Here is a 123,107-nt window from a genome sequence, read left to right on the forward strand (position 1 = left end):
CTGTTGGCCAATCCAGTGGTTTTGTGTCAGTCAGTGCTCTGGGTTACATCAGAGCTGACCAGTCCTTAACGAGGACCAGAAAGTGTTTCAAATGGGGCGGCTGGGCCTCTGATTCTAAGAAACCATCTTGAGAGGGCTGGCATGAGAACCCTGGGGTGCAGTGGGGCGCAGCAGGCTTTGTTTGAATCCCAAAGGCCCACATCACATGGACGGGACTGACCGGCTCCTGCATGGCATTCTCCTCTTCAGGTTGAAGGCTGGGGCTCTGATCTTCCCGTTTAACGTTCTCTGTGGGAGATGCTCACTGAGTCTCCGCTTGATCAGGTATGGCTTCATGAGAGGGATGGACTTCAGGTGAGGTTTTAGGGCAAGTGCAGATGCAACTTCCACATACTCCATGCTCGAGAGCAAAGGTGCCTGAACACGTACTAATGAATACACTCAAAGTTACTCATGCTAGACAAACATTTTGGCTCTTGCTAAATGACACAGTAGTTCTGGCCAACCATGATGAAATTTGAGTGACTTACTAGAACTGCCAGATTGGCCACTTTTAATTGGCCATTTTTCACCATTTAAACACAGCCCAGGTCTAGCTGAATGGCAAATGCAGTGAGTCACCTAATCCCAGTCTGTGTGATGGAAAGTGGATGTCAGCCCATGGAGACGGTACCTCAGTTTTCTGCTTATGAGGTCGACTGAGCCCAATCTACAGGGCAAGAGCAAGTCGTTCCCACCCCTGCTGCTTCAGAGAAGAGTGCCCCACAAAGCTTCCCTCTGCTTAGCGGAGAGGAGTCAGGAGGGTCCATCACTCCTTGGTGTCTTGTCCTGTTGTGGATACCTCTTCCCTGCAGGAAACGTCCTGCCTCAAAAGGGTGACACTTCTGTTCAGTACCAAGTGTCACTGACTCCAGGGTGCAATTGCAGGGTGGGGAATCGGAAGCTGCACCCCCCCAAAATGGAACAGCCCAATGGGTTCACCTTGCCCACTGCCAAATTACCAAGACAGGGTAATTGCAGTAGAGAAAGAGTAATTTACGCAGAGCTGGTGTGCGGAAGACTGGAGTTTTATTACTCAAATCAGTCTCCCTGAAAACTTGAGGATCAGAGTTTTTAAGGATAATTTGGTGAGTAGAGGCTCGGGAAGTGGGGAGTGTTGATTGGTCGGGTTGGAGATGGAATCAGAGGGGGTTGAAGTGGGTTTTTCTTGCTGTCTTCTGTTCCTGGGTGGGATCGCAGAACTGGTTGAGCCAAATACCAGTCTGGGCGGTGTCAGCTGGTACATCAGAATGCAGGGTCTGCAATATCTCAAGCACTGATCCTAGGTTTTACAACAGTGATGTTATTCCCAGGAGCAACGTGGAGAGGTTTAGAATCTTGCAGCCTCCAGCTGCATGACTCCTAAATCATAATTCTAATCTTGTGGCTAATTTGTTAGTCCCCAGGCAGGAAGGGGGTTTGTTTTGGGAAAGGACTGTTATCATCTCTGTTTCAAAGCTAAACCATAAACTAAGTTCCTCCCAGAGTTAGTCTGGCCTACGGCCAGGAATGAACAAGGACAGCTTGGAGGTTAGAAGCAAGATGGAGTCAGTTAGGTCAAATCTCTTTCACTGTAATAATTGTCTCGGTTATAATCTTTGCAAAAGTGGTTTTAAAAATATTACTCCTAGACCCCAAATGTCTGAAGAATTGGCCTTAGCACGTTACTGTATTATCAATATTTTGCCAGTCAGCAGGCAACAAAAAGGAGAGAAGTCTGGATTGTCCATCTTGGGTGGTGTTAGTGTTGGTGTTGGTAGTGATGGTGGTGTTAGTGTTGGTGTTGGTAGGAGTGATTGTTACAGTGGTGTTGATGTTGAGGGTGTCAGCGTTGGTGGGATGGTGGCGATCAGGGTGGCAGTGATAGGGGTGGCAACAGTGGTGGTTAGGGGTGATGGTGGTAATCATGGTGACTATGTATGGTATTGGTGGTGGTAGTAAAGGTGATGCTGGAGGTCGTGGTGGTGGTATTGATATTGGCAGTGTTAGTTGTGGTTATTGTGGTGCTGCTGAAGGTGGTGACAGAGATGGTGATAGTGATAGTGGTGATGGTGATTGTGATGTTGATGGTATTGGCATTGGCAGTATTGCTGATGGTGATGCTGGTGGTGATGATGGTAGAGATGATGGTGATTTGGAGGATGGTGGATGTGTTGATGAAGGTGGTGTGATTGTTGTAGTGGTGGTACTGATATTGATATTGTGTTGGTGGTGGTGGTATTGATATTGACAGTAATCCTGATGGTGGTACTGATGGTGATGGGAAAGGTGGTGGTGATTTTGACAGTGGAGGTGTTGTTGAGGAAAGTGGTGATTGATATGGTGATGGTAGTGGTTACTGTGGTGGTGCTGGAGCGCGGTTGTAGAGATGATGTTAAAGGTGGTGAAGCTGGTGGTGACAGAGATGGTCATGGTGGTAGTGGTGGAGCTGGTGGTGATGGAAGTGGTCGTGGTGGTTGATATGGTTTGGATCTGTGTCCCCAACCAAATCTTATGTGGAATTGAAATCCCCAGTGTTGGAGGTGGGGCCTGGTGGGAGGTAACTGAATCATGGGGGCAGATTTCCCCCTTTGGTGCTGTTCTCATGATAGAGTTCTCATGAGATCTGGTTGTTTAAAAGTGTGTAGCACCTCCTGCTTCTCTCTCTCTTCCTCCTGCTCTGGCCATGTAAGATGTGCCTGCTTCCCCTTCACCTTCCACCATAATTGTAAATTTCCTGAGGCCTCTCTAGCCATGTTTCCTGTACAGCCTACAGAACCATCAGCCAATTAAACCTCTTTTCTTTATAAATTACTCAGTCTCAGGGGTTTATGGCAGTGCAAGAATGGACTAATACAGTGGTGGTGGTGAAGGTGGAAGTGGAGGTATTGGTGGTGAAGCTAGTGGTGGTAGAGATGGTGATAGTGGTACTCATGGTGGTGGAGGTGGAGCTGATGATGATGGAGGTGGAGGTGTTAGTGGTGTTGACGCTGGTGGTGGTAGAGGTGGTTGTGGTGGTGGAGGTGTTAGTGGTGGTAAAGCTGGTGGTGGTGGAGGTGGTTATGGTGGTGGTGGGGGTGTTAGTGGTGATGAAGCTGGTGGTGGTGGTGGAGGTGGAGCTGTTAGTGATGGTAAAGCTGGTGGTGGTGGAGGTGGTAGTAGAGGTGGTGATGGTGGTTATGGTGATAGTGGTGAAGTTGTAACAGAGGTGGAGCTGGTAGTGATGGAAGTGTCAGTGGTGGTGATGCTTCTGTCTGCACACCCCCTTTCCCATTTAGGGCAAACAGCACTTCCATTTTTATCTGTGGGACTTCTGCCCATGAACCCTTGTCCCTCAGGACAGGCCACCGGGTAAAGGCTCATGGCATATGCAGGCCAGCAAATGCTCTCTCCCTAGGATGTGAGTCATGCATGGAGTGACACAGGAGGAGATGACCAGAGCTGCCTCAGGCCTGCAGCAGCACCCGGGCCTACCTGTATTAGTTCATTCTCACACTGCTATAAAGAAATACCTGAGACTGGGTAATTTATAAAGAAAAGAGGTTTAATTGACCAGCAGTTCCTCAGGCTATACAGGAAGCAAGGTGGCCTCTGCTTCTGGGGAGGCCTCGGGAAACTTATAATCATGGCGGGAGATGAAGGGGGAGCAGGCACATCTTACATGGCTGGAGCAGGAGGAAAAGAGAGACAGGGGAGGTGCCACACACTTTAAAACAACCAGATCTCACAAGAACTCACTGCCACCAAGACCACACCAAGGAGGATGGTGTTAAACCATGATAAACCACCCCCACGATCCAGTCACTTCCCACCAGGTCCCACCTCCAACAGTGGGGATTGTAATTCAACATGAGATTTGGGCGGGGACACAGATCCAAACCGCCTCACTGCCAATGAGTGCCGAGGCCTGGGTCCCATGCTCAGGTCTGCATCTGCATCTTTTCCTGACTCTGGGGGCTCCCTACCTTCCAGTAAAGTCTTTTGTGGGCCCAGTTGCCAGACCTTTTCAGTCACCTGCACTAACAGACTTGGTGACCTATGTAAGTCGGCAGGCCTCAGTCTTACTGTTATTAATAAACAGTCCAGCCATTGGTCATAAGAAAAATATCTAACTCCATAAAGCACTGACTAGGTGCCGGTGATTATGACAATAGTTAGGTGCCATTCTCATTCGCATTCCACACATGAGGAGACCAAGGCTGAGAAGATCTAAATCATCTTCCCAAGACCCCCACAGCCAGTAAGTGCTGGGTTCAGGGTTCAAATCCACTCGGTCTCACTCCAGAGTTCAGGGTCTCATTCTTGCCATCCCAATTCACCGAATTCTCCATTTGTGGATTCTATTAGCCTGAAGCCAGCACTTCTGAGGCCTCCTAACCCTAGCTGGGAGGGCAGCCAGCCCACTCAGCAGGGAGGTGACTGGCTATTATTCAGGGTGTGGGTGCAGACGTGTCTGGCATCCGAGGCATTTTGTTGCTTCTCTTACTGAGGCAGAAGGAGGGAGAAGCAACATGTGATAATCTCACCTCACCAGCATTGCAACTTAGCAAAAGTCATATTCTCCCGGCACACTGGTTAATGAATCTGCTGGAAGACATCTTATTCTATGGGACTTTCTCAGAATGTTCTAGATGGTACTCACAGGTCTCCTGGCAAAGCAACAGAAAAACCAAGCCAGAGTCTTGGGAGCTGCCCCCACTCCTGGCCATTCACACCAACATCTGTGCCTCCCCAGGGGGCTGGCCACTGCCCAGTTCACTCCATGCCTCCTATACCCACAAGCCACTAAGCCTGAGGAGGAGAATGTCCGGCCTGCCTGGAAGCAGACTCTTCCCCAGACCCGGGGCAAACACCGTGGAGCTTCCCGTCAGCTCTCCAGCCAGCTCTGCTCTCAGCGGGTTGGAGGCAACAACCTGTGGCCAGAACATGGCCTGATGTGCCAGCCTCCCGAGTAGCTGGGACTACAGGCATGTGCCACCACACCCAGCTAATTTTTGTATTTTTTTGTAGAGATGGGGTTTCACCATGTTGCCCAGGCTGGTAACTTCTGAGCTCTAGCAATCTGCCCATCTTGGCCTCCCAAAGTGCTGGGATTATAGGCATGTGCCACCGCACCGGCCTATTATTTATATTCGATATAGCATTTAACAGAAATTTGTTATGTGGTAATTTTTCACCTTTTGCTAAGTTGAAATGTTTTATTTCATTTTTTTGAGATGGAGTCTTGCTCTGTCACCCAGGCTGGAGTGCAGTGGCACAATCTCGGCTTACTGCAAGCTCTGCCTCCTGGGTTCACGCCATTCTCCTGCCTCAGTCTCCCCAGTAGCTGGGACTGTCCTGCTAATTTTTTTGTATTTTTAGTAGAGACGGGGTTTCACCATGTTAGCCAGGATGGTCTCTATATCCTGACCTCGTGATCCGCCCGCCTCGGCCTCCCAAAGTGCTAGGATTACAGGCATGAGCTACCGCGCCCGGCCAAAATGTTTTATTTTTAAAAACAATCTGTTAGAGACACAAACTAAGGTATTTGTGGGTCAAATTAGATAAAGTCTGGGATTTGCTATAAAATATTCTAGCAATAAAAAAAACAAAAGGTGAAGATCAATGAGACTGGTTGTACTATTTTCTCTAATTTTAAAAATATATTTAAAAATAAGCCAGGCATGGTGGCTCACGCTTGTAATCTCAGCACTTTGGGAGGCTGAGGTGGGTGGACCGTGTGAGTCCACGAGTTTGAACCAGCCTGGGCAACATGGCAAAACCCTGACCAAAAAATACAAAAATTAGCCGGGTGTGGTGACACGCACCTATAGTCCCAGCCACCTGAGAAGCTAAGGCAGAAGGATCACTTGAGTCCAGGAAGCCGAGGCTGCAGTGGGCTGAGATCATGCCACTGCACTGTATGACACAGCAAGACCCTGTCTCAAAAAAAATTAATTTTTCTGGATACAAGATCAACATAAAAAGATTTTTAACTTTTCTAGGCTGGGCGCAGTGGCTCATGCCTGTAATCCTAGCACTTTGGGAGACCAAGGTGGGAGGATCACTTGAGCCCAGGAGTTCAACACTAGCCTGGGCAACATGATGAAAACCCATCTCTATAAGAAGTACAGGCCAGGTGCGGTGGTTCACGCCTGTAATCCCAACACTTTGGGAGGCTGAGGAGGGTGGATTACATAAGGTCAGGAGTTCAAGACCAGCCTGACCAATATGGTGAAACCCCTGTCTCTACTAAAAAAAAAAATACAAAAATTAGCCAGGCATGGAGGTGTGCGCCTGCAGTCCCAGCTACTTGGGAGGCTGAGACAGGAGAATCACTTGAACCCGTGAGACAGAGGTTGCAGTGAGCCATCACGCCACTGCACTCCAGCCTGGGGTGACAGAGCGAGACTTCGTCTCAAAAAAGTATAAAAATTAGGCCGGGCTGGCTCAATGGCTTACACCTGTAATCCTAGCACTTTGGGAGGCTGAGGCAGGTGGATCACCTGAGGTCAGGAGTTTGAGACCAGCCTGACCAACCTGGTGAAACCCCGTTTCTACAAAAAATACAAAAATTAGCCAGGTGTGGTGGCACATACCTGTAATCTCAGCTACCCAGGAGGCTGAGGCAGGAGAATCGCTGGAATCCAGGAGGCGGGGCTGCAGTGAGCTGAGATCACGCCATTGCCCTCCAGTCTCAGCGACAGCGACTCTGTCTCAAAAAAAAAAAAAAAAGCACAAAAATTAGTTGGGCATGGTGGCGCAAGCCTGTATTCCCAACTACCTGGGAGGCTGAAGCAAGGGGATCGCTTGAGCCAGGGAGGTCGAGGCTGCAGTGAGCTGTGATCACACCATTGCACTCTAGCCTGGGCAACAGAGTGAGGCCCTTTAAAAAAAAAAAAAATTAACTTTTCTATTCCCTAGCAATAACTGATTAGATAACACAAGAGTTTAAAAAAATTCCATTAACAATGGAAAAAAAAATTGATTGTGACATGCTTAGTAATAAACATTATAAAGAATACGAAGACATTTATGAGAAAAAAATAAAACTTCCATGAAGCACATCTTTTTTTTTTTTTTTTTTTTTTTCTGAGAAGGAGTCTCACTCTGTCGCCCAGGCTGCAGTGCAGTGGCGTGATCTTGGCTCACTGCAAGCTCCACCTCCTGGGTTCACGCCATTCTCCTGCCTCAGCCTCCCAAGTAGCTGGGACTACAGGCGCCCACCACCATGCCCGGCTAATTTTTTGTATTTTTAGTAGAGACGGGGTTTCACCGTGTTAGCCAGGATGGTCTCGATCTCCTGACCTCGTGATCCGCCCGCCTCGGCCTCCCAAAGTGCTGGGATTACAGGTGTGAGCCACTGCGCCTGGCTGAAGCACATCTTTTTTAAAAAACTAATTAAAGAGATGCCATGCTCATGGCTGGGAAGTTAATGTAAAAACCATCCTCCTCTCCCTCATCAGTTATAAATTTAATGTAATCTCAATCAAAATTGCATGGGATTTTCTAGAACTTGGTAAACTAAAATTCATATGGGGGAGAAGGCAATCATCCTACAAGTTTTAAAAGCTTACAAGGTATTTAAAGATCACTCTAAGACTCAGGAGAAGATGAAATATCCAGGGAGGGAAGTCAATGTTGGGGCCACTTTTGTCCAAGGTGGTGCTTCCTGGCCTCGACGGTGACCCCGAGAGACTGCGTATGGGGAACGAAGGAGTTGGAGTGTACAGCTCTCGCAGGCAGGGGTGGAACAGTCCCTGTAAAGCTGCCCCATGTGAACTTCAGCCTGGCTTCAAGCCATCCCAATGCTCCTAGAACCCCAAACCCTGAAATTACACTCAGGCGATTGCAACATTAAAACATGTTTATCTTCTTTAGACAAATACTCTAAACTGAGATTCTTCAGTTAATAGGTATGAACATTTTTATGACAACGGATATGTATCAATACGTATTTCAGTGTCATGATGTACTAATGTAAACCAGTTTAATGCTGCCCCAAAACAATGTATACCAATTACACCATCATTTTCCAGAAGTGGGGATTATACTTTTAAAAAACTGCTTTAGTAATTGAAGATAGTAACTGCAGCCTCAGACTCCTGGGCTCAAGAGATCCTTCTGCCCCTGCCCCCCAAGTAGCTGGGACTACAGATGCACACCATGCCTGGGACAGGTGCACACCATGCCTGGGACAGGTGCACACCATGCCTGGCTTCTCATTTCTGTGCTAATTACATTTGTCAGTTGGCCTGTGAGTGTCCTGACAGTACTGGCTCCAGCAGCAGCTTCTGCTCCTAGCTTCTCAGGTAAGTTCTGATTCTCTGCATTCACCTGTCTCTCCAGTTTTCAGGATAGCAGTTTGCCCCATGACCTCATTTCTCTGATGGATCTGAGAAGAGTTGTTGATTTTCCATTTGCTGAGCTTTTTTCTTGTTGTGGGGACAGCAGTGATAACTGCCAAGCTCTTTACCTGTCAAATCATTATCTTTTGATATTTGAATGGTTTTAGTTTTACACGTAGATTTGTATTCCATCTGGAATATTTCTTTTATGCATTATATAAGGTAGAGAACTAACTTTTCTTAGTGAAAATCTGTCATTTCCCCATTTATTTGGGATGACTCTTCATTATACACAAATGTCCCACGTGAGTGTGTGTGCTCTGTGCTTCTCGTTCTCTTCCGTTGGCCTATTTGCCTATTCCTAACCACTTCCATATTGTAGCTTTTTAATACACCCTTCAATACTGGGTTGCGCAAACCCCCTCTGATTCTTCCCGGCGAGTCTCTCGTGTTGCCTCTCCTCTGTATTTGAGCACATTCCCTCCCTCCTGTCAGATGTTAATTACTTGTGTTCTTTTTCTTTTCTCTGCCAGACTTTCTAGAAGTTTTCTAGTTGTTTTACTCATTTATTTTATCATATCTTTGGGAGTTTCTTAAATTCATAAATGTATCCTCACATATTTACTCATTTGTTCCCTTTTTAGTTTTCTATTTCTTGCTTCTTGAATTAAATGCTCAATTCTTCTTTATTATACAAATAATACTACTGCATTCCCATTTGGAAAATGTTCAGTCTGTACAGAAACACACAGAGAAAAATGTGAGAGTTCCTTTACTTGCACCCCCACTTCCCAGTCCTCTCCCAGAAGTAAGAAGCATCAGCAGTTTCACCGAAACACGTTACTTATGCTCAAATGTCATTTTTAAAATAAATGGCATCATACTCTTTGTACTGTTTTGACTTGCTTTTTTAAAAATTTTACTTTGCATATGACTTAGAGATATTTTTGTATCGGTATAGATATGTTTGCCTCATTTCAGGTAAAGGTTACATAATATTCCCTAGTATAGACAGGCTGTGTTTAAATTATGTACTCCATTATTGAAGGATATTTAGCTAGCTTTCCAACAGAAACTCTTCAGATACCTGAAAAACAGTATCTACAAGAAACAACCTTAGCCAGCATGCGGACACATGGACACTTCAGTTGCTAAAACACCGGAGTGCTTCCTGATCCATCGGTAGGTAGCAGGCCCCCAATATTCATATTTGACGACAATATGGTTCTCAACTTGGTACACACATCCCGTAAAAGTTCAAATACAAAACACACATGCGAAAAGTGGTGGCTTTTGTGCACCCCAGGAATTACTAATGAAAATGCAGTATGAACAACCACAAAGTGAGAATCGGAGCTGATATCTCTACCCCACCCCTCTGTGCAGGCACTGTTCTGAAAGGTTTACTCAGGCATTAATTCACTTACTATTTGCAGCAACCCAAGGAGGATGTTCCATTATTATCTCCCACTTCACAAACCGGCCCACAGCCACATTTCTACTGAGTGGGAGAGCCAGCACCGTGGCCCAGATAGCCCAGTTCCTGCAGATCTGTGTTCTGCATTGAAAACCTCATGTTTATAGCAGCTACCGTATTCTGAGACATGTTCCTAATGGCAAATGTGTAAGACGGAGGAAATCACATTCACTTAAGGGCATTATTTACTGGTGTTTGACTAACCTCTCCCAAATCCACCCTTGGGTGACACCCACAAAGCCCTAGGCCAGGAGTCTGCCAGGACTCAGGGGCAGGTCTCTCTTAGCCCACGAGGTCTGGGCCTCGCTGGGATGGCAGTGGGAAAGCTGGCGTTCAGGGTAATGTGTCATGGGCACCCAGAAGACGCTCCCGCTATAAAACTTTGGGAAATAAAGCAGTGAGGAGATAGCCGTCCCCAGCAGGTACCCCAGTGCTCACTCCCCATGGGCAGCAGGTGCTGCGAACACTGAAGAAACGGTGCCTGCTTCAACAAGGACAGAAAGACCCCAGAGCGCAGAGACCAGGCATCACTACTAACCACTGAAGCAATGAGGGCACTGCCAGCTGACAACCAAGAGGACCTACGGGAGTCTCCAGTGGTTACTCACCAGCCCCAGGGCCGAGGACCTAAACAGCCAGGCAGTCTACCACATTCTTACCTGGTCAATATAACTAGAGCAACTCCAGGCCTAGCAAGTGAGGTCTCACTTAGGCCTAACAATGAAGTTACAGCTTCTCACCCATTTCCTAAGGAATCACCCAACACACAGAGCCTGGGGCTTCAGGAAGGATACAGATCATTTCACCAGCACGCGCTCTTTTAACTCCCTTCCCTTTCCCAAAGGGTCTGTGGCCGTCTGCCAGAGAGCCTGGGCCTGGGAAGGCTGGCGTGAAGGGTGTCAGGGAATCTAGGACAATGACCAGACTAATTGTAGCCCCTGCAAGCCAGCACACTGCAATGTCCTCCAGTCACAGTGGGCCTCCAAGCCTATGCCACATTATTTCTCAGGCACCCAGGTGTGTCTTTGGAATATTAACCCTCAATACTGTGCAGAACTACCTCTCAGTTCCCCAATAGGAAGAACACCCATTCAGGCATGAAGAGCAAAGTGAAGTCTTAGAGCTCTCCCTCCTTACTTAAATATTAAATCAAAAGCAAGACCATGGATAAGCAATCTGTGGTGTATTTAAAAAATGGAATATTGCTCTATAATGAAAAGAAATGAATTACTAATGCATGCAACAAATGAGTGAATCTTAACAGCAGTGTGCTGGGTGAGGGAAGCAGACACGGGGGTGCCTACTGTGCGCTTCCCTCACGAAGCCCGAGAACAGACAGAGCCACCTCATGGCGGCAGAAACCTGAATACTGTGCCTCGCGTGGGAAAGGGCAAGCGGGTGCTTCCTGGCGTGGCAGAAACGTTCCCCAGCTTGACTGGAGCACAGGTCATATGGTTGAATACATTGTTCAAACTCATCAAACTGTGCTTAATATCAGTGTATTCTGTAGTGCAAATTTCTATTCAAATGACGTCAATTTTTCTGGTATTTCAGAAATTTGCACACCACAGTGACTGAACACTGCCAGTGGGGATTCCTGTCACTGGCCTGGCCCCAGTGTATCTTCAAGAATGACTCGTCTGGCACCGTGGGAGCAGGTGGTGGATACGGGGGCCACTGTTCCTCCAGTCTGGGATTCTTACCGGTCAAATTAACACAGTACAGTCCCTGGTATGAGGCTTGTACCTAAGAATCTAACAAATTGTTTTTTCTATCCCAATTAAGAGAAAGCACTAGAAACTACTCACTTTCTCAGCAGAGTCATGGTGCCGACTGCAGCTTTGTCTCAGGCTATGACACTCTGGCTTACTGTCAGGACTCAAACCAAACAGGACGCCTGGTCAGGCTGCCCTCTCCTCATCTTCCTCTCTCAGCATCGAAATTGCAGCGCACCTCTCCCACCCTCAGGGGCCCACTGCCCAATGACACCTGCCCAGCCTCCTCCTGGTGGCTGAGGGGCACCACCTCAGCACCCGCCTCAGCACCCCCAGGTCTGCCCCTCTTTGGGCAGGTCTCTGCCTCCTCCTCTGCCCCACACCCACCTGCTCTGTCCCCGCCCCACCCCAGTTCCCGCGTGGCGGATGCTGTCCTGCAGCTCAGAGCCCAGCTCACCCTGAAAATCTCCAAGGCCCGGCCAGGGGTCTGGCCCAGGCTTGCAGCCCACCCGGAGGAGCCCAGGGGACCTCTCGCCTCTGCCTGAGCCATGCAGTCTTCATCGTCCGTGGGTGAAGAGCTCAGCCTGGCCAGAGCCTGGAACTCTCTTCCCCTGGCCAGCCCCTCGTCCTTCAGCAGAAGGAAAACACTTTTTCACACGAGCCCTCCTTATCTACCAGCCTGGGCTGCACCCGCAAAGGATCTGTGTTCCGGGTTCCAGTGTGTGGCGGCATGTGGTGGTGTGTGGCGGTGTGTGGTGGTGTGTGGCAGCATGTGGTGGTGTGTGGTGGCGTGTGGTGATGTGTGGTGGCATGTGATGGTGTGTGGTGGCATGTGATGGTGTGTGGTGGTGTGTGGTGGCGTGTGGTGATGTGTGGCAGCATGTCACAGTGCTCCAAGCTGTGAGTCGGGCGCCTTCCCTGGTGCTGCTCTCTCAGAAAGCTCTTCCTGCATTTCCTGCAGTCCAGGAAGTTCTCATCGGGACTGGCAGGGAGTTTGGAATTTGAGTTTTTAAAAATCAGTTACTGGCCGGGCGCGGTGACTCACACCTGTAATCCCAGCACTTTGGGAGGCCGAGGCGGGCGGATCACGAGGTCAGGAGATTGAGACCATCCTGGATAACACAGTGAAACCCCGTCTCTACTAAAAATACAAAAAATTAGCCGGGCGAGGTGGCGGGTGCCTGTAGTCCCAGCTACTCGGGAGGCTGAGGCAGGAGAATGGCGTGAACCCCGGGGGGCGAAGCCTGCAGTGAGCCGAGATCGCGCCACTGCACTCCAGCCTGGGCGACGGCAAGACTCTGTCTCAAAAAAAAAAAAAAAAAAAAAAAAAAAAAAAAAAAAAAAAAAAAAAAAAAAAATCAGTTACCAACATATAAAATTCAGAGGATTTCAAACAAAACTTAAGGCTTCTGTCTTCTCTTGCAACATAAGCCCATCATCTGGAGCCCATACTGTCTGCCCCTCAGAGGGCAGGGGACCCCCACTCACCCTACCTGGCCAGCTGTACCCCAAGTACCAGCTGGGACCCAGGCTCCTCGTAGTGCAGAAATAATGGGGAGCTGATTAAACCGTTCAGCAGAAGCTCCAGTCACTCAGTGTTTTCTCAGAATCACTGCACTTGTAAAAGGAGACCTAGGAGAGACAGCCATGCTTAGATTGGAGCAATACGTTGCTAACAAAGAATTTCAGGCATTGGCAAGAGAGCAACTGGGGGACAGGGAGTCTTTCTGAGCCTTTGAAAGTGCTGCCTCCTCCTCCTTTAAGGCCAGAATGTGCTGTAAACCCAGGTAATTAGTGAGGCAACATTGCATAGCGCTCTCTCCGGCCTGAAGCCTCCTAGCACTCTGAACCTTTTCCTGGCTGGAGCTTCCACAGACACAGAATAAAGGCCATCACTGTGTTGCCATCCTCCACCCATGACGTTTGTGCAGACATCTCGACGATCCCAGGAGGTGCCTGTTAATGGCCTCTGCAGCCTGAAAACACAAGGCTTCCTCGAGGCTTTCCTTTCTGCTAAGCAGAAAGTATCACATTTAATTTTAAAATCATGATTTTCAAAACAATGACCTTCCTCCAAAGACAGGAACCACACACCTGGCTGGTTTGGGCCAGGCAGCGGCTCTGAGCTCAGCCAAGTGGCCCGTGGGCCAGCACTGACTTTGTGGACTGTTGTGGGATCCTGCTGGTGAGAAAGGTGCTGAGCACATAAGTGCCATGGACGGGCTTCTCATTAGTCCTGAGCAGTGAACGCAAGCCAGCCCCAGGCAGTGAGACCAAAGACTCTGTCTCTGCTGCAGGACATCCCTTTTGTGAGGCAGGGCTGGCCTCAGAAGCAGCATTGTGTAGTCAGAGGCTTCTTCTCTCCTATGAACCCCCCTGAAGAGCCCCCCTTGGGCTCACAGGCCCCAGGTGGGTTGGCATCCATGAAGTTCTGAGAGTCAGCAATCAAGGTTCTGGTCCACAGAGCAGGTCAGGAAGGTAAGGTGATGGAGAATGGAGCAGGAAAGGGGAGAGGCAGCAGAGACATAGAGGGAGACTGACTGAGGACACGTGGGCCCAAGACACCCAGTGCTGGCTTCCCACTCAGATGCCAGGTGGGAGGAAAGTGGACCAGGCCAGCCCGCTAGCACCAGTGGCCTCCAGCTCCACCCGGAGATGAACGCCAAGCTGAAGTACTGCTGATCAGCCCAGGCCGGTGGGAGGAAAGTACCAGTGGCTTTGTCCCTCCTAGATGGTGTGGAGGCATGAGATGCACAGCCTTGATGCACCTGCCCCAGACGTTCAAAACTTTCAGCAAACCTCCCACTGCTCACGGGGAAAGTGCTGGCTTGCAGAGTTGTAGGATCTTCCAGATGCCGACCCTCACCCTCCACCCTTCCACCCGCAGATGAGTTCCTGGGATGGGAAGAATCACCCATGGTCTTCCAAAAGTGGTTCACGGACCCCTGGGGGTCTCCACAACGCCTTCAGGGGTTCCCAAAGTGGAAACTGCCTTCACAATTATTGTAATGCATTGTCTGCTCTTTACTGGGTTGCATTTGTGGCAATGGAGGGACCCAGCAGGAGCCTGAGTGGGAGCTGGGAGCAACAGCAACTGCACCTACAGGCATCCTGTTCCCCATGGCCCTTGCCACAGAAAACACAAGGTCAGTTTGGCTTAAGCATATCTTTGATGAGGAAATAAAATTATCAACTTATTAAAGCTTGACCCTGAGTGCATGTCTTTTTGGTTATCCAGGAAGGACGTATGAAATTCCTCTGCTGTAACTGAAGGAAGAAACTTGTCCCAAGGAGAAGATTCCTACCATAATCTGGATGATCTGCGTTGTGGCTGAAACTGCCACTTTTCATGGGCTGCCATGTTCCCTGCAAGGGTGCTGGAAGGTGATCTGCAGCTATTCATAGGTGGCATTTGGTGCTTAAAAAAAATCAGGTCTGGGCACAGTGGCTCATGCCTGTAATCCCACTACTTTGGGAAGCCAAAGTGGGCAGATCGCTTGAGCCCAGGAGTTCAAGACTAGCCTGGGCAACATGGCAAAAACCCATCTCTACAAAAAATACAAACATTAGCCAGGTGTGGTGGCACATGCCTGTAGTCCCAGCTACTCTGGAGGTTGAGGCGGGAGGATCGCTTGAGCCCAGGAGGTCCAGGCTGCAGTAAGCAGCCGTGATCACACCACTGCACTCCAGCCTGTGCGACACAGCAAGACTCTGTCTCAAAACAAACAAACAAAAAACAAGTCCTTCAGTTCAAGAACAAGTGACAGTATCTGTTGCTAATGATAACACTGAGCTTTCCAGCAAAAATTGGAATTTTGAAAAACATGGATTGATGATGTGAGCTTGACAGATTTCCAAAACTTAAAGACTTTTCTGAGATCAGTGGTGATATTAACAAATGTAATTTTAAAAAATTTTATAACAAAATGTGTCAACATTTGGAAGAGCTGCATAACTCAGGCAACCAATACTTCCCCAATGAACAGTTACAGCACCACGAACAGTAAAATATCTATTCGAAGTGCAGGTCCACCAACAGATCTTAGGGGCACAGACGGTGACAATTTTATTGATGGTTTCACATTCCACACTGAACTAACTTTAAGGAATCCCCAATGCCAACACATAATGTAGCATCAAAGAAGAATATCCACAATTATCTAAAAGGCTAATAAATACTTCTGCATTCTCCAAATATACATCTGTGTGAGGCGGGATTTTCTTCATAAACTTCAATCAAAACAATAAATCACAATAGAGTGAATGTAGAAACAGATGTGAGAATTAAGCTGAAATTTGAAAATATGTAAGACAATACCACCCTGCTCACCAGCCACTTTTGTTTGGGAAGGTACAGTTTTGAAAAATAACACATATTCACAAAGAATGTTAGCAAGGACTGGGCACGGTGGCTCACACCTATAGTTCCGGATACTCAGGAGGGTGAGGAACCAGGCACTCCAGGCTAAGCCACACAACAAGACCCTGTCCATAAACAAAAAATAATATTAGCAGGTAACAGATTTATTGTTTTTTAATGTTTTTAATTTCCCAGCTTTAATTTCTAATACATTAAATATTGACTGATGCAAACCACAGAAACAAACTCTTTGGGGTTTTCAATGCTTCTAGACTACACAGGGGTGTGCAATGGTTACTTTTTTGTGAATATGACTGGTCCACAGGGTACCCAGATCAAACATGATTCTGGGAGTGTTTGTGACAGGCATGTGTCTGAGCATGGGGAAACGTCTCTGAGAGGCATGTGTCTGAGAGTGGGGAGTGCGTGTGTGTGGGGGGGTGTCTGTGAGGGGCAGTGTGTGAGGAGGGAGTTTGAGGAGAGAATTTGTGTGAAGGAGGAGTGTGTGTGAGGAAGTGTGTGGGGGGGAGTGTTTCTGAGGAGGGAGTGTGGGGGAGAATGTGTATTAGGAGGAAGTGTATGAGGGGGGAGTGTATGTGAGGGGTGAGTGTTTGTGAGGAGGACTGTGTGTGAGTGGGAGTTTGTATGAGGGGGGAGTGTGTATGAGGGGGAGTGTGTGTGAGGGGGAGTGTGTAAAGGGGGGAGTGTGTATGAGGGGGAGTGTGTGTGAGGGAGGAGTGTGTATAAGGGGGGAGTGTGTATGAGGGGGGTGTGTGTGAGTGGGAGCGTGTATGGGGGCGTGAGGGGGAGTGCGTGTGAGGGGGAGTGCTGTGAGGAGTGTTTGTGAGGGGGAGTGTGAGGCGGAGTGTGAGGAGGGAGTGTGGGTGAGGGGAGTGGTGTGAGGGGAGTGCTGTGAGGGGGAGTGCTGTGAGGAGTGTTTGTGAGGGGGAGTGTGAGGCGGAGTGTGAGGAGGGAGTGTGGGTGAGGGGGAGTGTGACGGGGAGTGTGTGAGGAGGGAGTGTTTGTGAGGGGGAGTGTGTGTGAGGCAGAGTGTGAGGAGGTAGTATGAGGGGGAGTGTGTGTGAGGAGGGAGTGTGGTGGGGAATGTGTGAGGGGAGACTGTCAGTGAGTGGGGAGTGTGTGAGGGTAATGTGTGACGGGAGAGTGTCTGTGAGGGGACAATGCGTGTGAAGGGGGAGTGTTTTTAGTGGGGAGTGTGTTTTAGGGGCAAGTGTCAGCGAGTGGTTTGTGTCTTTGAGGTAATTTCCGTAAGGGATCAGCATTTGAACTGAGAGACTCAGAATAGCAGATGCCCTGCCCAATATTTGTGCCTCTCATCCAATCCTTGAAGGCCTGAATAGAAAAAAAGGCAGCAGAAGGTTCAATTCTACCTCTCTGCCTGACTGCTGACCTGGGACATCTGTCGGCTTCTGCTATTGGTTGCCTCTGGTTGCAAGCCTTCAGGCTCAGAGTAAAATCTACACCAGCAACTTTCCCTGGGTCTGTAATTTGTAGAAAGAAGACCATGGGATTCAGCCTTCATAACTGCAGGGACTAGCTCCTCTTTTTGTTTTGTTTTATTTTGTTTTGTTTTGTTTAAGACGGATTTTCACTCTTGTTCCCCAAGCTGGAGTGCAGTGGTGCAACTCGGCTCACCGCAACCTCCGCCTCTTGAATTCAAGCAATTCTCCTGCCTCAGTCTCCAGAGTAGCTGGGATTACAGGCGCGCACCACCACGCCTGACTAATTTTTTTTGTATTTTTTAGTAGAGACGGGGTTTCACCATGTTGGCCAGGCTGGTTTCGAACTCCTGACCTCAGGTGATCCATCAGCCTCGGCCTCCCAAAGTGCTGGGATTACAGGCGTGAGCCACCACACCCAGCCCAGTTCATTTTACACACACACACACACAGACCCACACACACAGACACACAATCTTCCCTTCTGGTTTCTCTGCAGAACCCTAATACAGGTCACACATACACACACACACACACACACACACACACACACACACACACACACACACACACACACTCTTCCCACTGGTTTCTCTGCAGAACCCTAATACAGGGTATGAGACCAAAACTTTTGGGAATCACTGCTTCATGAATACTGAATTCTGATTTTTCTTAGATTCATACCGTTTCAATCTATTCCCTTTACAGAATAAGAAACTCACCCACAGAGCAGTTAGGAAGCATGCCCAGCATTAGCCTGACAGCTGTAACAGCTTTGCTGAGACCCACAGATGAACACGTGCATGGACAAATATGTCCCCTGTTTCCACTGAGATACTTCCAACAGCTGGTTTGCAGAAAGATTGGGGTGGGGTGGGAAAAGTAATCTTATTCCAGGGCCTGGAAGGCAGGAGCAAAAGTTGAGTTGCTGTTTTCCCTCCCATGCACCAACGATAAATTTGTTAACACTATAGCTCAATAGGATATCAGTGCTCTTCAGCCTCAAGTTGAGGAAACAGAAAGGCTGGGTTATGGCCTTAGGGAGCTACATTGAGATTTTTCACTTTCCTTATTCAATAGGAAGCAACCCTCTGCACCAACTTGGACATCCTTGCTGACTTCATCACATGAAAACACAGCGCTTCACCAGCAGTAATTTAAGGCAGATCCAAGGAGGCTTTTAATAAGTTAAAGGCCTCCTGACATGCAAGAGGCCGTTAAATGTAAGTCAGAGGTACCTCTTTTCTCTTTCTATAAAAATGTGTACTAAAAAATGTGTATAAAAAATATTTCCAGGGAAAACCAATTCCAATTCTATCCAAAAAAGTTATTTTACTCACAGCTTCTTTGCATGGCCCTGGTAAGGGACCTGGTTGTGAGAATGCAGCATTGCTGCCACGACTCAGCCCTTTCCCAGGATGCACCTGCTGACGCTCACCACAGACACTGTTTCCTCCCAAACGTGATGACAGTGGCTGCCCCCTAAGCATCTGCATCGCTGTCTTCAAGACTTTGGAGTTCTCAAAGGTACTGGTGGGAGGAGGGGTATACCAGCCACTTCCATATTCAGCTTCCAAAAGCTAGAGATGTCAATTAAATAAGAACCCCACACGTGTTGACAAGGTTCTGTCGAGGATCCCAGGCTTTCTGTCATAGTAGGCCAATCTCATTTCAAAAGCGGCAGCAAAACCACACCTATTCCTAACAACAGCGGAGCACAGAACTGAATTAAGGATGCTGATTATCAGCTAAAAGGTTCCGAGAGAAAGACTGAACCTGGGGCTTTCCTGACAACCCACTCATTTACTAAGCATCTTCTACAGCATACATGGACATAAGCCCCTTAAAATCAGAGCACGTGAGAATACTTTTCGTTTGGAAATAAATCCCATGATACACCAGTATAGAGTACATTGATTATACTTAAACACTTTAAGCTTCATCATCATGTGGGACACTATGGAATTAGCTAAATCCATTCTTGAAGGTTAGTTTCCCTATGGAAAAATGGTCTCTTCAGGGAAAAAAACTTGGGCAGACTATATTACTGAGATGTTACTGAATCAAAAAAAGTGAAGGGTACATGTGACGATATCAGATAAGGTAGCATAAAAATATCACTGTGCCATGTTACATAATCTGGAAAGGATATACACACATAAGATCAATGAGGCTAAGTTAAAATATTGCCGTTATGATTAAGGTAACTTATCTCTACAAAACACACATCTCAAATAGGAAAATAAAGAAAAATGGATATAGCGAGATTTTATAACTTCTTCATGCTACATTTCTGACTCAAAGAAAGGGCAACGCTGCAGTGACTCCCACAGGATGAGGCTCACCTGGGATGTGACAACACACTGGGCTGTAGGGGCCTGCATGGGAGGCTACTGCCTGGAAAAGTCCCGGGCAACACGAAGTTGATGTCGCCCAGCACAAAAAACACCCTGAAGCACCCCCAAAATGTACTCATCCCAGTCCCAAGTAGAAGAATCCACACAAACCAGGAACTTTGCTCATGCTGAAGCCACGTGCTCTGGAATTGATTTGTGTTGATTGCCACAATTGATTCAAGTGAAATTGATTCGCAACTTGAAGCAGAGGAAAAAACTAAAAGCAGTGCCCCTTTCAAAAAGCAGTGCCCACCACAACTGTCACTCCAAGTTCTGAAGTGTGCAGTGGAGGACCTGGAAGTGGGTTTTCTCCCCCTGAATCATGAAAATAGCTGACGTTTGTGGTGGCTTTCAGCACAGAAGTTCCTTTTGGATTCTTATTAAAGATGGGTAGATCGAACATAAGCATTTACCTCTGCTACCCGCAAAACCCAGTAAGACACAAAATGCCTTTTTAAAAAGGCATAGACCTGGAAGAACAAAGTGGGACAACAGATACTAGTACCCATATTATAAAAGGGGAAATCAGAAAGAGCAGTCTCTGTCTCTGCATACTCAAGGAAAGCCAAACCCTGAGCTGGGGGAGCAATCCCACAAGGAAAAACACATCCACTGTCCCCAGGCCCAGGGACAGAAGTGGGTAGCACCAGCTAGGCTGAGAATGGTGGTAAATAAGGGAAAATCACTGAGTCTGTTCAAAAAGCAGTTTGACTCATTCATCATGAAATGCAAATTAAAACTACACTGAGATACCATTTCTCAACTATCAGATTGGCAAAAATCCAAAATCTCAATGACATACTCTGTTGGCCAAGCTGAGGGAAACAGGGTTCTCATGCATGGCTGATGAGAGGCAAAATGGTGCAACCTCTAGAGACAGGAACTAGGCAGTTAGGCAAAAAATCACAAATCCACTCCCTTTCCTCTAGCAATCTCCTTCATGACTATCCCAATTATATACCAGTGAAGGCCTGAGAAGAAATACACACGAGGCTGTTCATTGTGGTACTATGGCAAAAGCAAAAGTGAAAACATCCAAAGTCTCCACAAGGCACTGGTTAGATAAATTGCTTCATGCACATAAGGGAGCACCAGGCTGCTGTGAAAAAAATGAGAGCTCCATGTTATATTACAGGTTGAAGAAGTTTCCAGAATATATTAAGCTAAAAACTAAAAAAAAAAAGGTAAAATAAAATGTATCTGCTATGTTTCCATTTGTCTAAGAAAGGACGTTAGTATAACAGGCCTCACTCTGTCACCCAGGCTGGAGTACAGTGGCACCATCATGGCTCACTGCAGCCTCGACCTCCCGGGATCAACTGATCCTCCCACCTCAGCCTCCGAAGTAGCTGCAATTATAGGTGCGTGCCACCACACCTGGCTAATTTTTGCACTTTTGTATTTTTTTTGTAGAGATGGGTTTTGCCATGCTGCCCAGGCTGGTTTTGAACTCCTGGCTTCAGCGATCCACTCGCCTTGGTCTCCCAAATTGCAGGATTACAGCTGTGAGCCACTGTGACTGGCTGGAGTACAGTGACACAATCTCAGCTCACTGCAACCTCCGCCTCCCAGGTTCTAAGTGATTTTCCTGCCTCAGCCTCCAGCGTAGCTGGGATTACAGGCATGTACCACCACGCCTGGCTAATTCTGTATTTTTAGTAGAGATGGGGTTTCACCATGTTGGCCAGGCTGGTCTCGAATCCTGACCTCAGGTGATCTGCACGCCTCGGCTTCCCATAGTGCTAGGATTACAGGCATGAGCCACCACGCCTGGCCGGCCTGCTTATTTTTTAATAGAAGAATAAACCATACATTTTTAAAAAACATTACCTATTTTGGAAATTCAGAAATATGTATTATTTGAATATACCTTTTTGAAAACTTGATGTTTGGTACCATATAAATATAAAAATATAGACAGATTTTAAAAACAATGCCTACAAATTGGTGGTAAAACTAAACAAATATATCTGATTATGTATCCAGCTGGGGGCAGAACAGTCATACAGAAGAGCTGTGTTTGTGTTCCCTAAGGGGATATACCCCTCAGGTCAAAAGAACTGCAAGAAAATCTTAAACTGTTTCAAGAATCACATTGATGGTGGCAGTGTTTGCAATGTTACTCTTAGACTACAGGGAGTGTATTGCTGAACTGAATGAGTAATCACATTGCTGTCACTGAGAACTCAGACTTTTGGCTCAGTTAAAAGGATATAAACAGCTAAGACCAATAAGGTTAAGTTAAAATTCTCAAGTCCTAAATTTGAACTGGAATGATCAGTATGAACTCACATGTTTATCCTAAAAAATTTCATATAACTATATTATCATAAAAATAATTCATGCATACAATTATACGTATAATTTTATATATGTACACTTTTTAAATGTATACTTATATAATCTTCTAGCCCTGATTACTGAAAAACACTAGAAGCAATGGTCAATGACCAACCCGTTGGCAATAACACTCCTAGAGGCCAGACCATGGTCTCCAACTGCCATTTTCCACTCAAACCATAAGTCCTCGGAGAAACAGTTGATTCTAGGTCTAGTGCACGAAATGTGCAAGAGCAGCCTGGGACTACTCAACACACCAGGAAGCAGGGAGGCTCCCAAAAACTGCTTGGGTCACATTATGAGGACTACAGGCCAAACTGAATGAGCTCTCACTGGCCAGAAAATATGGGCTCCAATAAGGACAATAACTATGATGGACTGAAACTCATCAAAGGACACTAATTTTAACAATTCTCATTCGTAGCTTTTTGAAGATGCTTACTATTTTTGAATACTGGTAAATAATTCCCCTCCTTTCCTATACAATCTATACAAGGGAGCAATCAAACCAAATATTCCAGCTGATAAAAAAGAAATATAATTCTCAGAGTATGACTTTTTGCAAACTTTTATGAATTAATAGATCTAGGTAATTATCATCAATAGCTAGTAACATCACAAAAAGAGAGGCTATTGTGCGGTAGGTACATCCTAAGGGAGGAGCCAATATTCCCTATGAGGAACCCTGTCAAACAAAAACAAACCTGAATTTAATCAAATTGAGAACTGCAAACTATGATAAAGATTTAACGACAACTCTCAGGAAAAACAGAGACAGAGTAACGTGTTAAATGATGGTGCAAGGATGCAATCAGCATCTCTGCAAGCCCACAGGACAAACACAAGTGTACAAAACAAGTACCAGCAGTATTTTAAAACGACGGAGTAGAATCCACAAGAAACATAAGACACTTAGTATATAAACTTTATCTGGATCTCATTCAAGCTGGCAAACTGTAAGAACAGGTATCTATTGAAGAATTTGAGATATGGGATGATCTTACACAATTTTTATCATAATTGCCTATTAACATAGTTAACATCTTATTGACATAACTGTTTTTAGATGTAATAACGGTACTGTGGCTGTGTTTTTATTTGATATCTGAGACTTGCTTCAAAATCAGCCAAGGGGTGGGCAGTGGATGAGGGTACAAATAAATCTGTCATGCAGCTGATAAATGTTCCACCGTAATAAAATTAAGAGAAAGTAAAGATGTAAACAGAGCCTCAGATCCCCATGCCCTCTCTGGTAGGCAACTAGAGATTTATTTTCCAGGGCATATGAGATAGAGGCTCTCTGAACTGAGGGTGCAGCACCATACTGAAAACAGGGTGTTAGTAAACACTGACACTGTTGAATAAGAAGAGTCCGTACCTCCTTCCCCTCACTCTGCACCCCAGAATAATGGCTGCTAGGCCTACACTTCACCAGGCAGGAGATTGGAACAAAAACCATCTGGCCAGCCCAAGAGAAAAGACTTAAAACTACCAACATGAAGAGTTTTCTGATTCAAAGATCTAACCAGGCTACCCTATTTTGACCATATAGTTGACATGGTCAAGAGTTTCATTCTGTTTTTTAGTGCCCTGATCTTAAAAATGAGCAAAGATGACCAGATATTTAAGGAACGCCTCTAATATGAAACAGAGAGATCAGATAATACAAGCCGGGAAAAGAGAACATGGAAGCAACGAGACTACAACAGAAGTTCCAGATGGAGAGAAAAAACAGAAAGCAAGACGGTGGTAAGGAAATCAGAGAAGTAATTTAAAAAAATTTCCTAGAATGCAAAGATGTAACAAAGGGCACTGAGTAACCTGCACAATGTTGAAAAACAGAATCACGTCAGGGTACATCCCAGGGAAATTCAGATCAGTGGGTACAAGAAAAAGATTCTAAAAGTTTCAGATAAAGAGGTGGGGAAAAGACTAAGGATCAAAATGGCATTAAACTTCTCAGCTGTTGAAAGATAAAAGATAATAAAACAATGCCATCATAAGTTAAGAGGAAAAATTATTTCCAACCTAGAATTCTATACCAAGCTAAACTAGCAAGCAAGTATAATAATAGCATATTTTTTATATTAAAGATTTCCCAAAAATAACTTTCCATACAACCCATTTCTCAGAAAGCAACTGGACCATGTGCACCACCAAAACAAGGGATTAAACCAAGAAGGAAAAAGAGATGCATCCAAGAAAGATAAACTAAGAGAAAAGCAACTTCCACTTCTCTTCAGGATGGAGTAACAAGGATTGCATTTAACTTCCCACTGTAACCAACTACAAAAATGGACAAAACAAGGCCAGGCACAGTGGCTCATGCCTGTAATCCCAGCACTTTGGGAGGCCAAGGTGGGCGGATCACGAGGTCAGGAGTTTGAGACCAGCCTGGCCAAGAGACCAGCCTGGCCAATATGGTGAAACCCTGTCTCTACTAAAAATACAAAAATTAGACGGGTGTGGTGGCGGGTGCAGCTGGGGCAGGAGAATTGCTTGAACCCGGGAGGTGGAGGTGGCAGTGAGATGAGATCATACCATTGCCCTCCAGCCTGGGCAACAGAGCAAGACTCCAACTCAAAAGAAAAGAAAAAAGAAAAATGGACAAAACAATTAAATAGCTGCTTTCAGACACCGGGTGCAAGCATGCAGGATTGTGAGCCCTGTGGTCACCCTGGCTTTCAACCAGAGGCATTTCTGGGCCATGAACACAGCGAGAGGGACCACAGACAAAGCCTGGAGGTCTCATTAACTTGAGGAGATGGCGACCCAGGTTTGTGGGATGCGGAGGCGGCTGGAGCTGCAGAGGAGAAAGCTGGGAAGAAAATGGGCTGAGGAATCTGAAAAGGGTAAGAGGCCATTCTTATGTAAAAGCTAGATTTTAGAAAAACAAAACAAAACTATCAGGAAGTTGTAAGACAAACAGTTCTGAGAACTCACAGAAATATGCAGTGGTTCACGCCTGTAATCCCAGAACTTTGGGAGGCCAAGGCGGGTGGATCACCTGAGGTCAGCAGTTCAAGACCAGCCTGGCCAACATGGTGAAACCCCGTCTCTACTAAAAATACAAAAAAATTAGCAGAACGTAGTGGCACATGCCTGTAATCTCAGCTACTCGGGAGGCTGAGGCAGGAAAATTGCTTGAACCCAGGGCGTGGGGGTGGCGGTGTGCCGAGATCGCACCACTGCACTCCAGCCTGGGTGACAGAGCGAGACTCCATCTCAAAAAATAAAAATAAAGAATTCACAGAAATGTGAGAGACTCTAATCAGCCAGAGTAATGTCCTTAGTCATTCCCCAGGTCATTCAGCCAAGATCGTAGAGGTGTCTCACCTCAGTAGGAGAGCTGAACTTCTGGCAGAATAACGGCTGCTCTAGCCCTGACGGTTATGTTTAAAAACAGGCCTCAATACCACTTCACAAACATTGGGATGACTGTTATCAAAAACATAAAACAAAATCCCCAAAATAACAAGTGTTAGCAAGAATATGGAGAAATTTAAACCCTTGTGCACTGCTAGTGGGAATGTAAAATGGTACAGCCACTGTGGAAAAGAGTATGGCAGATCCTCGAAAAATTAAAAATAGAACTACCATATGATCCAGTAATTCCACCTCTGGGTACATACCCCCCAAAATTTAAAGCACACCTCACAGAGACATCTCTCCACCCATGTTCACTGCAACATTATTCACAATAGCCAGGGGGTGGAAACAAATCAAGTGTCCATGGATGGGTGACTGGATTAACAAAATGTGGACTAGCCATACAATGAAATATTATTCAGTCCTAAAAAGGAAATGCTGACACATGCTACAACAGATGAACCTTGAGTATATTACACTGAGTGAAATAAGCCAGCCACAAAAGAACTAATATTTTATGATTCCCCTTATATGAGGTGCCTGGGGTAGTCAAATTCATGAAGACAGAAAGTAGAACGGTAGCTGCCAGGGGCTAGGGGAGGGAGGATGGGAGCTAGTGTTTAGGGCTACAGAGTTTCCATTTCAGAAGACGAAAAAGTTCTAGAGATGGATGGTGTAATGGTGGTATGATAATGTGAATGTACTCAATGCCACTGAGCTGAAAGTGTAAAATAGTAAATTGTTATATATATTCTACCACATTTTAAAAATAAATACTTTTTATTAATATGAAAAAACGGTCTCAAATGAACCAAATTGATTCATATGTAACTACCTGCCAAAACAAAGCCCATAGCTATTCAACAATGTAACATTCATAATGTTCTAATAAAAAATTACTAGAATTATCTACTTTCAAGATTTTTCCTCTTCACATCATGGTGAAGTAGCAAGGGACTGAATTTACCCTCCAGCATGACCAAACAATAAACCACACAAATGTGAAATGAGTTTTCTGACACTGGATAACAGGCAGCAGGACTCAGGTTCCTGAGGGGACGAAACAAACGAGGTAGGTCCTACGATCGCATCAGGTACTCTCTGGAAGCAGTTTCTAGGCAGGGAGGAGACACACAGGGTCTGGTGGCCTCATTGTGTTCAGAAGAGAGACAGAATGGAGTTTGGGAAGGTCAAGAGAGCTAAAATCTACAGGGTAGGATACCCAAGAAAGGGAACTAAGAAGAGAACCATTTAAAGATCTGCAGAGGGGTTCACTTGAGTCTTTGGCTGAGTTCTGAACTATGCAAACAGGAGAGAAACAACTAGACCAGGGAAAGAATCACCAGGCTGGTGTAGACAGAATAGTTCTGGAGACCATACAGGGGTAAGAACAGTTTACATACCCACTAGCAAGAATAGAAGGACCTTGCAATGTATGGGAGAGTTGGCCAGTCTTTAGTACCCAGAGGGTATTCCTTTAGTACCCAGAGGGTATTGCTTTAGTAGTAGGAATAAGCTAGTCTTAGAGTAAAGGTTGCTCTATACCGACACTAACAAAGCTTAAAAGTAATCCTCAGAAGGATCCAACTGATTCCAGGTAACTTAACCATATGCCAGAACAAACTCTAACACTGTTTAAAGGTATACAACAAAAGCCAGCAAACAATGATATAAAATTTATGATGTCCATCAACTATTCAAAAATCTATTCAAAAATGTCTAGTAATTCAAAAATTACTAGAAACACAAAACAATAATAACAACAAAAAAGTAACCAATAGCTAGGAGAAACCAGAAAAGATATAGACCAGAAATGACTGAATGAACAGACAAGGACATTAAAACAGCTATTATAAATAGGTAACATATAGTTTAAAAAGGTAGAGAAAAAAATGAACTTAATGAGGAGCTATTAACATGACTCAAAAGTAGCTTCTGGAAATGAAAAATACACAAAGAGGAAAAAACTGGGAAGAAATAAAAAGAGCATGAAGAAGCCACAGAAAATACCAAGCAGGATAACGCACATGTAATTGGAGCTAGGAAAGGGGAAGGTTGTTGAAGAAATAATGGCTGAAGATTTTTCTTTTTTTTTGGCCAGAGTCAACTTTTATTGAGCAACTCCTATATTCCAGAACCAAAAACATGTTTGTTCCTTACAAAATTCTCAAAGCCACCCTTTAAGGTAAGTAATAGTATGTTCTACTTAACAGATGAGAAAACTAAGAATCAGACTGATAGAACTTCCTCAACATTATAGGCAGAAACATAATTATATTGACTGCCAATTTTAAGAAAACATCTATTTGTCACATTGGTGTCATCACTAAACTCTTTGCTTTTACAGTTTTCTTAAAATCATGTGAATATAAACAGTATTTTTATTTACATTACCATCACTTCTCTTTCCTAAGAGAAATTATTTGTCTAAGATTATGAGCACTTATGTATAATTTCTTGCTTATAAATTTTAATAAAATATACATAAGTGGGAATGTACAGTAGTAAGTATTACTCTATTATTCTGGAATTTAACAATGAATAAGCACATATTTTAAAGGCCACACCTACTAAGAAACAGATACAAACTGTGATTTCTAAAATATATTTTAAATTAACCTCATTAAAATTTTTGGTTTATAAATATAACTGTATAAATACAGAACGTTTAGCTTAGATGACTATGTATTTGATGGTTAGCCACATATAAGTTACCGAAATACATATTCTTTCAAGTTTGAAGTACCTCTCCTAAGAACTGGGCTAATGGGGTGGTTCCTTAGTTTAGTTCAACTGGAATAAAATTATAAAAGTTCTATCTTGGCCAGGCGCGGTGGCTCACGCCTGTAATCCCGGCACTTTGGAAGGCCGAGGCAGGTGGATCACCTGGGGTCAGGAGTTTGAGACCAGCCTGGCCAACATGGTGAAACCCCGTTTCTACTGAAAATACAAAAATAAGCTGGATGTGATGGTGTGCGCCTGTAATCCCCGCTACTCGGGAGGCTGAGGCAGGAGAATCACTTGAACCTGGGAGGCAGAGGCTGCAGTGAGCCGAGATCAGGCCACTGCACTCCAGCCTGGGTTACAGAGCCAGACTCCATCTCAAAAAAAAAAAAAACACAAAAAACAAAAAAACAAAGGTTTATCTTCCTTTCTGTTACAGATAATATAACTGTAATATGTAACTACAGCCAAAAGGTCAAACACCACAGAATTCAATAAATATTGAAAATAATACATAGTTAATATCATCAAATTCTGGCCAACTTCTAGTATTAAGTATATATTATCTTACAGAAAATGTGTTCTAATAGAAATATCTTAATAAAAAGGGAAGGAACTATAAAGAAGCAGACAATTAGAAATCTAGTAAGTGCTTATTTTACAAATTAGGGACTGAGGCACAATCATAAGTAACTTGCCCAAGTCATATGCCAGCGGTAGAACCAGGACTGATTCCTGAACCTGACTTCTAGTCTGTGCTCTTTGAACACTTCTTTGTTTTCTCATGTTATAACTGAATCCTTTTATGTGCTAAATTTTAATTTGGAAAATTATCAAGTAATAAAACTGCTTTTCTCTCCAGCCCAACACTCTGGTCTTTCTTAAATGAGCATTACGAGAATAGGATACAGTTCATAGCTTCACAACACTCTCATAGGTTCATTAAGATGAGAACTTTAGAAGGGAAAAAGTTCACTTTACACGTAGTTTGGTTTGGCTGGAAAAAGCTTATTTAACAGCCATAGTTTTAAAACCTAGTTATTCTATATCATAGTGACTTCATATGTTGTAAAACGGTTTTCTATAATCTTGACATTTTCTTCAGATAGCCAGTTGTCCTTCTTTAGCTGCCTTATAAGAGCTTCCAAAGACTTCAATCTACCTAGTTTGTTGCTCTTTTAACTCTAGAAGAGTTATCTTTGAATGTAGCTTAGAGACTTTCTGCCAAAGATGTTCCCTATTTATATCTTGTCTGCAGTAAGAATGTTCAATTTGTAAAACTTCTGTCCCATAGTCTACATCCTTCTACAAGGAGTCTTCGATGCCTATGTCTTCCATTTCCGTGGTTTCTTTCTGTGCAGATAGAGAAGAATTAACTGAAGGTTTAGAATTTTCGGCAGGTACAAAAATGGCAATAACAGATTCTTTGTGTTTAATTCAACTGTTTGATTAATTGTGCTGAATAAGAATGGATTTTCCTGTGCTGACTTTATTTCCATGGAATTACTTGTAAAGTTTGGATTAGCAAGATGACTAGAAGTTACTTCAAGAACTTCTTGGGTTTCCAAAGATTGATGAATACTTTCTGAATTTGAAGTTGTCAAAGTAATAGTTGTAGAATTTAGATTCTCAAAACGTGTGAAAACCATCTATACCTGTATCTTGGTTAACTGATGTTTCCAAGGTAGATTCTGGTTTCCCAGTATGTTGTTTAACTAGATTAAGAGTTAACATGTAATTTTGTATACTTCCTGTTTTAGGAGCTGGTGGCTTAACCAAAGAAGATGAATGAAGTAAGTAATTCTGGATGTTGAGGGGGCACATTTGTGTTAACTATATTTTTCTTTGTCTCATTTAATACAACTGATTCTTCTGACTTGGCCTTTGGGCATACTTCTTTCTCATCTTCCAAGTTTTTCTTCTGGGATTTTTTTTTAGAAGGGTCTTTTCTCTGATTGTCTTCAGGCAAAGAAAATATTGTTGGAACTGCAGTTTGTTTTAAATATCGAATACCCCATCTGATGTCAAGAGAGTCAGGAGTAAAATGGTCACTACATAGAAACTGGTATTTACTGGGAACCCGTGAATCTTGCTTCATATTCTTTAACCACTTCTCCAGTCTTTCTTTGTCATGAAGAGGAAATGGATAAAAACTCAGCTTCCGGTCTTTATTGTTTCGTCCCCGGCGGTTCTTACAACAAATCGCTGTGCAATAGTGGGGCATCACTCGGGTGAGGCCCCGGGAGACCAGGGCCGGCGAGGGGTGCAGGGCGGCCCTCCTCACTGAGGCTGCGCCACAGGTCCAGAAGATTTTTCAAATTTAATAACTAAAACCCAACACATTCAAGAATTCTAATAAAACCTAAGCTGAAGAAACATGGGGAGAACCACACCCAAATACATCATAATCAAATTGCTAAAAACCAGTGATAGGCCAAGTGTGTTAGCTCACACCTATAATCCCAGCACTTTGGGAGACCGAGGCAGGTGGATCATTTGAGGTCAGGAGTTCAAGACCAGCCTGGATAACATGGTGAAACCCCGTCTCTACTAAAAATACAAAAATTAGCTGGGCTTGGTGGTGCATGCCTGTAATCCCAGCTACTTAGGAGGATGAGGCAGGAGAATTGCTTGAACCCAGGAGGCAGAGGTTGCAGTGAGCCAAGATCACGCCACTGCACTCCAGCCTGGGATGACAGAGCAAAACTCTGTCACAAAACAAAACAAAACAAACAAACAAAAAAGTGATAAAGAGATCATGAAGGCAGACAGAGACACGAAGGTGGGACTGGCAGTAGGATGCTCATCAGTAACCAAACAAGCCACAGTAAAACATGCTTAAACTCTTGGGAGAAAAATATCAACCCAGGATTCTCTTTCTAGCAAAAATACCCCAGAAACCAACCTAGGCAAGATGGCAAACCCGTCTTTTTTTTTTTTTTGAGCCAAAGTTTCGCTCTTGTCACTCAGGCTGGAGCGCAATGGAGCGATCTTGGCTCACTGCAACCTCCGCCTCCTGGGTTCAAGCGATTCTCCTGCCTCAGCCTCCCGACTAGCTGGGATTACAGGCGCCCGCCACCATGCCTGGCTAATTTTTGTATTTTAGTAAAGACGAGGTTTCACCATGTTGACCAGGCTGGTCTTGAATTCCTGAACTCAGGTAATCCACCTGCCTCGGCCTCCCAAAGTGCTGGGATTACAGGCGTGAACCACCACGCCCAGCCCAAATCCCTGTCTTTACAAAAAAAAAAAAAAAAAAGCCAGATGTGGTGGTACATGCCAGTACCTCCAGCTGCTTGGGAGGCTGAGGCAGGAGGACTACTTGAGCCCAGGAGGTCAAGGCTGCAGTGAGCCATGATTGCGCCTGGGTGACAGAGCAAGACACTGTCTCTAAAAAAATTTTTTAAACCTTCAAAAATGAAGGCAAAATACTCTTCCAGATAATCAAAAGCCAAGAAAACTCATAACTAGCAGATATATGCTAAAGAGATATTAAAGAAAGCTCTTTAGAAGAAAGAAAATGATACCATATGGAAATCTGAAACTGCACAAAGGAAAGAACATTGCCAGAAATAGTGAATATGTGGATAAACTTAAAAGACAATTTTCTCTCATGTTTAAATCTTTTAAAAAGTTAATTAACAGTTTAAAACAAAAACAATGACAATGAATTTTGGGAATAACATATGTAGAAGTAAAATGTATGACAATGATAGCACAGTGAACAGAAGGTGGAGGTAAGCTGCTAAGTTTGTGTGCAACTCATGAAGGGATACAATATTTTTTGAAGGTAGATGCGTTAGTTAATAGATGCAGGCCAGGCGCGGCGGCTCATGCCTGTAATCCCAGCACCTTGGGAGGCCGAGGCAGGCGGATCATGAGGTCAGGAGTTCAAGACCAGCCTGGCCAAAACAGTGAAACCCCATCTCTACTAAAAATACAAAAAAATTGGCTGCACATGGTGGCAGGCACCTGTAATCCCAGCTACTCGAGAGGTTGAGGCAGGAGAATCGCTTGAACCCAGAAGGCGGAGGTTGCAGTGAGCCAAGATCACCCACTGCACTCTAGCCCAGACAACAGTGTGAGACTCCATCTCAAAAAAAAAAAAAAGCATAAAAAGGATTTGACAAAATTTTAACACCTACTCATGGAAAAAAAAATTCTCAGAAAACTAGGAATAGAAAGGCACTTCCTCATCCTGATAAAATGCATCTATAAACAACCTACAGTTTATTGAGCTGTGGAAGACTGAATGCTGTGCTGTGGAGACCAGAACAAGGCAAGAGTGCCTGCTCACACCACTTCCAGGCTACATTTTACTAGAGGTTCTCACCGCCACAAAAAGGAAAAGCAATAAAAGCATCCAGACTGGAAAGGAAGACGTAAATGGCATTTATTTTTAGATAACCTGATCATCTGAGTAGAAAATATGACAGTCTATAAATAAACTACCACAAGTCATCAACGAGCTTAGAAAAGTAGAATACAAAGTCAACATACAAAAACAAACTGCCTTCCTCTATTCCATATAAACAATTAGAAGTTGAAAATTTAAAAATACTACCATTTAAAACAGCTCCATAAAACACAAAATACATAGGGATAAATTTAATAAAACATATGGAAGACCTATATCATGAAAATGACAAAATATTGGGAGAAATTGAATGTCTGAAAAACTAGACCATGGTCATGGATCAGACAACTCAACACTGTTGAGTATCAATTCTCCCTCTGCCCAAGCAGCTTCGCAGCCTAGCCTCAAACCGTGTTTCAAACTGTTTTTTCTTTTCCTTTTTCTCTTCCCCTTCCCAGTCTCAAGATACAACTTTGAGACAAACTGCATACGTGTTACCTTTCATCTTGAAATACAGCCTTGGAACGTGCTGTGAACCTCCACTCTCTTCCATTTTTGTTTTTTGAAACAGTTTTGCTCTGTCGCCCAGGCTGGAGTACAATGGTGCAATCTCCGCTCACTGCAACCACCGCCCCCTGGGTTCCAGCTGCCTCAGACTCCCAAGTAGCTGGGATTACAGGCGTGCGCCACCACGCCTGGCTAATTCTTTGTATTTTTAGTAGAGATGGGGTTTCACCATGTTGGCCAGGCTGGTCTGGAACTCCTGACCTCAGGCAATCCACCCACCTCAGCCTCCCAAAGTGCTGGGATTACAGTCGTGAGCCACCAAACCCGGGCCCTCCACTCTCCTTCTTTTCCCACTGTATGCTCCCATGCTTTATGCACATTTATTTACCCAGATACTAGTTAAGCACACACCATGCTCTCTTATCTGGCCATTTATTTGCTTAGCAGCTTCAGGGGTCGGGTCCTAAAAGGGACTAGGCCACTCCGGAATTCTCTTTCCAACAAAAGATTACTTGAAGGCCGGAACCCTCTCCTGGCTGAAGAGAGACTACAAGATTGACTGTGATTAATTTATAACCTGGTAGGATGCACAATGGTGCCGGCCCCTTCACCAAATGGGACAATAATTCAAGAAGGGCCACTGAAGCAAGTCACGCCGCCTGGCACCTCTTAGCCCCCCTTGCCTCTTCTGCATTCCAAACCCTTTCTGTAAAACCCTGCATTCCCTCCACAAACTGAAGAGTGGAACTGCTCTTCCCCTTGCCTGCACGAATAATAAAGGAATATCACTCTTTCTCATCACAACTTACTATTTTGCCTTCTTTCCATAAATGGCCGGACTCTTTTTGTGAATTAATCCCCAGCTTGATCTGTAAATTTAGTGTAATCACAATCAGAATTGTACTGCATGTTTTCTTCTGTAGAAATTGACAAATTGATTCTACAATGTATATGAAAAGGCAAAGGAGCTAGAAAAGCCAAAACCACATCAAAAAACAGAGAGCCAATTGGGGACTTGCAATTCACAATTTTAAGACACAGGTACAGCTCAAATAAAAAGGACCCTGGGAACTGGCGTAAGGATGGCCGTAGCTCAGAGCACAGAACAGACTCCAGGAAGAGCCCACATATGTATAGCCAACTGCATCTTGACAAAGATGCAAGGTGATTTCATGGAGAAAGAAAGGGTGCAGGAACAACTGGATAATCATATGGGGAAAAACCAAAAACAACAAACTGAACTTGGACTCCACATCCAAGATTAACTTAAAATGGATAACACACCTAATCATAACAGCTAAAACATAAACTTACACAGCAGAGCTTCTCAACATCGCACCATTGACCACTGGGCTGGAATGACTCTTTGTTGCAAGGGCTGTCCTGTGCCTCCTACCTGAGGCGTTTTGTGGCAACCCAGCCCACCAAGACACCTGTGCCACTGACGGAAAGGGGGGCAAACTCATGCCCAGCTGAGCCCTGCTGGTCTAGATGAAGGGCAGGTCCACAGATGTATCATGGAGTTCCTTGATAAAAATATTACCTTCTAATGGTGTAGGGACTACTAGACATCCATATGGCATAAAGAAATAAATAAATCCTTACCTCATACCATACATAAACATTAATTCAAAATGGATCACAGACCTAAACACAAGAGCAGAGCTTTTAGGTTTCAATAAGGAGATAATAAAAGCAGCCAGAGACACCAATGTAGAAATAACAGTAAGATTCTCATCAGTTAACTATGCAAGCCAAAATAAAACATGTTATTTCATACAGGACACAAATAAACATGGTTTTTTACATGTCTTTTTATATAGAACACAAAAAGCGCAAACTACAAGAGTATAACTGATAAACAGGACTTCTTCAAAATTAAAATTTCCTATTTGAAAGACACCATTTTAAAAAATTAAAATAGGGCCAGGTGCAATGGCTCACACCTGTAATCCCAGCACAGAGGTCAGGAGTTTGAGACTAGCCTGGCCAACATGGTGAAACCCCATCTCCACTAAAAATACACACCAAAAAAATTAGCCAGGCATGGTGACACGCACCTGTAATCCCAGCTATTCGGGAGGCTGAGACAGGAGAATTGCGTGAACCCAGGAGGCAGAGGTTGCAGTGAGCCAAGATCGCGCCATTGCACTCCAGCCTGGGTGACAGAGCGAGATTTGGTCTCAAAAATAAAATATAAAATAAAATAAAATAAAAATAGGAACAACGTACTGTAATACCTAACCCTAATAAAAGACTTGTATCGAGAACATCTGAAGAAGGCTTAAAATGCAACAAGACAAACAACGCAATAATACAACAAAAACAGATGAGAGACTTGAGCTGGTATTTCACCAACACAGATACATAAGTGAAGTGTGCAGCCATCAGTCCTCAGGCAATGCAAATTAAAGACACCATGAGTTAACACTACACAGCCAACAGAATGAAGATAAAAACACTGAAAATAACCATTGTAAGAGAGGATGTGGAGGAACTGATAGGAATATAAAATGTTACAACAACTATGGAAAATAATTTGTGAGATTTGTTAAAAAGTTAAATGTAGACTTAACATATTAACCAGAACTTCCACTCCAAGAAACTGACCCAGTGAAACAAGCCCACACAGACTTGTATACATGAAGGTTCCTAGCAACTTTATCTGCAATAGCCAAACGACCATCAATAAACAGCCAAAGGGGAATCAATAGGTGAATGGGCAAATAGCCAAAGAAACATCAACAGGTGAATGGATAAACAGCCAAATGACCCTCAATAGGTGAATGGCTAAGCCACCAAAGTGTGGATGAATCTCAAGGCTGTGACAGTGTGGGGCCGGGTCCCAGCAGCCGCTGTAACAAACTTCACATGTTTCTGATGCATATTAAAGCCTGAAAACCACTGATCTAGACAATCAGAATAATTTAAATTACAATTATTGCTGTCTTTGGCCACCCAACATCTATTTATTTTTTTGTTCTGGGATCTCTCCCCTTGAGTCTTGGTGAGTGGTGAAGAATGTCTCCTGCTGCAGGGAATATTTAAATGTTTAAAGTGGTGAGTATTTTTGCCTTCCTGGCCATGCGGCCAGGATTCTGCCAGTCTTTGGCTGAGGAGTGAGTGCCACAGCAGGGGTGGGGCAGCTCCCAACCTCTCGCTACCCCTCTAGCTGGGTGCAGAAGTGACACTGGTGTTGGAACATTGCAGGTGAATTCTGGGAGCAGAAGTGCTAATTAAAATGTCAAGTGCCTGGTGGCAATCACAGGGATTCATCCTCAGACTAGCTGTGAGTTATGGCTTTCAACTATCAAGACTGAGTTCTCCAAAGACACTGGGGGCTTAAACAATGTAGGCTCGGGAATGTAGCTCAAAACTGTAGATCCTCACAGTCCAACATGGCAGTGAGAGCTCCATCCATCACAACCCCATTCCAGGCAGAATGTAAGAAAGGCAAAGATACACAGATAACTTTTAAGGTGCCCATGACAACTTCACTGTTATCTTACTGGAAGCACCTGGACACATGCCCACATGTAGGTGCAGGCAATGCTGGTGAATGTGATCTTTATTCAGGAGGGGCATGTACCCAGAAACAAAATCAGAGATAGTATTTCTGGGGAAAAAGAGGAGAAAGAATAACAGGGGAGAGATCAGCAATCTCTCCCTCACATACTCAATCGCCAGTGTTAGATTTGCACAAACCCTTCCAAATAAATGACTCTATCTGATAGAACTGTATTTCCGTTATCAATGTCACTCACTAATTCAGAATATGGTTTAGTCAGCCAAGATGTCTAGAAAGTCATATTTTCAAAATTATCTGAATTAAGCTGTAATATTATTCCACTCCCCACCTTCCATTTCTCAGATCCCTTGGCAAAATCTTACCCTGAATGCTCATAACTACAGTAAGTAGTCCACTTCTTGTACCCTCTTAGAGAAATACAGGCACAGAAACACTGGCATTTCTTTACTTTTTTGCTCAGGGGCTGAGGACAGAATAAGCACGAAATTTAAGCTGCACTAATTTCCAACCATGAGGTGGTCCACGAGGGCCCACAGGATCAACCGTGACACAGATTCTTTGACTAAGAGTGCCAGGAGCATGGGGCCATGAAACAACTGGCATCCACCAGGTAGGCGAGAGGTCAGGGTGGCTTAGGAGGCTGTCAGCACCACTGCTACCAGAACAGCTCTCAGAAAGAAAAGACCAGAGTAACAGTGGTTTGCCTTTAGGCTGAGCTACTTGGTGTCTGTGCTGCTCACATTCACAGCCACAGGACCCATCCCAATACCCATAGAGGCAACATGAAGGTTGGACCCGGAGACTGCTGTGGGCCCTGCCCTGGGCTCTCCACTCAGGGAGTATCACAGCACCTCACTCCTGGCCATAAAGGTGGATTTTAATACTTTCTCCTTTTTTTTTTGAGACGGAGTCTTGCTCTGTCGCCCAGGCTGGGGTGCAGTGACGTGATGTCAGCTCACTGCAACCTCTGCTTCCTGAGTAGCTGGGATTACAGGCATTCACCACCACACCCAGCTAATTTTGTATTTTTAGTAGAGACGGGGTTTCACCATGTTGTCTAGGCTGGTCTTGAACTCCTGACCTCACGTGATCTGCCTGCCTCAGCCTCCCAAAGTGCTGGGATTACAGGCGTGTGCCACTGCGCCCGGCCCCTAATATTTTCAAATAAACAAATGGATGTTGTCATTGCTTTATTACTCATAGTTTCCAAGCAATATTACATATATAAAAGTCATTTTAAAAACAACCAGGTTTGCTAGAAAAGTGTTTTTTCTTGGAATCATGGATTTCTACACCATTCATACCTGGAGTCCTTCATATTAAATATATTATTTACGCAGGCACTAGGCAAAATTGAAGAAGTTTTGAGTTATCTACTCCATAACCCCCACCTTCCCACACTCCCACAAAAAAACCCCACCCTCTCCCTATTATATGGGTTATTAACATTAAAAACAATAGGAAAATACACAGGCATTTCATTTTGAATCCCTTTTCCCTATTTTTACATGTCTGGAGATGTTGGCTTGGTTATGAATTCAGAAGTTCTCCCAGAGTTCTTGATGATGATTCATAGAGAAATCTGAAACACAAATAAAGAAATATTTAGCTACAGAAAAAAGTGACCAAATTATCCAAATGTACATTTTCAAAAATATAATCTAAAAATGGTTTGCAACCGTGCATTTAAAAACAAAGTTGAAATAATCTATAGATGTTTCATTAATTGTTTCTCTTATGTAAAATGGAGTCAGAATCCCCACAGGAGTCAGGACACACGGCACTGGACCGCAGGCTTGGGTTGACGGTGGACACCAAGCACTGCCAGGCAATGAAACGTGCTCACTGGGCAGTGTGCTATGCTGGTGAGCGAATAGGACGTGTGCTCTTCCTTTCCAGCACCCACAGTTCTGAGCCTATTTCTCTATTACACAAGAAAACAAGATAAATAAAAACTATGTGACCTACCAAGACACTCTACTACCATGACATTTACCTACTACCTCTAATAACCTGAGGCCTTTAGAAAAACCTCACCTTCCCACTCCCCTGCCCTGCATCCCTGTCCCTCAAGGCGAGACTCCTCCTCCTCACGTCCTCCCCAGCCCCACCTAGGCCGCGGCTTTGGCTGAGATCACTGAGTACTTTCCTTGCCAGACGTTGTCCTCACTTCCCTGGCAGTGTGCCGATTTTAAGAATCATTATTAGACAGGTAGCATATCACCGTTCCTTTAAATACACATATTTACAAAGTGCATGGCTCACCATGACTTCCCTTTTTTACTGTCCCACAACTCCCACGTGGTTCCAATGCACGCTTGTTTGACTGCAGTGCACTCCAAAGTAGTCTCCTCAGAGACGCAATACAGAAAAGCTCATCTCTGAATTCCTCCTGGACGTGAATATCTACCTTTCACTCCAAATGAATCTCAGCGAGATTTAAAACTCTTACAATCCTATTGTCTTCCTGTGTTCAGCACTGCAAGTGAGACTCATGTCTACCTGGTCTCCACCTTTGGAGACAGACTGCTGTCTACCACAGCCCCTGTAATGTCAACGCCAGTCACAGGCGTTATTTTACATTTTCCAGTAATCACATTGAAAGAGATCAGAGTACAATGGATCAAGACCTTGTTTCTTTTTATTTTTTTAAGCAAAATTCATCTTAATATATTTCATTTAACCCAATATATCCAAAATGCTTCCACTTGTAATCAATATAAAATTATTTATGACATAGTTCACATTCTCTTTTCCATACTGTCTTCAAAACCTGCATGCACTTTATATGAGGGCCACACTCAGCTTAGACTCACCAGGTTTCACTGTATTGGCCTGCATGAATCTAGAAAAATTTTAAGATTTTCTCTTTTTTCCTGGAATTTAGGAATTTTATCCATAATTATTTAGCCATGATTTTTTTTTCCATCAATCCAGAATTTAGTGAAAGAAAAAAGGGAATCTGCATGTATTTCTTTAGCTCTGGGGAATTTCATCCTATCGTTGTTGAATCACTGCTTCTCCTTGATATTAGGTCTCTCGGGCCTTTTCCCCCAAGTCTATCCCCATCCTCATGACCTCTCCTCATGAGTATTTATGTTCTATGTCCTGAGACATCTCTCCAAATTGACCTTTCTGGAATTTGACTATCAACAGGGACCATCTCTGCAGTGTGTCTGTGACACGTTAGCTCTAGACTGTCCTTTTGGGGTTACAGTTGACTCTTCCTCAAAGACTCTTATTACTCACCCACCACTATCACCCTGGAAACGCCTGGGCCACCCTCTGTGTGGTTATTTCTGCCTGTGATGAACTAGGGGTGAGGGCACCGCTATGTGGAGGCCACCATGCAGCGACACAGGAGACTCTGGGTGCCCCACAGCTCCTTCCCTCTCCCAGCCTCACTGGGACTCTACTGGACCTGCTGCCTCAGGGTCTCCTGCCCATTCCCTGAGTCACCCAAGGAGAAGAGAGTGCTCTCTGTCCACAGCCCAGGTTCCGCCCACCTGTCAGCCCAGCAACTGCTTGGCTCAGCAGCAGTGCAGCCAGAGTCAAGACAGAGGGGAACAGGGCCCAGGAAGTCATGAACCCTCCAAAATCTAAAATTATTTTTTTTTTTTGAGACAGGGTCATGCTCTGTCACCCAGGCTGAAGTGCAGCAGTGAGATCACAGCTCACTGCAGCCTTGACCTCTCGGGCTCAAGCAATCCTCCCAGCTCACCCTCCCAAGTAGCTGGGACTATGGTGCACACCACCACACCCAGCTGATTTTTTTGTATTTTTTGTAGAGATGGGGTTTTACCAAGTCTGGTCATGAACTCAGCTTAAGCAATCTGCCTGCCTCAGCCTCCCAAAGTGTTGGGATTACAGACACCATACCTGGCCTAAAATTAATTTTTAATTACTCAAAAATAATATTGTCTCCTTAAGTGAACATGAATTTAAAAATACTTTAGAGAAAAATGTTAGGTTAAAAGCACAGTTAACCCTCACTATTTGTGGGAGATGTGTTCCAGGACCCCCCCAGATACTAAAATCCACAGATGTTCAAGTCCCTGGTGTAGTGTTTGCATACAGTCTACCCACATCCTCCTGTATGCTTTAAATCATCTGTAGACTACTTACAATACCTAATACAAGGTAAATGCTATGGTAATCATTGTTATATTGTCTACATACTATATCGTCTATATTGTTATACTATACTGATAGTTGTTATACTATATACTATATTGTTTATACTATACTGTTATATTAGGGAATAATGACAAGGAAAAGTCTGTTCATATTCAGTACAGGCACAACCATCCATTTTTGTCCCAAATATTGTCAAACTGTGGTTGGTTGCATTTACGAACGTGGAACCCATGGATACGCAGGGCCAAGCGTTCTCATTCACCATGTAGTAAAGAGCTACTCACACTGACCTAAGTCTAGACTGGCAACAAGTGTGACTCTTTATCGTTCTCCTTTAGTAGATGAGCTAACTGAGGCAGAAGTGGTAAAGCAGACTGCCCATGGCCACTCAGCTGGGACCCAGGACATTTTTCTCCTGCTGCTGGAACACCACTGCAGCACTAAAAAGATACTCCACATACTTCAAATTTACTCTTTCTTCTATTACCTGAAGAAAGAACTGAATACACTATGTAAACCAGAGAAATAAGAACTACTAAAGAACAAATGAAGAAAACAAAATGAAGGAATTTTAAAGTTGGAAGGGACAGTGACAAAAAGCTTAGACAAAAAGCTCCCTGGGCCAGGGTTCTCCTGATGTGTAACAAGACACGCAGACCAGACGATGTACAAGTCCCCTCAGCACTAACATCTGTAAAATGTGTCAAACACCAGGACTCAAAACTTCGCCACCTTTCCTTCTGTCTATGTCAGGTTAGGATCACATGTTGGTGATCACAGCCACAAGAAACACAGCAGAATCAATTTTCTGAGAAAAACAATAAGATAAAAAGACAGTGTCTGTATTTATTAAAGGGTGGTTTTATATATGAATACTTTTAAATTATCCACACCAAGTTCATTGGGTATGGATGATAGAAGCATACCACTAAATAAGCTATAAAAAGCATCCAGCCTCAAATTCGTTTAAAAAAAAGACTGTTAAAATTAAAGTGGAATAAAATGAATTGATATTCATTTATCAATACCTGATAACAAAAGAGAGGCCACTTTTTCAGGGAGTACTCTTTCCCTTCAAGGTTTAATGTTGGCACCTACATTATTGTACTATTAAAGTTGCCTGCAAGTAGAGGCACAATTAATATTGGCAAGTCATTTGCTTGTAATATGATTAGTGGGGAAAATTCATGAGGTAACACAAACCTTAAGAAATATATTATTTATATTTGTAATTTATTTCAAATTACAAATTTATTACTATCTTGATACTATTTATGAAAGCAATAAATTTAACATACTTGACATTTAAATGCACCAGTGCATTGGCAAATGCATGTTGTTTCTCCTCAAAAAATGTCCAGTTTACAATATGCTATACGGGATGAGCCAATTAAAATGCAATGAGATGCCGATTTTTATTAAGCACCCAAAAGACCAGTCAACAGAATACTAGCCCTGAAAACTAGATTAGTTGTTAAGAAAACGTGCACTTTTAAATCAAGCTCCACTGCCTAAAACATTAATTGGAGCAAGGGGTTCCCAGATTCTTAAAGATGTTTACTTGCTTTAATGTCTCTAGTCCAACATTAAGTCAATAATATTTTAAAATACAGTCTTAAATCTTAATTGTTTATCTTCCATTAGATTGATTTTTCTTGTTTCATCAATTTGTCAGATTGATTTTTGCAGGCACTGGTTTCTCTACAGTTTGCTTCTTGCATATTTAATAAGAAGCCAGTATTTCACAGTCCCGACCTATTTATTTTCTAGGATGTTTCCTTCTTAAAGGGAGGAGCTCTTTTTTTCATCTGTGTATCAGCTTAGTAGAGAGGATGGCATGCAGGTGAATAATGGAGAAACAAAACGCTCCATGCCCAGTGTTCTGTTCATGTCCTTTTCCACATTGTAAGTTCTGAATTTCTCAGGTCTTTTCTTCTCTCAATGTAACTAACACAGTTCAAGTAGTTAGCCCAAAACTAAGTGTAAGTGGAAATGGAAGGCATTCCTAGTAAGAAACCAATGTTCCTCTTCCCTTTCATCTTCAGAATAGTATACACTATTCTATATCCAAATAAACCTTCCTTGGCAACATTATTTCCTTCTTTTTTTTTTTTTTTTTTTGAGATGGAGTTTCACTCTTAATGCTCAGGCTGGAGTGCAATGGCTCGATCTGGGTTCACCACAACCTCCGCCTTCCGGGTTCAAGTGATTCTGCTGCCTCAGCCTCCCAAGTAGCTGAGATTACAGGCATGTGCCACCATACCCAGCTAATTTTTATACTTTTAGTAGAGACGGGGTTTCTCCATGTTGGTCAAGCTGGTCTTGAACTCCCAACCTCAGGTGATCCGCCCGCCTCAGCCTCCCAAAGTGCTGGGATTACAGGCATAAGCCACTGCGCCCAGTCAACATTATTTCTAATAAAGAAAAATGCTTGGACTTTTGAGGTTGTTACTACATCCTGTGAAAACAATTTAACATTCTTACAGTTGGTAATTCTGGTCATCTTGTTTAATATTTGTGTCTGATGAACCACTTACATCATTGCCACTTATTTTCTGAAATGCACAAGTGCTCCTCTGTCATCCCCAAATCAGACCACTGCCCTAAAAACAAGCTCCTAAGGCCAATAGTCTATTGGGTTTCTTCTTCTTCTTCTTTTTTTTTTTTTTTTCTTGAGATGGAGCCTTGCTCTGTCGCCCAGGCTGGAATGCAGTGGTGTGTCTCGGCTCACTGCAAGCTCCGCCTCCTGGGTTCATGCCATTCTCCTGCCTCAGCCTCCCAAGTAGCTGGGACTACAGGTGCCTGCCACCACGCCCAGCTAATTTTTTATATTTTTAGTAGCGATGGGGTTTCACCATGTTAGCCAGGATGGTCTCAATCTCCTGACCTCGTGATCCACCTGCCTCGGCCTCTCAAAGTGCTGAGAGAGTTTCTTCTTAAAATGTATAGTTGCAAAGTCTAACCTGATTAAAACTAGCATAGTGGACACTCAATCATTCTTAGAATAAAGTACATAATTGAATGCATTTCATTCACTCAGTCACTAGGAGCCCAAACCCACCCACCTGCTTTAGTGCCCAGTTCAACGTCCCATCACCATGGGGTGCTGGAAGGTCACTGGGGAAGGAGGGGACTTTCTCCAGGTTTCCGTAAGGCCCACCTTTCTCCAGCAGACTCTGACAGCACAAGCAGCACACCAGACAACTACCCCCACAAGCCCCCACCCGATCCGAGCCATACACAGGAGCCTGCAGGACTCAAGAGAGCAGGCTTTCCAGCTCTGGCTCCAGCAGCTCCCCCAGCACCTTCCCTGGGATGGCTCCACATCCCCCCGGCCCACCACCCACCCAGGTGAGTGGATGTCCTCAGGTCCCACAGAAGGCCGCTAGCAATTTCTTCCATGTAGGAAGCCAGGTCTCCCTGTCGGGGTGGGGGGGCTCCTTCCTTGGCGGTGCTCACCTAGGATTGGAGGTGTTGGAGGTGTTCTCTTCATCTGCTACTCCTGTATTCTCTAGAGTTCTCTTTAACTCTCACTAGCCAATAACCCACCGTGCCAACTCCCTATAAAAATCCCTGACACTCAGCTGGGCACGGTGGCTCACCCCTGTAATCCCAGCACTTTGGGAGGCCGAGGCATGCGGATCACTTGAGGCCAGGAGTTCAAGACCAGCCTGGCCAACATGGTGAAACTCCGTCTCTACTAAAAATACAAAAATTAGCCGGGTGTGGTGGTGCATGCCTGTAATCCCAGCTACTCGGGAGGCTGATGCACAAGAATTACTTGAACCTGGGAGGCAAAGGTTGCAGTGAGCCAAGATCACACCACTGCACTACAGCCTGGATAACACAGGGAGACTGTCTCAAAAACAAACAAAAAAATCCCTGACACTGAGCTTTCCCTATCCGAATCACTGCGTGGTTTTGGTCTCCTCCTGGAACCTGACAAACACACAGAAAAACATTGTTTTTTGTTTGTTTGATTTTGAGACAAGTCTTGCTCTGTTGCCAAGACTGGAGTGCGGTGGCACAATCTCGACCCACTGCAAACTCCGCCTCAAGCAATCCTCCCACCTCAGCTGTCCATGTAGCCGGGACTATAGGCACATGCCACCACACCTGTCTAATATTTGTATTTTTTGTAGAGATGAGGTCTCACTGTGTTGCTCAAACTGGTCTTGAACCCCTGAGCTCAAGCAATCCACCCACCTTAGCCTCCCATAGTGTTGGGATTACAGACGCGAGCCACCATGCCCAGCCAACATTGTTATCTCAGTACCTGACAAAGTGGACTAAAGAGAGACCCTTTATTAAAATAAAAGGGTCAATTAAGAACATACAGCATTTCTAAACTTACATGCACCTAATAACAGGACCATAAAATATATAATGCAAAAGCAGTCCTAAATAGGATACTTGGACAAATTCACAAGCATAATGAGAAATTTAACACAAGTCTCTGTAGAATAAGTAACAAAAAATCAGTAAATACCTAGAAAATTTGAGGTAACACAATTAACGAACATGAACTGAGCAGGTGGCACTCCACCTCTCTAAAACACACACTTCTATGCACAAGCACTCACAAATGCTATGTGTGAGCCACAGAGCCAGTCTCAGACACACAATAAAAAAAGACAAAATGGTGTTAAAAAAAAGAAATGGTGTTAAAAGCCACAGCAAACATAAACATCATATCAAGTATAAAACCACACACACTTTGCTCTTCATCTGGACAATGCCCAAAATTATACTGAGGTGTTGGGGTGGGCTGATACCTTCAAACAGGGAGAGAGGGGCCATGTTCAGGAGGTGTATTCCTTGCTTTAGGTGGTGACTGAATGTTTTTTTTTTTAAGACAGGGTCTCGCTCTGTCACCCAGGCTGGAATGCAGTGACGTGATCTCGGCTCACTGCAGCCTCAACCTCCTGGGCTCAAGCGATCCTCCCACCTCAGCCTCTTGAGTAGCTGGGACCACAGGTGCGTGCCACAATGCCCAACTAATTTTTGTATTTTTTGTAGAGACAGGGTTTTGCCACATTGTCCAGGCTGGTTGCAAACTCCTAGACTCAAGCAATTCACCTGCCTTGGCCTCCCAAAGTGCTGGGATTACAGATGTAAGCCACCGCACCTGGCCTGTGACTGCATTTTATGACAATTAATTCAGTGGTACACATATTATTTACATTCTTTTCCATATGTATATCTCAATGAGTAAATTCTATTCTATTAAAATTAATAAACAAAGAAAAACCACAAGCCATTTTGTTAATAAATTTAAAAATCTAGACCAATGCAAGAAATTGTAAATTACCAAAATTTACTCAGCAGTAACAGGAAATAAGATCCAACTACTAACATAAAAGAAATAGGGAAAAGTCATCCCAGATTTCTGGGGGTATGTTGTCCCACAGCATCAGATGTAATTTAAACTGTTCCACAACACTGAAAAGGGAGAAGTTACCAACTAATGCTGAGAGCAAAACTGGCAGAGGTCCTACCGAAAAAAACAAAAACAAAACACTACAAAACAAAACAACCAACAACTATTTAATCTTATTTCAAACCTAATGCAAACATTCTCAAATAAAATATTAGCAAACAATTCAAAAATGCGGCTGTTTTGATAGAACGAACTATCCAAGAACTGTGAGACAATTGTAAAAGGTGTTAACATGTGTAATAAGAATTTCAGAAGAGAGAAAGGAACAGAAGAAATATTTCAGACAATAATAACTGAGAATTTATCCAGGAAGCTCAGAGAATACTGAATAGAATAAACGCCAAAAAAAAAGAAAGAAAAAAAGAAAACTACACCTAGGCATATCATATTCAACCTACAGAAAAATCAAACAAAGAAAAAGTATTGAAAGAAACCAGATAGGGAAAAATACACCTTATCTACTGAGGAGCAAAAAAATAATTATATCCTATTTCTCAGATACCACATGAGCCAAGAAGAGAGTATAGGGAAATGTTTAAAGTACGGAGAGTGGCCAGGCACGGGGGCTCACCGTTGTAATCCCAGCAATTTGGGAGCCTGAGGCGAGTACACCACTTGAGATCAAGAATTCGAGACCAGCCTGGGCAACATGATGAAACCCTGTCTCCACTAATACAAAAATTAGCTGGGTGTGGTGGCAACATGCCTGTAATACCAGCTACTCAGCAGGCTGAGGTACAAGAATCGTTTGAACTTAGGAGGCGGAGGTTGCAGTGAGCTGAGATCACACCACTGCGTTCCACCCTAGGCAACAGAGCAAGACTCTGTCTCAAAAAATAATAATAATAAATTAAATAAAGTACAGAGAGAAAAAAATTGATCAACCTAGAATGATACACTACATAACATTATCCCTGCAAAGAAATAAAGTAGAAGTAAAAGACTCTCTGACAAACCAAAATTAAGAGAATTTGTTGCCAGTAGACATGACTTGAAAGAAGCATTAAAAGAAGTTCTCTGGAGGGAAGGAAAAGAATATAGGTCAGAATTTGGATCAACACAAACAAAGGAGAAGCATCAAAGAAGGAGTAAGTGAAGGTAAATAAAAACTTTTATTTTTCTTATTCTTAAATGACCTAAGATGTAGTTTGTTCAAAATAATAATAGCAACAATATATTCAATTATGTATGCTTATGTCTGCTTATACCTAAGCAAAATGAATGACAGCAACGATATAAGGAAAGAGAGGCAAGGATTAGGATTATTTTGTTATTATAGGGTACTCACCCTACCTGTAAAGCGGCATAGTGTCATCTGAAAGCAAACGTGGATTAGTTATAAATGAAAACTCCAACTCTAAAGCAACCACTAAGAAAGATAAAAACAAATAAAAATTCCAACTCTAAAGCAACCACTAAGAAAGGTTAAAAAAAAAAAAGTATTAACTGATATGCTAGGAAAGAAAATGGCATCATAAAATGTTCAGTTAAAACTACAAAAGGAGTGGAAGACAGAAATAGGAACAAATAACAAGGGGAACAAATAGAAGACAATAACAAATATGGTGGATATTAATCCAACTATATAAATAATCACTTTGAATATGGTATATATGCACCAATTTTAAGACAGATTGTCAGAGAAGATCAAAAAACATGACCCATTTATATACTGTCTATTAAAAAACCACTTTAAATATAAAGACACATATAGATAAAAATTACATTAGCTGGGTCTGGTGGTGTGTGCCTGCAGTCCTAGCCAATTGGGAGACTGAGGCAGAAGGACAGATTGAGCCCAGGAGTCCAGGAGTTAGAGCTCAGCCTGGGCAACATAGCGAGTCCTCATATCTTGAAAAAAAAAAAAAAAAAAAAAAAGGAAATGAATGGAAAAAGATATACCCTGCTCATTCTAACCAAAACAAAGCAGGAGTAGTAGTATTAATTTCAGGCAGAGCAGAATTCACAGTAAGAAGAATTATCAGAGATAAAGAAGAGCATTACATAATGAAAAGATGGTAACAATCATCAATGTGTGGGCCTAACAACAGAGCATCAAACTACGTGAAGCAAAAACTGACAGAACTGCAAAAAGTAATAGATAAGTCAATTATTATAGTTGGAGACTATAACACCCTCTATCAGATCCAATAGGTAGAAAATTAGGAAGGACATAGTTCAGCCCAACAACATTGTCAATTGGATATAATGGACATCTACAGACTACTTCATCCAGCAACAGTAGAATACACATTCTCCTCATGCTCACATGGAACACTCACCAAGAGAGAACACATTCTGAGCCATAAGACACACCTCCACGAATTTAAAAGAACAGAAATAATACAATGTCTGCTCTCAGGCTACAATGGAATTAAAACAGAAATCAATAACAGAAAGCTGGAAAAATCCCCAAACACTTGGAGATTAAACAATGCAACTAAATAGGTCAAAGAGGAAATCACAAGAGAAATTTAAAAATATTTTGAACTAAATAAAAATGACAGCACAGTTTATCAAAAATTTGTGAGATGAATAAAATGAAAGCAAGAATGATGGAAAGGCCAAACATGGTGGCTCACACTGGTAATCTCAGAACTTCAAGAGGCCACAGGAGGATTGTTTGAGCCCAGGAGTTCAAGGACAGCTTGGGCAAACATAGTGAGACCCTACCTCTGCAAAAAAATTTTTCATCAGCTGTGCATGGTGACACACTTCTGTAGTTCTAGCTACTTGGGAGGCTGAGATGGGAGAATCGCTTGAGCCTGGGAGGTTAAAGCTGTGATTGTGCCACTATACTCCAGCCTGGGTGACAAAGCAAGACTCCATCTCAAAACAAAAAACAAAACAAAAGAAAAACTGATGGGAAGAAAAAGGACAAAAAGAGAAATAGAAAAAAAAAGTTTTTTAATGTGGGATGAAGCAGTGCTTAGAGGAAAATTTATAGCACTGAAAGTACATATTAGAAAAGAAGAAAAATCTAAAACAATCATCTAAACTTCCACCTTCGGAAAACAGAAAAAGAAGAGCAAATTAAATCCTAAGTAAGAAAAACAGAAACAGTAAAATCTAGAGCATAAATTAATATACTTGAAAGTAAGAAATCAACAGAAAAAAATAGAAACCAAAAGCTAGTTATCTGAAAATATCAATAAAAATTGATAAACCTCTAGCCAGGCTAACTAAGCTCTCCAGCTTCCAGAGTAGCTGGGATTACAGAAGCGTGCCACCACACCCGGCTAATTATTTTATTTTTATTTTTTATTTTGATTTATTTTTTTCAAGACGGACTCTTGCTCTGTTGCCCAGGCTAGAGTGCAGTGGTGCAATCTCAGCTCACTGCAACCTCCACCTCCCAGGTTCAAGCAATTCTTCTGCTTCAGCCTCCCAAGTAGCTGGAATTACAGGCACCTGCCACCATGCCCAGCTAATTTTTGTATTTTTAGTAGACACAGGGTTTCACCATGTTGGCCAGGCTGTTCTCAAACTCCTAGCCTCAAGAGATCCGCCTGCCTTGGCCTCCCAAAGTGCTGAGACTATAGGTATGAGTCACCGTGCCCAGCCTAATTTTTGTATTTTTAGTGGAGATGGGGTTTTACCATGTTGGCCAGGCTGGTCTCGAACTCCTGGATTACAAGCGTGAGTTACCGTGCCCAGCCTACAAACCAAATTTTCTAGTGAAGTGAGCATTAAGTGTATTGTGTCTATAGAACAGGCTGACAGTCTATAAAAAACCACACTTTGGAAGTTTATTCACAAATTAGCAGTTTCTGATTTGGAAAACCTTTCTCCAGAGGAAGTAGCTATGCAGAGTGGCTTGTTTCCCAGGCAAAGGTGAATTTCCTAGTGCAGAGCTTTACAACGCTTCACCTATTTAGCTCATAAAATAGCAAGAAAAAATTCTTTGTGGTTGATCTAAAAGTCAAACACAATTCAAAACCGAGTCTATGGTAAAATGCAGTGCATACCAAACAGCACACAGCAGCAAAAACACCCAGCTGGAAAGCAGCCCTGCGAATACACTGGTAGCCTGTAGGCTGTGCGTAGCAATGGGCTGTCCAGCAAGGGGGAAATTACACACATCTCAGAGGCTCTGGAGGGACCACCCATCCCCATGTGGATATTTGTCCGCTAGATGTCTATCCTTGGGAAACGCCCATGGTTTCAATAATGCAGCAACCACCAAAAACAATGTCTGATTTTAAAACCAAATAAAATAAGTTTGTATGCCCTCACTTTTCTACAGTAGAATTTTGCAAATGACAATTTTGTTTTGTTTTTGAAGACACAATTAGTAAGTAAATTAAACATAAGCTAAAGGTCTTTGCCAACAGAAACGTTTCTCTCCTTACAGTCCCCAGTCTCCTAACCACTTGGGTGTAAGCAGCAGAAATGAAAACACAACCTCATGCAGACCCAAAGAAGAATGAGCAGTTTTAGATGATCACATCTGGTGAATATCTCTGCTTTACCTTTCAATGCTGTCCTCTTCCAAAGTAATTTCCATGAATGTCTTTAGTTTTCTGTGAACAGTGGCTGCAACCTCCCTCACTTTTGAGCTTTTATGTTTACCTGGGAAAATTATATTAAAAGACAGAAAAGATTTTAACATCACTACACAAAGACAAACACTCTGCTACACATGTGGTACAACTTCCCTAAGCTGGGCCTCCCTATCCTTCCCTTTGAGGTAACCTACATACTGACCTGCGGAATAGTAATTCTCCCTTCTATAGGGATGTTGTAAAGATCAAACAAACGTTTACTGGGAAGACGACTTCAAATGGACCTCACCCCATGAAGCCATGAGAGGAAGGATTATGTCCATGCCAGCAAACCACTCCTGTTTCAGAGTCCTTCCCCTGTTTAACTATCACAGGTAGTTAAGGATGTATTAAGGGCAAGGCACCTGGCAGCATCCAACATCCATCCTCAACATCCTCCTGGTGGTGATCTCAATGCAGGGGAGTCCCTGAGGGAAGTCTTTTCTTATGCCCAACCTGGGTCAAACTAGTTAAGGAGTATTCTTATCAATCTGCAGATATCCTATCCATTTAGGCTTACAGGGAGAGTTTGTTTCAATAGGAGCACTCCCTATCTACAATGTATCATCTTTGAAAATAATTTCAACATTAGTAAAACTGAGCAAATAATACAGAAAGGTAAAGGCAGTCACCCTGCAGGGATGTTACTACATTTTATACTGAGCTAAGCATCTTATACATATCTCCAATTATTTTCCCAGTACTACTTGAACTGGTTGGGATATTCAGAATAGGCAAGGCTAAGGCTTATGAGAAATAGTAGATAGACCAAATATTAACACCAAAATATCCATCATCAACCAAAATAAATTCAGATTTTAAGATACAGGTAACACATCAAATCAACTGAAATTCAATGCTGAGGCACAGAGAGGAACACTTAAACAGGCCTAGTGGCAAAAGGTGAAAATGAACAGGACCTCCACCACTGAAGAGTGAGCAAGCTGATATAAAAACAGATGCAGGGTGGGCTAAGGAGAGGAAGCCCAGGTGGACAGCACTGTGTCCAGCACATGAGAAGGCAGGGAGTGGAAAGGCTGGGGGACACCTGAGCTGGCCAGGAGTAGCCGAGTGCAGGGGCTGATCCCCAGCATCCCATGACAGCACCTGTGAGGTGCACCAGCCACCTTCCAGATGATGAAGGGGAATGTAACCAACCTGCATTAATAACCAGGATAATATGCACAGCAGCCGTGAGGCACACAATGCCTTCAATATCATTAGAAGCCACACAAGCCTTTAATTCATCCAAAAATGACCTGCAAAAAAATCAACAAACATCAAAATTACTGTATCATGTAGACCCTAATACATTATAGCAGAAGAAGTACAGCCAAGGTTCAACCACAACCACAAACCCCAGTTTGCAGGGGACATGGGAAGCTGACTGAACTCACCCCATGCTTTTCATGGAGAGTGTGCCAGATTGTACAGTGAGACATTAAAACCAGAGGATGCTGCTGGGAACAGGGATGCTGTGCTGAGTGAAAAAGGCTACTCTGTATACCCTCAGTGCACACAAAAAAGATTTAGTATGTTGTTAAAAGATGACTCATAGCTGCTAAAGACGGTGCTTTTAAAAGTTTTCATTGAATGTATCTGCTATTAAAATTCGACAGGTACCAGACATCTGCAAAGCAATTCCCTCTGTAACCTGTCAGCCCTGCATGCACCACAGCAAACCCTGCAATTCTGATCAAGTGACATATGGACTGGAAAATGAGTAGCAGCTGCGTGTTCAACGAAAATGGCACTGGTATTTAACCTTGTCAAGGGTTTTGAAAGCACACTTGGTAAGAAGTATTTTACTAAACATTAACATTCTATGTTCTCCCTTAACTGAATTTAAGTTATGAGAAGCATAACTAACCAGAGACTACTTAGATGAATATTCTTTAGAGAAAGTTAGAATTTTTCTCTGTGTAAGTTTAATGTAAATATTTCTAATTACTGATAAAATAGAGAAAAAATTATATGAAACATTTTTCTCACAGAAAAGAATGTAGCTTTGAAAAACTTGAGAGTAAAAGGAATACAACAAAAGCTGCTGAGAGCTTACAGCCACGATGAGTGTTTCAGGACAGTGAAGAGAAAGTGATTACCTGACCACATTCGAAGACTTTATTATTATTCCTATTAAACACCTTGAAAATGGTGGAAGATCAGAAAGATGCTCTGGAGGGGTAAGCTCTTCTATGTCAGAAACCTAAAAAAGTTCCAGATCAGCAAGTTGTAAACGGAGACTAGGCTTACTTACTTGTAAATTACATTGCTTTGGGTTTTCTTCAACACCTAAGAAAAACTTTCCAGAAATTCAAAAAATTATATTTATTAACTGTTGAAATGTCTACAATAATTATGAATAATCTATTATTATAAACATAAGTGTGCTGGGTGTGGTGGTTCACACCTGTAATTCCAGTGCTCTGGGAGGCTGAGGCAAGAGGATTGCTTGAGGCCAGGAGTTCAAGATCAGGCTGGTCAACATGACAAGACCCTGCCTCTATAACCAAATTTTAAAATTAGCTGGGCATGGTGGTGCATACCTGTAGTTCCAGCTACTTCGGAGACTGAGGCAGGAGGATCACTTCAGCCCAGGAATTTGAGGCTGTAGTGAGCCATGTATCATGGCACTCCAGCCTGGGTGACAGAGCGAGATCCTGTCTCAATATGACAAAATAAATAAATAAATAAATAAAATAAACGAAAGTCCTTATTCAGTGAGACAAAAATAAAGAAAAACAGACATATTACTCAATGAGTCTTTCATCAAAAAATCTTTATTTTGTTATCGTCTACTGTAAATAATTGCTTTTATGCTAAATAAATTTAACATTGTACTCCTGTCTAAATCGGCGTTTCTCAATCTCAGCACTACTGACCTGACCAGCTCGTTCTTTGGGGGATTGGGGGGCTGTGCTAGGTGCTGTTGGAGGCTGAACAGCATCCCTGGCCTCCACCCACTCAATGCCAGGGGCACGTTGCCCACCCCCTCACCCAGTTGTGCCAAACAAAAATGTTCCTACACATCACAGTGGCCCCTGCAGGGCAGAACCCCACAGTGAAGTAATGTAAGTTTAGAGCCACAAGCGCACCTGCCTGGACCTGTGCTCTTAATTATCAGCCTTGTGAGCTTCAGTGAGCCTTTCACCATGAATTCCACATGCTCCTCAGAAAGTCCAAGTGCAGAATTCCTGCTCCAGGTGGAAACTTATGCCTTTGTTTTCCACCTGTAATAGCTGCGACATAAGTATGCCTATCTTACCCCTGTATCTCTCCACCACTGTGTTTGGCCCGATTCTTGGCTATCTTAGGAGATTTCATTTAGGCATGACTAAACAACACTGCTTTTTTTTTTTTTAAGAGACATAGTCTCACTCTGTTGCCTAGGCTGGAGTGCAGTGGCACAATCACAAATCATAGCTCACTGCAGCCTTGAACTCCTGCCTCAGTCTCCCGAGCAGCCAAAACCACAGGCGTGTACCACCATGCCCAGCTAATTTTTAAATATTTTTTAATAGAGGCAGGGTCTCACCATGTTGCCTAGGTTGGCCTCGAACTCCTGGCCTCAAGCGATCCTCCTGCCTAGGCCTCCCAAAGTGTTGGGATTATGGTGTGAGCTACTGTGCCTGGCCTAGACAGCACTTCCAATAAGTCTTCCCACACTTCCTCTGCCAGGGTTATAATACAAATTTGAATATTTAAGTCAATTATCACCATATATCAAATAGCACTGTTTCTCATTAAAATACTTTACATCTTAAAGTGATTGTTGTAAATGCATTTCTTAAACAGTGAGACAAAAGACTATTGACAGATGAAAATAAAAATAATAACAGCATAAGGGATAGGAGAACACAACTGGAGATTCCTACCATGCAATGGACAAGCATAATTTCTGAAGGTACTGAGATAAGTTAAACATGCATGCTGAGATCTCTAGAGAAATCACTAAAAAAAAAAAAAATTACACAAAAGATAATATAAAGTCAACAGAGATAAAATGGCGTAGTAAAAACACTTAATCATCATAAAAGTGACAGGAAAGAAAAAAAAACCAGAAAGACTAACAGAACAGACCAGACTGATAGAAAAAAAAATTAACATTAACTTAAACCCAAACTTATCAATAAATTCATTAAAGTCAAATGGACTAAAAAAAAAAAATAGAATGGACTATAACCACGCCAAATAAAAGTCAGAGGTTGTTGGACTAGATTTTTTAAACCCCCATCCATGTGGGGGTGGGGTTTTAAAAGATATGCTATGCAAACACAAAGCACAAGAAAGCTGGTTTGGCTATGAAAATATCAAAGTAGACTTCATGAGGAGTCAGAGCCAGAGATATTCCACAATAATAGGAGTCAATTCATCAAAAAGAAAAAGCTCCCAAATACAAGAAAATACATGAAAAGAAAATTGACAGAACAAATGAAAAAAGAGACAAATCCACAATCACATATAAAATAAGTAGACAAAATCTGTAAGGAAATACAACAGCTGTCAACAAACTTTTTCTGTAAAGTAACAAAATGGTAAATATTTAAATAATATAGTAAATATTTTCACCTTTGTGGGCAGAGTTGCAATGGTCTCTGTCATAATTACTCAACTCTGCACAAAAGTAGCCAGAAAAAGCACAGCAAATGGGCACAGCTATGTTCCAATAAGACTTTATTGATAAAAAACAGATGGTGAGCCAGATGTGACTCACAGGCCAAACATTTTTTTTAATCCTTTTTAGCTACATAGCTCACCGGAATAAACAAATCCTAGTTTTTATTCTATTGTGTAATCTAGTAATTACTTTCCAAACCAAAATGATCTCCCTTCAAGCTTTAAGGAAGGCCTTAAATTCTATTTGATGTTTTAGAATTTAGTTAACATCTTTTTATTAGTCATAATTTTATATTACAAAATTTATGATTTACGTAAATATTAAAAATGCATATAATTCAATGACCTTCCCTGTCAGATTTTATCTTTTCATACAGAGAAGGTTTTTTCTCTGTATGAAAACATGATTTTTTACTATTTTCTTAAGAGGTGAAGAGGAAAACAACACCCTGAATATTCCATGTGGGAAAACACCATTTTTTGTTTTAGCTTGAATTATCATCCTGATTATATCATTCTTTAACCAAATAGGCTAATAACTTCTGTATTAATAATCATCTTCAATTCATCTACAGCTACCAGTAGGAAAATAAGATAGTCAGTAATAATGAACAAATTGTCTGTTTAAACTGATATTAGCTACATTTTTTTTTCTTTGAGACGGAGTCTCGCCCTGTTGCCCAGGCTGGAGTCCAATGGCGTGATCTCAGCTCACTGCAACCTCCGCCTCCCGGGTTCAAGACTGTCTCAGCCTCCCGAGCAGCTAGGATTACAGGTGCGTGCCACCATGCCCGGCTAATTTTTTGTATCTTTAGTAAAGACAGGGTTTCACCATGTTGGCCAGGCTGGTCTCAAACTCCTGACCTCATGATCCACCTGCCTCCGCCTCCCAAACTGCTGGGATTACAGGCATGAGCCACTGCACCAAGTCTAAACTGACATTACAAGGTTGAATATCCTAACTTAGAAATGAAAAAAGGTGGTGGAGGCTAATAATATAACATGCAAAGATATGTGAACTATTCCATAAAAGCAGTCCTAGAGTAGTCTTGTATTCTGCTCACCACTGATTACAACTACTTCTATCCTTTTAGGAGGGAGAATAATCTTAAGAAACTTATCAACTCATTTAAATCTCCTGAACGTAGCATAAAAGCATGTTCAAATGTAAGGACTATATTTCTGTTTTAATCAAGAGTGGTAATATCCTTGGTATATCTTTCACAATAGTCACATGAGTCTAAAATACTAACTAGCTATCAAACTCTGAGGTGTAGCTGCTAGGAAAGTACACCACTCACTCAAGCTTGAAAATTCTTAAAAAATACTTTGAGAAATGTAGAGAATGTGCTGCTAGTAGAAACACCATCTTGTGTCATCAATAAGAGGCACAGCAGTTTCAGGGTTAAAGCACTTCACCTTCCGTAGCTGGTGACTTATCTCAACCACAGGCCCAGCGATGAGAGTAGAAAGTACACCCCGGTGCACAGGGGTGTCTGTGTGCCGAGACTGAACAGCAGTAATGAACTCCAGAAGAGGCCTCTGAACAGAATAAAGCAGCTACAAGAAAACATATACGTCACTTTTAACGACTAAAAACCATCGTTTTGAAAAAAACAAAAAGACACTTTAAAATAAGTATTCTTACTATCCTCCCCCAGGACTCAAGGAGTCACTGATCTTGTTTGCCTGCTACCAGTGCCCACTACATTTCACTCCCAGGCTGACTCAACGTGACTCAAACCTCCTACGCACCACGGCCAGAAGATGATAGACGAGACCCAAAGCCCACTGGGAACTGCCCTGATGATGTTCTTTCCCCAAAGCCAAGAAAAACCCTCAGGAATAAGGAGGGAGAGAGGCAAAACATTAATGACATTAAAATAAGGCATCAGCTATGAGGCAATGTATTCTGACTAAAGCTACACAGGTTTGATGGGAAAACTAAAGGTTTTGGCACAAATTACATTACATAAAAGATCACAGACACTTGAAACAAATCCATCAAAAACAGGAACATTTCAAATTAATTCAAATTGAACTAGACTAGAAAAAGTATGGCCAACAACCTTCAATGACCTCTATCAGCGAAGGACACTGAGTCTTCAATATTTCATAAATAGTCTCCCATTTAAGCATTTTTAAAAGTCTTCATTAAAAAATAATAGCTCATTGATATTTTTAAGCTACCACTTAGAAAAAGTAATGGCTCTCTCTGATAACAACATCATGTGGTACGAGAACTGCCATGACATTGTTTTTAGGATGAAGCAAATCTGGCAGACAGGTTTTTATATGAAGTGCTTATACAACAATCTCACTTCACATCAGCTTTCAACCAGCAAAGGGAAGCCACGGGCCCCTTCAAGGTCTGTGACTCTCGTTTCCAACCTGGAGAAGGTTAACATAGGACAGGGAGGTAACTCATGACAGAAATTAGCATTTCACCTGGCAAGATGCCTGTCACTCTACAAGTATCAAAATTAGCATCTTTCAAAAGAAAGGTATATTTTATTTGGAAAACTCTGTGAAATTAACAATTATGTGCTCAGAACCTAGAGCAATCAGTCCTCTGCTTCCTGTCCTGCCATCTGGTCAACCTGAACTCTTGGGATCCTGTTCTAAGACCATTGGGTAGAATCTAACAGCTGGAGCTCCCGCCCTTCCTGCCTCCAGCCCATGCACAGGGGTCATCATCTCTCTCTCACTGTATCCACCACGGGGGACTCCCACACCGACTCCATCTCTCTCAGTGCACCTCACCAGCAGGGACCTCCTACACAACACTGCACATCACCCGAGCGTGAACAGCACAGCCAGGGCTCGTGCATCTGTGTAGGTGTACCCAGCCCTGAAAAGCCCATCTAGCGAACCCGTCCTGGGGAGGCCTGAGTACCCGCAGGCCTTCTTCCGGCTGCTTCCTGAAGCTCCGTGCAATACATTCCAACATTTTCTGAAATACTTTCTGGACTGTGTCCAACAGCATTGCAACTTCTTCATCTGAATCTGTTTTCTGAATCAAGGAACTTCCAGTTATCTCTTTCAGAATGTCAAGAAGTAATGAAACATAAAAAAATCCCTTCACTAGAAAGAAAATTGGAATATATCAGTTTTCTAATCACACAAGTTTGTTGAAATCATTACACATTTCTCACTTAACACGTGTATATAATGGTAACAAAAGATTATTACACTTTGGTATTTGGTGAGCCAATACCAAAAGCCAGGTTGATCAAGTTAACCTAAATTCTAACCAAAATAAATAAATAAGTATGACGTTTGTCCAATTTAAGTATAAAACTGATATCTTCAATAACAATAATAGTGTATTAGACTTAGTCACTAAACTAAAAATTGTGTTCATTGCACATGTGAACATACAGAAGTTTAGCAGTGTGGTTCCCTCAACACCTGAATTAAGAGAACAGTGTTGTTGGTTCTGTTTTATTTTTAGAGAACAGACATACAATGAAACTGGCTACACTGGAGATCTAGAATTCTAGTTATAATTAATTAGCTCCTCCAAAAAGTAAATTTTTTAAGTAATAAAAGTAGATTCGGTCCTTACGGGAAAATAATTCCTAAATGATAAGTGAAGTTTAAAAAATAAATAATTTTGACTTTCAATCATTAAGCTTAAGTATAAAATGCCGTTTTCACAATAGAAGTGAATTATAAAGAATTAAACAGGCTGGGTATGGTGGCTCACGCCTGTAATCCCAGCACCTTGAAAGGCCAAGGTGGGTGGATCACTTGAGTTCGAGACCAGCCTGGCCAAGATGGTGAAACCTCGCCTGTACTAAAAATACAAAAATTAGCCAGGCACGGTAGTGGGCGCCTGCAATCCCTGCTACTCGGGAGGCTGAGGCATGAGAATTGCTTGAACCTAGAGGTGGAGGTTGCAGTGAGCCGAGGTCATGCCACCGCACTCCACTCCAGCCTGGGTGACAGAGCAAGACTTGGTCTCAAAAAAAAAAAAAATTTAAAAAGCTGAAGCAAATAATATTGGTCTATTTAACATTTACTCTTAAACCTTAGATCTGTTAAACAAATGATGGATGATTTTGCTTATAATTAAAGATTAACTAAGACACTGCCCAGGATCCTGGCTCCAGTGTTCTCCTAGCATCTACTTCAGTTGCAACGTCATGAAGAAAGACACACTGGGAGTGTCCACACACACAGACCCCTCTGGAATCTGCCATGAAGATATTTAAGGCTATGGGAAAGAGACTACAGATGGATCCACTAGAAATTGGACTACCAACTTAATCTAATTTTCAAAACTTAATGTTGAATTTACTAAATATTATCATTTTCAATCTCTTCTAGCAAATAACTAGGCTTAAAGAAATGTCACCATCAAATGTTGAGGCTTTTACAGATCTCAGTGAGAATTAAATGCAGCACTGAGATATTGGGATACTACTTAAAAACCATCCAGAAACAGGTTTACACAGCAGTCGGCTACACCACAGAAGCGGTGGGGTGGGAGGCTGGCCGTTAGGGGCTAGGAGCTAGGAGCTAGGGGCTACGGGTCAGGGGCCAGGGACCAGGGTCCCAGCTCAGCAGTACTCTTCTTTACCAGACTGTGATCAGAAGGCCAAGGAGATATGGAATGACCCCAGGTGCACTCCCCCTGGCCCCACACCCTTTCCCGTCATCATCTGATGTGACTAGACGGCTGTCCTCTCACTCACTGTTGCCATGGGTTACCCTGTGCTAACTCTTTCCCTGTGGTAACAGCAACTTCCGGGGGTCCTGGTGGGGTACCACTCAACAATTCCTGACTCACGGCCCCATCCACAGGAGCACATGGCCAGAGCAGAGCCAAAAGGTGATGGTTTCCCACGCAGATGCCAGGAAATAGCCACTAGCCCAATCCACAAGGAAAGTCAGCCTGGCAACAAAACTGACCACGAGGACAGGCAGAATCCCAAGGACCCTGTCACAAACTCTGGTTGTAGTCATGTCTGACACAGAAACACCTTTGAATTTCCAGGCTGCACCACCTAACAAATCCCTTTTTTGGGATACGCCAGGTTGCATTATAATCAGTCACTTAAAAGTGAGAGTTCTGAGCTACACAGTAAAGGAGGGAGGGAGGGAAGGACTGGTTCTGAGTATTTATTGCTCTAAAACAGCCCTGACTGTACCTGTTTGCATGATTCCAAGACTCCGCTGTAAGAGTTGCATCTGAAACTGACGGTCACCAAGGCCTACCATAACAACATCTTTACACACAGTCAGGTAGGTCTGTAAGAGACAGACACAACTTAGCAACAAAGGCTATTTTAAAAAAGGGAGTAAATCCAGCCTCACAAAGCTTCTCCTATCCATGTGCTAGTTACCTTATAAAGCAGATTTTTACAAAGATGTTTTATAAAGGAATTTTCATAAAGATACATTAATTCTTGTTGTTTTCATAAGAAATCTAGAGACATATTTTATGTAATTCCAAAAACATAATCGAACACCTGTTATATGTAATGTATAAAATTACACTGAAAGTATGCAGTTTATGCTTTGCGAAAAGATAAACTAGAAAGTTAGATAAATGCCACTGTAAGTTTTTAAGAATAACACTAATGTCTAAAATTACCACTCTAAAGTAGAAAATGAAATCCTCAAACATAACAAACTTGGTAAAGAGAAAGGTTTCTGTGTCTGAAGACTTCTAACCTGGATAATTTGCTGATAAATGACCCTATGAAGCTTCAGATAGTCTTCTTCTTGATCTTGAATAAAAGATAAAATTTTGCTTTCTAACCAAAAGCCAGTGTCTTCCAAAATGGACAAATACACCTTTCCTTCTGAGCAGAACTGTCCAAAAACAAGAAGATAAATCAGTAACAAAAAGAGCACTGCGTATCAGCCAAATAGAGGGCCAGGAGCAGGCGCACCTTGTGCTGAAGATGGATGCTCAGGCGACAGTGGAGACCAAAGGCTCGCAGGGCAGCTGCTTCACTGAAGCCACGAGGCTTCCCACCCGGTGCCTGCAGAAGTGACTCCAGATCTGCCTGTAATAGAAAAAACCCAAGGGCCACATGCTGACTGACAAGGCACCACCACACCCCGTACAGCAAGAACAATGGAAAGCACCTGATCCTCAGGCGAGCTGGAAAGACCCCGGCTCTGGTGAAGCCCAGTGTCTGCTGACTCTGCACCTGGACGTGAGGTGTTGGGTGGCGTGGGAAAATGTACAGTCAGGTGAGCAGGCTCGGCTCACCGTCCACAGCTCTTGCCCTGCATGCAGCACTACCTGTCCTCTCCCTGCCTCATGACCAGGCCCCGTCCTCCCATCTGCCCTGCACGCAGCACCACCCGTCCCCTCCCTGCCTCATGACCAGGCCCCGTCCTCCCATCTGCCCTGCACGCAGCACCACCCATCCCCTCCCTGCCTCATGAACAGGCCCCGTCCTCCCATCTGCCTGGCTCCACTCTGCTGGGGCTTTGCTTCTGGTACAGTCACACTTGAGGGCAGCGTGACAGGGTGTTCAAAGGGCTGGCTCCTGGAGGAGAGGAAGAGATGACGGCCTCCGTGAGACAGCTGGGAGCATGATGGGTTCCCAGGAAATGCTCTGCAAACATTCCCAGAAAAAACTGCCAAGGACTGCAGGGAGTGAGTGTCCACATGAAAGGGTATGTGACACATCTCCTGCAGAGGGTGTGTTCTGAGAAACTAGGGCCATCCTCCTGAGTCCTAGCGCCCTAGCAGATGCAACAGAAATGTGAGATTTCTGAACACGTGTCAACTGGGACTTGACTCCCAACCTTGCCCTGGCCAGGCTCCATGCCTTGTACCAACTGAATGAGGTGACATGATCACTCTCAATTCTGTTCCAGCCAGAACACTTGTATAGCACTGTAAATATGAAAGCTTCACATCTTGATTTGTCACCCCCACAATCATAGGAAACCACTCAACTCTCAGGGCACAAAGTTACCTTTGACGTTTCAAGGGCTTTCAAAAGATGGTTAAGTTTCTTCCGAGGAGCAGAGAGCAAGCACTCGCGATTCTTTGGATGAGTCAGCAGATACTCAACATAGACCAATGCCAATTCAGGTTTGACTGGGCGTGTGTCATGGATCTGCACCCTACGTTTAGAAGCTGTGTTGCTCTGAAAGAAGAGACTGATAATGAAAACACATGTCCCTAGAAAAGCATATAATTTCTAATACACAGTTATCCTCACTCACCTAATTTTAAAGAAACATGATGTCAACCTACCTTGGCCTGGGCATGCTCTGTGGGCAGCCAGTTGTCAACAAGCTCCAGAATGTGCCCCACCTGCCCCCAGGAGCAGAGGCAATCCAACAAAGTGCAGTAGCTCTTGTCCGCAGCACCCTCCTCCCGGCTTCTCAGTGTGGAAATCACACCACAGCTGAAAATGTCAGATGGAAAATCAGACCGAGTATTTCAACAGAGACCCCCCTACTTTGTAAAAGGTGAGGAAAACCAAGAAGCTAAAATCTGATGGTGCATAAGCCTTTGTTATTATATTAGCACTTCCATGCTCTCCAATGCAGGAATAAATACAGTTTCCCACAATTGCTGCACAGCTGCATCCCACCACAAGACCTGAGACCAGCTCTGGACACTGAAGGAGCAGGGCACAGCAGCCACACAAAGCCCTCATCCTTCTTGTTCTGTGCCATCTGCCAGATTCTAGAGCAAGAGTTTCTACTTTTGAAGAACAATTTTTGTTTAGCATCAAAATATTCCTTTTTCTTCCATAAATATGAATAAAAATAATTTTTACTGAGATAATTACCAACATTGTAGAGCTCTAATGAAAAATATTATGTGAGACACAAAAGCCACAAATGTAATTAAAAATTTTCTAGTACCCATTTTAAAACACAAAGAGAAACAGGTGAAACTAATTTCAGTAACAATCTTATTTAATCCAATCTATCCAAAATCATTTTAACATGTAATCAATATTTCATCCTCTTCTTTTTGCCCCAAGGCTGACTCCATGTGTATTTTGTACTCACAGCACACCTCAGCTCAGATAGCCAAAGCCCAGGTGCTCAGGGCCACATGTGACCAACAGTGACCTTGTGCTCCAGAACCTCCCTGGTGTGGAAGTAACCCCAGACTTAAAGTGGAGTAACAGTTTCAGTTCCATGCAGTCTATTCTTTTGTCACGTACCAACTTAGGGCCCACTGAAAATCACATCCTGATATTTTCCCTACCACAGGGAGAGGGAAGGGCAGAAGGAAGAGGCTACAGTGAGCTGAAAGCTAAATGTTATGATCTGCTGACATGAATTAATAATTCAGCACAACAATGGATAGGATTCCTACTTTTCTACTGTACCGAAAAACAGAGCAAATACCTGAATGGAGGGACAGCAGAGGCCGGCATAAAGGACATTAGCATGAATAAAGGGATCTTGCAGCGATCCTCCTAAGAGCAAAAAAAGAAAAACAAAACAAAGCATATGTAAACACTATAAATTCTGAAAGTCTCTCTACGTAAATTCCTAATAACTTACTATCAAAGTTGCTCAAGAAGAACCATGGCAGTCCTTTCCATGTTCAAAGGGAAAACTTAAACCAGCCTCATGTTTGAGGGGCAGAGAAAATTACTTGATAAGTGTTATGAAAGTTTTATATAACATTTTACTACTTTGCAAATATTTATTAAGCATTTGCTATGTACCCAGTACTAATCTAGACCCTGGGAATATGCCAGTAAGCAGGATAAACAAAATCATATGCTGTCATGAACTGAATCTACTTTAAAAAACAACACTGATGAAACGAAAAAAAATTAACTCTATACACTTGGTATCCTGAACATAAATCTCAAGAGAAGGAAATTATTTAGAGAAAATGTTATAAAACAAAATCAGAATATCTTTAGGAAGACAGTATAGTTCAATGGAAAATGCAGCGGGGCGTAATGGCTCATGCCTGCAATCCCAACCCTTTGTGAGCTTGAGGTGAGAGGACTGCGTGAGGTCAACAGTTAGAGGCTACAGTAAGCATCCACTCCAGCCTGGGCAATGGGGCAAGATTATATCTATTAAAAAAAAAAAAAAAAAAGGCCAGACACAGTGGCTCACCCTTGTAATCCCAGCACTTTGGGAGGCTGAGGCGGCTGGATCACCTGAGGTTAGGAGTTCGAGACCAGCCTGATCAACGTGGTGAAACCTCGTCCCTACCGAAAATTCAAAATTTGCCACGCATGGTGGCTCACGCCTGTAATCCCAGCTACTCAGAAGGCTGGGGCAGGAGAATCGCCTGAACCCGGGAGGCAGAGGTTGCAGTGAGCCAAGATTGTGCCACTGCACTCCAGCCTGGGCGACAAAAGCAAGACTCCATCTCAAAAAAAAAAAAAAAAAAAAAAGTAAGCTTTGAGGCTACTGAACCAAATCTAGATCCAATCAGATTCAGTAGCCCAACAGCCGACGTAGCACAGAGGAGAGGAGTTAAGCTCTCAGAGTCAGCTTCTTCCTTTGCAAAACGAACACAGGACTGTTGGAAGAACCAAAGTGAACTACACCACACAGAACCCCAGTACAGTACTTAGAGTGTCCTCAGTGCTTAGTAAATTGCAGCTAAATTATTGTTACTAAAACAATAAGTAAAAGGCGGTACATACACCCTTCATCAAGAACACTCAATAAGAGATATTCTTGGCTGGGAGAATGAGGACATGGTGAATCCTAAAAAAATAATAATAATTTTCCTGAAAATATATATGAAACAGAAACAGACCAAAATCAAAATCTGATTAGGAATTAATTTGCATTCACAGTGACTCCATCCTTACCCCCAACTAAGGATATGGGAAGAAAATATCTCGTTAATGGCCAGGCACGGTGGCTCACGCCTGTAATCCCAGCACTTTGGGAGGCTGAGGCGGGCGGATCACGAGGTCAGGAGATCGAGATCATCCTGGCTAACACGGTGAAACCCCGTCTCTACTAAAAATACAAAAATATTAGCCACGAACGGTGGAGGGCGCCTGTAGTTCCAGCTACTCGGGAGGCTGAGGCAGGAAAATGGCGTGAACCCGGGAGGCGGAGCTTGCAGTGAGCCAAGCTCGCTCCACTGCACTCCAGCCTGGGCGACAGAGAGAGAAAAAAAAAAAAAAAAAGAAAAGAAAAAGAAAATATCTTATTAATGTTACAAGTATACTGATAATGATGGCCAATTCCATCTGTGTGGCTCATCCGTCATCTCTTTACTTAGAGAAGGAAGCAATTTTCCTTAGTGGTGGAGAGACTTCTTATAGACATACTCAGAATTAACTGAATCCCAAGACCCTCTAAGGGTTTCCAATACCCCAAGGCCACAATTGCCCTGTCCACCAACCCACCTGGTGTCCTATATGGGCTTCTGTTCATATTCTGAAATAATGCTGGTTTCTCAGCCCCAGGTCATAATTTCAGCTTTTTTTTTTTTTTTTTTAAAGAGGCAGGGTCTCACTCTGTTGCCAGGGCTGGAGTGAGTGCAGTAGTATGATCACAGTTCACTGTAGTCTCAAACTCTGGGCTCAAGCAATCCTGCCTCAGCCTCCTGCATAGCTGGGACCAAAAGGCACAGGCCATCAAGAACAGCTAATTTTTTAAATTTTATAGAGATGAGGTCTCACTATGTTGCCCAGGCTAGTCTCAAACTCCCAGCCTGAAGCAATCCTCCTGCTTTGGCCTGGAAAAGTGCTGGGATTACAGGTGTGAGCCACCACGCCCAGCTAATGAGCTTTACCATTTACTGGTAAATTATGGTTTGGCTGTGTCCCCACCCAAATCTCCTCCTGAATTGTAGCTCCCATAATTCCCACGTGTTATGGGAGGGACACGGTGGGAGATAACTGAATCCTAGGGGTGGTTTCTCCCATACTGTTCTTATGGTAGTGAGTAAGTCTCACGAGATCTGATGGTTCTCTAAAGGGTTTCCCTTTGTGCCTGGCTCTCACTTTCTCTCAGCCTGCCACCATGTAAGACATGCCTTTTGCCTTCCATCATGACTGTGAGGCCTTCCCAGCCATATGGAACTGTAAGTCCATTAAACCTCTTTTTCTTTATAAATTACCCAGTCTCAGGTATGTCTTTATCAGCAGCATGAAAACAGACTAATACAATTTTGGCAACTAATACAGTTTGCTTTCATGGACAGGCCATGCTTTCACGTCAGAGGCAGAATGAAGCTCAGAGCCTTGAAAGGGTTAGAAAAGGTACATGGTCCAAAGTCACATAAGCAGGTAGAAAAAGAAGCAAGAGTAACATTTAGGAAGAGAAATGTGGTTCATAAGACCTATGATCTTTCTATATTTAAACCACACTTTCTTCACAGTTAAGAATATATTTGCATTTTTACATGCTGTTAGCCTATTTTTAAATTTAGTTTTGAAATATAAACTTCCTTCAAAAGTAAAAAGTCAAGGAATGAGAAGGTCCTGCATGCAAATAGAAATCACGCAGAGAGAAGAGTGGTGGGAAGGGTTAGTTAAAGGATTCAAAATTGCAGTCAGATCAGAGGAATAAGTTCAAAACATCTATCCTATGACATGGTGACTCCAGTTAATAACAATATAATATATTCTTGAAAATCACTGAGAGCAGATTTTAAGCGTTCTCACCACAGAAAGGGTAAGTATGTGAGGTGATACTGGCCAAACGGTAAGTATGTGAGGCTCGATTTGGCCATTCCACAGTGTGTACATATTTCAAAACATCATGTTGAATACAATAAAGTATACATATTTTTTGTCAATTCAAAATAAATTTTTTTAAAAAAGAAATCACACACACAACTGTTTGCCCCAACAACACACACAACTCAAATACTTCAGGGACATATTTGCTTACTAGGTGGCTTCGGGTACCTAACTGCGCCCAGAACTTGAGTACTACTGTACCTCCATGTTCACAAAATTCTTTCTTAAACCCCTGCAAATCAAATTAGATTCTGAAATAATGTCACTGACCATCGGAGGCAGAAGAATCATGTGCTTACCCAAGACATTTCTCTGGGTGCTGAGGATATGGAAGCAGAGACACAAGATCTCCACCCTCAAGAGGGGCAAGAGAAAGAAACTATACTGAAAGGCAAACACTAATCCAACCCTCTCATTTTACAGGTGAGAAAACAGATCCAGGGAGGTAAACACGTTTGAGAACTTTTGTTAAATTCTAAACAAACGTAACCTTAATATACCTTGCTTACAAGTATAGTTCAAGACTTACCTTAAATACTTTCAGATACTCTGGAAGCACAGAGGCAAACTTGTTAATGGTGTAAAGTTTGGCCTCTTTATTATTTTCCATACTTCTGTCAATACTTTTCCAGAGAATCACAATGATTTCTAGTAAACCTGCCATGCATGCAACATCGTTTACTGACAGTGTTTTGTCCAGAACCTAAGATAAAAATAATTTTATTGTGAAAGAATCTAATCATAACAACTACTAAAAGGTAACAGCATCTCAGAGCTCTAAAGCAAAAATGTAAAGAATATCAGTCTTACCTTCATGTCTTTTACTCTCTACTTTAGAATATCCTAGGGAGGTAAATTTATTTTTAAATGCCCACCCAGGATATAAATTCCAAAGTAACTCTATATCCTTTAAAGAAACAGTTTATATGAAGACAACTCCTCTAAAAATGAGAACATATGAACTATCCATCTAGGAACGTAACACCCCATTAAAAAACATGCCTCTTCTTTCACTGTATCTTCTGCTTTATTAAAAGACATCACTTTGCACCACAAATCTCGATGCAGCGGGAGGGGAATGGTAAAGCCTACTTTCCTCCAAGGTGACTGCTACTGAAACTCAGCCACCAAAACCCAGCCTATCAGGTCACAGAAAGGACACAGTCTCTGGTTGGCCAACTCCACCCTACAGGCAGGCACAACACAGCCTGAGAGGCTGGAATAATGACTATGATCGACTACCACTAGATCATGGGCTTCTTTAGTTTGTTTTAAAATAAATAGACCTACTTACACTTTCCTGAGCATATGCTGAGAGTGCACAGTAATCACCTGAATGTTCACTTTAAACTACAAACACACTCTAACAAATTCCTCTTCTACCCAGAGCCAGCAGCCCCACGCTGTCAACGCTGCAAGCCACACATACGTGCATTGTGGCTGCATGCCAGTAAGCGGACATGCCCATTCACCAGCACAGACACACAGCCAGACCCACCAACAATCCCTGTTGCGGAGGCCTGTCACGCAACTCTGACGTATACTGAGGGAGAAGCCCTGAGAGAAGAAACTCAAACTCCACTGAAACCAAGAGAAGAACCAGCTCTGAAGCTCTGAACACTGGCGGTGAGGGTGTAGTGAGCCCAGGGAGGTGGCCTGCCCAACGGCTGTGAAGACGGAAGTGGCCCTCACTCTCGCTGAACTCTTCTCTCTATTCCCCATCTATTTCCTGTATGTTTTTGGTAAGTGCCTTCTGAACAATTTCAACCCAGCATAACTGACTGAAGGGCTGGGCTGGTGGCCCATCAGGGTGTGGAGGGAGACGGAGGAGAAAGTACCATGGGGCATGAGCAGGGCCTGGGTGAGCCATCTGCTGCCCCTGCTAGGAAGGACACAGTGGGGTCAGACCCAGAAGCACTTGGCTCAGGACCAGCTGTTAGGGGAGCACACCAGCACTGTGCCTCAGCACAGGGCAAACTGTGTTTTGTGATTTCCTTTTAAAGTCCAGTTTCTTAATGTAGTGGGCATTGTAAAATGACCCCAAAATCTTACTTTAGATGCCCACAAGCGTAGGAGTTTAGAAGCTTAAGATAATGCTTATAAGTAACAAGTGTGTCTAAGTCTTAAATGTTATTTTCTTCTAATATAATTGGTTACTTTGGATTCTGAAGAATTGTTGAATAAATTATACTTTGAAAAATATGGGAGTACCCAGAATCCAATCCAGCCATGCTACACCTAGGGTTGAATTGAAACACACAGAGACATTTAAGGTAAAGAAAATCTGGGACAAGATGTGACTGGTAAGAATTTTTCTTCTGTATTAAGTCCTACCTGAGCTCCAAAATGAACTCCCAAGGATACATAGCAATTCTTTCAAAAATATTATTTATGACCTTCCAAAATAACTTGTTTAATTAACAATACTAAAGGAATAAAGAAAACATAGGAATATTCCTAACATAATGGCCCATGGGAGTGATCCCACTGACGCACTATCTGCCCGGCCTGGCCCTGCTCTACTCACAGTCACATTCTCCTTCTCCCTTCCGTCCTCTTCCTCGTCGTCCTCTGGAGGCTCTCTCACTGCCCTCTGGATACAGGCATTTAAGCAATGACGAATAACGTGAATCAGCTTTGCTGAAATGTTTAGGATAAACAAGAATTAACGGATGTGTTTCTTCTACGAAATTAACTATCTGATAGTGAAATTATAATCCCAATTAGTCAAAAGTACTATTTTAAGGGAAATCATTCAGAAATGCATTAAAGTATGAAGCTTATTAAACTGACAAATGCTGAACTCTGTAATTTATACTATGCTTTTGGGGGAAAACATAATAAGAACTGAGAAATAACAGCACTCCCTACCTATGTTGGTGCAGGCGGTATGTTCGTGGGCGTACTGATAGAACCTCCTGGCAGCAGCGTGGTTCATCTGCACCAGGGTGACACAGCGCTCGCACCAGACCTCCTCTGGCTGATTCACAGGCAGGAAAGAATTAAAGATGAGGCTCACCAGGCGCCGAGACACAGGTCGAGAATCAGTTTCCAGACGAACCAGAATGTGCTCCATGGGGCATATTTTCCAAAACTGTGCAAAAAGCACATATGCAGAAGGAAATAATCAGTTGTGCCTGCAACCCTGGAAACAGCTTAAGAAAAATTTCAAGCATAACCAAAAAAGGAACTAATTTTTATATTTAAGAAAATTCACTTTAAATGACTATACCAAAATCTGTGACTTTCTGTAGAGAAATTAGAATTAATAAATCTATATTTTTAAAAGTACTGTTATATAAGGCACCGAAGTATTAGGTTGCTAAGAGGGTTAATTAAAATTACTTAACACCATGATTAACACACAGGAAACTCTCCAATGATAGCTATGATTGTCAATTAATATTTTTTAATTTCTTAAAGTACCTTAACTTTTGGCCCATTAATGTGAAAAGTGAGTAAAAATATATATACCGTTTTTGACATGGACACTCCATCTCCTATCTAAGAAGCAGGGGCATCACTCCTGAACCCCTGGGGCTGCCTGTCCCATCCACAGTGACTCCTTCTCTGACATAAGCTTGCCCAGATCATCATGGACCCCCACAGCCTAGTCTCATCTCCCCCCACCCATCTCACATGCAGCCTCCAGACAACCTGCAAAAATCAGAATTGATCATAGTCATAGTGTGCCTCTTCTCAAAAGCATTCGAACTACCTACAGAAAGCAAGCAGCAATCTTCTGCACAAGAAATTCAAGACAAAAGAAAAATGCAGAACATGACAAAGCAAAATTGAATGGCACCACATCAAGCCCTGCCTCAGCCTCCTCACCTGCATGGTGGGCGAAACCCTCGACCTTGCATTTTTCTCAAGAACCTTCCTCCAAGGACCAATCCTTCTTTCTGGTATTTTCAATTGGATCTTTCTTCTTTACCTCATTCTAACTCTTAGAACAAAAACCCACACACAAAACTCAACCTGAGGTTCCCATCTCCTGGCTCCCACCTTCCCTCCCCCTTGTCAGTCGACCTGCTCCTAAGTGTGCCTGTATTCCACCTCCACTTCCATATCTCACCTCCCAACCCCATCGACACTGCAGTCCACCCTCACTGAAGTTGTTATTGCCAAGGTCATGATCTCATACTGCAAATTCAAATAGACATATGAACACCCTCAACTCAGACAAAATCTGCAAGATCCGACACTGTCATTACTACCACCTGAAGCGCCCCTGGGATACTTCCACTTAGGCACTTCTTGGTATTTCTGAAAAAGTTACTGTAGTAAGGACAATAACCCCAAATCCCACACTGGGCAGTTTACTCACATTCTAGCATTGGAATGACAGAGCATTACCCCAGTACTTCAAGCAGCCACAGGACAGTGGACAGGGCCAAGGTTCCCAGCTCTCACCTACAGCCACAGGGACAGGAATCTTCTGCCAAACCTGACTGAAGCCTTGGAAATTAAGGGACTGGAGATTTCTTACCTAAGGGTGAGAGGCTGTGCTGTCACGGTTTAAGAGGACAAGAAAGAGAAAAATACTAGGACTCATATTCTGACCAGAGAACAACTCTGTCCACCTCCACCCTGAGCCCCTTCTGCCCGTCCCAACACACAAAAGCCTCCTGGCCAGAGGCTCCAGCCCCAGCGGGTGGTTACTTCTGAGAGCGAGGCATCAAGCCCCGAACACTGCACCAGCAGGCCTGCAGGTGACAGTGCTGTTGGCAACCAACCTTTCTGGAAATGCCTGAGGATGTCAAGCACAGAACCAAGGGCCTGAACCACTATTTACTGTATTTTTGCAACCACCCCCAGCATAGATATTAGTATTCCCACTTTACAGGTAAGAAGGAGGCTTAGAGTGATTAAGTACAAGATCATAGCACTTTTATCTAGTCTGCCACGGGGCCTTTCAGTATCACACAAATGCACAGATCAGAGCTGCACGGGCCACACACTGCTGTAGAAATAGAAGTAGACTCATTGGCTGGGCACAGTGGCTCCCGCCTGTAGTCCCAGCAACTCAGGAGACCAAGGCAGGAGGATCGCTTGAGGCCAGGAGTTTGAGGCCACCCTGGGCAACACAGGGAGACCCTGTCTCAAAAAAAAAAAAAAAAAATTAAAAATAAGACAATGCATTGAAGGGAGAGTGTTGACATCTCCTGGCCCACTGGGCTCAGCCCAGCAGCCCAGGCCTGTTAGGTGACGCAAGGCGCCAAAAGATGGTGCTGGTCCCAGGTTCTTCTTCACCCAGCACTATGTCGGCCCGCCAAATGAGACCCAATAAAAGAAGGCACCTCCTACTCCTCCCTTCAGGCCCGCCCCCCATCCAATCATCAGTGCCCACATAGCCCTGGGGGCTATAAATTACTCCACCCAACACCTCTCTCTCTCTCTCTCTCTCTCTCTCTCCTGTGCGACCTGACCTCAACCTCTCCAATAAAGATCTCTTGGCCGTACGCGGTGTGGTTTGAGTTTGCCGGCATCCCTTTCATTTGGTGCCGTGACTCGGATCGGGACTCCCCACTTTTAGTGGGATCCCGATCTCTTCTTAGACTCAACCCAAACCCCCGACCAGCCTTCACCCATTCTCCTGTTTGCCAAGCTGTTCGCCCAACACCGGCCTTGTCTCGGTAAGTCTTCCCCTCTGGGGTCTACCTCTCTAGGCAGGCAAGAGACCCCCACAAAGCGCCTCGCCTCAAGCCCCTAAGGCCACGGTAGACCCCAAATAGCAAAACTGGCCCACATATCCCCTAGACAACCAAAGCAAATGGCCCATTTATGGGTCTCTCAATCCTAACATTCTCCAGGATCTCTACAATTATGGCAAGTGAACAGGAAAATGGGTAGCGATCCCATATATCCACGGCTTCTTTCTCCTACGGGATAGACCTAACCTTTGTCTCCCTTGCAAACCGCAGCAGCTCCTTGCCGCTCTTAAACCGCCAACCTCTCCCTCTGCCCCTGACTTCAACCCAGCCGACAAACCCCCCCCCATACCACCACCCTCCGCCGCACCCTCCGGCCACCACCCAACCGGAAGTCGCCCAGCCTCCCGCTGCCCCCCCCCCCGCTCCACACCCTCAACCACCTATCCCATCAGCCCCGGCCTTCAGCCCCCCAACCACTCGCTCAAAGTCACACCCCCCCGTCCTTGCCCCCCTTAGAGAGGTGGCAGGACCTGAACGTATTGTCCGAGTCCGCAACCCCTTTTCTATGGCTGACTTATCACAAACAGAAAAATGCCTAGGCTCCTACACTTCCAATTCTGCTTTATATATCAAAGAATTCCAATACCTCATCCAAGCTTATAGCCTTACCTTCCATGACATCTATATGATTCTAACACCCTCCTTCCCGAGGAGCGTAGGCGAGTCTAGGAACAAGCTCGAACTTATGCAGATGAGGTTCATCAAACAACCCCAGCCCTACCGCTAGGAGCACAGGCAGTACCTGAGCATGAGCCCAATTGGGATTATAACACCCAAAACGGAGTATCAGCCCAAGACCGTTTCACTACTTGCATCATAGCCGGTCTATGGAGGGCAGCTCAAAAGGCAGTTAACTCTGAAAAACTTCATGAAGTCATACAGGATAAAAATGAAAACCTGTCCACTTTTCTAGACTGCCTTACACAGGCACTCCAACAACACACCAACATAGATCCCGAAACCCCAGACGGCAGGCAACTCCTCATGTTCCATTTTTTTGCTCAGAGTTTTCCTGATATCAAAGGTAAACTAAAAAAACTGGACAAAGGCCCCCCTCACCCCTCAAACCGAGATCTTAGCAACGGCATTTAAGGTGTATCACAATCGAGATGAGAAGGCAAAGAGGCAAAAGTACCAGTTACTGGCACAAGCCTTTCAAGCCTCCCCTCGATCACACGGCCATAAGTTGTCGTCTGCCCGTCCATCCCAACGTCAGCTCCCAGGGCCCTGTTTCAAATGCAGAAAAGAAGGGCACTAGGTCCGAGAGTGCCCAAATCCCAGGCCCCCCAACCGGCCATGTCCTAAATGCCACCAATCTGGCCATTGGGGCATAGACTGCCCCGGCTCCCGAAGCGGGGCCGGGCCGGCCACCATCCCAACCCCCGATCTTCTAGGATTGGCCATTCAAGACTGACAGGGCCTTAGGACTTCCTTCCCGACACAAATCATCACCACACAGGAGCCCAGTGTCTCTTTAACAGTGGATGGACGTCCCATTACCTTTCTCCTAGACACCGGAGCTACTTTCTCGGTTTTAAGGGAATTTTGGGGCACCACGTCCCTCTTTGGATCTCCCATAGTCGGGGTCGGAGGCCAAACCATACGTCCAAGAGCCACTCCTCCCCTCTCCTGCACTTTCTCTGGCCACATCTTTTCCCATCAATTCCTAGTCATGCCACAATGCCCACTCCCTTTGTTAAGAAGAGACATTCTCTCTAAATTTAAAACCTCCATCACCTTCAACCCAATCACCCTCCCGCAATCCACCTCACTCACTGCCTTGGTGGCGAATTCCATAGATCAAACTCCTGCTCCTACTCTGCCTTCGCTCCCAGCCAGTGTCAACCCCATAGTGTGGGACACCACCACCCCCTCATTAGCATTCTGTCCTCCTGTACAAATATTCCTTAAAAACCCACACCACTTCCCCAGCCAACCCCAATATCCTCTCCCCGTCTCCAGCCTGAAAGGATTACAACCAATTATTTTAGACCTCTTAAGAAAAGGGTTCCTGGCCGGGCACGGTGGCTCACGCCTGTAATCCCAGCACTTTGGGAGGCCGAGGCGGGAGGATCACGAGGTCAGGAGATTGAGACCATCCTGGCTAACACGGTGAAACCCCATCTCTACTAAAAATACAAAAAATTAGCCGGGCGAGGTGGCGGGCGCCTGTAGTCCCAGCTACTCGGGAGGCTGAGGCAGGAGAATGGCGTGAACCCCGGGGGGCGGAGCCTGCAGTGAGCCGAGATCCTGCCACTGAACTCCAGCCTGGGCAACAGCGAGACTCCGTCTCAAAAAAAAAAAAAAAGGCCTTCCTTCCCTCCCTCTCTCCCTCTCTCCCTCCCTCCTTCCTTCCTTCCTTTCTTTCTTTCTTTCTTTCTCTCTCTCTCTCTCTCTCTCTCTCTCTCTTTCTCTCTCTCTCTTTCTTTCTTCCCTCTGTGGCCCAGGCTGGAGTAAACTCGGCTCGCTGCAGACTCCCTGCGTCCGGCTCCCGTGATTCTCCTGCCCTGGCCTGCGGGCTGCCTGGGATTGCCGCCGCGTGCCACCACCCCTCCCTGGTTTTTCTCCTTTGGCTGGAGGCGCGGTTTCGCCATGTGGGCCAGGCTGGTCTCCAGCTCCTGACCTCCAGTGCTCTGCCCGCCTCGGCCTCCGGAGGTGCTGGGACTGCGGACGGAGGCTCGCTCATTCAGTGCTCGGTGTTGCCCAGGCTGGAGTGCGGTGGCGTGGTCTTGGCTCGCTGCAGCCTCCGCCTCCCAGCCGCCTGCCTTGGCCTCCCAGGGTGCTGGGATTGCAGCCTCTGCCTGGCTGCCGCCCTGTCTGGGAGGTGGGGAGCGTCTCTGCCTGGCCGCCCATCGTCTGGGTTATGAGGAGCGCCTCTGCGCGGCCGCCCCGTCTGGGAGGTGAGGAGCGCCTCTGCCCGGCCGCCGCCCCGTCTGGGAGGTGGGGAGCGTCTCTGCCTGGCCGCCCATCATCTGGGATGTGAGGAGCGCCTCTGCCTGGCCGACACTCCGTCTAGGAAGTGAGGAAAGTCTCTGCCTGGCCACCCATCGTCTGGGATGTGAGGAGCACCTCTGCCCGGCAGCCCATCATCTGGAATGTAAGGAGCGACTTGCCCGGCCGCCCCACCTGGGAAGTGAGGAGCCCTCTGCGCGGCCGCCCGTCTGGGAAGTGAGGAGTGCCTCTGCCCGGCCGCCCCACCTGGGAAGTGAGGAGCCCCTCTGCCCGGCCGCCCCTTCTGGGATGTGAGGAGCGCCTCTGCCTGGCCACCCATCGTCTGGGAAGTGAGGAGCGCCTCTGCCCGGCCGCCCTTTCTGGGAAGTGAGGAGCACCTCTGCCCGGCCACCCCGTCTGGGAAGTGAGGAGCGCCTCTGCCCGGCCGCCCCATCTGGGAAGTGAGGAGCACCTCTGCCCGGCCGCCCCGTCTGGGAAGAAGTGAGGAGCGCCTCTGCCCGGCCGCCCCGTCTGGGAAGAAGTGAGGAGTGCCTCTGCCCGGCCACCCATCGTCTGGGAAGTGAGGAGCGCCTCTGCGTGGCCACCCTGTCTGGGAAGTGAGGAGCGCCTCTGCCTGGCCGCCACCCTGTCTAGGAAGTGAGGAGCGTCTCTGCCCGGCTGCCCCATCTGGGAAGTGAGAAGCACCTCTGCCTGGCCGCCCCGTCTGGGATGTGGGGAGCGCCTCTGCCCGGCTGCCCCGTCTGGGAGGTCTACCACAGAGGCCAGAAGCAACGTGGGGGTTGGATGTGGTGGCTCACGCCTGTAGTCCCAATACTCTGGGAGGCTGAGGCAGGTTGATCACTTGAGGCTAGGAGCTCGAGACCAGCCTGGCCAACATGGCGAAACATATGAAAAATACAACTGTCAAACCAACCAACAAACCAAGCGACAACAAAACAGGTCTACCCTGGAGTCGTACTCTAATTTTTTCTATTTTCCTCCCTTTCTGATCCTTTATCCCACTTTCTTTTTCTTCCTCTTCCTTCTCCTTCTTTGTCAAATAGAGGATTGAGTTATTATCATTGATCCATACAAAGTCCCTCTCTCATTTATTTTCTTTAATTCCCACCCCCCATTTCTATTCCCCGTCTTCCCATGTGCAACCTTCCTAATATGTTTGATATGCATCTTTTTGTTTGCATGTACTTTTAGAAAATGTTTATTGTTTTGTGTGCAAAATAAAATAAAATAAAATAAAATACATAAAAAAAAAAGAAAAAGCAGATTCACATACCCAAGTTGTTTCAAACTTCAGTTTTTCAATAACTGGATCAAGTATCACTTTTAAATTTAAATGTATATTAATTAAAATTAAATACAATTTAAAAAAAAAAAAAGAAAAGAAAAGGGTTCCTCAGGCCAACCCATTCTCCATTTAACACCCCTATTCTAGCAGAAAAAAAAACCCAATGGTACATTCCGCCTCGTCCAAGACCTCAGCTCTTATCCTCTATTCCTCCTAGTGCCACACATTTCTCAGTCATAGATCTTAAAGATGCCTTTTTCACCATTCCCCTCTCCCCTCAGTCACAAGACCTGTTTGCCTTCACTTGGACTGACCCAGACACTAAACAGTCACAACAGCTCACATGGACAGTGCTTCCCCAAGGGTTCAGAGATAGCCCCCATATCTTTGGTCAAACTCTTGCCTCAGACCTACAAAAATTACACTTTCCCCAGTGCACCCTCCTACAATACGTTAATGACCTCCTCCTATGCAGTCCCTCTCTAACTGTCTCACAAACTGACACCACCTCTCTTCTCAACTTCCTTGCTGACCGAGGCTACCGAGTATCCCCCCAAAAGGTCCAGCTCTCCCTCACTCAAGTCCCATCCCAAAAACCAAACAAAAGATACTCTCCTTCTTAGGACTAGCAGGCTACTTTAGAACTTGGATCCCCAACTACTCTTTATTAGCAAAGCCCCTATATGATCTCTCCCGAGGTACCCCATCCGAGCCTGTAGAGGCCACAGTCAAGCAGCCCTTCCTGTCACTCCCCAGCCCTACATCTTCCAGACTTACAACAACCTTTCATTCTATATGTACATAAGCACAATGGCTTGGCTCTTGGAGTCCTAGGTCAGATGCACAGACCCACCTTTGCAGCAGTTGCATACCTATCCAAACAATTCTGAGAGCGAACTCGGCCCGCAGGGAACTGAGTTTTCTCCTTTCCCTCCTCACTCGTCCGGCCTGGGTTTCCTCCCTTCTCTCGCTCAAAAAATCCTGGTACCAGGTAACCCACAGCCCTCGGCCTTACAGAGGCCCATCAGTTCTTTCGTTTCGGTGACGACCGGCTTGAAGGTTCTGACTCGCAACACAGCCATCGGCTAATAGGGGACGCCCTGTTCAGCCAGCCGCCGTATACATATACCCCTTCCTCTCTCACCATGGGAGGCTCTGCATCCCTGCCGGCTGACTAGATCCCACTGTGCGAAGGTGGGCCCCCTGCCTTCAGGCCCTGGCTGCAGCCTACCTACTACTTCAAGAGTCAAAGAAATTAACGTTTAGGGCAGCTGTTGTCATTACCTCCCCCCATCAACTCAAGGAACTCCTGACCTACAAAAGTCTACAAACCCTTCCCCCTTGCCGCGTACTGTCTCTCCTAGTTTCCTTCCTGCACGATTCCGCTGTAACTTTCCAAACATGTGCACCCCTCAATCCCGTCACCCTCCTGCGTGTCTCTCCTTAAACACGAACCCACAAACCCCTCTAAAGCCAGGCACGCCCATACCCCACAACCCTCTCAAAGTTCGCATTTCTAAAACGCCCTCCCTTCCTACTATTCCTAAGGCGTAAGCTGCCGCCCTCATGCCTGCTCTGAACCCGCTTTTCTGGCTCTCCGCCTCTTACATCTTCTTCTATGGACTTTCCTCTTCCAACAGGACCCCTTCACAACCCTACTACCTGTTCACCCTCAAAGAAACCTACAACGCTAACCAGAGGTCACACACCAATGTCATCAGTTACACCCGATTCTCCATCGACGCATCCTCAGTAAACCTTCCCCTCCCTAAACTCACCATAATAAATAGCGGTTAGGACCCTTATTTCCACATGTTCCACTTTGCCATTTGCTTTCCACACCAACAATCCCACAGTGCCTGTAAAACTGAATGGCCCCAAATCTGTGGGTGTCCCTGGACCAGCTGTGTTATGAATTAAATCACCAAAAAAAACAGACAGACAGACCCCATTCATATATTATGTCACCAAAACAATGCCTCATCTCGAGCAATTCACATCACCGACCCAGCCAACGCAATCTGGGGCCAGGCAGCCACAGGGGGAATATACCCAAGCAACGCCTGGTCTTATCCAGCACAAACTATAACCATCACCCGTACCCTAAAAACTGACTCCCAACAGGTTCTAGCCGAAATTACACATATTTCTCAAGGAGAGACTGAACTACAATCCCAGCTACACCCACAGGCCGACATAACCTCCATACAGGCTTCCTGGCTTCTGTTCCTCAATCAGGGATTACTACTATTAAACACCTCTCAGGTCCCCACTTCCGATTGTTTCTTATGCGCAAACATCAACAAACCCCCTCTTGCTGCGGTTCCACTATCTAGCTCCATAAACACAAGCAACTCCTCCCCCCCGACTACCAACTTTGTAATCGCCCATGTCCCCCTCCTTGCCAACCTCAGCGTCCCTATTCCTACCTGTTACAACACCAGCTACCACCCATCGCCCCACAATGTAACATGCAAACAAACTGTCACCCCCCCCAACTTTCCAGCTCCAGACAGCTTTTTTTGGTGTAACAGCCATTAATTCCTCTATCCCTGGCCCCTGCATACCCACCACGCTAGTCCCTCAACTCACATTGCTCTCCTTCTCTGAAGGCCTTCCAGCCTATCAGTTTAATCACCCTAAACCCAACTCTCCTGAAGACCGTCAGAAAAAAAAAGCAATCTTCCTACCTATCATGCTTGGAATCTCTCTAACAACCTCTCTCATAGGTATACAGCGTATCCCAATTTTCAGACGGCCATTGAGGAAACGGCTCAGTCTCTAGCCGCCCTCCAACGACAAATCACATGTATAACTGGTGTCACCCTTCAAAACCGCCGCGCCATCGACCTACTCACAGCCGAAAAAGGCGGTATTTGCATCTTCTTACAGGAGAACTGTTGTTATTACATTAATGAGTCCCAAGTGATCGAAACTAGCATTAAAAACCTACATCAGATAAAACGTAAACTAATGAATGCTAGCACTACTTCCTCCCTTTGGGAAATCCTCAAAACCCCCCTCTTAGCTTGGCTCCTTCCCTCTTTAGGCCCCCAGCGGGTATCCTCGCTTTCTGCGCAGTACTCCCCTGCCTCATTAAGTTTATGAAAAACCAAATCCCTTCCATATTTAACCAAACATTTAACCAGCTTCTCCTCAGAAACTACCAACTTTTAGCCACCAGCAAGGACGGGACAGATTCCACAGACGGGCTCACAACCTGCTAACCCAAGCCAGTCATGACAACCGCCAACCGATTCCACAAATTTCTCAATGATCTCCGCGCCGACAGCTGGCTCATAGGCAATCCATCGCTACCCTTCGAATGGATCACAATGTTAGAGGAACCTTCACGGACTTCACACCCCAAGAGGCGTTTACATACGCCGCCACACTACTCGGGCTTATTCTACTGATTAATGCCCCTAACAGTCCTCCCTTTACTCCCCCTCAATGCCCCCACTCAGCAGGAAGTAGCCAGATGAGATACGACGCCCCTCCACCCACCTCTAAGAGAAACAATAGGGAGGAATGTTAGGTGACGCAAGGCGCCAAAAGATGGCGCTGGTTCCAGGTTCTTCTTCACCTAGCACTACGTCGGCCCGCCAAATGAGACCCAATAAAAGTCACCTCCTACTCCTCCCTTCAGGCCCCCCCCCATCCAATCATCAGTGCCCACATAGCCCTGGGGGCTATAAATTACTCCACCCAACAGCTCTCTCTCTCTCCTGCGCAACCTGACCTCAACCTCTCCAATAAAGATCTCTTGGCCATACTCGGTGTGGTTTGAGTTTGCCGGCATCCCTTTCAAGGCCTACCACAGTTAACAAAGGAAACAAAGAGAAGGTATAACTCTCATTCCTTCTCGAGTTGCATGTACAAGACCCTCCACTGGGCCAGTGCACCCATTACTGAGGTGTCACGCCAGGCCCGGCAGCCTGGTTTCATGCTGCCAGGTTGTTCCTGTCCATAGACAATGCCCTCCAGTCAGCTCCAACAGCTGTCCTCTGGCCAGTCAGACTGCCTCTTGTACTCATGTCATTCTGTAACCTTAACTTTCAAGGGAAATTAGCTTGCATGCCCGTCACAAACCTTTCCAGAGACCTCACAACCAAATGGCTGTCTGCCTTACACTTACAAAGATAAGGACTGAAACGCAAACGTTCTGCCTTCTTCCTCTGCTCTGGCACTCCAACTACCTGGTGGGCCAGAGATCCTGTGTCCCTCCACCTTCCTTACAGACCCTGTGTCCCTCCACTGCCCTTACCCACTACTGGGTCCCTCCGCCCCCTCTTACGAACTACTGGGTCCCTCCGCCTCCCTTACCCACAACTGGGTCCGTCCGCCTCCCTGACCCACTACTGGGTCCCGCCGCCACCCCTTACCCACTACTGGGTCCCTCCGCTCCCTCTTCCCCACTACTGGGACCCTCCACCCTCCCTTACCCACTACTGGGTCCCTCCGCCCTCCTTACCTACTACGGTTTTCTGTTTTGTTTTACTGAAGAGTTATTCTTTTATTTTTTATAAAATAATGGTAGAGTGGTTTTTAAGTGCTTATCTTTTAGAGATACATTCTGAAATACAAAGAAAACCATATGATGTCTGGAATTTATTTCAAAATAGTCTGGCAGTGTGGCCTGGATACGATTTAGATAAAACAAGATTGGACATAGCAATAATTGTTGAAGCTGGGTGATGGGTACATCTAATTCACTATATTAGTCTCTCTGATTTTATATATGTTTGAAAATTCAAAATAAAAAATTAAAACAAAAATAAAAATATTCCCAAAAAGTTGTTTTTCTCCAATAATTGCCTTAAAGTCTACTTTGTTTTCTGGGTTTTTTGGTCCAACTTTTAAGTTCAGGGGTACAAATGCAGGATGTGCAGGTTTGTTAAATTGGTAAACGTGTGCCATGGTGGTTTGCTGCACAGATCATCCCATCACCTAGGCATCAAGCCCAGCATCCATTAGCCATTATCCCTGATGCTCTCCCTCCTCCTACCTCCACCCTCCAACAGGCCCCAGTGTGTGTTGTTCCCCACCATGTGTCCACGTGTTCTCATCATTTAGCTCTCATTTATAAGTGAGAACATGCGGTATTTGGTTTTCTGTTCCTGCGATGGTTTGCTGAGGATAATAGCTTCCAGCTCCATCCATTCCCTGCAAAGAACATGATCTCATTCCTTTTTATGGTGGCATAGTATTCCATAGTATATATGTACCACATTTTCTTTATCCAGTCTATCATTGAAGGGCATTTAGGTTGGTTCCATGTCTTTGCTATTGTGAACAGTGCTGCAATGAACATATGCAAACATATATCTTCATAATAAAATGATTTATATTCCTTTAGGTATATACCCAGTAATGGGATTCCTGGGTCAAACGGTATTTCTGCCTCTAGGTCTTTGAAGAATTGCCACACTGTCTTCCACAATGGTTGAACTAATTTACACTCCCACCAACAGTGTAAAAGCACAGAACTACAGTTTTAACAGGCTGCTTAAAAAAATGCCATCAAAATTGCAGCCAGTATTTTTATTGAAATTGACATGCTTGGCCGGGCGCAGTGGCTCACGCCTATAATCCCAGCACTTTGGGAGACCAAGACAGGTGGATCCCCTGAGGTCAGGAGTTCAAGACCAGCCTGGCCAACATGGTGAAACCCCAACCCTACTAAAATTTAAAAAAAAAATTCGCCGGGCATGGTGGCACACGCCTCTAGTCCCAGCTACTCAGGAGGCTGAGGCAGGAGAATCACTCGAACCTGGGAGGCGGAGGCTGCAGTAAGGCAAGATTGTGCCATTGCACCCCAGCCTGGGTGACAGAGCGAGACTCCGACTCAAAAAAAAAAAAAATTGACATGCTTACTCTACATTTTTTTAAGAGACAAGGTCTCACTATGTTGCCCAGGCTGGTCTCACACTTCTGAGCTTAAGTGATCCTCCCACCTCAGCCTCCCAAAGTGCTGGGATTACAGGCATGAGCCACCACACCTGGCTATTACTCTAAAATTTATATGAAATGCAAAGGACCTAAAGTAGCCAAAGAACTTTGAAAGAACAACAAAGCTGGAGAATGTACACTGCAAGACTTACTGTAAGATCCACACAGAACAAATGGATCAACAGAACAGGACAGAGTCCAGAAAAGGACCACACACATGGTCAATGATTTTCAACAAAAGCATCAAAGTAAATCAATTGGATATGACATTGGGTGTTAATACTACATTGGTCACTCAAAATATCCTTTGTTTTCTTCTAACATAAAAAAATTCACAGATCAAAACTCAAAACACACAAAGTAATATGTACTACATTCAGTGACAAGATCCCCATCATTGGCTGGGCACGGTGGCTCACACCTGTAACCCCAGCACTTTGGGAGGCCAAGGTGGGCAGATCACTTGAGCCCAGGAGTTTGAAAGGCACTCAAAGTAAATTTCTGAGAACTAGTGGAGAAGGAAAGTTCACAATGGTACCAAATAATAATGAAGTCAAGAACATTATAAGCAACATTCTTAGTAAAAAGCTGAAGAGAACTAGAGCTGAAAGAGAACAACCACTTCAGTAGTTTATAAAATGTCAAAACGCACATCTCTCATAAAGCGGGTGTCTCTTTCCTTCACTCTGTGTGGGGGGAGGGGGGTGGCGGGTGGCTCATACTAGACACTCTCCAGAAGTGCTCACCAGGTGCCAAGTACCCAAATATTACACCAAATATCTCAGTGAAAACCTTCATACATGATAAAAATACAATGGAAAGCAGGGGGTGCTTACATTAACGTCTTTCGAAAAGAAAACACATTGATAATATTTCTAGAACCTTTGATGAAAAACACAAAACATTTTTGACAGAGATAACTGGTCAAATAATATCAGTTATCAGTTTAAAATGTGGAATTAAAACTACTTTCTTTCTGTTTGATGAACACATATCCCTATTTCATGTCCTAAGTAAAAAAGCCCTATTCATCCTACCTTAGCAGCCCTCACAGCTTTGATCTTCAACAGCATGTCCACAAAAGCCACCCTCACTTTCTCCGAATTGTCGTGGAGACTGTATCTGAGAGCTGGAAGGAGCTGCTCTAACAATGGGTGGCTCAGTTTGTTGTCCAAAATCATTGGCAGACACTGCAACAGAGAGAAAGATAAACGATTCAAAATCAGAACATGCCAATGAAAGGTTCAGGTAGGAAAACTTCATTAAAGAAAACATTCGGTTCCATCTTTATTAGAACTACTAGTGAAATAAATATACCTATGAAAAATACCACTTTTTCTAGAACTATTTCATATAAAAGGCATACTTTTAATGAACTAGTATAGGTCCAGCCACTGCTATTTGGTCCATCCATTGTTTTGTTCAAATAAGATTAAAGCAATTATAAAAGAAATCTTTAATGCTCTCTCTTAGCTAAATTTTAGAGGATTTTTGAGTTGAAAGAAACACGAATAACTACTGGTCACATGGTCTCCAAAGGCACCAAGTCCAAGAACTCTGCATTTCCTGACTCGATACTGCATGAGGACTGGAGGGAACAGAGCCAGCGTGTGTGACTCGAACGCACTCTTGGCTGACTACAGTGCCCATGTAGCAGGTGGCACTCCTCCACAGGCCAAGGCTCAGTCTGGGCCCCCAAGCTCCAGCACTGCTTAAGCTCTACTGCCTTCTCCATCTAGTTTCAGGAGAAAGGACATTTTCACAGGCTTTTATTAAAAGAATATACAGTATTCCAAAAATGTGTGTGTATATATATACGTGTATATATATATACATATATATATATATATATATTTTTTTTTTTTTTTTTTTTGAGACAGTCTCGCTCTGTTGCCCAGGCTGGAGTGCAGGGGCGCAATCTTAGTTCACTGCAAGCTCTGCCTCCCAGGTTCATGCCATTCTCCTGCCTCAGCCTCCCAAGTAGCTGGGACTACAGGCACCCGCCAACACGCCTGGCTAATTTTTGTATTTTTAGTAGAGACACGGTTTCACCTTGTTAGCCAGGATGGTCTCAATCTCCTGACCTCGTGATCCGCGCCCACCTCAGCCTCCCAAAGTGCTGGGATTACAGGCATGAGCCATCGCGCCTGGCCACATATATTTTAATGACGATAATTTTTTCAAAAAATTTCAAGTATATACAGCTCTTCCTCCAAAGCACTCAAGGGCAGACTGATTTGAATCATCTGCTCCACCTGTGTCCACAGCCTCCCCTTGATCCTGCCCTCCCACTGGCCACCGGCCACCACCTACCTTGCCAGTTCCCCCAATCCCACAGCCCCTGTAGCCCCTGCTACAACACTGTGTTCTCCTAATTCTCTTTCCACTTCTCTGGTCTTTCTTCTGTAGATTCTCTGCTGACTCTTCCTCTACTCCAGAGCCCACCCATCCCTCCTCACAGATGACCCATCTGGGCCCGAGAGGCATCTCAGAGTGGCCCTGCAAGGGTTTCCTCAGAAGCATGAAAGCACCAGACTGTGGTCAGAAGGTCAGGACCAAGAGAATACTGGCCAGGGAGCTGCAGCCACTTTGGGTGACAGCAACAGGAAGGAGCAGGTGAACCTCAGACTCCAGGAAGGGAAAGACAGGACTTGGGTGAAGGAGGAAGAAGCAAGAACAGCACGCAAGTGAGTGACTCAGCAGATGGCATCATCACTTCAAGGAGAAAGAGGAGCAAGGGGGAGAGAGGAAAATAAATAAAACTCTTGGATGGCAGCAGGTTTGGAAAAGATGGTCATAAACTCAGCAGTGGAGACAGGGTGGTTGCTATGACGTACAACCAAGGCCCTATCAGAAATGAAGCACTCACCCCAGCTGGATGCTTAGGGATGGCCTCCTGAAGAAAATGCCTTCTTCCTGGGCAGCCAGTGTGCAATAGTGAATCAGCATGGGCCCAGTCTGAAGGGCTCTGCTGGCTCCAAAGCTGCCCGTGGGTCTGCACGAGGCTTTCCCAGGCTGTGTCATGGCTTAATGTCCCTTCCCTTCCACAGGTGTGCACCCCAGGAGCACTTCCTAATCTGCATGCTGTGGATAATCTTAATCTCAGAGCTACCTGTTGGTCACCTGAGCAGAGCTCTCAAGAAGACGCTTGTCTGTAAACTGGGACCAGCCACATGCAAACTGCAGTCAGAGCAAGGCTGGAAACCAGATCGCCAGGGTGAGCCCATCACAGGGCAAGCAGCACATGGCTCCCTGACTCCTCAGCCAGCACTTAAAGAGTAAGAGCATTCAACCAAAGACCAAGAGGAAGAAGAGGGACTGAGGTTTTACCACAACATCCAGAAGGACAAGGGAATGGTGTAGGAATGAATTCTGCTCAGAGGTCAAAAAGGTCTGTCATGTTAATTTCACAAAGTCATGTGAAATTAACCTTGGCTGGAAATGCTTTACTGGAGTAGTGGACATAGAAGATGCTTTACAGTAGACTGGGGAATGGCAGGAAATGGAGATAGACTATTTAGGTGACCACTAAACTAAGACTCTTTTGAGAGTAAGAAGGTTGTTCCTAACAATTACTGCAGAGCAACAGGCATGAGCCCAAATGTCTGATCACTCAACAAACACAGACATGCTCCTCAGAATATCTTTCTGCAATGAGGAGAGATGGGGGAGTCTCTGCCTGGGATAGAGACGTGAACATGCTTACAAACCTATAGGAAGGGTACTGCTGAGAAGGAGAGGTTGAACATGCAACAGAAAAAAAAAAAAAAAAATTTTTTTTTGAGACAAGCTCTGGCTCTATCACCCAAGCTGGAGTGCAGTGGCACAATCTTGGCTCACTGCAACCTCTGCTTCCCACGCTCAAGCCATCCTCTCACCTCAGCCTCTCAAGTAGCTGGGACTACAGGTACACACCACCATGCCCAGCTACTTTTTTTTGTGCTTTTTGTAGAGACAGGGTTTCACCACTCTGCTCAGGCTGGTCTTGAGCTCATGAACTCAAGCAATCCACCTGTCTTGGCCTCCCAAAGTGCTGGGATTACAGGTGAGAGCCATTGCACCTAGCCCAGAAAACTTTTCCAATACAGAAAATAAGCAAGCAGGTTCCTGAGAAGTGGGGAGGAAGATCCACAGGAGCCCCCACTAGGGCATGGCCATGAGGCCCAGGGGCTGCTCTGAAAATGTCTGTTTTGCACATGAGGGAAGAGGAAGTCACCTGCTTTGTTCTCAGGGGAGTCAGAGCTTCTAAACGGTTGATTCCAGTAGTAGGAAAGTGAGATCAGTTCTTCTTAGGTCATCTCACAGTCCCTCAAGAAATTCTCTGAATTGGCCCCTCTGAGAGCCTTAGATTCTCCAAACCCTCCCTCCGAGAGCATTTGTTTTTGCAGCCTGGGTAGCCCCCTCCCTCTGGTTCATTCCACACCTAGCCGTTTCACATTTTCTCACCAAAGTCAGGGGGAAAAAAGATCAGTGGCCACCCCACTACCATCTAACATACATATTACAATTTCTAGAAACCTGAAGACAGTTCAGGTTGCTTAGAAAATAAAATGTGAGTTCTTCTTGCAAGGTTTGAGGTACAATTGGTGTTGGTGATAGGGGGGAGATACTAAAAAATTACTTAAGTGAATCCAAATATATGTACAAGATTCTATGTAAAGCATATTTCTCCAAGACATTACACAAAGAGACAAAAGAGAATAAATTCAACGGTACTGGGACCCCTTCCCCCCTACACTACTATTAGTTCAAGTCGTCATTTTTTGTAGAAAACACTTTTAATTTGGTTTTTAAAAACCTTACTTTGGATATACGACAAGTCAAAAATGTTATTTCTGTGGAGTAGGATTACAGGTATTATTTTAATCTTTTTCTTTTCCTGTTTTTCTAATTATTCTACAATAAATAAACATTACTTACATAATTTAAAAAATCTTACCTTAAAGACAGAACAACGAACATCAGCTGAGCTCGTGTCAAATGCCAGTTCCCCAGTCACCTTCTTCAGGAGGTCAATAAGAATGGTCGGGGGCATCATTTCCCAGTACTTAGAAGTTATTTTACAAACACCAAGGATCCCTGTGGAACGGACCATCGGGTAAGGATCTTCTAAAAGGCTCTATAAGTAGGAGGGGAGAAAGGCTTAAAAACCTTGAGTTATTTCCCGAAATCAACATCTGCTTCACACATGAGCACTTCGGGGATTCGTAACTTAGTCAGAGAAACTTTGAGCGTAGAAACACTGGACACATATGGATTCCTAGACCTGAGATTACTTGCTATCACTTCTAAAGCAGAGTATTTAAGAAATATGGGGTGCCTTATTTGCCATATCCCCTGACAGCAGGGCCTCAAAACCAGCTCTGTCATTCAGTGAGACCTGCACACTCAGCCGACCGTGGCAGGCATTCAGATTAGGCATGGCCCACGTACACCACACTTTTGAATTCTAAAATGCTGTAATGCATTTTAGAGCCCAGAATAAAATAATTCTACTTGTAATGAACTAATCCAAGCCATGATCGTCAGTGGTACTAAAAACTCAAAAACAGACAGTGAGGCAGTAAGTACCCCGATGGGAGTACTTGACATCACCAGGGAAATAATCTCACGAAACAAAATCCCAAATACATGAATCGGATCAACTCTCTCATTTAACTACCAATTTATAGGAAACACAAAGGGCAGAGGGACACACTAATGGCATCACAGGAATGGGTTCTATAAAATCCAGACTGCTGGAAACGTCATAGAATAATTTGCTTCTTCAATGACAACAAAAATAGCAAGTTTTAAGAAAACAAAACACAGAAAGATTATGGCGAGAGAGCTCGTGGTCCAGGAGACTTAAGCAACATGTCAGTTAGTCACAGCACATGGGCCTTAATTAGAGAAACATTCAAACAAAACGAGAAAATGAGAGCAACGAATGGGTGCCCAAAGACACTAAGGAATCATCGTTAATTTATCTTTAGCTGTGATCATGGCATAATTAAAAAAAAAAAGATTATCTTTTACCAATACCTTCTGACCCATTTAGAGCTGAAATGATATGATGTCCCAAATATGTTTCAAGACAGGGAAGAAGAAATCGGATTGGGATTAGTCAGCAATGAGTAAAACTGTGTTGTGGGCACACAGGGTAATGTTATTACTCCAGTCTCTTTTTTATTATGCATGACGTTTTCTATTAGAAATGTTGAAAACACAACAGAATTCTTACTACTTTAATTAGAAAAAAAAGGCTTCAAGTTAAAATTAAGCATTTACCCCATCTCCTCCCCCAAATTTGACCAAAATGATCAATTTCTATTAGCAATAATAGAAACAAAAAGACAGAAATTTCTGTAAGAAAAGGAATAAGGAACAGATTCATGGAGAAAAGAGCATAAAAGGTTGTAACCTAGACATTCCCAGGTAAGGGTGCTCTAAAGACAGGAGGCTGTGACCTCAGAGAGCTCACATCAGCCCCGAACCCAGAGGGTTACAGAGAAAAGAGTTTGTGACAAGGGCAGCAAACAACTCCTGATGAGGCATACAGGCCAGCAGGAGTTCAGGAGCAAGGATGTGCCCCCCAGGATAAAGTCTTAAATATGGTTTCTAAACCAAGTGTGTAAACTGCCAGAAAGAGTTCCTGAAATAGATACTGGGCAACAGACAAAGAAGAACAAAAAAAGAGCCAGCAATAACTCTAAGCCACCAGAAAGGCAAAAGAAGGAAGAGCAATGCCACCCAGAAGAAAAGGGCCCTTTGTACTTGGGTACTGAGGGGTCACCTGCCTGCCTGCTCTTCCTCCACAGAAACTAAGGGAAGCCCTCCTGCTGTTGCACTTTGCCCATTTAGGCAAACCTGAGACACAACTCTACACAACTAGAGAAGAACACTTGCTAACTACCTTACCAACCCAATCCTCTATCCAAACATAAGAATGGAAAAGATGACCATTTAAGAAAAAGCAAACAGGAAGAAAAAAAGATGATAAAAAAACAAAAAAAAATAGAAAAGAACTTTAGGAATCTGAGGGCCTGTAATTGGGATTCCGAAGTTTTTATACATTTTGTTTTCTATGAATTACTTTCAATAATAATCTTTAAAAATAATAAAAATATATTCTGGACAATCACCTTACAACCACATCCTCTCTGGACTCAGTGTCCAGACCTGTTTGCAATTACACCATCACCAGATAAGCACTCAAAATGACAGCACATGACTTGCAATGCTGTTTCTGTCGCATCTCTTCATTTAAAAACATTCAAAGAATCCTTTTCTTTTTTGAAACAGGGTCTTGCTCTGTCACCCAGGCTGGAGTATAGTGGCACAATCTCGGCTCACTGCAGCCTTGACCTTCCAGCCTCAAGTGATCCTCCCATCTCAGCCTCCTGATTAGCTGAGACTATAGGCATGCACCACAGTGCCCAGCTAATATATTTTTTTTAATTGGTAGAGGTGGGGTTTCGCCATATTGCCCAGGATTGCTCAAGCAATCCTTCTTCCTCGGCCTCTCAAAGTGTTGAGATTACAGGCGTGAACCACTGCACCTACACCCTTTTTTATTTATTTTTTTTTAAAAAAAGGTTCTCCATATTACTCAGGTTTAAGAAATACCAATAAAGCAAAAAGCATGAGAAAACAGTTAAGGTACACGGAAGATACAGGAAATAACCACTGCTCTTATTTATCAGATCACCTGCTTTGTCTCCTCATGAAAGAGCCTAATTTCCATCTAAAGGTTGAGTTAAAGCCTCAAGAGGTACAGCACCAGGGACAGGAGCTCTCAGCCAGCTTTGGTGAACAAGGCCGCAAGCCAGACCCAGCTGGTACCTGCTCCTACACAGCCCACAGTGCAAAGAATGGTTCATATTTCTTAATGGTTGGAAAAAATGAACTAATTAGCATTTTATGGCATGTGAAAACTACATGAGGTTAAAATTTTGTTGTCCACAAAGTTTTTTTCTCTTTTTAAAATAAGAGTCAGGGTCTCTCGCTCTATCGCCCAGGCTGGAGTGCAGTAGTATAATCATGGTTCACTGTAGCCTTGACCTCCTGGGTTCAAGCAATCCTCCCATTTGAGGCTGCAGTGAGTGATGATCATGCCACTGGACTCCAGCCTGGGAGACAGAGCACGACTCTGTCTCTAAAATAAAATAAAATAAAATAAAATTAAATAAAATTAAATTAAATTTAAAAATAAGGAATCTTAAAAAGGAATTGTAGATAAATACACATAATGTACACAGCAAAATACTAATGACTTCATTTAGGGATGTATGTGTGTGCATGAAGAAGTATACAGATATTTATTACACTTTTTTTCTTTTTATTTTTTGAGACAGGGTCTCACTCTGTCACCCAGGCTGGGGTGCAGTTGTGTGATCATGGCTCACTGTAGACTTGACCTCCTGGGCTGAAGCCTCCCAAGTAGCTGGGACCACAGGCGTGTGCCACCACCCTGGGCTGTTTTTTTGTTTGTTGTTGTTGTTAACTTTTTGTAGAGACAAGGTCTCACTATGTTGCCCAGGCTGGTCTCAAATTCCTGGCCTCAAATAGTCCTCCTACCTTGCCCTCCCACAGCGTTGGGATTACAGGCGTAAGCCACTGTGCAGGCCTATTATACTATTACTTCCAACTTTCTGCATGTCAGGTTTTCCATAAGTTAGAAAATAAAAATAAAAACAAAAGGGAGCATTTCAGAAGCACCATAGGCGACAGCATTACAACAGCACTTTGTTGTCATATTGTTTCCTAAAACTTTACTGCTTAGGACAGTAGATAGTATGCACTGCTTAAGTAAGCTGTGTTAGGAAACACAGACTAAGTAGATGAAAAGAATCCACAATACTCCCTGGAAATGAATGCCGCATCTTAACATCCTAGCACCTCATCCGAAAAATCAACTGCCGCAGGCGTTATTTGTAGGCTTGCCCTGAAATATAACCACTGTTTGCTCATTATGCTACCCAACACCTTTAGGATAGGCAATATCGCAATCGCACTTACAGAGAAAGACACAGAGAAGGTAAGTGATTTGCCCAAAGCCACATAACTATTAAGTGAAAGTGGTGGAATCTGACCCCAGAGAGCAGGAGGCTGACACCAGAGCATGTGATTTACCCACTATATGACACCACCTCTCCACTGGGGAAACAACAGGCACATGCATAAAATGTTTAAAACCACACATAGTAATAAATAATTAAATGTCCCAAAAGTAGAAAAAGACACCACAGGTCCATGCTGTTGCAGAAGGCCCCAGGGAGAAGTGGCATCTCTCTGAAGAATAGTCCAGCTTTAGAAACCATGCCGTGTGGGAGCAGAGCTCTGGCTGTTACAGGGGAGGTGGGGACACACACAAGCAGTACATGCCACAACCTGGACAAAGCTGGTATCTGTAAGAAGCTTGACCACCTGAAGTACGTACATAGAGCTCTTCAAACTGTTTCTGAATTTCACTATCCATTTCAATAGCATGAAGGTTTGGATCCCTAATAGGAAATGCTTCAACAAACAACAATGCAGCATTTGATCGAACTTCAGAGTTTCTGGCCTATAATAATAAAAGAAGAGTATCTCAGAATCCCAAAGAGTTAACATACGAAGGCTTAAGTACAGTGTTCCCAAAGTAACACTTTAATTATCTTGATACAAATTTATTGTCAAATTACAGACAATTATAACATTTAAATTGACCAGACATTGCTCAGTTCAATGTCAACAGATTAACTATGAAAAGATAAAGCTTCCTGACTTCAAAGCCCACTTCATGTCACTACGAAGTGGTCACCCCACATCCTCACTAAAGATACCAGGTTGTCTGCACTGAAAGTTATTGTGTGTTTGTTAGATCTCAAGGACTGGAACAGCCCTGGACAGCCCAGGCCAGCGCGGCAGACCACCTACAGCCTCAGCTGGTTTGCTTTATGGCATGCCTCTAATCTCCTTCCCTAAACATGGTTACTTAAAAATAACTGTGTAGTTAGCACTAAACCAATCCAGATTTCCAGTTAAATGAAACCAAGAAATGCTTTTAATAAAAGAAAAAAACATTTGTTCAAAAATTTCACAAAGCATTCAGTCTCCAGCCTTATCTTTACTATTTTATTGTAATTTTGAATTAGAGTTTGCTAAATTCAAAAGCACAAGTAGTACATTCCAAACACGGATAAAGTATTTGAAATGTATACCTTTAATCCTCTCCAAAGGATGGGCTTATATAATCTATAAAGCATCTCTTCCACTCCCTGTCGAACTTTCTTTTGATGGTGAAAGTAACTCAGAACCTAAGGACCAAAAAAAGGAAAAGGAAGGCATTAACAAAAAAATAAACAAATAAAATAAAATGGCATTTGGAAAGAGCAACAGGGAGAATTGTTCTCTCCACCACAAGTAGGCTCTGGCTGCCATCCACATGTTATGACAATTCTTTAGCAGGAGTAACTTCAATGGATATAGGACAGTAGTAAATGCAGTCAATCACAAGAGAGAATCTACAGCTGAAATAAAAAGATTAATGGCCTTGGGCTATAAAATGGTTTGGGTTCTAGTTTCTGCTATTCTGCCAACAGCCACATAACCTCAGAAAAAGACTCCTTTAAACCTCCGACCTTCAGGATAAAATGGAAAAGGGGAGATTCCTAAATGGTTCTAATAGCTCATGCTTGTTCCAAAACACTAACTAAACCTCTTTATTATCAACATGAGGCTGTTCACAACTTGGTAACAAGGAGGTGTCACACTTAGTGACCCCTCACTGTACGAGATTAATTTAGGTATCAAGTTCCTCCCAAAACTTATGAAAAAATCAGAAAATGATCATTCTTGTAGCTTTCATTCTTCTTTTCCTACCCACTTCTTTCCCAGTCAGAATCTTCCCAAAATTCTTTGTAGACTCATGTCCCTAACAACAATTAATTTTGCCTTACTTCTCTATTCACACCTTTTGGGGCTAAACTTTATTAGTGAAACATGAAAATTTTGAAAGATTAAACAGACTATAAAAGAATAGCCTACACTTTAAGTGAGCTTGTATCAACTTAACCCTAGAAGAGCTGCAGTATGGGGATTATTTTTTTCTGATTATTATTTTGTAGTTTTTATTGATGGTGATAAGTGACATTAGTCTATAGTTTGCTTTTTGTGTATAATACTATCAAATTTTGATATCAACAGTATACTTGCTTCATAGAAAAATTTTCTAAACAGCTTAAGAATTAATTCACATGCCACAAAATCTACTGTTTTAAAGTATACAATTCAGTGGCTTTCAGAATATTTAGAGCTATGCTACCATTGTTACTATCTAATTCTAGAACATTTTCATCAACAATATTGAGATTTTTAATTTCAAATGATGTCTGAAGCACTGCCTGAAACCTCTTTCAATATCAATAAAATGACTTATCAGATAAATTTAATAGCTATCAAATAAAAACAATTTGAGGAAGAAACTATAATGTGTTATAAGTTGTGACAAAAACAATTACTTGGAGTTGAGTAACACATTTCACTTGAGTGAAATCTAATATTCTCCCTTTAAATTCTTTTTGTGCATTTTTCCATAAATTTACCAAAGTGATATCTATACTTATAATATCTTAATTACTCAGACTACCACAGCAGAAAATAACGTATGAAAACATACATAGTTTACATATAAACTACACATATAGTTTACATAAACATAAATATAGTTTACATAAATACATAGTTTAATGCAATTCTACTAAATAAAATTTGAAACACCAAATCATCTATGTGAAATAAATAACCCAAACTGACTACAACTAAATAAAGCCACACTGGGATAGGGGTGGGGGGTGGGTAGGACAGGGAGTTCATTGAACATATTTATCCTAAATATATGCAATCACGATTTTTAAATCCTCTGGAAAACTCAGTAGTCTAGATAAATCTCTGGGTTCTTTATCCTTGTGTAACTGAAATTAAATCATCAATAATGCAAAGAAACATTTTCTTATCCACTCAAAATTAATATAATTAGTATATTTACATTCTATAAATAGCAGTAGTTTCACTATACAACAAAACAAAGAAATGAGTAGTCTTTATTCACTTGGTTTCTTGACATATGGTTGCCAAAACTAACAGCAAGCAAACAAGGCATCCCATGGGTTAGAACACTGATCAACAGTAGCTGCTTAATCTAACCAAACACAGCAGACCAGATTCTCCCATTCCTCCTGCCAGGATCCTTATGATCCAGCAAACACCTATCAGTGTAGTAATGGCACTGATGATAGAATCTTACCTAGTCAGTCCATTTACAATTATTAATAAAAAGGTAAAGTTCATATCTAAATTCTGAAATTACCTTTACAGAACAAAATATCAAAAGAAACAATCAAAACATTTATTCATTTGGTTTGCAGAACAGCAAAATTGGAATTTAATAAGTAAAATAATAAAAATAATTTCAAATACCTTCTAAGATCTTTGAAAAAAATGATAGTGGCCATTAGAAACCAATAATTCTGGAAAATCTCAGGACAGAGAATTGAATTTAAGGTCATTCAAATACAATACTAACCACCTCAACAATACACCTTTGCTTTCCTCATTAAAACTTTGGTGGCAGGAATAAAACTGCCAGACATCAAATATCAAGGTTCTGAGAAATCCCCCTAATTGATGTATGTGAAAGCTTAATTTTAAAATTTAACCAAAACAATTATCTAAAAACAAAACAGAGGAAACATTATTTCAAAAACAATCTGTTCACCATCTTACCTCCCGCACTTTGGAATGCACTGGAGACCTCCTCGGAAGGTGTATCCCGTGGAACATGAAGTCCTGGATGCAATCATTTTCAATCGTCTGAAATAACAAATGCAATGCAAAGCACTTGGTGTGTGTGTGTCCTACTGACGACCTGACAAGCCGTGCAGCATTTGAGTACAAAAAGAGTGTGATCTGTCCATCTTACATTTCATGAGAAAAAAACCTGGATCCTTTTGTCCAAGCTTTCTTATTTTAAGTCCATGCTTCTTAGAATTCCTTTGGTTTTCATATATCAAGGAGAATGCTTTGCTTCTCTTTTATTTGATGAAATATCAATCTGTGCCAAATGGCAAGGTAAGCTTCCACCTACCACTCAAGGCTAGTCCAAATCAGAAAAATTTCAGAGACTGAGTGCATGGTGAGTGTGGAGTCCCCTCTTCTGACTCATCACTGACCTGGACAACCTTCAGAAGACTGGATTTGTTCCAACAGCCTCCACAGAAAAAAAACAGAACTACCTCTACAGTGGAAACTGTAAATAAGATATTTCAGGGCCACTACTGAGAAGGGCTGAGCAAGGAAGGTGTGGGAAGCCCTTCATCAGTCCCATGCACTAATGGTACTCAGAGTGCAGCAACTAGAAGGCCTAGCCTCTAAGAGTAGCAAAAAACCCCAGTGGACCCTATGTCTGTACCTGTACTCTGTGTCCACCCTCACACATGAGCGGGATTTCTATGGCTTTGGGGAAGGACCTAAGGAAATGCTCCTAGGGTTAATACTAATACAAACCAGAGTCTGCAGATGCTCAAGTTCCTCTTCCCCATTATATTTGAAAATACTTCCTTCACCTGAAGTCACTTAGCATCACTTAATGTGGGACAACCACACATTGTCTGACTTGCAATGAAAGATGAGATACACAGCACTACCTGGGAAGTTATTTGTGCCATAAAAGTTGAATCCAAACCTTTAGAGCTAACTATCAGAATGCCAACATTCTACAGGACAACTGGTCCAGTTTCCTCACATGCCAATGGCATAGATTTTAAAAAAGGAAAGGAGGGAGGAATGCTCTAGAATAAGCGATTTTAATGGTATAACAAGCAAATGCCATGTGGGCAACTTGTTGAGTCCTAATTCAAAAAAACTCTAAGGAGACATTTTGAGATCACTGGAAAAATTTTAATGTGGCTTGATTATTTTAAAAAATACCAAGGATTTACTGTCACATTTTTAGGTCTTATAATGGCATGCTATAAGCACATTTTTGAGAGATGAACAAAGTAGTATGTAGAAATGAAATGTCATGTCTGGAATTTGCCTGAAAAACTTAGAGGGAGGGCAGAGAGGAATGGAGTGAGACTGAGAAATACACATTGTTGGTACCAATTTTGTATACATCTAGTCAAATAGTTTTTATTTTATTTTTCTGTAGAGACAAGGTCTCGCCATGTTGGCCAAGCTGGTCTCAAACTCCTGACTTCAGGTGATCCACCCGCCTCAGCTTCCCAAAGTGCTGGGATTACAGGCGTGAGCTACCACGCCCAGCCTATTTTTTATTTTCTAGAAGTCAGTGATAAACCTTGGCAATACAACTCAAGTGTAAGTTGTGCAGAGGAGCAGAGAGGATGGAAGTAAACTCCAGACATGGGGCAGCCTCTGTCCACCCTGCAGGTTCCTCTCTCTGCCCATCAGTGCAGGGCCTGCTCTCCAAAGAGGAATGAAAAGTCAGGATAGAACACAGGGTTGTGAGAGGCTCCTTTCTGACCTAGAGTAAAAATTTTATTCTCAGAGAAAAATAAAATGATTGAGAACCTGGTATAAGAAAAATATAAGGGAAAACAAAGACACTTTTTTGTCCAAAAGGGTGTCTGGATGTTGAGTTGGGATTGTGGATTGCATAGCCCTATCTTCATAACATAAATACTATGTATTCACCAGAGTTACCCATAATCAAAGAAAATATCTTCAAATTCTCAAAAATAATGTAACTAAAAGAGGTGACTTGAAGTCCCTCAATGGCACTATCCAATAGAAATTGACTGCAAGCCACAGATGCAATTTTAAATTTTCTAGTGGCTGCATTAAAAACAGACAAAAGAAACAAGTAAAATTAATATTACACAGTCATCCCTTGGTATCCATGGGGGATCAGTTCTAGGACCTCCCTCAGATACCAGAATCTGCGGATGCTCAAATTCCTCATAAAAAGTGGAGTAGCTGGGCCGGGCGCGGTGGCTCACGCTTGTAATCCCAGCACTTTGGGAGGCCGAGGCGGGCGGATCACAAGGTCAGGAGATCGAGACCACGGTGAAACCCCGTCTCTACTAAAAATACAAAAAATTAGCCGGGCGTGGTGGCGGGCGCCTGTAGTCCCAGCTACTCGGAGAGGCTGAGGCAGGAGAATGGCATGAACCCGGGAGGCGGAGCTTGCAGTGAGCCGAGACTGCGCCACTGCACTCCAGCCTGGGTGCCTGGGTGACAGCGCGAGACTCTGTCTCCAAAAAAAAAGTGGAGTAGCATCTGCATATAACCTACACACTCCTGCACACTTTAAATCATCTCTAGACTACTTATAATACTTAATACAATGTCAATGTTATGTAAATAGTTGTGACACTATATGTTTAGGGACTGATGACAAGAAAAAAAAGTCTGCACATGTTAAGTACAATGCATTTTTTTCCCAAATATTTTCGATCCTTGGTTGATTGAATCCATGGATGCGAAACCCATAAAGGGCCAACTACCACATTTCGCCTAATACATCCAAACCACTATCATTTCAACATTCACTCAACATTTTTAAAAAATACTGAGATATTTTATATTCTCCTTTTTCCATATGAAGTCTTTGAAATCTGGTATGTTTCTTACACTTACAACACATCTTGATTCAGACTGGCCACGTTCCAAATGCCCAGTGAGCACATGGCTGGAAAGATCAGGGTCAGAGCTCCCTCCCAGCTGAAAGAGCACAGTCCTACCTCCCACAAACCACACATCTTAGCAAGTGACTGGATTGCCCATCAAATAGACTTTCATTATTTGGCTTTATTTTGACAGAGTGCATAAACATGGATCTTAAATAACCCTTCTTTGACTACTTATTTAGTAACTAAAATATAATAAGTGTTAACATTTAAAAAAATGAAAATACCTCCAGTATTTTCCCTGAAGCCTTTTTCCAAGCTCTGAAATAAATTTCTGCAATGTATACCATCAAAGACCTATATAAAAGATAAAAATAGTTTTAATGCAAATTTAAAGAATTATACTTTCAACATGTATCATTTCAGCTACTCTCCAACCATAGTGAAGAAGAAACTCAGTTTAAACTAGTGCTTGCAAATCATCTATAGAAATAGGTTATCTACCTGTAGCGAAAAGTAGAAAATGGAGAAGGTTTTGGGAAAGGAAACTGAAGTGACAAACTATTTCCTCCTTCTCAGTCAAGGCTTACCCAAAACTTTACTATTTTCTGTGAAACTATGAGTGCATAAGTCCAGAACAAAATTCTAAAGTCAAAAATATTTACATATAAATAAATTGTCGACTTGGAGTCACGTTGGACTTTTCATGCTACCAATTCCTCAGGTACAAGAAGCCCTAAAATACCAGTACCAACTTAAGAAGCATAAGCTTAGAAATCTATTAGTTCAACGCAAATATTCTGAAGATGAGGAAATATGAAAAAGCAATCTAGTGTACAACAGGAGCTTTGCAATCAGAGATCCAGAATCAGATCCCAACTTGGTACTTATACAGTTGCCTGACACTGGGAAATTTAGAAAGCAAAGCCTACCTCAAAAGAGAGTTGTGAGGATTAAATTTTAAAATGCAGACTGAGTACTCAGCGCTGGAGCAAATGAAGTACTCTGCCTTGTGCCTGGCAAACAACAAGCATACACTTGACATCTCCATCATGCAGGGAGTGGCAGAGTCATGACTGCAACATTCCCTGCTGCTCCTGCAGATTCCACAGGCTCTTCTGAGAAGCCACACTGGCCAGGCCACGTTCAACCAAAAAGCACACATTGCATTCAATGTACCATGGACATAGCTTTATTATGAGCGAGGCTAAGGTTCAACTGCAAACTATTTTAACTATTTAAAGAACTATCACAAATTAAAACCTTAATTTCAGTGGTCAATACTGGAAAAGAATGATTTCCTATAAAAGGAAAAAGCTACCCAGTGATACAATGGTACATAATAAATATTTCTAAAGCTTCTAATCCATTACTATAACTTTAAGAAGTCAGACCAAATGGAATCTTTCAAAACCAGATTAAGACAGCACAAAATCTTAAGTACTTTTAACACTTACTTTTGTAATCCCTGTAACTGGTTTTTAATGGTCCCATGGATCATTTTGATAAAGTTTATATTCCAGTTGAAGAGACAACTAAGAAATCTTCTTCCCTATAAATAAAAAAAGGATATAATGTTTAAACTGCAACCAAATAAAAAGTTCCAAATAACAAACAATTCCTTGAACATCTAGAAAGCTAAACATTGCTATTGCTAAAAAGGAGGCACATGTAGTTATAACTGAGAGCACACGCACGAGTTGAGCTGTCTGTGGGGCCTGCACAGCCAGGAGCCACACAAGCCTCCTCCCCCAGGGCTGAGCAGCCACTACACTGAGCCACTACACTGACCTCTGTCCTCAAGGACCACAGGTGTAGAGATGGAGACCACAGACAGTAACCACGGGTCCATAAACATCTCCTTCTGGCTCTGTCATGGATTGCTCCATAGTCTCAAATGAAAGAAAGCTTTAAGTCTAGCATAGGTGGGTGGGAATGGAGTTGAACATCCCAGTTCATTTCACCTTCTCATTTATAAATGAGAAAACTGAGGACTCATATAGTTAAAAGTCTAAGTGTTTGTCAAGCTAGAATTTCCAAACACACAGTCTTCAAGTCATAAATACATCATGTGATGATAATTTATATGCATGCTACTAGATTATATATCTGAACCTAAAAAGAATGAATACAATATTCATACTCTATAGAGTGCATAAAATACATCTATCTAGAATTCTCTCAGTGAATAGCACCTTTATCTCTTAGCAGCACACCACTGCACAGAACTGGAATCCTACAGAAATGCAATACATTTTGATTCCAATGCAGGGTAACCATGCTTACAACAGGCAAGTTAAAAAAAAAAAGTAATATTCACTGGAAGTAACCTGCCAGTACAGTACAAGCTGTTTATGGTTTACCCAGAAAGACTGGAAACTGACCTGACCAAATTAATGATTGAGTAGGAAACCACACTTAGATATCTTAAATTCAAAGGAGACATCAATTTTTTTAAAAGGGTAGGGGTTGTAACACATACATACATTTATGCCTGTTATATATCTGCACACATATATAAGTTAACAAGTAAGATTCATCAACTCCTCATATATAAGTCAACATAAAATAGTTTATTGTTTGAATCCATCATGAATTTCTTCACTCTTCCATTTCAGGACAATCCTGGAGACATGTGTGGGGCACAGGCTGTGTCCAACATCTTTGTAATAACGATGGTGCTGACACAGCAAGGATGGCACAGGGCAGCCCTCCCCAAGGGTTCTTATCCACCAGCACCTGGGCTGCGGTTTGATACATATTACCTCATCTGTTCCTCATAACAATCCTGTGAAAGAGTAACTGTTGCTCCTATTTTACAGAAGAAAACACTGAGGCTGAAAGGCCTGACCAAGGTCACCACCTATAAAGTGAACAAGGACCCTGGGAGCCGAAGGTCTCAGTCCTAATCACATGGCCCCTTGTCTGGCAGACTGCAGATGGCTCGCCGGGGTCCAGTTCTGTCTCTGCCTCTAAGCAGCTGTGAGACCTGGAGGAAACTTATTCTGTGCCTCAGAGCTGGTCCTCCTCCTCCTCTGAAGCCCTTCTCTACCTCCTTCAGGGAGGAGGGATGACTTCCTCCTTCTGCCTCAGAGATGTGCCTGCTGTGCCATGAGCATCCAAAAGCAAAGGCTTGTTCTAGTCTCCAATGACCCTGCCTGAGCATGTAGTCGACGCTCAGTAAACAACTGCAGAAGGCCCCTAACACAGAAGAACTATGCGAGCCTCTCTGTAATTCTTAATTCTCTAGTAGCCACGTTAACAAAAGTAAAGAAGATTAATTTTAATAATATATTTTATGTAAAGCAATATTTAATATAATAGACAATAAAATATTGTCTATGACACAATAAAATATTGTCTATATTAAGTATATAACAAAAATTATTAATGAGATATTTTATATTCATTTCTTTGCCACTGAATCTTCAAATCCATGTGTATTTTATACTTATGGCTAATCTCAGTTCAGATGGGTCCCATTTCAGGTGCTCAGTAGCCTCGTGTGGGAGTTGACCCCAGGACGGGCAGTGCAACAACAGGCCAGAAGCCTCTCTAGATTTACAGGATGGGTAGAAAAAAGAAATGGAGGATATTATGGGATGACAGTTTTGAGTACATGGCAATTAAAATGGAATTAGGGCAGAAGGCCGGATCTCATTCATAGAGAAGTGCTTTCTCAACCTTATTTTTAATCATTCTTAATTTAAAATGTAATTACGGCTCCCCTAGGATTCACACAGCCACCTGTTACCATCCAATTTAATGATGAAATAAGCAAGGACTTGTAAAATGTTTTCTCTGGTACTGCCATGCAGTAAATATGATGTGCAGTAAATAGCTCCTGGTAGCTAAGCTGACCTTCATGGCAACACCGAGCATGGTGCAGACAGGAGCCATGTGAACACAGGAGAAACATCTATTAAGAAGCAGCTCACAAACAGATCAAAAAACAAATACCTATTTACCTCTTCTTTCTTGATATAATTAATATTTATGAAGCACTCAAGTAACATATCTTTAATTTCTCCACTTTCCTCCAAATCATAATCAAAGCAATATAAAGCTTGATGGATACGCCAAAGCCGACATATGTCTGCACCCTAGGAATGACACAAAAAATGTTACACTTTTTTTAATGAACAGTAAAGTCAATTTCAAATCAAGTATATTTTATATCATAAATAATGGTAATTCTAGTTGATTCATCAAAGATTAAAAAATAATGACAAATAAAAACAGATTTTAAAATTTGCAAATGCCACCTGTAGCTCTACAGAACATTTTTTTAAAACATAAGGAAAATAATTAAAAATCCAGCAAGTTCAAGAACTTCCTCGATGATGAAGATTTTATACATCTGAACTGTCCAGTGCAGTAGACATTAGCCACATTTCACTGTAGAGCTACTAAAATGTGACTAACGCAACTGAGGAACTGAATTTTTCATTATTTTTAACTTAAAATTTAAACAGCTTTCTGTGGCAAGTGGCTACTACATTGAATAGCGCAGGTTTAGAATTTTAGGAAGACATTTAAAAATAAAGTCCTAGCTAGGTGGTGCACTCCTGAAGTCCCAGCTACTCAAGAGGCTGAGGCAGGAGGATTGCTCGAGCCCAGGAGTTTGAGGCTGCAGTGAGCTATGATCATGCCACTGCACTCCGTCTCGGCAACAGAGAGAGACCCTGTCTTTAAAAAAATAAAAAGTGAGCATACTGTCTTAGTCTCCAGACTCCTCCTTAGTAACATGACAAAGGCTGTCTTTCCTGTGTCTTCCTTGGCAGGCAGGCCTTTCTCCCACCAGGTAACACACAAATCCTGAATAGAACTCTGTAGTTTTCGTTCAGACTCAGGTAATGCATATAAAATACCTAAAATACAGCACAGTAATTTTCCAATTAGTAAGGCAAATTCTTATTACTTCAGAGTCAACAGTTTAGAGTATTATGACTTTACATATTATTTAAAGCTTTGCTAAGCAAATAATATGTTTATGTTTAACTTGCCAAAGATTTATATACATTAATTATAAAATGCAAATAATGTTAATTAAAAAACTGTTTGACAATTGTTATAAAAAGACCCTCAACAGACATAACAGAAAAGAGATTTTTGGAACTGGAAGTCTCAGAGAAATCATATCACCAATTTTAGAAAGGCAGATGCGGAGGCTAACTAAACCTCAGTGTAACAATGCCAATGGTATCTCTGTTAACACCAGAGCCAAGACAGGTCTACTGACCAATCAATAATCCACTACTATCCCTCAATGTGCCAGCCTCAAATTTTGGCTCAGAGGTGAAAAACAGTCAAAGCAATGAACATAATGAATACAAAAACTGCAGTGCTTTTATTAACAGAAAAGCTCAATAATTAGATTAATAATATTAATGCTCATAATTATAATCTGTAGGTATCTGAATGTCATTACACTAATATAACATTCCTGAATTAACAGGGATGTTGATAGCAACTACAGTGTTAGCACTAATCATTTCACTAGTTATTTGCAGACCGTACAAATAAACTGATAGTAAAATTCAAATGCATTTGGAAGCTATTTTCATTATGATTAGGGGTGACTTTTTAATAAGACACTGTATTTCAACTCAAGAATTCAGAATAAAATAATGTACTATAAAACATACATAAATCCAAGTGATGCTAAGAATAAGAAGCTTGATGAGATACTTTGTCACATGAAACTAATTACACTCGCACAGTGAGGGATGAGGGTATGTGAAGTTTTCTTAAAAATCATTAAGACATTTTTACATCTTTTGTAACTAAAATTTTATATATTTCATAATCAAATATTTTCATTAACTTAGACTAATGTACCTCCTAAATTAATAACTAGTTTTACAGTTTTGTTAAAACTTGAAAAGTACCATCATTTAAATTTCAATACAGTAAAACTCCCCTAGGAGTCAACAATTACTCCTCAGATCATGTTCAGAACATACTTAAAGAAAAAATTCAATGTCACAAATTCTTAGTTAAGTGGACACTATCTAGCAATGGTAATCACATAATCAGGTATTTTCTTCTAAACAAGTTCTTGATCATTGGTCCAGTAAGTCAGACTTCCCTGAAAAACCTGTAAATAGCAGTTAGTTGCTGAGTACTGCCCATCTCACCATCTATAACATCTGAATGGAGCTTAAATTAAACTAATTAGGCCAGACACAATGGCTCATGCCTGTAATCCCAGCACTTTGCCAGGGCAAGGTGGGAAGATCACTTGAGCCCAGGAGTTTGAGACCAGTCTGGGCAACACAGTTAGATCCTGTCTCTACCAAAAAACAAAACAAAACAAAACAAAAAGCATGGGCCATGGTCCCAGCTACTAAGGAGGCTGAGGTGAGAGGGCAGCTAGAGGCCAGGAGGTCAAGGCTACAGTGAGCTGCACACCAGCATAGGCAACAGAGCGAGATTCTGTCTCTAAAAAAAAGATAAATATAAAATAAATAAACTAAGTATTCAGGACAGCTCTTATATAAGCATGCTCCTATTCTAACTGAAGAAAAAGAACTTGACTGCAAAGCTATACCTTTATACCACTTCTGCTACTGAATTCAACAATGCTCATGAAAACAACTAGTTTCCTTTCACAAAGTATCATTTCAGGCCAGCCGCAGTGGCTCACGCCTGTAATCCCAGCACTTTGGGAGGCCGAGGTGGGTGGATCACCTGAGGTCGGGAATTCAAGACAAGCCTGACCAACATGGAGAAACCCTGTCTAAACTAAAAATACAAAATTAGCCGGGCGTGGTGGCAAATGCCTGTAATCCCAGCTACTAGGGAGGCTGAGGCAAAAGAATCGCTTGAACCCAGGAGGTGGAGGTTGCAGTGAGCCGAGATCACGCCAATACACTCCTGCCTAGGCAATAAGAGTGAAACTCTGTCTCAAAAAATATATATAACTAAATAAATAAAAACAGAAACAAAAACAAGTATTTCAACTCCCACTTCTAAATATGCCATTTATAACAAAATCAACTCACCATTTAATATAATAACACATTCCAGTAGGGCTTCATAGTTCTCACTTTCATTTATTACAGACACAGAAGCAAGAATCACAGATGTAATTGCATAAATTATTTCTATGCTTTTTCTCTATAAATGAAAAATCAAAGCATGAGTGAATTAAAATCATCAACTTAAAATCATTTTTTAGCAGAAATTTCACTTACAAATTTTCTAAAAATCAAGCCACAATTCTAGCTTACTCTAAAAAGAATTAAAGTTGAATAAAAGTAAATCATCCTAAAAGAACAGCAATATTTAGTATTATATTAATAACAGTAGGGTTGAAAAGTGAATAAAACTACAACAGACTAAACTTCTAAAATTCTTGACTTCTAACTTCAAAATTTGTCTTAATGTAAAATTCAATGATACACAATGAACAGTTATTTTTTAACAAAAAAAAGAGAAAAATGTTTCTTATTTCTGAAAAACAAATACTACCATTTTTGAGCCAAGTTCTGTTTCCATATTGTCTTCACCCTGGGCTTCCACTACCTGCCACCCATCCACTGGGCTTTCTAACAACACATCTGTCAATAAATTCTTCAGCCTTTGCCATAATTCTTCTTTCTGTTTCCTTGATAATTCATCTAGTAATTCCTTTAGGCTGAAAGGATCAGAGGCCTCTTTCTGTAACATAAATAGCAAGTGTCACATTTCAAATGCAAAAAATTAATCATGTCCTTTTCATAATGTCATCAAAAGAAAAGTTAAGTGTTAACTTCATTACAAGTTCAAGAGTTTGGTTGCAGTATTTAAAATCCATTCCTAAAAGGGAAAAAGCACGGGGATTCTCCACCTATTCTTTCCTAGTATCCTAATCTTCAGAGTTTTTAAAATTTCACCCACTTAGCAAAACCCTCCCTAAAAGGGACCCAAATGTCCACCATCTCCATACCTAGAATTAGGTTACAAAAGTAGGCTAAAGTTCAATAACAATAGCAATAATAATACTGTGGCCACAGACTCCAGCCCCATGTGGGCCCTCACCACCACCTTCTACTTATTCCTCAATATCATTCTCTCCCACCAGCCAACAAGATGATTTCAGATCTCCTCCAACAACCCTCTAAACCCATTTCCTCTTATCTGAGATGACCTCACCTACTCTTTGATGAAGCAAATAGTGGCCCTCATCAAAAGGGCACAGAATCCAGTTAAAGGGACTCCCTGTAGCCAAATTTGAAACAATGTGAGCACCAAAACAGTGACAGTGATTAATTATAACCAATGGAATAAAATAAGCATCGACGAGGCCAAGCCAACCCCTCTGGGAGAGAGGGCTGCAGTGAGCTGTGATTGTACCATTACACTCCAGCCTGGGCAACATAGCAAGAGCCTGTCTCTAAAAAGAAAAAATCAATGACAGCATACTGATAATAAATATCAAACCATTAATTAATAGCACCTGCATGCTCTAGAATGTCAGTGAATAAATATAGATGCAATACAGGGTTAGAAAATCACTATTTTATAGCCATCACAATAATTATGGACTCTGGCAGGAATTATGGTAGAAGATGCTAAAACAAGTGGGTGGAAGCCTGGTGAGCAGCAGGACATTACAGTGTCACCACTTTCCCACAGAGGCAGGCTCCCAGAAGAGACCTGGCGGACACCTACCCACACAGGGACGGACAGACCACGCCATGCGCTTCCTGTCTTGACAGCGCCGAGGACCTAACACTGCTAAGCAGTTCCTGCCAAAATGCACACTAAAATTTAATCAGATCCTCAACAGATGCAAATTGAAGGCTATACCACAAAAGAGCCACTTGCACTCTTCAAAACTGTCAGGGTCATAAAAAACACAGTAAAATGGAGAAACTAGAGTAAAGATACCTCATAAGCCCTCCATCCCTCCCTATCCTCTCTTCCTGCTCTCCTAGCTCCTCTCCTGCCCTGGCGTTTTTCTCTTCTTAGCGCTCCTTCATTTTTCATCTAGCTTTTTCCACCTCCGTTTGTTCACTTTTGTCTCCTCTCTTTCCTCGTTTCCTTGACCCTCCTCCCCTTCATTTCTCCACTCCATTTTCCTTAGGCCTTTGCCCGTCAATCACATGCAAACACAGACCAGCTCTCAAATGTTTGACCTTAGACAGTATCTTGATCTACCTACAGACAAGACATTCAATCGTGAATGTTGAATAATTCTTTATGCCTCAATTATGCAGAAAAAATAAGTTAATGGCCCATTTAAGTCCATTAACGGTAATTTTCCAGTACATTAATGGACAGTTTTGGTGCCGGGGTCACTAGTCTGGGTAACGGACCACAGCTACTGTGTTCAAAGATCAAGAGGTTCTATTCAGGTCAAACTCTGGTGACTGAAGGTGACCAGAGAAATGACTGGGCTGATCCATGATGCTTACATCAGGAAATACTAGTTGACTGATGGTTAGAGCACAGAAATGAATCAGGTCCCACCCTTCCCTGAGTAAGTTCACAGTCTAGGGGCAAGAATAACAACCTACAGATTGTTAAAATCTATTAGAGGTGTATGCTGAAGGCTATAGCCTGAAGGAAAAGAAATAGCTGCCCATCCACCTATGTGACAAATTAGGATGGGCTGCTAACTCCTTCCTGAAAAATCAACCCTGAAGAAATGAGTGAGAGAGGTTCCAGTAACAAACTATAGCAACAAAATGAGACACACACCCAGCTTCACTGAAGGCTGTTTGGAGCTGGGGATGTGAGAAATGAGTGGCTGTTGCCTAGGACATTGAAGAGCTGGCTGGAAGGGCAAGGAAAGGATGAGGGACAAAAGCTGTTCAAATATCAAAATGTTCTACCTCTCCCCAGCATGGCCTTGGGGTGGTCATTGCCTGGCATTGCCACGACATTAGCAGTGACGGCCCAGGCCTCTAGGGCCATAGGACACTGGGCAAAGGCAGGGCAACACAAAAGCCCAGCAGTTAGAAAGAACACGTGCAGACTAGCGAGCTGCCTGCGGGCATCCCTCCACAACCTCCTCCAGCCCCAGGATGCAGAAGCTGTGCAGCCCCGTGCTGTACAGAGCGTACCAGGCTGAGGGGCCAGTGGGGTGGACATCCTGCAGGGCCTCTCCTCCCTGTGTGAGTGCCCTGGCCACCTGTGCCCCAGAAAGGTGCCTTTTTGTAGTCTATATGCCCAGAGGGAGGTATTCTCTTGTGACTGGCACGATGTGTATGAAGCAGGGGAAGTCTTGTTGCGTAACAAAAAACTTGGTAGCATAAAGCAACAAATTTACTGTATCTCCTGAATCAGATGCTCACTCTTGGGGACACATGCCTGTGCTTAAGGTGGCAGCTGGGTGTTGGATGTCTGGCACTTTGGTGCCCACTAATGAGGTTTCCCTCTACAGTCTTATCCTCCAGCCTTTGTGTGTGGTCTCTCTCTCCAGCAGAGGGTGATCCTGCACTTCTTACATGACAACCAGGGACTCCGAGAGGAAGTAGAAGCTGCCAAACTTTCTGAAGGCCACTTCCTCAATATTCCGTCCGTCAAAACAGGCACAAGCCCAATCCAGATTCAAGAGGAGACGACATAGGCTGCAGAGGGTTATTTAACAGGATTATCCACAATGTTAAATTTGCTGATTTTGAGGATTTTAATGTGGTTATATAACAGAATATCTTTATTTTAGAAAAATACAAACTGAAATGTTTAGAGATAAAGAGGCACAATGCCTACAACTGACTCAAGTGATTCAAAAAAATGTAAATACAAAGAATGATAAAGAAAATGTGGCAAGTGGTAACAACTGGTAAACCTGGACGTAGGGTATTCAGGATTCCTTTGAATTCCTCTTGCAACTTTTCTTTTAACTTAGCAATTATTTCAACAGGAAAGAAATTACTTCTCCACCCTAACCCTGCCACCCTCCTCCTCCTCAGTAAGTCCACACCCTTAGCTTCCCAAATGTGCCCTGCCTCAGGGTCTCGGCCTTTCCCACTCCTTTTGTCTAGAATCTTCTTTTCCCAAATCTCTACATGGCCCATTTGGATCTCTGATCAAATACAGTCATGCAATGCATAGTGATATTTCAGTCAATGACAAACCACATATATGAGTGGTCCCATAAGATTATAATGGAGCTGAAAAATTCCTATCACCTAGTGATGTCACGGCTGTCAAAACATCATAGTGTAACAGATTAATCACATTTGTGGTAATGTTGGTGTAAACAAACCTACTTTTTATCATTGTTTTAGAGTATATTCCTTCTACATTTTTTTAAGTTAACTGTAAACTAGCCTTAGGCAGGTGCTTCAAGAGAAATTCCAGAAGGCAATGTTATCACAGGAGATGAGATAACAGCTGCATATCTGTTATTGCCCCTGAAGACCTTCCACTGGGACAAGATGTTAAGGTGGAAGACAGTGATACTGATGATCCTGACTTGGTACAGGCCCAGGCTCATGGTGTATTTGTGTCTTAGTTTTTAACAAAAAAGTTTAAAAAGTAAAAATAGATGGCTGGGTGTGATGGCTCACACCTGTAATCCTAGCACTTTGGGAGGCCGAGGCGGGTGGATCACCTGAGATCAGGAGTTTGAGACCAGCCTGACCAACATGGTGAAACGCTGTCTCTACTAAAAATACAAAAATTAGCTGGTGTGGTGGCACGTGTCTGTAATCCCAGCTACTCAGGAGGCTGAGGCAGGAGAATCACTTGAACCCGGGAGGTGGAGGTTGCAGTGAGCCGAGACGATGCCACTGCACTCCAGCCTGGGCAACAGAGCAAGACTCCAACTCAAAAAAAAAAAAGTAAAAATAGAAAAAAGCTATCAAATAGGGGTATAAAGAAAGTATTTTTAGCAAAGACATGGAATAAACCTAAATGCCCATCAATGATAGACTGGATAAAGAAAATGTGGTACATATACACCATGGAATACTATGCAGCCATAAAAAAGAATGAGATCAAGCCCTTTGCAGGGACATAGATGGAGCTGGAGGTCATTTTCCACAGCAAACTAGCACAGCAACAGAAAACCAAATACAGCATTTTCTCACTTATAAGTAGAAGCTAAATTATGAGAACACATGGACACAGGGTGAACAACACACACTGGCCTATTGGAGGGTAGAGGGTGGAAGAGGGAGAGGATCAGGAAAAATAACTAATATAACTAAATAACTAGAAATAACTAATAACTAGGCTTAATACCTCGGTGACAAAATAGTCTGTACAATAAACCCCCATGACACAAGTTGACCTATGTAACAAACCTGCACATGTACCCCTGAATATAAAAGTTAAAATAAAATAAAATGAAGAAAGATTTTTTGTAAAGCAAAATAAGTTTGTGTTTTAAGCTAAGTGTTATTATAAAGGATTTTAAAAGTTTAAAATTTTTTTAAAGTTTATCAAGTAAAACAGTTACAGTAAGCTAAGGTTAATTTATTATTGAAGAAAAATGTTTTTATAAATTTACTGTAGCCCAAGTGTAATGTGTTTATAGTTTACAGTAGTGTACAATGACGTATTAGGCCTTCACATTTACTCACTACTCAGTTATTCACCCAGAACAACTTACAATTGTGCAAGCTCCAGCTATAGTAAGTGCCCTATTCAGATGTACGATTTTTTATGTTTTATACTGTATTTTTACTGTACCTTTTCGATGTTTAGATACACACCACTGTGTTACAACACTGTGCCTACAGTATTCAGTACAGTAACATGCCATACAGGTTTGTAGCCTAGGACGGTAGACTGTACCATCTAGCCCAGGTGTGTACTGAGCTGCTCCATCTGGGTGTATGTAAGCACTTACCTAATGATGCATTTCTCAGAACCTATCCTCATCAAGAGTCATGTGACTGTACCAACTCTGTTCAAATATCATCTCCTCTGAGGTTTTCTTTAGCCACGCCATCGTCCCCAACTTCCACTTCCACTTGCTTTATCAGTAGTAGTAGGTTTTTTTTTTTGAGACAGGGTCTCACTTTGTCACCCAGGCTGGAGTGCAGTTGCACAATCATAGCTCACTGTAGCCTCAAACTCCTGGGCTCAAGTAATTCTACTGCCTCAGCCTCCCAAGTAGTTGGGACCACAGACACAAGCCACTACACTAGGCCAATTTTTTAACATTACTGTAGAGACGGGGTCTCGTTATGTTGCCCAGGCCGGTGTTATCCTGGCCTCAAATGATCCTCCTGCCTCAGCCTCCCAAAGCTCTGGAATTACAGAGGTGAGTCACTGTGCCCAGCCTCCACCTGCTTTATTATTTACATATATGTCTTGTTTTTCTTCCTCTACCACTAGAACATAAACCCCCATTTGTGCAGAAACTTTGCTTTGTGTGTACTATAACCCCAACTCTCAGTGCAGTGTCTGGCACACAGAAGGCACTTAGGACATGTTTGTTAAATGATGGAATTTTCCTCAGTGCTGTGTCCTCCTCCCCATCACTGATTCTCCAAGAAGGACAAGGGCGTACAGTATAATCAGCTCCATTCTAGAACACTTGCTTGAAAATCAAAACTTGTTCCAACACTGTCAATACATCAGGGAACAATTTGACCAAAGGCAAATTTCTCATTTGCTTATGTGGGATTTCATAGGCAAGAAATACCAGGTGAATGCAGAAAACTGCACCCACTGACTGGAGCCACCAGGATCCCATGAAACACATCTCAGACACCTAGCAGCTCAGTCCATTCACGCCTGGGCCACACATTGTGCCCCTCACCTGCTATGACCCAAAAGCCCCAACCCCACTTCACTGCGCCCTCCCCAGGCCCACTGTGTTCTCTAATGCTCCCTATTCCCATCCACCTAGCTTGCCTTTTTCTCCTCTGCTCTACCTAATTTTCTTCCTCTTACACACAGAGGGGCAGGTGTACCTTGGGAGCACAGGCACCCACTTCCAACTATAGAATGTAAATATTTTTCAAGATAAAGTGCCATGTTTACTATAGTATTTATGCATTTCTTAGTGATTTGACATATAAAATTATGCTACTGTTTTATTAGGTTCCTGTTTTTAATGTGTCACTGGCAAAATTTTTTAGTGTTGTCCCCCTAACTCCATTTTCCCCATAATCTCTCTGGGTTATTTATTTATTTATTTTACCCAATTCTGCAGAGTGCAGTGACTGTTGGTAATGCATGTGTGGGATTACAGAAGAACTAATTGTACTTGGAAAGATCTACCTGATAGGCCTCAAACTGATTTAAGTTCTTATCAAATTGAACTATGGGAAACCATCATTATTATATAAAACGGCATTTATGTCATTCAACTTGATGAAACCACGTGATGCACAATTCTACAAATTTTCATTTTTACATTTAAGAGCTACACGGTGACTAGGTACTAAGCTGAATAATGTTAATAAAGCTTATTATTGATGAACTAGAGTTAATGCCTCATTAGTATAAGGACTAATTCAGTATTCTCCTGAGATGTCTGCTGGCTGCCCAGCAACACTGCAAAGGCTGGTTGGCACACAACAGGTGGCTGGAAACAATGCACCCCAGAAGGGCACCTGTCATTGTGGCCACCAGTGTGATTTTGAGTTGCTATTTTTACCTCTGATTTTCAATTTAGTTTGCTGTGATTTTGTTAACATTATGGTATGCACTTTGCGACAACAATCTTTTAGACTTTAAAATATGTATGTACTACATTTCCAATACAATCCATATACACTGCTACTGCTATATTATCTAATTTGCTCTTATAAACACTTCTATGGTGATGAGATGCCTATGAATTTGTGATTATTTTTAAGTTTACAGGATATCATTTTATAATACCAAAACATGTTATAAGCTCATTTCTCTTATAAAGAAAACCGATTTCTTAAATGTTGCTAGTAACAAATTCATTATTAGATTCCTCCCTAATTCTTTGTTGTCACTAATTTGATTTTCACCACATAATAAGAACAAGTGAGACAAGTGTGCCAAGGGTCTCCTGCCCCAAAGATACTTTCGTATTTCAGGGTCAGTGCCTCCAATGCTGGCTTCCTCAGAGATGTGTCCTAGGCCCTTTTCTCTGAAACACTACAGAGATAACTGCAGGCATTCCCACGACTTAGGCTTCCATGCCCAACCTGTCTCTAGCCCAGCCCTTTCCCCTGGTATCTAGATGTGCATGTCTGACTACTGGCCATCCGCTAGTGCATATCCCACCACCAGTCATCTGGCACCTCCAAAATGGAGCCACCTTCTCCCTTGAATCTGCCCTCTTCCCACGTTCATGAGCTTGCTGAATGGTACTACACGGTCAGATGTCTGGGCCCTTCCCCACCATACCCATATCCAATGAGTCCAATAGTGCCATCACTTCACTACCAAGCAGCTTCCCATTTCCAGTTCCTAATTCAACCATCATTATGAAGAGCACGACCTAAGAGATTAGCCTTAAATATGTCCCTTTGACATATTTCTCACTTGCAGAGGAATATTTCCAAAAGACAAACCATATTTTTCTCCTTACCTCTATTTTGTCCACTAGTTCTCTCTCCTTCTCTTTTGTTCTCTTCCCCCCTTGCCTACAGCTCGCTCCCTGCTTCAAGCACCCACCATTCTCAAGATAAAGTCTGAATTCCTTAAAATGGTAAAGACCTGTGTAGCCTAGCCCCCAGCCTCATCTTCTGCCTTCCTGCTGAACTTCAAGTTCAAACACAACAAACCTTCTCTAGCCTTCAGAGTGACCTTCTTGGTTAGATGGGTCCTTCCCCCCAACATCCCTCTTTGACTGGTTAACTTCTGTTTATCTTTTACATCTTAGCTTAGCCCACCAGCAGGTAGATTTGAGTATAAAGGGTTTTGTTTTCTTCTTTCAAATAAACATTGGTCACTAAGGATTCACTGAGATAACTATGTTTCGTTTGGGGACATAATGATTTTAGAACATATTTCATATTCACAGTCAAAAATCACAACAAAACTAAAACATGAAACTTACATCAAGTTGAACAAATTGCAAAAACTCTCCAACCAGCTCCTTAGACACGGCTTGTACAAATGTCTCACGTTTTTCCATGACAGATGGCACTTTTCAAATGGCATTTATTTTGTAACCCTAGTGGAAAACACAATCATACCGAAACACTTGCAAATATATCTTTTCCTATAAGATTTAATTTGATATTAACATCCAAGAACTGCAAGAAAATTCCTGAACCACATATGGCAGACAGTTTCTAAAAATATTCTGACATAAAACACATTATAATATCTGAAAAACAATTTACTTATTTCCTTTACTGGGGGTGTTAATAACATGATATTAATGATATTTCATCAACAATTGTTAATAAAATTACCAACTAAGGAGGGAAAAATCCAAATAGCCTTAGGAAGCTCACCACCGTCTCTTCTGTTTTAGTACCTTAGCAAGATGCTGGCTCGGCAGATCTGAGTTGATTCAACAAAAGAACAATCTGATCCCAGCTGCAGATTCTGAAGATGCTCCCTTTCTAAAGGCCATTCCTCCATCAAAAAAATCCCACTGTTAGTGTCATCTTGTTATTCAAAGTGAGATGGAAAACAGTGGCCCCGGGGGTCACCTGGGATCTTGTTAGACTATGCATTAGGCATGCCCAAGCACAGCACCCTCCTCCCACCCCTTCGGGATAATGAGAGCTCAGGGGACTTTGTATACCCTCCATCCTGCCTGTGTTTTTCCAGGAAATTCTATTTCGCATTCACAATACCTGGTGCTACTGGTGCCCTACTAAAAAAACATTAACCTAAAGCTGAGGTAATAGAAATGATGGAACATATTTGCAGTAGGAGCCCCCTCACTTTAAACATAAATGAAAACCACCTGCACCATTATAAATAGAGCAATATGCAAAATTACTGCCAATAATTATGGGGACAGAGAGTCATCTTAAACATATAAGACTAGATTTTAATGTCTAAATTGAATGAAGCAGAAAATAACCTCAGTTTAATGACTCCCCAAATAAGTTAACAGTGAAGTCTGGTCATCTCATTCCTCAACTCAAATGGCTGAACTAGGAACTACAGTCACGGACCACATAACATTTCAGTCAACAACAGACTACATGTATGACCACAGTCCCATAAGATTATAATGCCATATTTTTACTGTGCCTTTTCTATACTTAGATATGTTTAGCGATGCAAATACTTACCATTGTGTTACAGTTGCCTACAGTATTCAGTACAGTAACATTCTAGGAGCAGTAGGCTACACCATACGGCCTGTGTGTGTAGGCTACACCCTCTAGGTGTAGGTGAGTCCACTCTGTGATGTTCATGCAATGATGAAATTGCCAAACGGCAACGTGTCTCCCTCTTTAAATCAAGCAAGACTGGCACACTTTTTACTGACAAAGAAAATGGGGAGGGAAGGGAGAGTGGCCAGTAACAAGCATAATGAATAGTGGCTAGGACAAATTCATGATTTTAGAAAAATAATCCAGTAAGGTGCAGCAAACACATGGAATCATACATCTTCGCCTGGCAAGTCTGTGAACACTCTCCACTTTTTCATAGTTCTGGTCACTTTTCTTGTTTGCTCTATTTCCAAGTGTACCTCTTTGACATTCTAGTCCAACCTACAGTAGTATACTTCCTCTAGCCTACCAAACTTATTCCTATATTTCCCATTTTCCCTCTTATATTACTGACTGTAATTTTTTAATGGCTAATTTTTCAATCCATCTCCCAAAGTGGCAATATTCCATGTTTCTTGTACCATATGTGCATAAGACCTCAGCCCTGCAGCCAGAATGCTACTTTCAAGGTAAGGAGTCATCTCACCATCCAGCTATCAGTCCGAAGAGCAGGTTACTCTTTGCACAGGAGGTCTGGTACTGAATCAAGTTGAGCATTAAAAAGAAGAAATCCCTGTTACCTTCTCACCACCTGTGACTTCCCACTCCATCCCCAAACTCCTTCACGGACACAACAAGAGGCATCAAACCAGCAACAAGAGTTCAGGAGACTGATGTCTCTGAGGACAATGCCCACGTCCACGGCTGGGGAGATAATCTCTGAGGGCAGTGCCTACACCCAGGGCTCAGGGGGACTCCAAGGGCAGTGCCTACACCCAGGGCTCAGGGGGACTCTGAGGGCAGTGCCTACACCCAGGGCTCAGGGGGACTCTCTCTAAGGGCAGTACCGACACCCAGGACTGAGGGGACTCTCTCTGAGGGCAGTGCCCATGCTCAGAGCTGGGGGGACACTCTCTGAGGGCAGTGCCCATGCTCAGGGCTGGGGGGTCGCTCTCTGAGGGCAGTGCCCATGCTCAGGGCTGGGGGGTCGCTCTCTGAGGGCAGTGCCCATGCCCAGGACTGAGGAGTCACTCTCTGAGGGCAGTGCCCATGCTCAGGGCTGGGGGGGTCGCTCTCTGAGGGCAGTGCCCGCGCCCGGGGCTGGGATTTTCCTCTGACATGGACAGGAAGGACGGGAGTCGCTGAGCTGGGTACCGGGGATGGCCCGGGGTCGCCGGTTCTGTCCGGTCCCGTCAGAGGCAGCACTGCCCGCACGCAGGTCGGCCGCCTCTTTAGGGGAGTGGAGGCCGGGACCCCGACGAGCTGAGGAGGGGTTTCCCGCCCGATCCCGGCTACCTCCCAGCCCCTGCTCTGAACCCAATCCCGGCTCCGCACCGCAGCTCTTACCTGGGCTCGGGGACCCGCCGTTTCCCGCGCTCGGACCAGATTCAAACGCACCCGCCGGCGCCCCAGACGGGCCCCGCCCTCCCGGTCGTCATCAAGCGCCGCTCTCGCGAGAGCTGGGGCACCGCGAGCCTCGGGCCCCGCCCACATGCCCGCTCCGCCCCGCCTTCAGATCATACCCCGCCCACATGCCCTCCAGTCTTCCTCCTGTCTATGCCCCGCCTCTTAGGGCGCGGCCTCGGGCCGCTAAGCCCAGTGCCCTACCGGGCACCACGGAACGCGCACGCGCGGCACCACAGCAGGGGAACCCATGCCCGGTGCGCGCGCCGACGTCCACTGCGTGCTCGTGCGCGTCCTGGGGCCTCCGCTGAGGGAGTGCGCGGTCCAGGAGAGGGCGGGGCGCTGCGAGCGGGCGCTGTTCGGGGAAGGAGGAAGGAGAGGAAGAGAGAGACGGGCAGAGGAAGGAAAGGTTTGGGGCGGGGAGAGGCCACAGGGCCGTGTCTGGATCCCCGGGAGGACCCCACCCCGACCTGGCCGGACCCCGTGACCGCCCTCCCTGCCGATGGGGCACCTGTCCAGGTGGTCCGCAGCCTGCACACTGTAGATGCGCCCTGGGCAGGTGCTTCCCCCGCAGGAGCCCCCCGGCCAGGTGCGGCCCCTAACAGGTGCTTCCCCTGCAGTTGCTCCTCCAGCAGGTGCGGCCCCCGGCAGGTCAGCTGCCCATAGGGTGGAGAGGGAGAGGCCTTAGCGGGGACCCTCTGAGGCACCCGTATGAAGGAGGAGTAGCAATGTCATTCTATTCTTTGGACTTAAATGCCAAAATCACATACTGATCTATCAATCTCTTTTAATTTGTGTCAGCGAATAACTTGATTGGGCGTTCCCAATTTTTGTTGAAAGCAAATTCTTGGAAAACAGTGCTCTTTACCACCGAGCTCTGCATCCCTTCGTGAGGACTTGGCCTTCCCTGGCGCTATGTTCTTTCATGCTTGAGATGTCTAGAGTGGTATCTGTTTTCCTGGCTGAACTCAAACGAGAGGTCTTGGCGGATTGAAGTCGTTGCACTGTGGGTGCACAGCACCACCCAATAGGAACATCATGGGAACCACAAGTGCAATTGTAAATTTCTAGTGACCACATTAGAAAAATGAAGATAAATAGGTGACATTAATTTTTAAATGTTTTATTTAGCATAGTATATCAAAAATATTTATATTACTTGTTGGAATACCGTTTCAACAAGCAATATAAAATCATAGCAGGGAGAAGACTGGTTTACTAGGAAGCTTGCAACAGTGAAGCAAGGCAGGCTGCAGAGGGGAAGGAGAAGACCCACTCAGAGCATGCTGAGTCTGGGACCCTTGTCAACAGGTGGCCGATAGCTAGCATCGCCTGTTTCATCCTGGGGCTCCAGCCACCTCTGACCTCCTCCTCCCTCCACACACAGACAGATCCTTCCCTGCCGTTTCTTGAATTTTGGTGCCCCTACCTTCTTCTCACTGCTTTCTTCTCAGCAATTTCCTTCATATCCAAGGTGCAAATTGCCAACTTCAAGCAGTGACCTCTGCATCTGGATTTGCAAGACACGGTTATTTCTGAACTCCAGAATTTTCAACAGCTCACTGCCTACTCCCACGCTGGTGCTGACATGCATCCAAAACGGAAATCGATTTCCCCTCCCACCCCTGAATCCTGCCCCTTTCCTTATGCTGGTCCCTCCTCCAATCAGCCATCTGTTCCTGGTGGTTCTGCTTCCTGATAGGAATAATTTAACAAGTTACGCAGGTGAGCTCTGAAGCTGTACCACCTGGGCTAACCTGGTTCCGTGCTCACTAGCTGGTGACCTTCGACAAGCCATGGACGACTGAGCCTCAGTTTCCTCATCTATCAAATGGGACCTACTTAAGTACTGAGCCTCCTCTAGGGGGTTGTTATGAGGCCTAAATGTCTGTATAATGCAGAGCTCAGCCTCCTCTAGGGGGTTATTATAAGGCCTAAATGTCTATGTAGTGCAGTGCTCAGAGGCACACGGGAGCAGGGCAGCAGGAGCGCCCCCAATGCACCTGCCCATGCAGCCACTAATGTCATAGGATCCTTTGGGTATCGCTTCACCAGCTAGAAACCTCCGTGGCCAGCGGCGCCTCTGCTAGAGTTTTGCTCAAGCCCACTCAGCCCAGCAGGTTGCTCTCGGCTTGCACTACCAACCCAGATCCCATGCCTGCCAAGGGCGAGCCAGGTGCAGAGCAGCAAGGGGTATGTGAGCAAGCAAGCATGGGGTCCAACCACTGCACACACCCAGCCATGCAGCTGCTGTGGTGGAGCAGACAGCTGCAGGTGCCTGCACAGCTGCCGGCTCCATGTGAGGATGTGGCTGGACCAGAGGTACCACAAGTGGCTTCCACTGCGGGCACCAGCATCGGGACAAGGGGAACGTGATGGCACCCGAAAGTTCAGAGATGCCAGGAGTCACAGAGCCCTAAAGGGGGGTTATAGTGTGTCACAGCCCTGGTTTGGGGAACCCCGAGGTCTGGGCTCCTATAAGGGCCACAGCTCTTCTGTCTTTCTCATCACCCACAGCGTGGCGAGCGGGGGGTCGTGTTTCTGGGGCAGTATGTTTCAGCTCATTCGTGTTACAGGTCTTTTGGTCCTGCCGCCCCACACCAGTCCACGGCTCCTTGGCTGTCCTGGCCCCACCGCTGCTTCCCACTGCATGGGGTGGCCATTGGGCACCAGCAGAGGGTGGGAGGACTATAGCATTATAGCTCTGGCTTGGGGAATCCTAAGGCCTGGGCCTCTAGAAGGGTCACCACTCTTCACTCCCTCAGTCTGGGAGCGTGTCACCACCCGCAGCTCAGCGAGCTGGCCAGGAACCTGTTACGGCCACTTTGGCTCCCACCTGCAACTTGGCAAGCTGGCCAGGAAAGTATTACAGCTCCTTTTGCTCTCACCATTCAGCAGGTTCCAAGTTCTTGTCCCATGTCCAGGAAGAATGAGGTTAGGCAGACAACTGGAGGGTGAGCAAGGCAGAGAACAGCTGACCAAACAGCTCTCAGCAGAGAGGAGACTCGAAGCGGGTAGCTCCTATCCACAGGCAGGTATGGGCTCAGAATGGAATAAGTACATGTTGATTGGTCCATAGACAGGAGGAAGTGTGTGCTGATTGGCCCATGGGCAGGCCTGGAAAAAGCACCACTTGATTGGCTGAAAGGCATTAAGTAAGTTAATGATCTCTCTGGATCTCGGACTTCACCAAGAACTGGCATCCTGGCCCAGGAGCTTCAGGCTGTCCCTAGCTTGAAAGTGGGGATTCACCAGGGACCTGCCCCTTCCCACCCAGGAACCTGTCTGCCTCCCGCCACCATCACCACTCACTGGGAAAGTGCCCTTCCCAGCAAATAAACCACACTCCTCCAGAACTCAGCTCAAGCTTTGCCTTCTATAGGGGTTTATTTCCTGAACCCCATAAGCCCCCTGAACCTCTTAGCCCCCTACCACAGGCCTCATTAGCTCCTCCATGTCAAGCACTGTGTCATCCTTAGTCCTATATCCATGGCATAAGGCCTGGCACATTTTAGATGCTTGAAGAAAATATTTTCTGAATAAATGAAGCATGAGATCATCTGTGTTCTTAAAACCTTACAATGTGGTTAATGAGAAGAGGTTTATAGAATTAAAGGTGGACCACATGGCAAGGCAATATAAAACTATGTTTCAAAGGGTATAAAACTTGGCTAAAATATCTTTGATAAAAATATATCTTTTCTCTTTTTTTGAGACAGAGTCTCGCTCTGTTGCCCAGGCTGGAGTGCAGTGGCACTATCTCGGCTCACTGCAAGCTCCGCCTCCTGGGTTCACGCCATTCTCCTGCCTCAGCCTCCCGAGTAGATGAGACTACAAGTGCCCGCTACCACGCCCAGCTAATTATTATTATTATTATTATTTTGTATAGTAGAGACGGGGTTTCACCGTGTTAGCCAGGATGGTCTCGATCTCCTGACCTCGTGATCCGCCCACCTCACCCTCCCAAAGTGCTGGGATTACAGGCGTGAGCCACCGCACCCAGCCAAAAATATAGTATCTTTCATAGTGAGCCAAGCATAGGGTTTGCAGGGGTTTTTTTTAAGTTTATTTTGAATTGCACAAGTAACACAATCACATGGTTCAAACTCACATGGCAAGAAGAGGTATACAAAAGAGTCTTCTGCGACCCCCTGGACACACAGCCCTCTGCTCCAAAGGAAACCATTGTTATCAGCTTCTCAGAAACCCCTCCCCTGCCTATATAAGAAAATACAAGATTTATAATTTAATTATAATAATTGTAACATGGAAAATAAGCTAAACCAACAAGTAGTCATTAGCTAGGAACTTCATGGAGTCCTAGTTAAAATAACCATTTCAAAGCCACTCTGGGCAAAACCTCTCAGTTCAGGGCAGCTGTGACGGCTCTGTCACACCAGCCGGGGGCCCGGAGGAGGGGTCTCCAGGGCCACACAGGGCCTGGCCCAGCAGAGTGAGCCACTGGCTCCAAGAAGGGGGGAGTCTCTCGGGCACATAGGAAGCTGTATTAGTCTGTTCTCACACTGCTATGAAGGAATACCTGAGGCCAGGTGCAGCGACTCACACCTGTAATCCCAGTACTTTGAGAGGCCGAGGTGGGCAGATCACCTGAGGTCTGGAGTTTGAGACCAGCCTGACCAACATGGTGAAACCCCGTCTCTACTAAAAATACAAAAATTACCCAGGCATGGTGGCACGTGCCTGTAATCCCAGCTACTCGGAAGGCTGAGGCAGGAGAATCGCTTGAACCCAGGAGGTGGAGCTTGCAGTGAGCTGGGATCGTGCCACTGCACTCCAGCCTGGGTGACAGAGCAAGACTCCATCTCAGAAAAACAAAAAGAAAGAAAAAAAAAGGAAAAGGAAATACCCGAGGCTGGGTAATTTATAAAGGAAAGAAGTTTAATTGACTCACATTTCTGCATGGCTGGGGAAGCCTCGGGAAACTTACAATCATGGAGGAAGGGGAAGCAAACACATCCTTCTTCACAAGGTGGTAGGAGGGAGACGTGCAAGGAGCAAAAGGGAAAGCGCCCCTTATAAAACCATCAGATTTCGTGAGAACTCACTCACTATCACGAGAACAGCATGGAAGAAACCACCCCCATGATTCATTTACCTCCACCTAGTCTCAGATCTCGTGAGAACTCACTCACTATCACGAGAACAGCATGGAAGAACCCACCCTCATGATTCATTTACCTCCACCTAGTCTCAGATCTCGTGAGAACTCACTCCCTATCACGAGAACAGCACGGAAGAAACCACCCCCATGATTCATTTACTTCCACCTAGTCTCTCCCTTGACACATGCAGATTATGGGCATTACGGGGATGACAATTCAAGATGAGATTTTGGGTGTGGACACAGCCAACCATATCAGAAGCTGTTGCAGAAACATTTTTTTCCTTTTTGTGGTTTTTGTATTGCATTGTCTCTAAACGTTTGAACCTGGGAGATGTGGATGTGGATGTTTGATCCCAAAAGTACAGTAACTACAGAAGACTCGAAAGTGCTCGGCAGCTGGGAACCCACATTGCCCCTGCCTGGGTGCTGGGCCAGCAGCCCTGCAGCACCTCCTGCTAACCCAGGAGGCACAGCCACACTTAGGGAGAGCTTAGGAACGGGTGGAGGGTGACAACTGGGGGTGCTGAGGCAGATACCACCTACCTGGTGTCCGCGACAGCAAGGGGAGGGGAATGGTGGGGCGAGCCGGGCTCTGCAGGGCCCCGTGGACCAGGGCCCTCTGGACTCCTGGGGAGCTCCTGTTCAGTGCAAGTGGTTTTCTTCCCCCTCTTAGGTTGTAATTCCTCTTTAACATGATTCCCGGCCTTTCGATAAAGGAATTTTCATACACAACCTGCAGCTGTGACGTAGGGAAGACTGCAGGGGCAAAAGTGAAGAGGAAAGTGAG

General features: G+C 43.6%; 1 protein-coding gene and 1 pseudogene across 3 annotated transcripts; both read right to left on the reverse strand.

The window, feature by feature from the left end:
* Nucleotides 1-29,187: 29,187 nt before the first annotated feature.
* On the reverse strand, nucleotides 29,188-30,421 carry LOC100607456 (annotated as a pseudogene).
* Nucleotides 30,422-37,753: 7,332 nt separating this feature from the next.
* NCAPG2 (non-SMC condensin II complex subunit G2) lies at nucleotides 37,754-117,223 on the reverse strand. 3 transcript variants are annotated; one of them, XM_030826375.1, is made up of 29 exons: nucleotides 117,139-117,223; nucleotides 116,279-116,331; nucleotides 114,450-114,566; nucleotides 105,989-106,177; nucleotides 105,520-105,634; nucleotides 103,229-103,383; nucleotides 102,481-102,615; nucleotides 99,970-100,064; nucleotides 98,800-98,869; nucleotides 95,649-95,735; nucleotides 93,086-93,181; nucleotides 92,323-92,448; nucleotides 87,841-88,020; nucleotides 83,939-84,091; nucleotides 69,867-70,089; nucleotides 69,523-69,635; nucleotides 67,525-67,698; nucleotides 63,664-63,734; nucleotides 62,549-62,702; nucleotides 62,265-62,438; nucleotides 61,221-61,337; nucleotides 61,000-61,140; nucleotides 60,474-60,573; nucleotides 58,214-58,401; nucleotides 56,737-56,877; nucleotides 52,803-52,906; nucleotides 51,859-51,959; nucleotides 50,629-50,728; nucleotides 37,754-38,161 (listed from the first exon to the last, which is right to left on the reverse strand). In XM_030826375.1, the coding sequence occupies exons 3-29, from the start codon at nucleotides 114,525-114,527 to the stop codon at nucleotides 38,110-38,112; spliced, it is 3,432 nt and encodes a 1,143-aa protein (XP_030682235.1). In that variant the 5' UTR covers nucleotides 114,528-114,566; nucleotides 116,279-116,331; nucleotides 117,139-117,223; the 3' UTR covers nucleotides 37,754-38,109. The 3 variants fall into 3 exon arrangements, 2 of the variants coding, with proteins under 2 accessions (XP_030682235.1, XP_030682234.1); XM_030826374.1 differs by lacking the exon at nucleotides 67,525-67,698; XR_004033047.1 differs by lacking the exons at nucleotides 37,754-38,161; nucleotides 50,629-50,728; nucleotides 51,859-51,959; nucleotides 67,525-67,698 and having other exon boundaries at nucleotides 52,864-52,906; nucleotides 56,619-56,877.
* Nucleotides 117,224-123,107: the final 5,884 nt, after the last annotated feature.

Source organism: Nomascus leucogenys, chromosome 13, assembly GCF_006542625.1.
Source record: "Nomascus leucogenys isolate Asia chromosome 13, Asia_NLE_v1, whole genome shotgun sequence".
NCBI lineage: Eukaryota > Metazoa > Chordata > Mammalia > Primates > Hylobatidae > Nomascus > Nomascus leucogenys.

Coding starts and splice junctions, on each gene's coding strand:
- NCAPG2 (XM_030826375.1), bottom strand. CDS start 114,527: ATGGAAAAACGTGAGACATTTGTACAAGCCGTGTCTAAGGAGCTGGTT. Junction 63,735..67,524: donor AGTATCTGAAAGTATTTAAG/GTAAGTCTTGAA, acceptor TTTTGCTCTTAG/GAGGATCGCTGCAAGATCCC. Junction 61,338..62,264: donor AAGCCCTTGAAACGTCAAAG/GTAACTTTGTGC, acceptor TTTCTATTACAG/GCAGATCTGGAGTCACTTCT.